The sequence below is a fragment of the Hyperolius riggenbachi genome, chromosome 8 (genome assembly GCF_040937935.1).
Source record: "Hyperolius riggenbachi isolate aHypRig1 chromosome 8, aHypRig1.pri, whole genome shotgun sequence".
Lineage (NCBI taxonomy): Eukaryota > Metazoa > Chordata > Amphibia > Anura > Hyperoliidae > Hyperolius > Hyperolius riggenbachi.
The window spans coordinates 283295644-283417539 of NC_090653.1; the positions used below are offsets into that span (position 1 = coordinate 283295644).

Here is a 121896-nt window from a genome sequence, read left to right on the forward strand (position 1 = left end):
AATCAGTTTTATTGGCCCCGGATGAACAGGGATGTAGCAAACTACTGCAGGGCATGTGCCGTCTGTCAGGAGCTGGGAAGGTCCAGGGATTCCCGCGGGGTTCCCTTAGGTCCACAGCCACTTAGCAGGGGAACCCTGCGTGGGCTGGCTGTTGACCTAACCAACCCACTGCCCGTTGTCAGCAGTCCCGGCAGACACCACGTCCGACTGCAGTGGCGCAAACGCCCTGTCCAGAACGGTCCATGTTGGGTCAACCCTGAGGGTAGCAGACCGCGACCGGTCCAGGGAAACCGAGCCACAGGCTCCAATAGGTTTTCCCGCCGTACCGGCAACTCGAGGCCCGTCAGCCAGGTTAGCGGCGCCGCCACACATCTTGCGGATGAGTGGCTGAGCCGCGGACAAGGGGGAGGGCTGTCACGGACGGTTGCGGGGACGCAGGCGCGTCCTGGCACCGCCCGTGAAGTAAAGAACGATCGCACTCGATTCCTGCATCGATTGCGCTTCAGACAGTATCCCTCAGCTAAGACAGATTCCCCAGCTGTTCCTAAGCTACAGTGACAGCCTGGGGGGAAGCTGTTAATTGGCTGGGACATATTCCCTGTGGAAGGCACAATTTCCCTTTTGGCTCTGGGAACCAGGTGACACTTAGCTGATCTCATGGAGATGTTAATTAACAAACCAGGAGTCTTTTCAGAGCCAAGGAAGCTAATCCCAGCAGGGGGCAGACTTAGCGGAACCATTCAGCCAGGATAGGGAAACATAGAGTTATGATCTTTATGCATGTTTTAGAAGTACCATACATCGGAGAAATGTGAAAGTTATATCATTCTGCTGGTCCGGAGCTTGTGAGTGTTTTGATATTAAATTTGGGCCCCTAGCCTAACCAGAACGCTGGGAATTCCACCGTTTTGTAACCGGGCATGCAAACATGCCCAAGTTTGATATCATATTAATCGGTAGGTTCTGGGGATCGAGAATATGTAATTATTATCTGTGTGCCGGCCGCGCAGGTCGGCCTAGGGAACCTGTCAGGATTATGGATTTGCTAAAGCCCCTGCCCAGGTGTGATTACCATAGTCCGGCCTAGGGGGCCGACTCTGGAAGCCCGCCTCTGAGCTCATCTCCATTAAAAGTGAATGAGCTGCCGGAGAAGTTCTTCCTCCCTTTACCATCTTCATGACAATCTGCTGCCAGCCAGAGGACATAGGGCTGGTGGCCATTTTGCTGACCCATCTGAACAAAGAGCTCTAAGAACTTGAAACCGTTTTGCTTGAACTTGATTGGAAACCAGAACTCTGATTTTTCCCACAAACAGGACATCTTTCCAGGAACTAAGTATTTTTCTCCCTTCTTTTATTTTTCATACTGGCTATTACTGTTTTCATAATTGTTGATTTTCATAATTGTCTGTATATATTAATTATTTATATTGCGTGAATAAACGACTTTCTCCAAGTCATTCACTTTCCGCTACCCTGCTTATCAGCACACACAGAACTGATCCCGGGTCTCTGAAGATACGCTACTGTTTGTTTGTTGTTGGCTAGACAGAATATCGTGTGTTTAACCGTTTTATTCGCAGGATTAGTCAGTCAGTTAGTGGGCCCCACGGTCCCATAGTAACCGCGGTGGTGGCAGTTTACTCTGAACCAGTGGGTGACGTTGTAATCACCCGTGTCTCACAGGCTCCCTTCTGAGCTGTCTGCGGCTAATTCTTAACGGTTCCTGCGCATTGACTGCGACCAGAGTTCGCACGATCTGTGCGCTGGCATCGTTTAGAAGGCTAAGTGCGGTCAGCCACTGAGGGCTCCTGTGACAGTACCAGAGAAAAAAAAAAACAAGATATAGATAATTTTGTTGTGCTTGCTTAGTAGTGATTAAGTTACTGGCGAAAGAAAGGGAGGAGCGCTGAAGATGAAAATTGCTTTTGGTTCTAAATGGGAAAAAACCCTCAGTGGTCAATTGGTTAATGTATGTGGCCCCACATTATATTACAGATCCACTTTTATTACACAGAACTTGGAGCAAACCTAACCAGTGCTGCCTCCGAGAGGCACCAGCTAACAGTGAAAAAAGGTAAACATACATTTATGCTCATCCAGAAAAAAATACAGAGAGAATTGCATCTATTATTAAACAGGTCCAATTATTTCAAACTATAACTTTAAAGGACAATTGAAGCAAGAGGGATATGGAGGCTGCCATAATTATTTCTATTTATTTAAATCAAAAGATTTTTATTTACAATTTTTGAAAATACAACAATGTAGAAAATAATATCTCTTGGTAAATGTTCAATACAAAACATGGGAAAATCTCAATACAATTTCACAGTAACATTACTATGCATATTTAGGCTAGTAGTAGTCATCAAAGGGATTATGGAATATTAACAATGTTGCTGACATAAATAATATAGAGAATTTTAGCATGAATAGGTAACATGAGAAGTTAACTCAAGGTCGAGTTTAAGCAACTGGTGGCCACTAATGATCCAATATTTTTCATCCAATCTTACCATTTCTATGTAATATAAGGGAACTGCCTAAATTATCCATTCAAATGTATTCACTCAGTTTACCCTTCTACTACATAGATTTGGTAAAATTGGATGAAAAAGATTGGATCATTAGTGGCCACCATTGGTATATACTGTTCTTCTTGACCAGGTACTTACTCTCAGATTGATCTTACACTGTACAATACTAAAAGAAAAAGTAAAAAAGTAAAATGAAGAGAAAGTGAAAATGGGCAGCATGGTGGCAGGGCCGTAGCTACCATAGGAAAAAATGGGCACTTGCCCCAGGGCAGCAGAGCCTGTAGGGGCCCCCAAGTTGTCCCTCCCCCATCTTAACTGTTGCTCCCCAGGGACTCTGCAGAGTCTAAGTTGGGAGGTGATTGGGGGAGGGTCAGCAGCCAGCTCAGGGGCCCAGGAGGGAAGTTTGGCTGCAACAAACAGCCTCTAATGACGCTTTTTGGTCGGGGGGTGTCTGTTGGGGGGGCCCAGGCTAATTTTGCCCTAGGGCCCAATTGTTACTTGAACCGGCCCTGCACGGTGACGGAGTGGTTAGCGCTCTTGCCTTGCAGCGCTGTGTCCCTGGTTTAAATCCCAGCCAGCTCAACATCTGCAAGGAGTTTGTTCTCCCCGTGTCTGCATGGGTTTCCTCCAGGCACTCCGGTTTCCTTCCACATCCCAAAAACATACAGATAAGTTAATTGGCTTCCCCCTAAATTGGCCCTAGACTACATGACACATACATAGACATATAACTACAGTAGGGATTAGATTGTGAGCCCCTCTGAGGGACAGTTAGTGACAAGACAATATACTCTGTACAGCACTGCGTAATATGTCAGCGCTATATAAATACTTAACTAAATAAAAAAAAACTTAATAACATTCAACCAAAGGTTCTACGGGTATGTAAGCCCCATCACTGTAAAGCAGAGAGTGTCTCTTGGCAATTATTACATTTGTTGATTAGCCAGAGGTAAGCAAGCCTTTATTGCTCTCTGCAGTGAAAGTAAACATTTTCACACACAGGGAATACTTGGGAATGCTTTCAAATGTTATTGTATGTATCTAAAGGTGGCCACTAACAATCCAATTTCTAATGAAAAATCGTTCGATCGATCAGAAAATTCTGATCGGAAGAAAAATCGTTCACTATACCATGAACAAACCAATCTCCGCTTCTTATATATCACAACCAACAAGAAATTTTAAATTTTGGTTTGATGAAAATCGACTATTTTTATAATCGTTTGTAATTGATTGTGCCCATCAATTGAGATTATTAACAACCAATCTGATCAGAATTTCTGATCGCGCGAACGATTTTTCGCTAGAAATTGGACAGTTAGCGGCTACCTTAAGAGAAGTTACAGAAATTTTAAAGAGTTTAATCTCACTTCTGGTTAAACTGGCCTAAACTTCATTTCAGTGATTTTGTAAGAGTAATTGTCTCCCTTGCCAGTTTCCCAGTTAACACCATCTGCAGAACTGGCATGCTTTCCTCTCAGATACAGCCCATTTAAATTGGAATTATGGCAGGCACCATACCACCATGCACCTTTAAAAAGTTCAGCACAGTTGGTGCCATATTCGTCATTGTCTCTGTCCTTTGTTGTAAAGGGACGATTGTTATGATACTCAAGAGAGTCCTTTGCTTCACCTCCAGTGAATTTGCCAATCTTCAGCTTATAGTTCTCCTTCTCCCCCAGCAGTGAAAACGAAGCGTAAGCTGCAAATGTTTTGATGTTTTCATAGTCAGTCAGATCAATTCGCAGCTGATGCGTTCCAGAAGATGTCAGTGTATGAATATTATCGTTTCCCAGCCAGAATTCGCTCAGCTGGTTGCCAAATCCTCACTTGTAGTCATTCCATTCTCTGAAGAAGTTGACGGTGCCGTCACATCGTCTCTGGAACACGATCCATCCTCCACCATCCGTGTCCATGTCACAGAAGACTTTTAATGACTTCATGCCATCTGGATATATGGTGTACCAGCCACTTATTATGGAACCCAGGTTGAGCAGTTCTTTGCAGTTTTTTACAGCATATTCTGGGTCTGAGGCACCCATTTCTCCTTTCTCTCCTTTTAATCCAGGAGGCCCAGCTGCCCCTTGTGCCCCAGCAGGTCCAGCTTTCCCAGGTTCTCCTTTGGGACCCCTATCTGAGATAGTGCCGGGTTCACCTTTTTGACCAAGAGCTCCAGGTAGTCCAGGGCATCCACGAAGGATCGTCAACTTGTCTGAGTCTCCTAAGCCCACAATTTTTACCTCTGGGCATGTTTCTTCTGTGTGTATAAGACCAGCAATCAGACAAAACAGAAAGACAGCCAACAACCACATGGTAAGAAAAGAATGTCCTCTCCTGTTCTTCAGCTGTCTCAACTAATGAGGTCTTACCAGTCATAGTCCTTAACAAACATTTTTACTGCGGTAACTCCTTCCCCTTTCTTTCGCAAGCCGGGGAGATTATTGCACAATTCAAAAACTAGTCCTTATTCACACGTATTACTGGAATGGTCTCTGAATTGCAACACTAGCCTGTCTGTGGAGTTGGGAAATGCTGGTCTATCACCATCTTTGTACATTTAGATCCTTGGCAAGGCATACCATAGTCAGTTCACATGAAGGTCAACAATGTTAGCAAAATTATTCACATCAAAGGAGTTCTCACTGTGCTCAAAATGTTAACCAGTTGAAATAACACCATATGCCAGGCTGAATTTTTTGTAAGTTTATGCTCATGAAATTAGCAATGGTCAGAAATGCCAACTTTTGAATACGACCGATTTTGCACTTCCCGATAACAGTCTTTTCGATTTCTGTGGAATACCGTGGAAATCGAATTTCTGGTTTTCACAGACTGTTATTTTTTGTCAATAAAGTTCTAGGCACCCAAGTTAGTTAATGGTAACAATAAAAAAAATGATTTTTTGGTGGAATCCTTTATTATTTGTGAATGTACGCTATTATGCGGAAACTGCATTTCAGACCAATTTCCGCGGTAAACTACAGCATTCTCTGATTGGTCCAATGCTTCTGTGTCTTCTGAATGACTTAAAATTTCAGAGTTTTGGTAATGTGGTATTCCACTGATTTCCACTGCGGAATGCCGATTTCTGATTGAAAACTCGAAAATTGGAATTCCACTGAAATTTTCCGACCATCCCCATGTGAATGAATCGAGCCATACAGGATGGATCATCATGGAAAAGAGGGGGATCCTGGTTCTAACTTCTAAAAATAATTTAATAACATCAGCACTCACTTAGGCTGGGTTCAGAAATATACCGTATTTTGGACAATAAGATGTACATTTTCTCCCCCAAAAGTGGGAAGAATAAGTATCTGCATCTTATCTAGGGATAGTCGTAGTCAGCCAACTTCGCTACACTGGAACTACGCGTAGTTCTACGCAATTATGCTTCGCAAACTACGGTTTCGAAATCAGAAACTTCGCTACGTTTGCACTGCGTAGACTATGCGTTAAAATACGGAAGCTTCACGTAGTGCGAAGCGTAGTGTATGCGGACGCTTATGCCCTTATGTGGAAAAATCTCCGCAATAATCCACTAAATATGCTCATGGGTGAACTAATATATGCGTACATTCCACCTTCCAATTGCGTACATTCCACCTTCGGAATTGTATACGTATAGAAGGGCAATAATATTTCTGCGCATGCGCAATGATCCCTATAGACACAGTTACTGCATGTGTAGTTGACTTCACAATACATACGTCAACTACGCGTAGCGGGCGAAGCTTCGAATGGCGGTACTATGACTACGTGGATATACGTACACAATGTTTTTAAACTTCGTCTATGAACTACAATGCGTAGTTGCGGACTACGATGCGTAGATTCGCACTGGCGTAGTTTACGAACAACCCTGATCTCATTGTCCAAATACAGGGAACCCCAACTTACGATCACCTGTCGATATGAGCCACCAACCCGCCGCAATGTCGGAGACTCCCTGTATTGTCCCTGAGGTCCTGCTGTGCTACTCCTGCAAAGTATTTAAGTAGAGGCAGCAGCTGCGGGCATCACTCACCTGACCCAAGGGTGCCTGCGGTGAAGCTGTCCCCCTCCGTGTGCCCAGCGTCCTCCAGGGTCCTCATGCAAAGTAATTAAGTGGCGGCAGTTGCCACAGGCATCCACTCACTTTATCCTTGGAGCCAGCACAAGCATCCTCTTGTCTCGCTCACTCCTTCCCCCTAGTGCTGGTATTTCCTGGTTGCTACAATAATGACGTGACCGGCACTAGGGGAAGGAGAAAGCGAGACAATCGGCTGCTCGCACCGGCTCCAGACGGCTTCAGGCGCAGACAGCTTGCTCCGGCGCTCACACCACCCAGAGAAAGCCATCCACCACCCGCCTCCAAAGGACAACAATGTGTGTGGTAACACTGCAGCAGAGGAATGTGTGCATCAAACACCAAGGTAAAACTTGATATATCTGGCTGTGCAAATTTGGCCTAATTGGCTTAATGACGAGACTTTGCTTTTGCATGCCATAATATGCAGGGTCTAAAACGAATTATCGCAAAACGGTTGTCATGCGGGGATTAGTTCGTGCAACATTTAGCGCTTTCCAAGGGCACCACAGGGAGGCCCCCCATGCCCCCATCAACCGGGGAGCTGCAGAGCTCCAAGCCCTCTCACTGCTCGGGTCCCTGTAGCTGGACCCCGGCGGGGGAGGCTGGGAAGTGCAGTTTGGGGCTGCCACTGATCTTTGCAGCTAACAACGCCCCTGGTCCAGGAACCCATGGAAGGTTTCAGAAGCACGCGTGTTCCTGAGTGCTTCCAAAGATGGGTGGCTCCGTACTGTGCATGTGCGGGAGAACACAGTCACGTATGCACATTACGGAGTGGCATGTCTTCGGAAGCACTTGGAGAGTTCTTCAGAAGGCTTCCTAAGATCCCCGAAGGAGTATTCGACCAGTTAGTCAAATATGCGCAATGGGGTGAGAGCGCTGAAACGAGGGGACTGTAAGAGGAACAGGAAGGTTGTATAAGCTCTATCTGACTTGGACTTGAACTCTTCACAGGACACAAGGAAACAGAGAGAAATCCACCTTGTGTGTTTTTAGAGAGAAGAGTTTGTCTAATTCGCCCTCATCTTCACGTAATCACAAGTATAATTTCAGCTCTCAGCTGTGTCAGCAGACTCAGCACACACATTTGCTAATATGTAAACACAGGATGGTAACCCTTTGCCTGCTTCCACGAAAGCAGGAAGAATACACACTGCACATTTATTGCAGGAGTTCTTTAAGTGGTAACAAATAAATGTCTTTCTTTAAGGTTATTATGCTGTTGCTTATCTTTTAGAGCAGCGAGGAAGTTCTGAGTTTAGGTCCCCTTTAACACTGCATCGAGCATCACAAAGCTAGTGTCAATAGCAATCAGACATGTTTGGTGACATGTGATGTAACATTGAGTATGTACTCCCGTATCCAGGCACACAACTGATATTAGTCAGATATTGCTGGTTTACATGATCCAAACGCCTCATCTAATAATGTATGATGGCATTTACATTGGCAGATAGTTCCAATAAGATGTCTGTGACTAACTTGTAACAACTCACTCTCTGCTGCAGGTTAACCAGAAAATGTCACTAGCCGAAAACAAGAGGAGACATTCCTATATTTGGTGGCCAGGGCCGGGCCGAGGCATAGGCTGGAGAGGCTCCAGCCTCACGGCGCAGTGTAGGAGGGGGCGCAGAATTCATACAGCTGTCATTCCTAATTGTGTTTGAAGCAGAAAGAAATAAGAAAAGGGGATACATAGCAGTGACTGCAAGCCAGATAACTAGACATTAAGGTGTTGGGGGCCCTGGGGTGCCTCTTAGTCTGATAGCAATCAGTGTGTGACGGCTGGGGTGGGAGGGATAGGGGGGGAGGGGCGCACTTTGGTGTCTCAGCCTTGGGTGCTGGAGGACCTTGTCCCGGCTCTGTTGGTGGCTGAATTTGATGGTTTCTTCAAAGAAGAGAAACTGGTACTGCTGACAGATCACCACAGATCTCTGCTTACTCCAGAATCCCACCCAGGTTAATGCCACTATCTATAGGTGTGATCATGTGTTGTATGTGGTTGATTTACAAAATGTTTCTCATGCAATAGCTCTCCTCGGCCCATCGGCAATTATTTTTTTCTCCTGAGTTTTCTCCTAAGCGATATTTTCAAGCTTGTCAATAAAAAGCTCTTAAAATCACCAGCAAGCAAGTACTGTATTTTCCGCCATATAAGACGTTTCGGAATATAAGACACACTCAGGTTTAGAGAACAAAAGCCAGGGAAAAAAATATATATGCTGGTACTAAACCTGGTGTGTCCATGTTCCAGGAGCCTCTTGTACTCCCCAAATGGTGCCCTTCGGAGTCCCCCATGTGTCCTCCTGTATCCCCCATGTGTCCTCTTGTATTGCCATGTCTCCCCATGTGTCCTCCTGTCTCCCCAATTTGTCTGTCTGTGTTCTCCTCTGTCCCCTTCAGTCCCAGCTTGTGCCTGACCCCCCCCCCCCCCCCCCCGGCATGCCTCCCCTCCTTCTCCTTTCTGTCTCCTGCCTTCCCCAATGTGTAGCAGCATCTGGCTTACCTAATACATGGTGCCCTCAGGGTTTGCAGACATATGACATATGACTCCTCTATGCAGCTCCCTCTAGTGATTGACTTGTATTGATCGTGTCATCAGTACAAGCCCATCACTAGAGCAAGCTGCGTGGAGAGGATGGATGTCTGCAATCTGCGTGGGTGCAATGTATTAGGTGGGCCAGCTGCTGGGGGGGGGGGGGAGGGGAGTGGCAGAAGACACAAGATGGAGGGAGCGGAGGCATGCAGGGGAGCAGGCCCACAAGCAAGGAAATCACCAACGTGGCGGCGGTTCATATCAGTGGGCGTTTGTAAGTCGGGGATTCCCTGCCTTTGCTGTATAAGAGGTAGGGACTTTTTCTCTGCATTTTTGGGGAGAAAAAATGCATCTTATAAGGCGGAAAATACGGAATACTTAAAATAATTTTGATAGTACTTTTTCATCTATTTTTTTGGTACTTTTCAATTGCAGAGTGCTGAAAAGTTATTATTATAAATAGATAAAGATCTTCTAAGAGAAAAATCTGGAGAAAACGTTTATTGCATATGTGCCATTTGTTTATCTCATGATTTTTATGTTGGCAATGCACAATGAGATTTTTCATCAGATTTACTGTCCGATCGATTTTCCAATCCTTTTTACTTATCGATTTCCATTCGTTTCTGTAAGGCTTGGTGGTGTATTCTCCACAGTCAGCATGCAACGCATGAGCTGGCGTGGAGGAGGTACACACACTAGCACAAGGAAACAGGCTATCCCTAGTATAGTGGAGGGGAGGACTGACTCCAATAGGAGATTGTGGCGCACAGAGCCGGTGCAGATCTGACAGCCACAAACAATGCTTTCGTTATAACGTCTCAGCGCAAAGTAGCGCTGAGCGCATAAACCAGAACTGAGGAGATCAGGACAGGTAGACAGAATGAACGCTTGCTAGCTAGCGGCTACTTAGCGACAGCAAGCGTCCAAAACCAGACAGACTGGAATGAGGCAGCCAATGTGATGCGGCGATGGCGTGCCTCACAAAGACAGGACAGGACAGTCAGAAAACAGCAGGATCAAGATAGATGAACGTAACACAGATAAATATACAATAAGTATGTTTTCCTAGCGTATTACAATTACAGCTATCAATGAAACTATTTGTAACGTCTGACTAACATATGTATATATCGGCAATGAACCGATATATGACATAAGCAGGAACGCTGACTAGGACTAAAGTAATACAGGGAACAGGACTCAGAAGGATTCGCTATCTCTTCGCAGAGATGAACGCAATCCACAAACGGTAACAGAACAGGATTCAGAAGGATTCGTTATCTCTTCGCAGAGATGAACGCAATCCACAAACAGTAACAGAACAGGATTCAGAAGGATTCGTTATCTCTTCGCAGAGATGAACGCAATCCACAAACAGAACCAGGAGCAGGGTAACTACCTCAGCACGGGTGGTCACGGTACGTGCAACCTACCAAAACGTGCTGGAAAGCTGACTAACTGCACACAGGATATAAACAGTTCATGTACGTATACATCAGCGACACTGATGTATTAACGTAACACAAATACAAGGAAAATAATAAACGTGCTGGTATGCATATATATTGGCAATGAACCAATATATGATGCAAAGACCAGCAAAGTATCTTTATAACAAGAAACACGATCGGGGGCTAAAGCGACAGCAAGACAGGCTTAAGCTGAAGCTATGAAAACCCAAGGAAACCCTGCAGGAAGCAGATCTTTATACTGAGGTCATCCAATGGGAGCAGACATGCAGATTCCCACACAGGTGAATGATAATCAGTCACAAGCTGACAGCAGGGAAAGACAGACAAAGCTATGCAACTTGCATGGAAATAGATCAGAACTGCCTGAGCTGCAGCACTACTACTTCCAGTAATAGCTGCTGCAGCAGCGATCATTACAGTTTCTATGAGAAATCGATCAGAAAAACTATAAGAAAATACGATCGGACCTGTCAAAAATGATCTATCGAACCATCTATCTGCCAAAATATTTCATGTTGTATTACCAGGATTTGATTAATCACCCCATGGCCCGTGTGCAATTAACTTGTTCATCTGAATTTTCTCATAAGAGGTAATTTTTTAACTTCTTTTTAAAATAACTTTTCAGCATTTTGTAATCGAAAAAGTTGGTGAAAAGGTTCTATTAAAATTATTTTGAGGATTTTCTTGTTTGCTGGTGGCTTCAAGGGCCTTTTATTTGCAAGTAGAGATGGGCCGAACCTCCGGTTCGCGAACTTCCGCGGAAGGTTCGGTTCGCGTTAAAGTTCGCGAACCGCAATAGACTTCAATGGGGATGCGAACTTTGAAAAAAAAAAATAATTATGCTGGCCACAAAAGTGATGGAAAAGATGTTTCAAGGGGTCTAACACCTGGAGGGGGGCATGGCGGAGTGGGATACATGCCAAAAGTCCCCGGGAAAAATCTGGATGTGACGCAAAGCAGCGTTTTAAGGGCAGAAATCACATTGAATGCTAAATGACAGGCCTAAAGTGCTTTAAAACATCTTGCATGTGTATACATCAATCAGGTAGTGTAATTAAGGTACTGCTTCACACTGACACACCAAACTGTTCACTGAACACAACAGGTATGCAGTGGCGGGTTCACTGAACACAACAGGTATGCAGTGGCGGGTTCACTGAACACAACAGGTATTCAGTGGCGGGTTCACTGAACAGGTATGCAGTGGCGGGTTCACTGAACAGTACAGGTATACAGTGGCGGGTTCACTGAACACAACAGGTATGCAGTGGCGGGTTCATTGAACAGGTATACAGTGGCGGGTCCACTGAACAGAACAGGTATGCAGTGGTGGGTTCACTGAACAGGTATGCAGTGGTGGGTTTACAGAACAGGTATGCAGTGGTGGGTTCACAGAACAGGTATGCAGTGGTGGGTTCACAGCACAGGTATGCAGTGGTGGGTTCACAGCACAGGTATGCAGTGGTGGGTTCACAGAACAGGTATGCACTGGTGGGTTCACAGCACAGGTATGCAGTGGTGGGTTCACAGAACAGGTATGCAGTGGTGGGTTCACAGCACAGGTATGCAGTGGCAGGTTCACTGAACAGGTATGCAGTGATGGGTTCACAGCACAGGTATGCAGTGGCAGGTTCACTGAACAGGTATGCAGTGATGGGTTCACAGCACAGGTATGCAGTGGTGGGTTCACAGAACAGGTATGCAGTGGTGGGTTCACAGCACAGGTATGCAGTGGCAGGTTCACTGAACAGGTATGCAGTGATGGGTTCACAGAACAGGTATGCAGTGATGGGTTCACAGAACAGGTATGCAGTGGCAGGTTCACTGAACAGGTATGCAGTGGTGGGTTCACAGTACAGGTATGCAGTGGTGGGTTCACAGAACAGGTATGCAGCCAGCCAGGAACAAGTTAAGCCTAACTAATCTTTCCCTGAGAGACAGTCTGCAGCAGCTCGCCCTACTCTCACTAACGCAGGCAGCACACGAGTGACCGTAATGGCCGCCGCTGCCTGCCTTATATAAGGGGGGGTGGGGCTCCAGGGACTAGTGTAGCCTAATTGGCTACACTGGGCCTGCTGACTGTGATGTAGAGGGTCAAAGTTGACCCTCAAGGTGCATTATGGGGCGAACCGAACTTCCGCAAAGGTTCGCCAGCGGGACGCGAACGCGAACCACCGAAGTTCGCGTGGAACCGTTCGCCCGCGAACCGTTCGGCCCATCTCTATTTGCAAGTTGGGAAACTATCACCTAGGAGAAAAGTCAGGAGGAAAAGTTAATTGCATTTGGGCCTGGCCCTTATTCAGTTAGCGTTTCTCTTAAAGAGAAACTCCGACCAAGAATTTAACTTTATCCCAATCAGTAGCTGATACCCCCTTTTACATGACAAATCTATTGCATTTCACAAACAAACCATCAGGGGGCGCTGTATGACTGATATTGTGGTGAAACCCCTCCCACAAGAAGCTCTGAGTACCGCGGTACTCTGGGCAAACTGCCACAATGTAACAATGTTCACAGACAGGAAATGGCTGTTTACAGCTGTCTGTAACAGCCAGAACAGCTAGAAACAGATACATAACCTGCCCACAGTAACAATGTCACCATGTAATACATGTCAGAATGTGAATCTGGGAGAGGAAAGATTTTACAATGAGCAAACACTGACTAAATCATTTATACATAATTATTGTAAAAATGAAGCACTTTTTTTATTACATTATTTTCACTGGAGTTTCTCTTTAAGTCCCCTCAGGATATGTTTTCATACTCTATCAATAACATAACTTTTAACCACTTAAAGGATACCAGAGCCAAAGGGATAAAAACAGGGAACACCAAGAGCCCCAATAGTGTAATACGTACTGGATAAGGTGGCAATAAATTCGTATTGTTAGATACTCACAAGTCAGGGTCACCAGCAGGCAACCACTGTAAAGGCAGGTGGGGAGATTGTCCTGACCCCACTCAGGATTAGGGCTCTTTCACATTGGGGCAGACTTTGTGCGTTAACGCAAACGGCAGCCGTTTGCGTTAACCAAGGTAAGATGAAAGTCCATAGACTTTCATTTTACCTTTCACACTCAACGCTGCGTTTCGATGCGTTGCGGTTCCGACGCACCCGGGCGCAGTTTTTCCTCCAACGCACCCGCGAGCCGGCGTTTTCCGTCGGGTTTAATTACCAGCTACCGCCGCTGATTGCGTCACACCGCAGATACCCGACGACACGCCGCAGGCAGACAACGCGTGCAGGAGAACGGCTCCTGTTCGCGTTGTCTGATGTGAAAGAGCCCTTAAGAAGTCGCTCTCTGTAGACAGGAAGAAAGGGTAGCAACCCTCCACCCAGGGTGGACTCAAAATTGTATACAATGAGCAGAGGCACCAAAAGTATAAAACTAGATTAAATGAGCTTAAAAACTTAATTGGCAAAAATGAAGGAGGAAGTGGTGGTCTTACCTCCCTCAAGCAGACACGACAACAATTGCGATTCAGACAGTCAAACACATTTATTAGAAACTCCAAAAAATTGCAACGCATTTCGCAGGCTCAATTTCGCTTCATCAGGCAATACAGGGAGGAGTATCAAGCGATCTGCACAAGGATTCAAGAGGCGCTTAACTTGAATCCTTGTGCAGATCGCTTGATACTCCTCCCTGTATTGCCTGATGAAGCGGGATTGAGCCTGCGAAACGCGTTGCAATTTTTTGGGAGTTTCTAATAAATGTGTTTGACTGTCTGAATCGCAGTCGTGGTCGTGTCTGCTTGAGGGAGGTAAGACCACCACTTCCTCCTTTATTTTTGCCAATTAAGTTAGTTTTTAAGCTCATTTAATCTAATTGTATACTTTTGGCGCCTCTGTTCATTGTATACAACCAGAGCCAAAGGGCTCTGGTAAAAACTGAATGTGCAGTGGGTAGGGAGTTAAAAGCAAATACTTACTGTGTATCCTGTTCCCCTCCGTCACTCGCTGTTCTCTTACAATCAGTGTCGCTGTCCTGTGATACCACAGGGGAGCAGAATGGACATACTGCGCATGCGCGGCAGAGTATGTTCTGGTTTGGAGTCACCGAGAAGAACAGCACTGATTGTAGATGAACGGCGAGTAATCCTCTACCCACTGCATATTCCATTTTTACCAGAGCCTTTTGGTATTAAAATGCCCTGTTTGCCTCTTTTAACGGCAACAGGACATTTTAATGCGTTATTCACCGCTGTAACCACTGTGCATGTGCGTGCCCGCTGTGCGTACCCGCTGTGATTGGTGAACAGGAACATGTTTTCCCTGAACCAACCAAAGTGCCTGTAAGGCCTGGAACTCACTATTATTAATAGCAGCATTTTCTGAGAGCTTGTGATTTGAATAGCTTTTTCTAATGTAATGCTGTGTGTATGAGCCCACTTGAGAGATGTGATTTTCTAAAAAAAAACAAAAAAAAAACCCATAGCATTACATTAGCAAGTGCTTTACAAATCACAAGTTCTAAGAAAAGTGTTGTAAGTGGGTCCCAGGCCTAAGAGAAGGATCATGGCTTCAAGGAGAAGCCAATGATCATTCCTGTAGCAAACACTGACTGTGTGCTCTGAACTCTGAGCTCTCCCCAAATAATATATTGCGGCCACACATTGTAACTAGGAGCACAATTTAAATTTTATAATTGGGACAAATCGGCAAATACAATGTGTGGGTTTTATTTACAATAGCATTGTTTATTTCAAAACTATAGGGGATGGAATTGAAAAAAAATTCTGTATTTTTATTTATTTTTTAAATATTTTTCCCTTTAAAATGCATAAAAAGTAAAGTTTTTTTGTGGTTAAAAAAAAACAAGATATATATCATTTAGGTGTGATAAGTAGTGATAGTGAAGTAGTGAAGTTATTGGTGAATAAAAGGAAGGAGAGCTGAAATGTGAAAATTATTATTTATCTGGTCCATGAGGGGAAAAACCCCTCACTGGTGAAGTGGTTAACCTCTTGAGGACCACAGTACTAAACCCCCTGAAAGACCAGGCCATTTTTTGTTAATTGGGCCACTGCAGCTTAAGGCCAAGCTGCAGGGCCGCACAACTCAGCACACAAGTGATTTCCCCCCCCCCCCCTCTCCTTTTCCGCCCACCAACAGAGCTTTCATGTTGGTGGGGTCTGATCGCCCCCCAGATGTTTATTTTATTTTTATAAATATTTATCTCTTTATTTTTACTATATTTTTTACTTATTTATTTTTTTATCCCTGCCCTCGCTCCCCCCGTCAGCCAATCACTGTGATCATCTGTCATAGGCTTTAGCCTATGACAGCCGATCACTCCTGAGCCAATCACTCCTGAGCCAATGGTTGGCAGATCACAGCGCAGTACAAGGTTTATAGACAGCAGTTTAGCCGTCTAACAGTCTCCGAGCGGCGATCGGAACTCTGCATTGCAAGCGGAGATGCGATCTCCTGCAGTAGCTATCCCCAGGACTTGACGCCGATTGGCGTCAGGCGGTCCTGGGGCTGCCGCTGCGGCCAGGCCCATTGGCGTCAGGTGGTCCTGGGGCTGCCGCTGCGGCCACGCCCATTGGCGTCAGGCGGTCCTGGGGCTGCCACCGTGGCCACGCCCATTGGCGTCAGGTGGTCCTGGGGCTGCCGCTGCGGCCACGCCCATTGGCGTCAGGCGGTCCTGGGGCTGCCACCGCGGCCACGCCCATTGGCGTGACGTGGTCGATAGGTAGTTAAGAAGGAGAAAAAGAGTTGGGTATTACTTACTTGGGGCTTCTTCAGCCCACATTAGTATGTGAGGTTCAGTGGTGTCCTCCCGATCCACTCCATTGTGCTGCTGTCACCCCAACTATGAGCCGTGACTGGCTTAGTCACAGGACTATGGTCCATGCGCTGTCATGGCTGTACACCTCGTTGATCGCGGTCCATTGCTGGCGTGCAGAGCACGCTCAAGGAAGCATACTGCAGATGAGCCTTATGTGCTAATTATGATTTTGCAACATTTTGCTAATTATGATTATGATCATAATGGAAAAAAATACTATTTCATATTTTTCATAATTCTGCTAAATTACAGAATTACAAATGAAACTTGAAATTACAATTTAACATGAAATCACAAAACAAAATTTAGAATTATACATTTTCTGAAAATCACGAATCCCCATTCATGTCGTAATTGCAAATTTTGTGTCGTAATTATAAAAACACTAAATTTGGCTCATCACTACCAGGAGCACAGCGAGAGACCTTAGATACTACTGGGGGCTGGAAGAAGCCCTAGGTAACTCCCTTTCCCACCCCTGCTTAAAGTAAACCAGAGCTGAACTAAATGCAAAAATCGAAAGTTACCCCGGGCTTCCTTCAGCAGCATAAGCCCGTCTGAGTCCCTCCTGTCCTGCCGTTCAGCCGTGATCAGCCCCGGTTATTGCTTCAGTCACATCAGTACGGGTCTACTGCACATGCGCAGGAGGTCCGCGCATGTGCAGAAGACCCAGAGTGAACCTGACTGAGCCTATTATCGGGGCTGATCGCGGCTGAACGGCAGACCGCGGGAAGACGGCGAGGGCCCCAGATGGGCTTATGCTGCTGGAGGAGGCCCCGGGTAACTCGATTTTTGCATTTAGTTCAGCTCTGGCCTCTGGTACACTTTAAGCCCCCAGCAAGCAAGAAGATAATTAAAATATATTTTATAAAACATTTTCACCAACTTATTGGTACTTTTTTTTTATTTGTTAAGAACTTTATCTGTAAAGTTATTTTACAGATAAGATGAAAACTGAGGACAACAAAATAGAGGAAGTGTTCTTTTTTTTGCTACCTCATGAATTATTTCTCCCAGAAAATCACTTTTCAATCTTCTCTATCTCTACAAACAAATTTTGTAAGTCAAAAGTACTAAAAAAGTACAGTAAAGATATTTTGCTTGCTTGCTGTGGGGTTAGTGATGATTGTATTATGACTATGGGCACGGAGAGAAAAAAAACTTTCTGCTCTCTGCACAATTGTTCTAATGACTGCATCTGCTCAGTTACTGATAAGGGTTCATACAAAGTTTTGCAGTCAAAGATTTGTAAACAGTCCCTATCCAGTGTTGTTCAGCAGGGTCTTGTGTACAGCACTGCTTTCCCCCCAGCCTCTCTACCCCTCCCCAAGTGCTGTGTACTGTAGGGATGCTGTAGGAGTCTGCAGAGCCAGTTTTGCTCCATCAGAGATGGACAGAGTAAGTGTAATAAGCTGAGGCTGGGAGCACACTCTCTCGGTTTTCCGTATGTGTTTTCTGCACACCATGTGTGTCTGTATGTGTGGAAACATGCATGTTTTATCGCAGAAGCTAATGTAATCGATAGAGAAAATGTGTGCAGTGCTTCACAACATGCGATTCTGATGCTGCTACGCAATCAGATCGTATAAAAAAAAAATCGGAATCGCATGTAGTATGCAAGAGGCCTAACATTGGTTCTCAGCAGGGGCGTAACAATAGTCCCTGCAAGGGATGCCTCCGCAGGGGGGCCCAGAAGCCACAGGGGGGCCGTGGGGGAAAAAGTTTGAAAGACTGACAACTTAGGGCATGGAGAGAACCATTCTCTCTCGCACCATTGTTATATTGACTGCATGTGTCCACCACACAGATAAGGAATCATACACACTTTGGAATTTGTACACTGTCCCTGCTCCCTAGGTTTTGGAAAAAACATCTGTCCACACTGCAGCAAAGTTCTGATGACTTCATGTACAACCTTACAAACAAAGGAGTCACAGGTTGAAAAAAGTTGTAGACAGTCCCTTATGGCCCATACTCACGGGCAGCAAAAGTTGCCTGTCGCCAGCACACGTGAGCGTGTGGGCGACATGCCGGCGACAGCTCCTCGCCAGGTCCCTCCGTGTACACACGCGGAAGAGGGACCAGCGGCGCGACGGAAGCTGTCGCCGACGTTCCTCCTCCCCCCGCCGGAAGCTCCACATTCTCAATGGAGGTTGCTGTCGCCAGTTCGCGTACTCACGCGGACTAGCGACAGTTGCGGCGGAGTCGCCAGGCGATTGAAACTTTCAATCGCCTGGCGACATCAGCGGCGGGCGACAGTTCGGGGTGCGCGCTCGTGCGACGGCCCATACTCACGGGCGACCTGTCGCCGCAACACGCGCGCGCCGCGTGTTGCAGCGACAATTGTAGCCCGTGAGTATGGGCCATTATTCAGCAATCACTCCGATTCCTAGATTCTTACCACACACAGGCTAATGAGTAATGACCTTATGGTGTCTGATTACTTTTACAACACAGTGGAGTGGGTAAGATTGATGTCTGACTGTGGCTGCCTCATTGAGAGCTTGTTGTCTCATACTGAGCCCAAGATCCTGTAATAAGAGTATCAATCAGTGACATTCTGAATGTTTTGCCAAAGTTACAGTGAATACTATATCTTATGTTCAGCAGGTTCATCAGGTTTGCACGCAAACTTATTCGCGCGAACAACGCGAGTTTGCGTTCCCGTCGAACCACGAACTTTTAGTGAATTCGACCCGCCCCCTATACTACATCATTGGGCTAAACTTTGACCCTCTACATCACAGTCAGCAGACACATGGCAGCCAATCAGACTGCACTCACTCCTGGAGCCCCCCCCCCGTTATAAAAGGCAGCAGCGTCGGCCATGTTGTCACTCTGTGTGCTGCTGTTTTAGTGAGAGAAGGGAGAGAGGTTGCTGCAGAGATCGGGAAAGCTTATTTAGGTCTTGTTAGCTTGCTCCTTGCTGATATTTGTTGCTGAAAAGCGCCACCAAAACAGCTTTTTTAAAAGCTAATGTTCTTGTGATGTGTTTTTTTTTTTTTGTGGCCCACTGACACTGCATATACAGCAATGTCTGTCGCAGCTGGCCCTTGCTAATTGTTATACTGTGCCAGGCTCAGCACATTCAGCACACCTTTTCACTGCACCTGTGTGACTGCACATTGTATTATATCAGCAGTCACTGCATACCTTTTCACTGTACCTGTGTGACTGCACATTGTATCATACCACCAGCAGTCACCGCATACCTTTTCACTGCACCTGTGTTACTGCACATTGTATTATACCACCGGCAGTCACTGCATACCTTTTCACTGCACCTGTGTGACTGCACATTGTATCGTACCACCAGCAGTCACTGCATACCTTTTCACTGCACCTGTGTGACTGCACATTGTGTTATAGCAGCAGTCAGTGCATACCTTTCACTGCACCTGTGTGACTGCACATTGTATTGTACCACCAGCAGTCACTGCATACCTTTTCACTGCACCTGTGTGACTTCACATTGTGTTATAGCAGCAGTCAGTGCATACCTTTCACTGCACCTGTGTGACTGCACATTGTATTATAGCAGCAGTCAGTGCATAGCTTTCACTGCACCTGTGTGACCGCACATTGTATTATGCCAGCAGTCACTGCATACCTTTTTATTGTACCTGTGTGACTTCACATTGTGTTATAGCAGCAGTCAGTGCATACCTTTCACTGCACCTGTGTGACTGCACATTGTATTATAGCAGCAGTCAGTGCATAGCTTTCACTGCACCTGTGTGACCGCACATTGTATTATGCCAGCAGTCACTGCATACCTTTTTATTGTACCTGTGTGACTGCACATTGTATTATAGCAACAGTCAGTGCATACCTTTCACTGCCTCTGTGTGACTGCACATTGTATTATACCAGCAGTCAGTACCTTTCACTGCATCTGTGTGCCTGCACATTGTATTATACCAGCAGTCAGTACCTTTCACTGCATCTCTGTGACTGCACATTGTATTAGTTAAGTCAGTGCATACCTTTCACTTCATCCCCCCCAATATATACAAAACAACCGGCAGAGGCAGAGCCAAAGGCAGGCCACCCGGCAGGTCTGTTCGAATTCGTGCTGACTTGATTTCGTGCAGCCCTGGACCATAGTACAGTGTTCAGAATGCACGTGCCATCAACTCCCAAGATTGTCAGGACGTAGTTGACTATTTAACACAGAACACTTCATCTTCCTCAGCTTGGAACCATGACATATCTTCCTCCTCCTCCTGCTCTGATTCTGGCACCTCACTTAACTCTCAGCTGGCACCCACCACTGCTACTACTAGCACCACTTCCGCTCTATTTGATAGTTCACAGGAGTTATTTGGTGGGGAATTAACTGATTCATAGCCATTATTGTTACAAGATGACGGCGTTAAGCATGTTACACCACCACCTCATATGTCTGAGTTGGGCATCAGTATGGATGTAAGGTGTGAGGATGATGAAGTACCTGTTGTTGGTGCAGTTTTGGAGGTGTCTGATACAAGCAAAGCTGTGGAGAATGATGATGATGATGATACTGCCATGGATGTCACGTGGGTTCCCAATGCTTTGCTGAAAGCTCGTCGTCGTCAGAAACAGCTCGTGGCAGTGTCCGACGGCATGTATCGCCACCTATGGACAGCCAGCCAACATGCCCTTCAAGGTCAGCTGCTGCCGCCACCATTAAAGTGAAGTCTATTGCGGTTCGCGATGTTCGCTGGTTCGCGAACTTTTTCGCAGGTTCGCAAACCGAAAATCGGAGGTTCGAGCCATCTCTACTCCCCAGTAAAGACAGCCAGATGTGCCCCCAGTATTAGGTAGGTCCCCACTCTCCAGTATAGATAGCCAGATGTGCCCCCAGTATTAGGCAGCCCCACTCCCCAGTATTGGGAGCCAGATGTGCCCCCATATCAGGTAACCCTTGCTCCTTAGTATAGGTAGCCAGATGTGCCCCCAGTATTAGGTAGGCCCCCAATCCCCAGTATAGATAGCCAGATGTTCCCCAAGTATTAGGCAGCCTCCTTCCCCAGTATAGGTAGCCAGATGTGTTCCCAGTATTAGGCATTCCCCTTCCCCAGTATAAATAGCCAGATGTGCTCCCAGTATTAGGCAGCCCCTTTCCCCAGTATAGGTAGCCAGATGTGCCCCCAGTATTAGGCAGCCCCCACCCCCTAGTATAGGTAGCCAGATGTGCCCCCAGTATTAGACAGCCCCCTTCCTTAGTATAGGGAGCCAGCTGTGCCCCCGGTATTAGGCTGCCCCCCTCCCCAGTATAGGGAGCCAGATGTGCCCCCAGTATTAGGCAGCCCTCTTCTCCAGTATAGGGAACCAGATGTGCCCCCAGTATTAGGCAGCCCTCTTCTTTAGTATAGGGAGCCAGATGTGCCCCCAGTATTAGGCTGCCCCCCTCCCCAGTATAGATAGCCAGATGTGCCCCCAGTATTAGGCAGCCCCCTTCTCCAGTATAGGAAGCCAGATGTGCCCCCAGTATTAGGCAGCCCCCTTCTCCAGTATAGGGAACCAGATGTGCCCCCAGTATTAGGCTGCCCCCCTCCCTAGTATAGGGAGCCAGATGTGCCCCCAGTATTAGGCAGCCCTCTTCTCCAGTATAGGGAACCAGCTGTGCCCCCGTATTAGGCAGCCCTCTTCTCCAGTATAGGGAGCCAGATGTGCCCCCAGTATTAGGCAGCCCCCTTCTCCAGTATTGGGAGCCAGATGTGCCCCCAGTATTAGGCAGCCCTCTTCTCCAGTATAGGGAGCCAGATGTGCCACCAGTATTAGGCAGCCCTCTTCTCCAGTATATGGAACCAGATGTGCCACCAGTATTAGGCAGCCCTCTTCTCCAGTATAGGGAGCCAGATGTGCCCCCAGTATTAGGCAGCCCTCTCCCTAGTATAGGGAGCCAGATGTGCCCCCAGTATTAGGCAGCCCCCTTCTCCAGTATTGGGAGCCAGATGTGCCCTGAGTATTAGGCAGCCCTCTTCTCCAGTATAGGGAACCAGATGTGCCCCCAGTATTAGGCAGCCCTCTTCTCCAGTATAGGGAGCCAGATGTGCCACCAGTATTAGGCAGCCCTCTTCTCCAGTATAGGGAACCAGATGTGCCACCAGTATTAGGCAGCCCTCTTCTCCAGTATAGGGAACCAGATGTGCCCCCAGTATTAGGCAGCCCTCTTCTCCAGTATAGGGAGCCAGATGTGCCCCCAGTATTAGGCAGCCCTCTTCTCCAGTATAGGGAACCAGATGTGCCACCAGTATTAGGCAGCCCCTTCCCCAGTATAGGGAGCAAGATGTGCCCCCAGTATTAGGCAGCCCCCTTCTCCAGTATTGGGAGCCAGATGTGCCCCCAGTATTAGGCAGCCCCCTTCCCCAGTATAGGTAGCCTGATGTGCCCCCAGTATTAGGTAGGACCCTGCCCCCAGTATAGCCAAGGACAATGCGACAGAGGCCTCTCTCAAAAATCTATGATTCCCTTGCACCTGCTGTATCAAACCATAAGGAAAAACTGTGGGGAAAATGGGCAGCTTATCTTAATAATAATATATTAGTAGAGGATACTTGGGGCAAGTGTATTTCAATCTATATGCCTAGTTGTAGACCCTGGTCTACAACTAGCCATATAGATTGAAATGCACTTGCCCAAAAACTCTCTTTGTAGCAAAGCAGGAAATTGATCTGGGTTGGCTTTCCCCATCTTCTCTGCAGCTGTCCTGTTGGGTGAAAAGGTTGGCTCCTTTAAGAAACTAGTGTATGTGCATTGGAAAAGAGTTCAGCAATGCTACCTGATATGGGGTTAGTGGAAGGATAGGTACTACGTAGCATGATCTCCCTGTTGGATGTATGTCATGCACCAGTTATGTGCCTAGTGACAAGACTGCAAGACAATAGGTACTCTATACAGCGCTGCGGAAGATGTTGGCACTATATAAATAAAACATAATAATAGAATAATGCTGTCAGGGGAATGTGCACGGCACCACTGGCAGGAAGCCCAGATCCCACCTCTTCTTCCCCCCCACCCCATTCCTTTAGATTGTAAGCTCACAAGGGCAGTGCTCTCTCACCCTTTTGTGTTTTGAATTGTGTTACACATTTATTAATATTAATTATGTCACAGTTATTACCAATTCTGTACTTTGTACCAACTCTGTATTTTGCATATTGGTGTATATCATTGTGTTTGTGTTAGTTTGTACCCCATGTATGTTTTTTACTTTGTACAGTGCCACCGAATAGGTTGACGCTTTATAAATCAAATAGTGGAAGGCCCGGGTATGTACAGTATTTGGCTGTTGTTGGCTCTGCCCACTTTTTCTAAGGACCAGTACTGCGAAAAATTAAAAAACTTAAAATATGTGTAACCATATATAAATAATAAGTATGTTTCTTCCAGAGTTAAAGAGACACTGAAGCGAAAAAAAAATTATGATATATTGAATTGGTTATGTAGTAGAGCTAAGAAATAAAGCATTAGGAGCAGAGTCATAAGTCTAATATTTGTTTCCAGTTCAGGAAGAGTTAAGAAACTCCAGTTGTTATCTATGCAAATAGCTATGGAGCTCTGTGACTTTGAAAGTGGTGGAGAGCTCTGACTTCTGATTAGGTTATCTCAGCTGTATTGTGTTTTTCTTTTGCAGAAAACAGTTCAGGACAGGTCAAAAGTTCACTGCCAGTTCTACAAAAACTTTTAGAATGCTGAGTAGTGTGCAAACTGCAAGTATTAGAGAATGATGCAATGTTATAAAAAAAAAAAAAAGCTGTATAACTGAAAATAAAAATATGAAAAATATTTTTTTTTTAGCTACCAATGTTCTAGTAATTACCCCTACTGCACAACCAATTCATGATATCACAGATTTTTTTCGCTTCAGTGTCTCTTTAAATGAGCCATAAATTACTTTTCTCCGATGTTGATGTCACTTACAGTAGGTAGGAGAAATCAGGTTTTGGACTAGTCCATCTCTTCCAGGGGGATTCTCAGCAAGGCTTTTATTCTTCATAAAGACATTCCCTGAAAAGGGTTTATACATGGATGCTGTCCAGCTTCTCTGCTCGCTGCACACTTTTATGGCAGTTGGACAGAGCAACTGCCATTCACTAAGTACTTTTGAAAATAAACAAAACCCTGAGAATCTCTCATGAGGAGATAGGCCAGTCCAAAACCTGTCAGTTCTGTCAGATTTATACCACCTACTGTAAGTGACAGCAACATAGGAGAAAAGTAATTTACGGCTCAGTTTACTCTGGAAGAAACCTACGTCTTGTTTGAATGTGGTTACATGTTTTTTGATTTTTACAATTTTTTTGATAGTGGTCCTTTAACACACAAACACTTAATGGCCAAATTTGTCAGCTTTTGGGTTCCTTGGCATCAATAATTTACAATTTCTCTTAGAAATTAAACAAATCTGATTGGCTTTTTGTGGCTCCACCCCCTTTTTTTCCTGAATTTGAACCCCAGTCACCCAATGACCTACTGTACCGAGTTTGATGCCTCTGCTATTAACAGTTTAAGAATGGAAACAATTTAATAATAATAATAATAATAAAAATAATAATTATAATAATTCTAATCCTTCACTGTTTATGTATTGTATCCTCACATTTTTATAATACCGGTGCTGCCGTGACAATCCTCCCCTTTGTTGATTTTCGCAGCTGTAATTCCTCTACTCAATAAATAATTCCCATTTTCGATGTACTATGTTGCTAATAGGGTAAGTACCGAATCTATACAGCTTTTGTGTTTTTGGTTGCAATTTTATTGTATGTCATGACCAGTTCATGTTCAATAATCCTTTTTTCTGGTTAAACAAAAACGGAACTTTGGCGATATATATCAATATGAAATCCAAACACTGAGTATTGCATTTTAATTTTGTGGTATATTTGACTTCTAAATTCTGTTTATAGCATGACTAAGAATCCACCACTCCCGATTCATGATTATAACACCTTATAGGCAGGTTCCTTTAAGGGCAGGGGTGTCGAAATAGCGATAGCAGCTGTTATGGGGCCCTGGTGGTACTTTATGTATTCACTATTAACATTCTTGTATTCCTCCACCCTCTCAGTGCCCATGGACTATAAATACAAAAATAGAACATTTATATTGCGCTTTTCTCCTGGCGGACTCAAAGCGCCAGAGCTGCAGCCACTAGGGGCACGCTCTATAGGCAGTAGCAGTGTTAGGAAGACTTGCCCAAGTTCTCCTACTGAATAGGTGCTGGCTTACTGAACAGAAAGAGCCAAGATTCAAACCCAGGTCTCCTGTGTCAGAGGCAGAGCCCTTAACCATTACACCATCCAGCCACCACTATATGCAGTGCACATTGCACAAAAATGTAAATTGACAATTAACTCATATCCATAAGGTAGGGACAGGTGGCATAGCTAAAGAGTGCCCACAACTGAGGGCCCCATAATCTCTAGCTATGCCACTGTGTAGGGAGTTAATAATCTTATGAGTAGTTCATATATATCTATTTATTTCGATGCAGTTGTACTGGAAAAGACAGAGCTCCTGATTGGGGAGGGTGACGTGCCCGGCGGCCACCAGCTCCCGGAGGTGTTCTCTGGTATGGATGCAGCCCTCCCAGTGTGCTTTCCCGCCTGGAATGTCTTCCAATTGCTGTTCTGTGATCCACCACCAGGGACAATGCCAATACTGAAAATAGCGCCAGCAGCCATCCCAGCATTCCTCCGCTTCTGTCCCGTTGTATTTCCCGGCTGTAAGAATATTGAGTGAGATGTCACAAATCCTCTCTCTGCGATTTTACACACACAGATTTATGTGTCATATTTAGGAACTGAGAAAAAAAATTTTTTCAGAAGAGTCAAAGTTATCATTTGTGAATAAAGGTGGCCACACAACATACATTTTTTTAATTTTTTTCCAATTTTTTTTTTCGTTTTGAGAATTATGATTTTTTTTTGGGGTTATATAAAAATTCGGATTCTTTCTGCCAATGTACCATACCGTATATTCGATTTCTAGGAAATCTCCAAAAAAGAGATCGGATAATTCATAAATGTTTGGTTGTTGAAAAAATTGAAAGAAAGAAATATTTCTTTCGATGCGGTATTTATACAGGGGTGCCAGAAGTATAAAAGAGCCTAAAGGTGCGTACACACACACACGACAGCAGCCAACGACGGGTCCGTCGGCACTTCCAGCTGGGCGGGTTTTCAGCAGACAGTAGTGCGTGTGTACGCACTGTCGGCGGACTGATAAGGCTGTTCCTGAACGATCCGCCCGGAACAGCAATATCAGTCTGCCGTCAGTGCGTACACACGTACTACAATCTGCTGAAAACCCGCCCAGCGGGAGGTGCCAACGGACCCGTCGTTGCTGCTGTCGTGCGTGTGTACGCACCTTAAAATGTTTAAAAATGAGGAGGTAGTGGTGGACTTACCTCCTCCAAGCAGATACAGAGATAATGCCGATCAATTTTCAACAAAGCAATTTATTCACATACCCCATTAAAATACAATGCATTTCGTGGGAGGCACATAAGAGGAAAGGTTAACCCTCCTGGCGGCCTATTAAAATCCGCCAGGGGGCAGCGCAGCAGTCTTTTTAATTTTTTTTTTTTTAAATCATGTAGCGAGCCCAGGGCTCGCTACATGATAGCCGCTATGCAGCGGCATCCCCCTGCCCGCTTCGCTCGCCTCCGGCAATCTCCGATCAAGAAATGATGGGATTTCCTGGAGGGCTTCCCCCGTCACCATGGCAACGGGGCGGGATGACGTCACTGACGTCATCGACGTCGTGACGTCATTGGGAGTCCCGATCCACCCCTCAGCGCTGCCTGGCACTGATTGGCCAGGCAGCGCACGGGGTCTGGGGGGGGGAGGGGGCGGCGCGGCGGATAGCGGCGATCGAGCACGGGGCGGCGGCGATCGGTGTGCTCACGCAGCTAGCAAAGTGCTAGCTGCGTGCAACAAAAAAAAAATTATGCAAATCGGCCCAGCAGGGCCTGAGAAAACCTCCTGCACGGCTTACCCCGAACTACGTTCGGGGTTACTGCCAGGAAGGTTAATGTTGGGCACAGGGGAGGGGAGGTTAGTGTTAAGCAGAGGAGATTTCAGATTAGTGTTAGCACAAGAGAGGTAAAGGTTTGTGTTAGGCATAGGCCCTCAGATCATACATTCGGAAGAAAACACTTTTTTGTAACTTCACCAGCCAAGGTATGATGCATTCTCTTACATTTGACTTTGGCCATGGCTGGCCAATTTGAGAACTGGCCATACTTCTGCCTTTGGCCATAACATACATACATACATACAAAAAAACTGCAAAAATGTAATCAGACTTGCGAAATTGGATGCAGAAAAAAAGTGGATAGTGATATAAAAGTCAAATCCCCAATGGTTTAACAAATATATAAACTCTAAAAGAAAGAAGGTAGAGAATATAGGACTTTTACAAGATCAGATGGGAAACTTGATTGTGGAGGACAGAGCTAAAGCGAATATTTAAATGCTTGCTTTGCTTCTGTCTTTACCAAGGTGAGGCCTTTCGCTCATAATATGACCCTGGGGTGTTCCCAATCTACCCCATTGAGCATGAAGGTCTGCAGGCACAATTAAATAAGATTAAGATAGACAAGGCACCTGGCCCAGATGGCATCCACCCCCGGGTATTAAAGGAGTTGAGTTCAGTTATTGATAAGCCACTTTATCTTATTTTCTGTGATTCTCTTTCAAGTGGGACAGTTCCTTATTACAGCTGCTGTTTCCCCTTATTCAAAAAGGGAAAAAATCAGAGCCAGGAAACTATAGACCTGTAAGCTTGGCATCAGTTGTTTGTGTAATTTGTTTGAAGGTATCCTATGGGATGCTATACAAAATTATGTAGCAGAGAATAATTATTTTCAGTACAACAGCATGGTTTTACAAAAGAAAGGTCTTGTCTGACCAACAGGCTCAGCTTTTAAGAAGTGGTGAATAAAAATGTAGATCTTGGGAAAGCTATATATAGATGTAGTGTACTTGGACTTTGCAAAGGCTTTGGACACTGTTCCCCACAACAGCCTGGTGCAGAAGCTAAGGATACAGGGACTAGGAGAAAATGTGTGTATGTGGATATTTATATGTGGATAGAGAAACTAGCTTCTTCCTATCTAAATCAATTCAATACCAGATACCATCCTACACCCAATCTCCGCTCTACTAACAATATTCTCCTGTCTACTTCTCTGGTCACCTCTTCTCACTCCCACTCACAAGACCTCTCTCGATCTACTGGGATCTCAGGATGTAGAAGAGACATTTGTCCCTAACTTCTTCAAGGGTTATATCCTAGCTTGGAAAGTTCTGAGTCAACTCTTGTTGCATCACGCACACAATGCAACAGACTAGATGCCATTCTCCAGAGTTCTTTGACTGAGAGGAAGGCAGTCCAAAGTGAAGTCCAATGTATTCTGCGTGCATCAATTAAAGGCGTGAGGAAGAAAAAGGGCGTGGGTGGATAACGAAATTGTAATAAATGATAAAGATCATTTTTTAATTGGGCGCAAAATGAAACCGAAAACATGTAAACGATAAGTATTGCTGTAGAAAAGACAGGAATTGAAAACAAAAAGATATTTACTTTAAACACTGTTTCATTATTCAATAATACAGCTTACCCTAACCCTACGGTCACACGGAACCTTTCCCTGCTGGTGCCTAAACCTAAGACCCCCCTGGTGGTGCCTAACCCTAAGACCCACCTGGTGGTGCCTAACCATAAGACCCACCTGGTGGTGCCTAAACCTAAGACCCTCTCTGGTGGTGCCTAAACCTAAGACCCTCTCTGGTGGTGCCTAAACCTAAGACCCTCTCTGGTGGTGCCTAATCCTAAGACCCCGTGGTGGTGCCAAACCCTAAAACTCCCTTTCTTGATGCCTTTTCGCACATAGAAACAATAACATATTTGATAACATGAAAGTTGTACATACAAACAAAATAATATGACAAAAACTATACTGTGGCAAGTTTCAAAAACATAACATATTTCAAAAACTTTAACATTCTAATGTTGACAACTATATTTCCTAAGCACTCTAATTTCTGCTTTGGGCGACATATTAACAATATTTCCATGAGTGCCTATGGCGGCACCTAAATCGTCCACTAGCCACCGGCACCCTTTTTTCCTTCTTTGCATATTCTACCTTGATTGTTTCTTATGAAACTGAAGTGTACTTCTATGTATTATACATACTACACTTAAAATTGATGAAAAATAAGAGTTGGTCTAAGAACTTTCCAAGATCTTATTATCAAAGTTGTTGAGTCTCTCTGTTTAAACCTTGGCTAAAAAACCTCCAGTGTATTATATTTTATATTATTGATTGATGGGTTCACTACTCCAAAATTAAAATGTGCATGTGTGCCCTTCATTGAAGAATATGCCTATTGGCCCTGCAACCTGGAGTACAAAATGCAGGGATACCATTACTCGATATACAGTATAATTATGTGTAAAGACTTATGGCAAATGTGTTATATCATACCTCTCAACGTTTTCAGATAAGGAAGAGGGACACGTAAGCCACTCCCCTGCCACACCCCTGATCACGCATCTCCCACACCCCTGGTCATGCATTTCCATAAAGATTTTATAAGAGAAATATCTAAGTTTAGAATTCAAACCATGCTAGTCTTTTCAATCATCGTTAATTTTCCTTCACATTAATATTTGAAAATAAGAAATATATGAATTTAAAGTATGGGAATAAAGTTTAGGGTCAATTAAACACATATTTTCAGTAGAAAAAAAAAAATACATATATTTACACAGATCTGTACATCAGTCCAGAAAGAGGGACAAATGAGGAAGAAAGAGGGACAGAGGGACAGCGTCACAAAGAGGAACTGTCCCTCCAAAAGAGGGACAGTTGGGAGCTATGTGATATTTCAGTATTTTATAATATCTTTGTGTGACTTTTGTCAATAAATGGAAAACAAAACTATTTTTTAATATAAATGAATAACCTGATTCCTTACTCTATCAGACCCTATTGATACCACTGATTATAGGGTGGGGGGAGGGGGGCATTTCTTATTTTTTCCAAAGTTTTCTAATGCTATTAGGAGTTTTAAAATAACCTATTTTCTCCCTATAAATAAAATATTTTCCCAGATGGGATTTCCCTAAGGTTCCTATGGGTTACACGATGCAAATAATAGCTAATCGCCTGAGTAACGCCCAGAAGACGAGGAGTGTGGTTTTGTGCTGGGGAGTTGTCTGTTATCACCACGACACCGCTGCCTCATTCCCCAGGAGATGCGTCGCTTCCACTTCTCTTGTGTTACAATGTCAGACACCCCTGGCACTCACCCAACGTCTGTCATTTGCCAATTGCCACCACTACAGCGTTGCCCGCTGTACCAGCATTCACACAACATCCAGGCCCGATCTGCCCAAGATGCCAAATGAGGCGACTTCCTCAGGCGGCAGAAGTCTGGAGGCAGCACAAGGCAGAAACAGGAAGTGGAGAGAGTGCCTGGCCAACCTACACTGTGGGTAACTGAACCTAGCTAACCTATACTGGGGACAACTGCACCTAGCTACCAATACTGGGGGCACTTTTACCAGACTATCTACCTATGCGGAGGGTGTTTTTTGGGGGGCTCACCGCAGCTATAACGTGCGGTGCAAATTGTCTGGTGCTGTGCGATCATTCCAATAGGGGGCACATCCTCACAAGTTTGCCTCAGGCAGCAAAAAGTCTAGAACCGGCCCTGATGACATCCACCGCCACATGCCATGCTTCCCTTGCACCGGACCACCCTGTAATGAAGTCCCAGGCAATTTGTCTGCAATTCATATCACTCCACATAATCATCTGAGACGGTCGTTATAGACAGGCTCGGCATCCAGTGATCCTGAACAGAGCTCATATGTCCAGCAGATGGCACTGCTGCTGAGATTCACAGCCCGTTCACTGACATGCCTGGAAAGTAGAGAGAAAGTTCTGAAGCTGCTGTTATGCGAAGCAGTTTATTTGGCGCCCGGCACTCAGCGCCATCATATCGCTAGTGTTATGCTGCGCGCCCTGCATAAGAGTAATTCGGGGATCCGGCGATCACCAGACCCCAAATTACATCTCCCTCTGGGTTGCGACAACCAGAGGGAGAATAGTATTTAAAGTGTAACTGTCGGGCATAAAATCAAAAATCAATTCTTTGTTTTTATCTGGTAAACAAGTAATACGGATGCTAACCCGGCAATCCAACAGTTAAAATCTCTTTTACTTTTCTTGTTTATAAATGATCATTCCCCAGTTTACCGGACTCTTATTTAGTACGTTGCCGCACAAAGAAGTTGCAGGGCATGCTGGGTTGTCTTTTTTTGCTTCTTTATTTCCCCTCAGACTTAACTAAAGCACAGAAGCAAAAAAAGGACAACCCAGCATGCCCTGCAACTTTCTTTGTGTGTACCAAATAAGAGTCAGGGAAACTGGGAAATGATCATTTATAAACAAGAAAAGTAAAAGAGATTTTAACTTTTGGATTGCCTGGTTAGCATCCTCATTACTTGTTTACCAGATAAAAACATAGAATTGATTTTTGATTTTATGCCCGACAGTTACGCTTTAACGCGGCCGGGGAGTTTAGCGGCAGCTAGGGATTCTCATTCAGATTTCGCAGAATTTAAATTTCTGAATTTTCAATCAGAAATCCGAATTGGACCAATGGACTGATGAACCAATCAGAGACTGCAAAGTCAACTTGGAAGTATCTGACCAATCAGAGAATGCAAAAAATGACCAGAAAAACTCGGAAATTGAAAATCCGAATACGGAAAACGGATTCCTGTGGAAATACCGCGTTACCACAACTCTGTAATTTTACCACAGACTCGGAAGCATTGGACCAGTCAGAGAATTCAGAGTCAATTTGAAAGTATTTTGACCAATCAGAGAATGCAAAAACATGAGCAAAAAAAACACTACTCGGAAATCCGAACTCACAAATCAGAAACCGATGGGGAATCTGCGGTAATCAGCATTGGCGGAAATCGGAATTTATGTGGAATCAGAAATCTGCATTTTCGACCATTTCTAGCGGCAGCAGGAAGAGTCGTCATTCAACTCGCTCAGCGCCATTATAATATGTACTCGCTGCTATGTGAACGCACAGCACTGATCTCAGCCTGGGACACCATGGGACGGAGCAGTGCTTTTCAGCGCTGCTAGATTTGGGCGCAGCCGGCGCCTCCATAGACTTCAATAGGAATCACTCCTATTGAAGCGCTCAGTGAGTAACGTCGGCTCCGTCAGAAGACGGAGCCGAGGTTGCTTAAAAATCACAATAATTCGGCCTCCAGCAATCGCTGGAAGCCGAATTATTTCATTCCCCCACTATCCATGGCGGCCTGGAGGGGAAATAGTAATTAAAACGGCCCGGACTTGTGCAGAAGCAGGATCAGCCATATACCGCTGTATCCTGCGCCCAAGTCTACTGGCGCCGATTTCAAATGTACTCCCATGGGAAGATTATTCATTTCTTCTGGTGTTCTGAGGACACAATAAAACATCTTCATTCACTCTATAAACTCCTACAGAAAATACATCACAATCAAACTTATTACCTAGAGCTGTGATTTTCCTCTGCAGTCCTCCCCAAGCTTTGACTTTGGCCATCGCATTTCTCCAAGTTGCTGTACTATTCACAAAAGCTCTCCAAACCTTATGTGTCTTCTCCTGGTCTCTCCGAGCCTCTGTATAACTGCTCAGGTTTTGCCAGGCTTCAGTAAGATTATCCTGAGGTATAAAGAATTGACTTAAAATATCCTCTACTTCTTTAAGGTGTCTACCAGCGTCAAAATAATTTTGTTGCTCTTTCCAGGCTTGGTTATCATATTTCCGGTGTTTCCAGGATCCTGAGACTTCCACACCTGTTTTATAAACAAAAGGAAAACAAAAGCAAAAATATATGTACGGGTGAAACTCCAAAAAGTAAAAAATGCAAAAGTCCATTTATTTCACTAATTCAACTTAAAGAGAACCGAGGTGGGTTTCTGACATGATTATTGGGACACAGAGGCTGATTCTGCATACTATCACTAGCCTCTGTGTCCATATAGTGCTCCCCCAGCCTCTGTGTCCATATAGTGCTCCCCCATGCCCCCCCTGCGCACTGCTGGCTGTTTACCTTTGTGCTGCCATTCACCCGCCACTCCCCCGCCTCCTGCATATCGCCGCTCCCCACCTGTGTCCCTTCCCTCCCCGCCTCCATAAGCGGATTGGAGGAAGCTTACGGAGGCGGGGAGGGAAGGGACGTAGGCGGGAAGCGACGATATGCAGGAGGTGGGGGAGCGGTGGGTGAATGGCAGTACAAAGGAAAACAGCCAGCTAGCGACAAGATGCATGTCGCTAGCGTGGTGGTTTTTATATGGGGGGACAGCAGTGCACAGGGGGGGCCTGGGGGAGCACTATATGGACACAGAAGCTGAGGCGCACTATATGGACACAGAGGCTGGTGATAGTATGCAGAACCAGCCTCTGTGTCCTAATATTCATTTCAGAAACCCACCTCGTTTCTCTTTACAAGGTGAAGCTAATATATGAAATGGGAACCCTTTACCGGTGTTTTGGCTAAATTAGCTGATTAGTCTGACATCAGACACTTTGAGCCTAGAATATTGAACATTTTATTCTAATGGTCTGAGATTTTGATTTTGCGGTTCTCATAAGCTGTAAGCCATAATCATCAAAAATTATAACAAATACAGACTTGAAATATCTCACTTTGCATGCAAGGAGTCTATTTCATATATTAGTTTAACCTTTTAATGGACCATTATCGCGAAAAAAGTAGGCAGATAAAATCTGACAGAACCAACAGGTTTTGGACCAGTCCATCTCTTGATGGGGGATTCTCAGGGTTTTCTTTGTTTTAAGAGCATTTCCTGAACAGGAGTTGCAAAGTCTAACTGGCAAAATAGTGTGCAAGTGAGTAGGGAGGCTGGCTGGTATCTTACTATTTTGCCAGTTAAACTGCTGTTCAGGAAATGCTGTTGGAAACAAGGAAAACCCCTAGACTCCCCCATGAGGAGATGGACTGGCCCAAAACCTGTTGGTTCTGTCAGATTTTAACTGTCTACTTTTTTCCGCGATAGCGTTCGTTTAACCCGTCCAGTGCTGGGCATTGATGCAATACAGCAGATGTATTGGTTACCTCAGCAACAGCAATTTCCCTCACACCCTGCACTGTCTGAGAAACCCTCCTAACTCCTCCTATTTAAAGAGAAACTCCAACCTAGAATTGAACTTTATCCCAATCAGTAGCTGATACCCCCTTTTACATGAGAAATATAATGATTTGCACAAACAGACCATCAGGGGGCGCTGTGTGACTGATTTTGTGCTGAAACCCCTCCCACAAGAAGCTCTGAGTACCGCGGTACTCTGGGCAAACTGCCACAATGTAACAATGTTCACAGACAGGGAATAGCTGCTTACAGCTGTCTCTAACAGCCAAAACAGCTAGGAGCAGCTACATAACCTGCCCACAGTAAAAATGTCACCATGTAATAAATGTCAGAATGTAAATCGGGGAGAGGAAAGATTTTACAATGAGCAAACACTGACTAAATCATTTATACATAATTATGGTAAAAATGAAGCACTTTTTTTATTACATTATTTTCACTGGAGTTTCTCTTTAAGAACAGTTTAGAAAGGAAACTGCACTATTTAGTGATTTCTTAAGATGTCTGAGACAGTTCTAAATGGATTTCTAAAAACCTACTAATATTTTGTCTGATGATCCTGACATCATGCAACTGCTGCCATTACCTAGGATTTGAGAAGTTTCTTATTATTATGCAAAACAGTTCCTCTGCTGGTTAGAACAGTTTAAGAAGAAAAAGTTGTCGGTCGTGCTTTGATAAATCTGGCCCAATGTGTGGCAGTTTAGGGATGGATTTACAATTTTCTTAACTGTAGTGCAGTTCTAGAAAAACGCTAAACTGCCGCTATTAACTAGGAATTAAGTAATTTCTTATTGTCATGCAGAACAGTTCCCCTGGTGGTTAGAACTGTTTAAGAAGAAAAAACGGTCAGTAATACTTTGATAAATCTGGTCCAGTGTTTCTATACATGGATGAGAAATTCCTATCTACTTCTACAGACAGGGAGCACTGTTGGGCTTGATTCACAAAAGGGTTAGGATGCCTGTGAAAAGCCCCTTACCACGCCTAAAGACACTTTGGACGCGCTAATACGCGTGCACAAAGATAGCGCGCGCAAAGTTTAGTGCTGCACGGTGCGCACGAAACTATAACGTCGCACTGCGATGTTTCGGGCGCTCCAGGTGCGACATTTTAGATTCACCCAGTGCAACATTATAGTCGCACCTGGTGTGACGTTTTGCGTGCACCGTGCAGCGCTAAAATTTGCGTGCAATCAATAAAAGCTTTGGACGTGCTAACTGCTTAGCACCCTTTTGTGAATTGAGCTCTTTGTCTTTTTACTAGCACACGTGAGGCTTAAGTCACAAAGCGGTGCTGTTAGCACGCTTGTGAAAAGCCACTTATCACGCCCAAAACCTAATCTCGTGCGATAATTAGCGCTCACGCACAAAGTCCCGTGCGCAAAAAACTTTGCGCACTTAAGGTCGCACCCATTGCAACCTTATAGGCGTGCGACGTGTCGCGCGCACCACGCTGTGCACGCGCAAAGTTTTGCGCGCAGGACTTTGCACGTGATCTAAATTTACAAAACGCTGCTACCCTAGTTAGCACGCCCAAAGTCTTTAGGCGTGCTAACTGGGTTAGCACCGCTTTGTGAATCAAGCCCTTGGAGTGTCCCTTTAATATATGACAAGCCATTGAGTAGGCTCAATGAGCAGCAGTTGCAAAGTCTAAGGGCTTGTTCACACTAGGGGCTCGATTCACTAAAGTGTGATAACTGCTATCCCAGCAGTTATCACTCATGCTGCCGCGCGCAAAGGTTTATCACACTTTAGTGAATTGAGCTCTAGATCCGGAAACATATCCGTGGCTCAGTGTTTAAAACCTGATCAAATCCAGAGCCACGGATAGCAATGTTAAAAATAGCAGCCGTCTTCACCCAAACAAAAAACAGATCCGTATGGGTATGCGGGGACTCTTTTTCAAAACCTGAACTGAAGGTCCGGATTTGCTGCATTTTCCCGCAACGCATATGGATCCTGATACACGCAGGGGTAGTGGCAGGCAAAGCCAAAACGGATCCCCCTCTACACAGGCAGTTTTGGACACAGAAATGGATCTGTTTTCTTTGTCCCAGCCTGTGGGGTGGAGAGGGAGCCGCCATGCTGGAGGGTGATAGCTGGAGGGTGATAGCAGCCAGGCTGGGGGTGACAGCGGTCGGTGTACATCCTCCGCTCCCCGCATCGCTTCCTGCAATGCCGCCCTCCGAAGTAGCCGCGACATTGCAGCTAGTGATGAGGCGAGCGGAGGAAGTAGGTAAGCTCCCCGCTTGCCGCATACAAACATTTCAATTACTTTTGCGCATGTAGCTGGAGGGGTAGCGGGGATGGGTGACCCAGGTGAGGGAGGGGCCGTCCCCCCTCCCTGCTGACCGCTGTTCCCCCCTGTCCTAGCTGCTATCACCCTCCAGCATAGCGGCCTCCTCCTGGGCATACGTTTGCACGGACTGGAAACGTATGCTCCAAACATATAGAAAACATAAAAACGAGGGGAAAAAAAACAAACAAATCGGATCCCTTTCAAATGGATCTGACCTGTCACGGTCCCACTGGCGTAACAATAGGGGATGCGACCCCTGCTGCTGCGGGGGGGCTAGGGGCCTTTTGTGGGGCAGGAGGGGTCGCAGCATAAGAGGAGATCGTGGCCGCAGATCGGTGGGGAGGGCGGACATTCCCCCCCCTCCCTCACCTCGGGCTCTCCTCTCAGCGCTCCCCCTCCTGCAATCATTGGTGGCAGCGGCGGCGGTGGCAGGCTGAACACATTACCTCCATCTCGCCGGAGGTCTTCCGATCTCTAAGAGCAACTTCCTGTTTACACAGGAAGTTGCATGAAGCTCTTAGAGATCGGAAGACCTCCGGCGAGAAGGAGGTATGTGTACAGATTGCCGCCGCCGCCCACCCACTGCCACCGATGATTCCAGGAGGGAAAGCGCTGAAAGGAGAGCCCGAGGTGAGGGAGGGGGGGGGGGGGGAATGTCCCCCCTCCCCACCGATCTGCGGCCACGATCTCCTCTTATGCTGCGACCCCTCCTGCCCCACAAAAGTCCCTGAGCGGGCCCTAGGGAGGTGGGTGGGGGGGCAGATTTTTTTTTGCAGGGGGGCCTGGGGATTTCTAGCTACGCCCCTGCACGGACCTAGTGTGGACCTAGCCTTACTGACAAAATAGTGTGCAAGAGAGTAGGGAGGATTGCTGGTATCTTACTATTTTGGCAGTTAAACTGCTGTTCAGGAAATGCTGTTGAAAACAAGGAAAACACAGAGAATCCCCCATGAGGAGATGGACTGACCCAAAATCTGTCGGCTCTGTCAGATTTTAACTGCCTACTTCTTTCACGATGGTGGTGGTCCTTTAAGGTGAATTATTGAAATGAATGGACTTTTGCAGGATATTCTAATTTTTGGAGTTTCACCTTTATACCATCTGTTACAGTAAAATATTAGCAATACATGGGCTACAGAAAGTTTGACAGGCTTTCTCCAACCACTCTGAACAGAGAAGACCATATTTACCTGGCTGGGGGCGCAGAATCATATCTGATGTTGGGAGGCTCAAAGGAGGAAGAGGAGGTACTATGGAAGGGTTATTATTAAGGGTTACTCTCTATTTTTTAATGAAATCTGTAAGGTATGAGTGCCCCAGTATGTGTTAGCCAGGTATAGGTGCCCCTAACATAGGTAGCCATGTATAGGTGCCCCAGTGTAGGTTAACCAGGTATAGGTGCCCCCAGTATAGGTAGCCAGGTATAGGTGCCTCCAGTATAGGTAGCCAGGTATAGGTGCCCCCAGTATAGGTAGCCAGGTATAGGTGCCCCCAGTATAGGTAGCCAGGTATAGGTGCCCCCAGTATAGGAATCCAGGTATGAGTGCCACCAATATAGGTAGCCACGTATAGGTACCCCAGTATTGGTTAACCAGGGATAGGTGCCCTGAGTATAGGTAGCCAGGTATAGGTGCCCCCAGTATAGGAAGCCAAGTATAGGTGCCCCATTATAGCTTAGCCAGCTATGAGTGCCTCCAGTATAGGCAGCCATGGATAGGCGCCCCTAGTATAGGCTAGCAGGTATAGGTACCCCTAGTATAGGTATCCAGGATTCGGCACCCCCAGTGTAGGTTAGCCAGGCATAGGTGCCCCAAGAATAGATTATCCAGGTAAAGGTGCCCTCAGTATAGGTAGCCAGGTATAGTTTTCCCCAGTATAGGTTGACCAGGCATAGGTGCCCCAGTATAGGTGAGCCAGGTATAGGTGCCCCCAGTATAGGTAGCCAGGTATAGGTGCCCCCAGTATAGGAATCCAGGTATGAGTGCCACCAATATAGGTAGCCACGTATAGGTACCCCAGTATTGGTTAACCAGGGATAGGTGCCCCCAGTATAGGTAGCCAGGTATAGGTGCCCCCAGTATAGGTAGCCAGGTATAGGTGCCCCCAGTATAGGAATCCAGTTATGAGTGCCACCAATATAGGTAGCCACGTATAGGTACCCCAGTATTGGTTAACCAGGGATAGGTGCCCCCAGTATAGGTAGCCAGGTATAGGTGCCCCCAGTATAGGAAGCCAAGTATAGGTGCCCCATTATAGCTTAGCCAGCTATGAGTGCCTCCAGTATAGGCAGCCATGGATAGGCGCCCCTAGTATAGGCTAGCAGGTATAGGTACCCCTAGTATAGGTATCCAGGATTCGGCGCCCCCAGTGTAGGTTAGCCAGGCATAGGTGCCCCCAGAATAGATTATCCAGGTAAAGGTGCCCTCAGTATAGGTAGCCAGGTATAGTTTTCCCCAGTATAGGTTGACCAGGCATAGGTGCCCCAGTATAGGTGAGCCAGGTAGGTTCCCTGAGTATAGGTAGCCAGGTATAGGTGCCCCCAATATAGTTAGCCAGGTATAGGTGCCACCAGTATAGGTTAGCCAGGTAGGTTCCCCCAGTATAGGTAGCCAGGTATAGGTGCCCCCAGTATAGGTTAACAAGGATGGTTCCCCCAGTATATGTAGGCAGCCTGTCCCCCGCCACTTGATTACCTCCTCGAGTTGGCAGCCCCCTGCTCCACCACAGTCCCACCCAGTCTAATTCCCCTCACTAGCACAAGACCTCAGATCAGCGGTGACCTGGCCGCAGGAAGTGAATAAACACCAGAGCGGTTCCCCTGGTAACGGTGCATAGACAGGAAGCAATCACCTGTATATGTGCCCCTATGGGAAGTTGGGAACGTCTCCTTTTGTGTCTCTTCACTTCCTTATGGGTCACTGCTGATCTGAAGTCTAGTACTAGCGAGGGTGATGCAATGGGCACCCCCGTAGTAGACTGTTGGTCATTTTCTTCCACCATGATACATGTGCAAGCAGATATTTATAGGTGCATGGGAAATGTTTCTCAGGATTAGATAATGGCTTCGATTCATCAAACAGTTTGCGGTAAAAATTTGCTGTTCATTAATTTACTGCATGTGAAATTTTCGAATGCTTAGTAGTATTCAGCAATTTCTTTCGGTAACAGTAAATTCGGGCGCCTGAGGCAAGTGGACAAATCGGGCGCCGCCATTCACTCCCATAATAAATATCGTTTAATGGGCGCCCGACAGGAAAAAAGGGCGCCGGAGAAAAATAACGTTTTATAAGCGGCGCCCGGAGACTTTTACTGTTTTATAACTGCTTCTCATGATTACACATTATTTTATGATTTATAATTTTTTAAACATTATTTTTAAACGAAAAACAGTACAATCTTTTTTAAAACATTATTTTTAAACGAAAAACAGCACAATATTTTTTTCACACGTTATTAATGCTTATCACAGGGGGGTCTTAGGTTTAGGCACCACCAGGGGGGTCTTAGGTTTAGGCACCAACAGGGGGGTCTTAGGTTTAGGCACCAACAGGGGGGTCTTAGGTTTAGGCACCACCAGGGGGGTCTTAGGTTTAGGCACCAACAGGGGGGGTCTTAGGTTTAGGCACCACCAGGGGAGTCTTAGGTTTAGGCACCACCAGGGGAGTCTTAGGTTTAGGCACCATCAGGGGAGTCTTAGGTTTAGGCACCACCAGGGGGGTCTTAGGTTTAGGCACCAACACGGGGGTCTAGGGGTTAGGGGTGGGTACAGGGAGGGTTACTTACTATTTTTTTTTAAACGTTATTATACGTTTCACTTTTTAAACGGAAGATTAACGTTTTCACAATTGCCAATTTCATGCACATTATTTAATGATTTATAACTTTATAAAACATTATTTTTAAACGAAATATAGTACATTATATTCTTAAACGTTATCCATGTTTATCGTTTAAAACCCTGCGCCCTTTTTTCCCAGCGCCCCTTTTTAACGTACGCATTTTTTTCAGTTGCCGGCAGTTGTTCGTTAAAAGATTGCTAAGTTCGGTAATGATGTGGTAAGCGGGCGGTAAATATCGGCACTAGCGATCTTTTAGCGAATAAAAGCCGCTTTTAAAGTGCATTGTAGGTAAGGAAGATGCATTGTGGGCTACGGAGGTTGGGCTAAAAAGCTTTTGGCACTGCTAGGATTGTGTTCATATGTGCTCCATAACAAGTCATAGTTACAATTTAAAGAGAACCTGAACTGAAAATTAAAAGTGAAAATAAACATAAACACGTCATCAAAAAAAATGGCCATTACCCCATAAAAGCTTCCTGGTCAGCACAAACCACTTAACGACCGCCTAACGCCGATAGGCGGTGGCAGGTCGTAAGTGGTTTTACATGGAGTTCCATGTCAGTTCACGGAGGGTGTCTCCGTGAACAGCCTGCGAGCCTCCAATCGTGGCTCGCAGGCTAAATGTAAACACGCGGGGAAGAAATCCCCAGTGTTTACGTCGCACGGCGCTGCCGTGAAGGAGATCGACGATCCCCGGCCTCTGATTGGCCGGGGATTGCCGGCATCTGATAGGCTGAACCCTATCAGAGACGGTGCAGGACGGATCGCCGTCCTGTGCCGCCCATGGGAAGGAGGGGAGGGAGGGAAAGAGAGGGAGGCTGGAAATCACTGCGGAAGGGGGCTTTGAGGAGCCCCCCCCCCTGAACCCAAATAGCCGGCGGCAATCAGCCCCCCCCCCCCCCCCCCCCAGCAGGACATCCCCTTAGTGGGGAAAAAAGGAGGGAAGTCTGGTCACCCTGGCTGCAATGTGATCTGTGCTGTGGGCTGGAGAGCCCACCCAGCACAGATCACTGAGAAATAGCCCGGTCCTTAAGCGGTTAAACTGTAATATTGCCCACTTGAGCCATAGGGAAACATGGACATTACCTTACACATTCAGTTGTTACTGACAGCAGCTGATATATAACTGACAGCAACAGGTATATTTCAGTTGTGACAAAATATTGTCAGAACTGGAAGGGATCACTGTAAGAAGAAAATAGTGAGCTTCTGAGAGATGCTGACGGCGAGGTAAGTATGTAATATTCATTTGCAGCTACATCATGCGTTTATTTTAAATAATTTTACTCATTTCAGGTTAAATACACCGACAGCAGAAACATAAATAATGACAGGGCAGTGCGGGCGATATTGCACTCGGAATTTACCGCCCTGACACGCCCCCTTTATGCTTCTTGAATACTAGTTTCGGAAAATTTACTGCACAATTACCGCACTATTACCACCAGAACACCGCATGCACGATATTGGCATGCGATGTCCTTCATGAATACTAACTTCTGCAAAATGATACCGACCGCTCGATAAAGCGCTCGGTAAGCGCTCGGTAACACTTCATGAATCGAGGCCAATATTGCCCATGACAATGCGCTCACTGGTGCTTAGACTGTTGTCCTGAATGCTGGAAAAGGGTGAGCTTGAGGAGGACACTTGTCAAATGATCCAAGGAAGAGCTGCACAGGGACGCAACAGATGTACAGGACACAGGAAACAGTAAATTCGGGCGCCTGAGGCAAGTGGACAAAAAGGGCGCCGCCATTCACTCCCATAATAAATATCGTTTAATGGGCGCCCAACAGGAAAAAAGGGCGCCGGAGAAAAATAACGTTTTACAAGCGGCGCCCAGAGACTTTTAATGTTTTATAACTGCTTCTCATGATTACACATTATTTAATGATTTATAATTTTTTAAACATTATTTTTAAACGAAAAACAGTACAATATTTTTTTCAAACGTTATTAATGCTTATCACAGGGGGGTCTTAGGTTTAGGCACCACCAGGAGGGTCTTAGGTTTAGGCACCTACAGGGGGGTCTAGGGGTTAGGCACCACCAGGGGGGTCTTAGGTTTAGGCACCTACAGGGGGGTCTAGGGGTTAGGCACCACCAGGGTGGTCTTAGGGTTAGGCACCACCTTGGGGGTCTTAGGGTTAGGCACCACCAGGGGGGTCTTAGGGTTAGGCACCACCAGGGGGGTCTTAGGGTTAGGCACCACCTTGGGGGTCTTAGGGTTAGGCACCACCTGGGGGGTCTTAGGGTTAGGCAGCACCTGGGAGGTGCCTAAACCTAAGGGGGGTCTTAGGTTTAGGCACCACCAGGGGGTCTAGGGGTTAGGGGTAGGTACAGGGAGGGTTCTGTATGAGAGTAGGGTTAGGTATAGCTTTAGTAAAATTCTTATTAATCTTTTATAAAACGTTATTATACATTTCACTTTTTAAACAGGGAAGATTAACGTTTTCACAATTGCCGATTTCATACACATTATTTAATGATTTATAACTTTATAAAACATTATTTTTAAACGAAATATAGTACAATTTTTTTTAAACGTTATTCATGCTTATCGTTTAAAACCCTGCGCCCTTTTTTCCCGACGCCCTTTTTTAACGTACGAGAGGACACAGGATGGAACAATTCTGCCCATGCAACCCCCTGCTGGACCAAACGTGTCTGGTGCTCAGTAACTCAATAATAAAGTCAAGTTTTTATAAATCTCAGTGATAAAAAAAAGTTTGGGTTAGGCTGATATGAGATTCCTGGAGAATGAGCTGTATTCTGACATTTACCTGAATGGTGCTCTACAAGCAGTACTTCTGCTTTGTCATTCTCAATTACTAAAAAAGCCACCTTCTCCATTCCACCTCTGGGCATATCTTCATGTTTCATCTGCAACAAACAACAAGACCGCATTAAACTGGCCACACATACTCTTGGACAGTGTTGGTTCTAGCTACAAAGGGTCCCTGGGCAAAAGTAACCTGGGGGGCCCCTCTGAACCCCCCCCCCCCTCCCCAGTGTTTGGAGGCAAGGGTGACAGACACTCACTTCCTCTGAGTTTCAGGCACTGGAAGTCCCACCTGTCTTCTCTGTAGTTTTGCTGCTCTGCACTTCCTGTCTCTCACAACAGGCACTAGAGGCCAAACAGAGAAGCAGGAAGGGCAGAGCAGAAACACTAAAGAGAGGACAATGGACCTCTAATGCCTAGAACTCGAAGGAGGCTGTGGGAAGGAGGATGTAATGCTGTGGGAAGGAGGATGATAGGTCAATAATTTAGTAGGGTTGAGACAGACTCTTGGGGGCCTCTATGGATGCTGGGGACCTGGGACTATTGCCCCCTTTGCCCATATGGTAGTGCTGGGTCAGCCCTAGGGTGAAGTTTCACATATCTATCCATATTTGTATTATTTGTTATATATAAGAAGATTAAAAGGAAGACTATAGTTCTGATTAGAAATCTGCTCCAATTTTATGTACTGTAATCATGATTTCACATTGGAATTAACAATTATGATATGAAATCGCAATGCAAAGTTTTTGGCTAAAAAAGCTTGGGTGTCTTTGGATAATTTTGCTCACGACTGTAATTACGGTATGATCTATAATTTTGCAATTACCTGCAACAGGGCTTGGCTATTCCCCACTAAAATTGGCCTTATTGACTTCAATATAAATTCTGTTTTACACAAACATCTGCTAACCTAGAGGTAGGGAACCTATGGCTCGGGAGCCAGATGTGACTCTTTTGATGGCTACATCTGACTCACAGACAAATCAGTAGGGGTCGATTCTCTAAGCTACACTGCTCAAGCAGCTTATTGTGGAGGCGCAAGTAAAATTTTCAAAGTAGGCACACTACTGCTGTAGCATGCACTACTAACTTACTTGTGCTACCCCAGAACTAACGGCTGCTCCAATTGTCCCACTCTGGAGCCTGTCAGGTCCAGTGACTTTGTAGGACGAGAACCCCGTACTTTGATTGGCCCAATAGGCTGCCTTTCACTTTACAGGCAGCCTACTGGGCCAAAGTGCGGGGATCTTGTCCTACAAAGTGAATCAATGCCCAAGTCAGCTAACTAATTGTACAAGCTGTTAGTCGGTATTTCTCCTGTCTGACTCTTGGGGAAATTGCGGATGTTGCTGTAACCCAAGAGAAGCTGAAGACGTGTCTGACACTTCCGCTGCCCAGTGTATCAACTGTATACACATCACCACAGGGCCGCCAACAGAAATTTTGGGGCCCCTCACACATCATCAGACCTGGGCCCCCCCTCCCTGGGCACACCCACTGGTTGCTGTGCCCGCCCACTAGCCACCCCACCCCTGTGCCCGTGCACAAAGTGCGTGATGCGGAAAAAAGTGGGCATGACCATGGCATGTTGTGGGTGGAGCCAAATACTAGCAAAATACAAATGAGATAGGGACTTATAGGTTCCTTCTTATTTTTTATTCGTTCTCTTTTGTCCCCATCTTTTCTTCCTGTGCCTCTTTTATCCCCCTGTGTTACCTCTTGTCCCTTTCTGTCTCAGCTCGTTCCCCTGCCCTAGCTAAATATAGGTGGTGCCCCAGTATAGAAAGACCGCTGTAGCGGGCCCACTCATCTGCTCCCCACGTTCAAGTGCTGACATCACTCTTCTCTCATCACCATGGCAACAGGGACGTGTGCCCTACTGTCCCAGTTTGAAACCTATTGTATGGCTCTCACGGAATTACATTTTAAAGTATGTGGGGGGTTTATGGCTCTCTCAGCCAAAAAGGTTCCTGACCCCTGTGTAGGCAGCTAACCCAATGTGTAGGCCCAACTGAGTGTAATGAGTATAATGGTAATTATTTATCTACCCCCTACAAATTTCCACAAAGAGTTAAAGTTAAATTTAAAAAAACAATGATTAGTAAAGAGCAGAAATTACACCTATGCATAATTATGCATCATAATTCACAATTACGCATTGCAGTCGTAATGTGAAATTTTGGGAAAAACCGTAATCAACATGAACATTTGTATAGCACTTTTCTCCTGTTGGACTCAAGAGCTGCAGCCACTGGGGGGTGCTCAAGAGGCCACCAAGCAGTGTTAAGAAGTCTTGCCCAAGGACTTCTTAATGAATTGACATCGTGTGGTGCAAATTTTTGGGTGCCGTGCACTCTACATACACTGAAGTGGGGTTGGAGGGGCATCTCACTGCCAAAGCACTCCCATCCTTGCAGCTTGCCACATTAAGTTTTTCAGCCATTGGGATCGTGTATTTTACATCTGGTTGGTCCAGATGCCTCCTTGCTTCTTTGGTGTCTCTACTATGCATCGCCTACAGGATTAGCAGACAGCACTTTCTGCAACTTGGCCTGATGAAGGGCCCTTTTGTGCCCGAAACGAGCGTGTCGTTGCCTTTTTTCAAAATTGCATTAAGTCTACGATAAAGTCTATGTCTGGGCTGTTAATTCTGTATTGGAAGTATTGCAAGGAACCTCTAACAGAGATTTTTATCATTTTTTCTATGAGTGTTAATAAAGTTTTTTTATATTTTTGCATTTAAAAGACCCTGTATGATTATTTTTCCTTTCATGGTCCTTTCTATACATGTGAAGTTTTGAAGGGGCTAAGTGGATGACCCCCAAAAGGATCAAAGGTTTTTTTCTTTTTCCCTTTGGTGTAAAAAGATAATACTCCCAATTTTACAAGATACTATACTGGAAGGGAGACCAGAAGGTGGGCTACCTATACTGAGGGTTAGGGATATACATAAGCTGTCAAAGGTAAACACTAGTCATTAGAAGTAACCTGGAGGCACTTGAGTTATCTGGCTATGGCTACGGAAGGTTTTGTTGCATCATTGCCCTGTTTATCTTTTCCAAGGGACTGGGGCTCCTCTTGTCCTCAGAGTGAACAATAGCTAATCACAAATGTAGTTAGAGTCATTTACGTAGGGAGTTCTCAGTTCAGCAGAGACAATAAATCACTAATATTCAACTTATTTGGGGTTTCTCTCAGTGGCGTAGCTAATGAGCTGTGTGCCCCGATGCAAGTTTTACAATGGGGCCTCTATACATAACAATTGATACGGCGCACCAAAACCTGCCAAGGACAACCACAGTTTCAGAGGTGCAAGAAGGGGATTGGGAACAGCTTGTTAGTGATCACTACTATTCAAAGTATCTATAGAAGTGATTATTACCAGCACAGGACAAATAGAGAGCTAATACTGTAGTTGAGGGAGGGCCCTTTGGGGCCCCTCTAGCCCAAGGGTCCCGATGCGGTGGCTACCGCTGCACCCCCTATTGCTACGCCCCTGGTTTCTCTCCTGTCGCCTTCTTCCCTTGGGCTGCTTTCTGCTCTGGTACATACTCCATCACAGGGCTACTTCCCCATTCAAATTGTGTGCCGGATAGCCGAAATAGTCAAGGGGGGGGGGGGGGGGGGAGGTGGAGCAAGTCATTGTGCACAGCAGGTCCTTCCATGTCTAAGTGTGTCTGTTGCAAAAAAGCCTGCACCCATCTCAGGAAAGCTAGAGCTCCCTAAAAAGAGTGAGAAGCCCCGAGGTCAGCATTACACAAGCAGGGGGTGGGACAGAGCACTGAAATTCAGGACAGTCTCGGTGAGATCAGGACTGTTGGGAGATATGTGAAGGAGAGTGACACACGGAGGGAGAGACTTCTTCTGAATGGTCTGGGTGCTGACACATACATGAACTTAGAGTACAATCTGGCCCTGAATTTGGTGCTGCTGCATGGGCCCCAGAGGACATGGGGCCGCTTTGCCTGATATCTTTCGTTGATACAATGCCTCCATTACATCGCACCGCAACACCCCACTATAAACTAAACCTAACTAATATTTTCCTGTATTGTCAGTGCTGAGCAGTCGGCAGACATCATGGAAGCAGGAAATTTGGACACCAGCAGCTAATGGATTATTTAGGCTCGCCATAGGCCCTAATGAAGAATATCAGTAATTTGATGTCGAAAGCAGAAATTTAGGCGCCTAATGAATAGCAGGAGCCGGGACCGTCCAACCGAAATGTTTCGTTTTGAGAATTATTATTTTGAAAATTATCATTTTGAATTGTCTTACAAATGTATCTTTTTTTTTTTTAAAGCTATTTACATCAGAGGGAGGGGGTTCTAGGGTTAGGCATCAGAAAGAGGGGTCTTAGGGTTAGACACCTGGAAGGGTTTTTTTTTGGGTTAGGCATGAGGAATGAGGGTTTTAGGGTTAGGTACCACCAGGGGGGTCTTATGGTTGGACATTACCAAGATGGAAACTATGGAAAAAATTGAAGAAACATTGTTATATAGACAATGTTTTACAATTTCGGCTTCAACCTGCACCCTTTTTTCCTGGCGCCCTTATTTAACGTATGCAACATCGAAAGTCTCAAAGCCCCACATTTATTGAATAACAGAAATACAACTTTTCAAACAAGCCCACAGCACAGAGCTACCTACCAGCAGAGTGACGTTTCCCTGGTATTGGTTACTGCTGCTTAGTTGGATGTTCTGCAAATCATAGGTGATATTTTTATCTGGATAACTAACTAATGATATTGTGTAATTTTCATTACAAGAACCAGAGCTCTTCACTGGGATGACCTGTGGCACCCCCACTGTCCAGCTTATGGGTCCTGTCAGGCAAATGCTGCAGATAAAATCACAATAATAACAACATCACTATGAAGTTTCAACAAATCTTTATTGTAATGTGTATTGTTGTTATCTAGTATTACAAAACGGACACTAAAGGTAGCCATACACTTATAGATGGTCACCAGATCAACCATCAGATATATCCCTCTCGGATCCCTCTCTAATAGTGATGCGCGAAAACACCAATGTTCTTTTTGGATTAATTTTCACGAAAATAATGTTAAAGCAGAATGAAACCCAGCATTTTTTCTGTGCTCTAATAGATTATTTACAGCATATTAAATACAACCAGCATATTTTTTTTACTAGAACAGCATTACACACAAGAATTAGACGTTCCCTGCCAGCAAAGCTGGATGCATTCGAACTGTAGATAATGTTATCTTGTTAACTGTATCAAGTGAGGAATGTGACACATGGGCCTCGATTCACAAAGCCGTGCTAACATAGTTAGCACGCCTAAAAGCTTTGGACATGCAAACTAGGGTGCTAAGTAGTTTTCACGTCTAAAGTTAGTGATTGCGCGCAAAGTTTAGCGCTGCACGGTGCGCGCGAAACGTCACACCGTCCGTTCGCTAAATAGCCTGATAAGCGTACTTAGCGCGCGGACGGTGCAATGTTTCGCGCGCACGGTTGTGACATTTTGCGCAGTGCTAAACTTTGCGTGCCCAAACTTTTGTGTGCGTCTTAGCGTGCACAAAGTGCCTTTACATGTGCTAAGGGGCTTTTCACAGGTGTGCTAAAACTTAGCACCCTTTTGTGAATCAAGCCCATTCTCTGACTGTGCAGAAGCTGCTGGACACAGAGAGACAGTGAAAGCATTTCTGCCTTCAATACAACATGAATTAAACCAGTAATAAATAAAATGCAAAGTCAACTCTCAAAGCAAAAAACTGTACTTTTGGGAACTTGTAATTTCTAAATGAATAATAATACTCAAGTACAAATGCAAATATTATAACCGTATGGCATATAAAAAGTAGGAAAACATTTTTTTATTGAATATTACGGTATGTCAGGGTTTTATACCGCTTTAAAGTGATCCCAAGCCGAAGCTCGGGATCAAAAGCACTGGGGCGTAGATAAGCGTCTATGAGGGCGAAGGACCACCGTATGTATATATATATTAATGTATTTTACATATATATATGTAAAATACATTAATAGTTACCTTAGGGACTGAACTTTTTTAACCTCTTGAGGACCACAGGCTTACACCCCCTAGTGGCCAGGCCATTTTTTACAATTCAGCACACTGCAGCACACTGCAGCTTTAACAGTTCGTTGTAGGGCCATACAACTTGGCTGGTGGCTGGATAGTGTACTGGTTAAGGGCTCTGCCTTTGACATGGGCGACCAGGGTTCGAATCCTGGCTAGGTCAAGTACCTATTCAGTAAGTAGTTCAAGGCAAGACTCCCTAACACTGCAGGGTGGCCTCTTGAGCACGTCCCACTGGCTGCAGCTCTTGAGCGCTTTGAGTCCGACAGGAGAAAAGCGCTATATAAATGTTCAGATTATTATTATTATTATTACAACTTAGCACACAAATGAATGTTGCCTCCTTTTCTTGCCACCCACAGAACCTTCTCTTCTTTCACAATAAAAATGTATTTTTTTTAATGTAACCCTCCCCCCTTCTATCCCTCCCCCCAAGATCCAATCATAGTGATCACCTCTCATAGGCATCAGCCTATGAGGGGGATCAGTTTGTGAGCCACTCGAGGGAGGCTCAGTGACAGAGCTGTCCCCTGTACAGCATGGCACTAGATCGCAGCGCTGTACAAATAAAAATAACCGTTTTATTTTCTAACAGCCTGCCAGCCGCGATCGCAGCTGGCAGGCTTATCACGGATCCCCGCAGTGTTTATTTACGGAAGCTCGCACTCCAACAAGTGTGAGCTCCCTTCTAATCACGTGCATCGTGATATGATGCAATCCTGCATTAGGCGGTCCCGGGGGAGCCACTCTGCGGCCGCAATTCTGCGTTAGGCGGTCGTAGAGTGGTTAATATGTATGTGTCATGGGGGTAAACTACTGTTATATTTGCCTATATGGGCTTGTAATTAGAGATGGACGTAAAGCAGAAAAAATACACCTGTATTTCCAAATAAAATATTTTTGCTATACATTGTACTAGAGAAATATTTTAAACGTTGTAATAACCGGGAAATGGCAAATAAAATGCGTGGGTTTTATCCACAGTAGAACGTTTTAGTTTAAAACTATAATGGCGGAAAATTATTCCCATTAAAATGGATTTAGAATAAAATAATTCTTAGCAATATGCACCACCCAAAGAAAGCCTAATTGGTGGTGAAAAAAAGCTATAGATCATTTATTTGTGATAAGTAGTGTTAAAGTTGTTGGCGAATGAATGGAAGGAGGCAGCGCTGACAGAGGAAAATTGCCCTGGTACAGAAGGGGAAAAAACTCTTAGTAGGGAAATGGTTAAGGGAGAGAAGCCTCAGGATCCTATTAAGACTTCTCTCGCTACTCCGTTGTCCCCCATTGCTGAGCATGGTGCCCTCAAACTCGGGGCCACTCAGCTCCTCTTCCTGAAGCGTGGCCTTGCAGTGGTCATGCGAGACCGTTCATGCATGCGCAGTACCACAAAGCAGTAATGTACATGTGAGTGTCAGGCTTGGTCGGCTATCGCGCGGCCACGCTGGAGGAAGAAGAGCTGTGCCCTCCCGATATGATTAGCAACAATGCATTGTCGCTAATCTTAGTCTATCTTAATCTAATAGTCGCTAGGATTCTGAGACTTCCCTCTCTTTAGGCAAGTATCTAATTTTGTACCCAAACTTTGGTTCAGGTATTCTTTAAATTTGATTTTCAAGCGAAAATGCCATCAAAAATAAGTTTTGTTTAGGTCAGAACTAACAGCTGGAAGAGCATGATCAAGGTCTCAGAACTGACAGCTGACAGAGCATAATCACAAGCCAAAGTAAGGACTAACAGCTGGAAGAGTAGGGTCGGGATCACAGGCTGAGGTCACTCAGTATCGGCAGCTGACAGAGCATAATCACAAGCCAAAGTCAGGACCAACAGCAGGAAGAGTAGGGTCGGGGTCACAGGCTGAGGTCAGGATTGGCAGCTGACAGGGCATAATCACAAGCCAAAGTCAGAACTAACAGCTGGAAGAGTCAGGTCAGGGTCACAGGCTGAGGTCAGGATTGGCAGCTGACAGGGCATAATCACAAGCCAAAGTAAGGACTAACAGCTGGAAGAGTAGGGTCGGGGTCACAGGCTGAGGTCAGGATTGGGAGCTGACAGGGTGTAATCACAAGCCAAAGTCAGAACTAACAGCTGGAAGAGTAGGGTCAGGGTCACAGGCTGAGGTCAGGATTGGCAGCTGACAGGGCACAATCACAAGCCAAAGTCAGGACTAACAGCTGGAAGAGTAGGGTCAGGGTCACAGGCTGAGGTTGGGATTGGCAGCTGCCATAGCTGGCTTAAGGCTGAGGTCATTGAAAGGTATGCTGACACTCTGCAGTCATTGCAGCTGTCTTCTGACCCTCTGGTGTAATTGAAAGTGTATATTTAAAGAGACTCCGTAACAAGGATCAACCTCACACTACTGTTTTTTTCCTAACAGATAGAAGTGAGCTTTGTGGGCAAGGAATAATAACAAATTCTGTTGTTAAATGATCCAGGCCTTCTCAAGATCTCAATCTTGCTGACTTAGCTGAATGAAGGTTGACGGACTAGCCACATACCTTACCTTATCATTTCAATTAGGCGGGGAACTACTGACCAAGTCTTCTCAGATTTGTTCTTAAGTTTTAAGCAGCAGTGTAGAAACGCTTTTGCACAAAGTGCTGTACCCTCTGTCTCCTTTGCCTTAAAACCATGAAGGCACTCCCACTTCTGCTCATAATGCTTATAACCATTAGTGCAGCATGTCTTCATTTTCGGTTTCTGGAACTGCAAGACTGTAAAAATAAAAGGAAAATGAGGTATAAATTCCATGACCTCATTCATGTCCAGTTAGCTCATAAATCTCACAGTGTGTAGTAGGGCCAGATTTCCCACAAGGCCATGGAGCAATGGCATATCCAAGGTAAATAGCGTCTATGGCAAGCACTAAAATGACACCCCTGTCTAGCCATCATAATTAACATGGTAAAACCCAGGTGACCTGTACAGTAGCTAACGCTCTTGCCTTGCAGCACTCGAGTCCTAGGTTGTGGAGAGCTTTGTAGGTTACGGTTAAGGGCTCATTTACACTTACCGTAATCAGTTGGTATGCATTAGTACGCGTTAGTACGCATTGGTACGCGTTTTTTCCATAGCAGTGCATTGTGAAAAAGATTTCAGTTAAAAACGCGTTAAGTGTGAACTGTGCCATGGGAAAACATGGGCAACCTTTGAAAATCAGTTTTCTTTCAGTTATAACTGAGAGCAACTGTTTAAAGAAAACCTGAACTGAAAATTAAAAGTCAAAATAAGCATATACAAGTCATACTTACCTTCCATGTAGTCTACTCCTCAGTGTCTTTCTCCTGTCCCGCGTCCTGTTTGTTCACTGTGATCAAGGGAATTTTCCATCCTCCATTTTGAAAATGACCATTACCCATAACATCTTCCTGGTCAGCACATTGTTAAACTGTAACATCGCCCACTTGAGCCATAGGGAAACATGGACACATCAGTTCTCCTCTCAGCTGTAACTGACAGCAGCTGATATATAACTGACAGCAACTGATATATTTCAGTTCTGACAAAATGTTGTCAGAACTGGAAGGGATCATTGTCAGAAGAAAATGGTGGGCTTCTGAGAGGAACTGATGGCAAGGTAACTATTTAATGTTCATTTGAAGTTACCTCATGTGCTTATTTTAAATAATTTTACTCAGTACAGGTTCCCTTTAAGTGTAAAAGGGCCCTAAGAGTTTCAAATGGATGCCCTGATTAGATGGCAGCCAATGAAGAGCTTGGAAGAGAGGAGCAGCAGAGGAAGAGCGAGAAGAAAAATGAATGAGACGAGCAGCCGATTTCAGTACGGATTGGGGAGTTGGTAGTTGGTTAATTGGTAGTCTATTACAATAGTCCAAATAAGTTATTATAAGAGCATGTACTAACATTTTAGTAGTGAGAAAAGTTCGGATGTGAGATATGTTTTTGAGTTGGAGATGACAGGGACTGGTTGGAGAGTGAATATGAGGAATACATGTGAGAGGAGTTAAATATTACCCCTAAGCAAAGTGCTCTGGAAACTGAAGTTATAGGGGTGCTAGTAATTTTTATTTTTATATCAGGCAGCGAGGTAGACAGAGGCAGTAAAATATGATTAGTTCTGTTTTACTCATATTAAGTTTTAAGACATGAGAAGTCATGAAAGAAGATATAGCAGATAAGCAACCCAGGAACACGTGTGAGTAGGGAGTTAAAGTCCAGGGCCAAGATGTACAGTTGTGTATCATATGCATATAAGTGGTATTGAAAACCAAATGAGTTGATTAAGTTGCCAAGACCATGCATGTAGCTGGAAAAGAGGAGGGGGCCAAGAACAGATCCTTGAGGTATCCCCACAGACAAAGGATGTGGAGAAGAAAGACTCTGAAAGACCTTCCACAGACATAGGAATATATCCAGGAGAGAGCACGGCCCTTTACGCCTACAGATGAAGGTATCTGTACGTGAAAAGTGTGGTACGCAGTTTTAAAAGCTGAGGAAAATCAAAAAGGATGAGTATGGAATAATGGCCTTTGGATGGATTAAGCTGTAAGAATCTTTTTGGCCACTTTACTCTCTGTGGAATGGTTAGAGTGTGCCTGGAACTGATCAAGCAGGGAGTTAGCAAATTATTTAATGGCATTATTTAATGGCTTAGTTTAGCATGTATATGGTGTTCAAGTAATTTGGATGCAGATGGGAGAAGTGACACTGGGCGGTAGCTGGAGAGCACGGTGGGATCTAGAGGTTTTTTATGTGGTGCCGTCACAACGGCCTTTTTGAGTGAGAATGGAAAGATGCCAGTGGAGAAGGATATGTTAAATAGTGATGTTAGTAAAGTGATGAAGGATAAGGATAGCTGTGGAATGAGACGTGAGGCAGTGGCATAGCTTAGGAGCTCTGGGCCCCAATGCAAGTTTTATTGAGCACCCTCAAGGTACCCAAACCCAACACATAGTGGACTAGGAGTATAACAACTGGTTGGTTGGTGCAGTTTAAAGTTATGGTTGTTCAATACATTTTTACAGTTGGTTTTCTACCTGGGATGGCTAGCGAAGTAGTAACTGGTTTATAATGTTTAATTATTTATTTATTTTTAAAGTAAAAAATAAATAAATAAATAATATACTGAAGGTGTTGCAGCCATTACAAATTGCATTTACCGTATATACTCGCATATAAGCAGACCCGCATATAAGCCGATCCCCCAACTTTTACCTGAAAAACCAGGGGGAAATGATTGACCCCCATATAAGCCGGGGGTAGGAAATGCTGGCCGCCTTATTCCCCTAGTGCGTCCCAGTATAGCTAGTAAAGTTCCCAGTATGGGTAGGTAGTGCCCCAGTATAGCTAGTATAGTGCCCAGTATAGCTAGTATAGTGCCCAGTATAGCTAGTATAGTGCTCAGTATAGCTAGTATAGTGCTCAGTATAGCTAGTAAAGTGCCCCAGTTTAGCTAGTATAGTGCTCAGTATAGCTAGTATAGTGCTCAGTATAGCTAGTATAGTGTTCAGTATAGCTAGTACAGTGCTCAGTATAGCTAGTAAAGTGCCCCAGTTTAGCTAGTATAGTGCTCAGTATAGCTAGTAAAGTGCCCCAGTTTAGCTAGTATAGTGCTCAGTATAGCTAGTATAGTGCTCAGTATAGCTAGTACAGTGCTCAGTATAGCTAGTACAGTGCCCCAGTTTAGCTAGTATAGTGCTCAGTATAGCTAGTACAGTGCTCAGTATAGCTAGTAAAGTGCCCCAGTTTAGCTAGTATAGTGCTTAGTATAGCTAGTACAGTGCTCAGTATAGCTAGTATAGTGCTCAGTATAGCTAGTAAAGTTGCCCCAGTTTAGCTAGTATAGTGCTCAGTATAGCTAGTAAAGTGCCCCAGTTTAGCTAGTATAGTGCTCAGTATAGCTAGTATAGTGCTCAGTATAGCTAGTAAAGTTGCCCCAGTTTAGCTAGTATAGTGCTCAGTATAGCTAGTACAGTGCTCAGTATAGCTAGTAAAGTGCCCCAGTTTAGCTAGTATAGTGCTTAGTATAGCTAGTACAGTGCTCAGTATAGCTAGTATAGTGCTCAGTATAGCTAGTATAGTGCTCAGTATAGCTAGTAAAGTTGCCCCAGTTTAGCTAGTATAGTGCTCAGTATAGCTAGTACAGTGCTCAGTATAGCTAGTAAAGTGCCACAGTTTAGCTAGTATAGTGCTCAGTATAGCTAGTATAGTGCTCAGTATAGCTAGTAAAGTTGCCCCAGTTTAGCTAGTATAGTGCTCAGTATAGCGCTCAGTATAGCTAGTAAAGTGCCCAGTGTAGGTAGTATAGTCGCCCCCACCCCCACCGCCGCTGCTATTACCTGCCCGCATCTTCTATTCCCCTCTCCGTGCTTGTAAAGATTCACAGCAGCGCGTCTCCGCAGAAATACCGATGCTTTCTATCCAGAGAGCGCGGTATTTCTGCCCCCAGGAAACTTCTCCTCTGCTTTTTAGTTCCTGGATGCGAGATCGTTCGCATCCAGGACTTTTTTCACTGTGGCCATCTTGTGGCCAAATAGTAAACTGCACCCACATACATTTTTAATTAAACAATTATATTATTTTACATTTAAAATAAGCAGTTTCCCTCCCACACCAAAAATTACCCACATACATTTTTTATTAAAAAATAAATAAAAAAAAATACAATAAAAAACAAACAAAACCAACATAAATAGTTACCCAAGGGTCTGAACTTTTTAAATATGCATGTCAAGAGAGTATTTTATTATATTATTTAAAATTATAAGCTTATAAATAGTGATGGACACAAATTGAAAAAATGCACCTTTATTTCTAAATTAAATATCGGCACCATAAATTGTGATAGGGACATCGTTTAAATGGTGTAATAACCGGGACAGATGGGCAAATAAAATACATGAGTTTTAATTATGATAGCGTATATTAATTTTAAACTATAATGGCCAAAAACTGAGAAATAATGAATTTTTTTCATTTCTTTCTTAATCTTCCTGTTAAAATGGATTTAGAAAAAAATAATTCTTAACAAAATGTACTACCGAAAGAAAGCCTAATTAGTGGCGGAAGAAACAAGATATAGATCAATTCATTGTGATAAGTAGCAATAAAGTTATAGGCAAATGAATGGGAGGTGAACGTTGCTCGGATGCATGAGGTTTTCGGCACTGCGGTGCTGAACCGGATAATATAAGTACTATAGTATAGTAAGGTTTAAGGTTAAACATGTTACACACAGTCCCATGTAGAAAAGTGATCTTAAGGGAAAAAAAATAGGACCAGGAAGCCGATAGATGACTGCAGTTTATGGTGAGAGGAGTAGTATAGTTAAAACTACACTGCACTTGTGGCTGCCTAAGCCTGATGCGGCTTAGTTTTAATGCCAGCAGCTCCGAGGCATGGAATGCAATTTCCCATCCACACAGGCTCAGTGCTGTCTAAAGACATTACAGTTCTACCCCAGCATGCATGTTTTAGAGTCCAGTGTACTTACACAACATCCATGCTGCACACCAGCCGCTGCTGGTAACACCACCTTCCATCTTTCTGCCCCATCCAGGCATGTGCAGAGGGGGGGGGCTCTGGGTGCCCAAGTATTCCCATAAAAAGCCCCCTTTGGCTGTAAAAACGAAGCCCCATCTCTGGCCGTGATAAGCTCCACTCCTCCCCATCTGGGACACTTTGGAGTAAAGAGGTGCCATACAGGAAAAAGGGGCATTGTTGTGAGGCCTCTTTTTTAAATTTGAGCACCCCCCACTTAAAGAGAATCTGTATTGTTAAAATCGCACAAAAGTAAACATACCAGTACGTTAGGAGACATCTCCTATTACCCTCTGTCACAATTTCGCCGCTCCTCGCCGCATTAAAAGTGGTTAAAAACAGTTTTAAAAAGTTTGTTTGTAAACAAACAAAATGGCCACCAAAACAGGAAGTAGGTTGATGTACAGTATGTCCACACATAGAAAATACATTCATACACAAGCAGGCTGTATAAACCCTTCCTTTTGAATCTCAAGAGATCATTTGTGTGTTTCTTTCACCCTGCAGCTATCTTCCACTGAAGTGTCAGGCTGTTTCTACCTGCAGAGTGCAGACAGCTCTGCCTGTATGTAATTCCTCAGTATATGAAAGCCCAGCCAGCTCAGAGGAGGATTTATCCAGCTTGTAAAAGATAAGAGAGAAGAGAGCAGCTGCCCTAATCTAAATAATACACAGGCAGTGTGCAGAGAGGGGCCTGGAGGGGGGAGATGCATCACAGAACCACAACACTGAAGAACTTGGCAGCCTTCCAGACACAGGCTGACAAGTCTGACAAGAGAGAGATAAGTTGATTTATTACAGAGATGGTGATAGTAGAACATGCTGCAGTAAGCCAGAACACATTAGAATAGCTTTTGGAACTTGTAGGATAATAAAAAACAGGATGCAATTTTTGTTACGGAGTCTCTTTAAGGACCTTCTGCACGGCCCCTTCCCCATCCATCGAGACCTGCTGTGATCACCACCATCAGTTTTTGTTAGTTTTTTGAATACATATAGTTGAAATGGTGTCCGTATCTTCCGGAGGTAAGCAGTTACCTCTCGTTTACACCTTATGTTTTGATGTTTTAACACCCATATAGTAAGAGAGCACGGCACTCAATTAACTTGACAGGCAGCCTATTGGTCTAAAGTGCGAGGATCTCGTCCTACAAAGTGAATTAACCCCCAAGTCAGCTAGATAATTGTACAAGCTGTTAGTTGGTATTTCTCCTGTCTGGCTCTCGGGGAAATTGCTGATGTTGCTGAAACCCAAGAGAAGCTGAAGACGTGTCTCTTGGTGAAAGTGATGCTTGTAGGGGAACCTTGACACAGTAGCTTAAATTTTAACAAACTACAAAATAATCACAGTATGTTTCAGAAACATAAAGCTGTAGAGGAATAAAGCACAGCAAATTAAAGTGTACCCATGATGACATGTGACATGATGAGATAGACATGTGTATGTACAGTGCCAAGCATACAGACACTTATGCTGTTCTCTTTTTCTTTTCCCCTGAATATTCAGCTGTGGAACTGACTGTTTTTTTTCCAGTTGGACCTAGTCAGCTCACTGATAAAAAATGACAGCTATAAAACACTTTCCTAAGCAGATAACTGAGCTTCTTAATGCAAAGGAGAGATAAAAAGTTTGTGTATTTTCACTCTGGGACTCTTAAGACACTGCAACTGAGCAGAGACTATAACATTAAATCTGCTTTGTAAATGTTTATAAATAACATAAAGCCTTGAGATATCGAAAAAAGTAAATTTTAGGAGTAGGAGGACAGATCCAATTGTTCTTGTTTTTATAATGTAGTTCTGTAATTTAGTGGAATTACAAAAATTACGGGTATTACAAAATACAAATGTTGTGTTTTACATGAAAATTCTTCCTAAAAAGTACTCGAAAAATTCCAAAAATTTTCGTAATTATAAAAATGCCATCACGAAAACGATCGTAATGACTAAAACAATCTTAATTACGTAAAGTTTTGTGTATGATCGTAATTAAGCAAAATTCCACTTAATTTTTTTTCGCGATTACGATTTTTCCATTACGCAATTGTAATTATGAAAATTATGCAAAATTTCACAAAATTGTAACAAACACACTATGATCATTACTAATCTTTAGACTTACTGTACCCCTAATGAAGATCCTGTTTTCTTTTTTTTGGGGGGGGGGGGGGGGGGAGGGATCAGTTGTTTTTTATTTATTTTCTACGGTGTTAATTATGATCAGGGTTTTAGCATCATACCCTGAATCTTGGGGTTAGCAGAGAAATAGAATAGTAGGTAAAACCCTAATGTACACCTCTCAAGATATTATATGTTGCATAACAAAGTACTGTTGCACATAACACAGTGATAGCTAATTATGAAAATGACCTTGATACTAGTACGAGGTTGGAATATCATCATACATAAATTGGAAGAGTGTTGTTATATTGTTTTTTCCCCACTGCACGCCTTGTTTATAGTATACTGTTTTCAGGGGCGTATCGAAGTAATAGAGAGCCTATGGCAAACACTGAAATTGCGCCTCCTGCCCTGGTAAGAGTACCCTTCCCCTCTGAAAACCACATCCTTTCTCATGTACATGTGTTATGGTTGCCTGTGGTTTTTGTTTTTTGGCTGGGGATATTGCTGAAGTTACTTTTGGGGAAATATCTCTTATATCTTATTTCCTCTCTGTCCTCTTTTCTAACACTTAGCCATGTGCGTCCTACATATCTAAGTTAAAATGGAGTAGAACTTTTACTCATTGCATAATTGTGTTCCTTTCCTATTGTTTATAGGGCATTCCTCAAGCCAAATACTTTTTTGTTTTTGTTTAAATACTCTAATTCCCTATATACTAAATAAACCACGCCCGCAAGTTTTCAGAGAGCCTTGGCAGTAGCAAGGGCTCATGGGAGCTCAGTCTGGGCAGGAGGAGGAGGAGGTGTTACTAGCCATTGATTTCAGAGGCAGAGGGGAGGAGGGAGGAGGGGGGATTAGGTTTTTTCACAGGCTTAGTGATCAAGATACAGATAAGCCTGCTTCTGTGTAATGTTTACAAACAACATGGCTGCTGTCATTGTATCACAGGAAGAAATAATCATTTTCTATTAAAGAGACTCTGTAACAACAAAAACCTCCCCTGGGGGGTACTCACCTCGGGTGGGGGAAGCCTCCGGATCCTAATGAGGCTTCCCACGCCGTCCTCTGTCCCACGGGGGTCTCGCCGCAGCCCTCCGAACAGCCGGCGACTGTGCCGACTGTCAGTTCAATATTTACCTTTGCTGGCTCCAGCGGGGGCGCTGTGGCGACTTTCGGCACGGAAATAGACGGAAATACCCGATCTCCGTCGGGTCCGCTCTACTGCGCAGGTGCCGGAAACTTGCGCCTGCGCAGTAGAGCAGACCCGACGGCGATCGGGTATTTCCGCCTACTTCGGCGCCGAGAGGCATCAGAGCGCCTGCGCAGGAGCCAGGAAGGTAAATATTGCGTCACCGCTGCACGGAGGGCTACAGCGAGACCCCCGAGGGACGCAGGACGGCGTGGGAAGCCTCATTAGGATCCTGAGGCTTCCCCCACCCGAGGTGAGTACCCCCCAGGGGCCGTTTTGTCGTTACAGTTCCTCTTTAAAGCTATTTGCAGCCAGATTTGCTGTGTAAACTATTTAAACTTTAGATAAGATATATAGACAACTTATAGTTAGTTTTTCATCTCAGATCCGCTTTAAAGGGAACCTAAACTGAGAAGGATATGGATTTTTCCTTTTAAAATAATACCAGTTGCCTGACTCTCCTGCTGATCCTGTGTCTCTAATACTTTTAGCCACAGCCCCTCAACAAGCATGCAGATCAGGTGCTCTGACTGAAGTCAGACTGGATTAGCTGCATGCTTGTTTCAGGTGTGTTATTCAGCCACTACTACAGCCAAAGATATCAGTAGGATGCCAGGCAACTGGTATTGTTTAAAAGGAAACATCCATATCCATCTGAGTTAAGGTTCCCTTTCAGTAGCCATGTTCCCCAGATAACATAATTAATCAGATCTGAGGTCTGAGTAACAGGGAGGCATGGGGGCAGGCATAACAGAGCACAGGGGTAGGCATGGCAGCACAGCTCAGGGGTAGGCATGGCAGCACAGCACAGGAGCAGGTATGGCACCCATGGCATGAGCCTTGCCTGTACGCCTCTAAATACGCCCTTGTTTTGAATTTTCTACATCCTTGTTGAGCATGATGGTGCTAAAAAGAAAAATCTAATGTTATACTGGCTGTAAACACTGGCGTGTCCCCTTCATTCCTGTAGACTTTCTACCGAAGACAGACACTAAAAATTAGGGATGCTCATTCCCATTTTGGTGACTTGAAATGTTTGCAATTTCAGAATTCGGAAAATGGAATACTGTGTAAATCCGATTTACAGCAACAAGAATTTTTCTGCAAAAATTGGATTACCATGGTAATTTTAGACCAATCACAAAATTCTGTTTTTCCTATTTACAATTTTTGTCATATTTTTGCATTCTCTGATGTAAAAAATGGCAAAAAAAATTTACTCAGAAATTAGAAAATCAGAAATCGGAAAAACTGAAATTGGAAAAATGGCAAATCAAAAAAATGGAAAATCAGAAAAATAGAAAATCAGGAATTGGCATTGGTGGAAATCTGAATTTCTGCGGAATTGGAAATAGACATTTCTGACCATCCCTACTTAAAACGGGTGGAAGCGCCCGAGGCATAAAATATAGGCTAATAATCCAGTAATCTTACCTCTCTTGAAGAATTTGGATCAGTCTATTGAAAAAAAGGTCTTTTATTTGAGCACATAAAATTGACAATGTGTAACAAACACGGAAGAGACAGCTGCGGTGAACAGCGATACCACCGTAGCTGCCTCCATCTCCCTGCCTAGCGATCTATCCATGCCTCAGGCGTCTAGAGCGCCGAGGACGGGTTTGTCAGCAGCACATAGGGTTGCATTGTCGCGTGCGCGCGCACAGAAAGGACCTTTATGCGGGGAGGAGGCGCGTCAGCTGACCGGCCGGTCGGCTGACGTCAGTGGAGACGTTCGCCGCTCCTCATTGGTTGATGAGAGGGGGCGTGCCGGAGGGGTCGCCTCTGCTTCTTAAGCTTCCCTGAATCACTCGCAACTTGTCTGCTGTTGCGAATACTTCGTGTTAGCGCTCAGACCTTAGATAGATCCGGTGTGCTTTGATCTGGGAGGAAACCGGGGATTTCACACAGTGATAGGATTGTTTGATAGCCATAATCATAATTGAATATTGTATTATCTGTGTATGACTCTTGCTCGCTCTGACTATTCTTACTCTCAGTGATTCTGTACTTCTGCCCATCTGATCTTGTTGCTGACTCTGCCTGGCAAAATCTTCTTGCCTTTGCCTTCTGACTTTGTACCGTATCTGCCAGTCTGTTGCCAACTCGTTTAGTCTGACCACTCTACTCTCACCAGAGGGCCCTAGTCTCTGGTGAGGGGTTTTGTACTGTTAGTGCCCACCAGCTCCTCTGGTGTGGCATAGCTGAAGCTATCAGTACTACTGTTGCACCAAGCACCATACTTTACTATCACATTAGCTGTTGGTATACTTGTATTATTGGTGATTCTGCAGATCATCATATAATCTAATAACCTCTCTGTTTATAAGATAAATAGCTAATTGGCCTATTTTTTTATGCATTGGGTGCCTTCACCCCTGTTTAAATGTCTTGTCACACCTCTTTAGAGGTGATAGTTTTTTTGTCCTAAAGAACATTCGGAGTGCGACCACCCAGTTCCTGTTACAGACCTGGAAAACTGAGAGGGGGATGGTTCATTTCTCGGCTACTCTGATGGTGGTTGCAAGGATTTGCAACCCACCTTTGTGAGTATACAGTATTATCCTTAGCATTTTGCTTTTCTGAATCTTACAAGGTCTTCTTTTGTCTTTTAGATGAGACTAGGGTTGTTACAATCACAGGAATCAGTGGATGGGGTGGGATGACCTAAAGGGAGTTCCGGAGGGTGACAGCAGTGGGGAAGAAGTTCCTGTGCCTTGAGGTTTTGGTGACAATGGCCCGAAACCTACGGCTTGGCCAAACGGAAGTCTGCTGAAGAACCGGTGGCCAGGGTGAAAGGGGTCGCCGGCAATCCTCAGTGCTCTTGAGCATAGTCAGGAATTGTGGAGGAGCTCAAGCGAAGGGAGAGGTCTGCCGATGATTCTCTCTGCCGATCTAATGACCCTCTGAAGTTTGTATCTGTCTCTGGTGGAGGCTAAGAGCACAACTGTAACTTGATTTATCCGTTAGCACTCGGCTCTGGCTGAGGAGAATCCACTAGACACTGACTCAGATGAAATTATCAAAGATTTATTTGTGACCTAATGGTGGTCACTGGTAGCTGCAATCAACCCGTAACACTTCAACAATGCAATACACCTCCCTTGCACATCACAGGTCAAAATACACAATCTTCTTGTCTTCACAGCCGGTGCATATATATGAAAGTTGAGCTACAAAGGTCTTCTTGTACAATAATCAACCACTTTACAGCATGTTTACATCACAGTACCATTAATGGGGCTGGGGAAGGGACAGGTCTACTGAGAAATTCAGTTCCTAAACAGTTGTCAGTCCCTTGTAGCCAAGTCCAAGCTATATTGCTCAGCAAAACCTTGGGGAACTCGTGACAGTTTTCAAGATTGTACTGAACAGTTTCCACAGTTCGTTTGTTGATCCAATAGAATGTTCACTTTGCTCAGAATATCTCTTAGACTCTTTACCCTTGGTAATTTATCCCACCAAACCCACTTTACTCTTAGCACCACCGGTCTAGATAGGGCCTCCTCCCAAAATAACAAACAAAATAAAATATAAATCAAATAATCAAAAAGGGTTAGGAAAATAAAAGTAAACAAAAACAAAAAGGTGACCAATACACCCAGCTATACCACCAAGAATACTCTCCCACAATATAACTTTCTTTTTGTGCACTTTGACTTTTAGGCTGAGTAAGCTCTGATTTAGTGAGGTTGCAAAACTTGTACTCCAAGTAAGTTGACTCTGTATCTTGGTCAGATGTCAGTTCACTCCTCACTGTAGCACACTTTAGTACCACAAGACGCAATGCAACTCCTCCTCCTCCACTTATCTTCTTTAATACTGACAAGTTCTCTTTACTCCCATGGCCTTAGTTATCTACTCTCTCTTTAAAGCCCCGTCTACACGAAGCGATGTTACTTATCAATCGAACCGCTGATGCGGCTCGGTTGATAAGATCTGACAGGTCGGATCTTGCCACCGCCGATTCCCTGCTCGTTCCCCACGAGGGGACAATGGCAGGGAATCGAGCGGAAGATAAACGCCGCCGGGCGGGGACGAGGGCGGATCGAATCTGGCGCAGGCGCAGCGAGCGGGGACGCAGCGGGTACGGGTGGGGATGCGGAGACGGGGCTTAAGACTGTGTACTCTCTTGGTTGGGCAGCTTTATCTTGCGTCAACAACTGAATTATCATCACAATGTCTCTGTATCTTTAAAGCTTTCTCACACAAGCAGTCTCTAGTAACACCACTTTGACAGAATTGGCCTCTTCAGGTTCTGGGTTGCTATATTTCTATCTCAGCAAGCCTCCGCTGAACACTGGCTACTAACTGAACACACACTGTGGCTTGTAGTTAGCCCTCAGGCTTATACTCATCTGTACTGCCGGAGTCTCTGTCTTTCTGGGTTAGCTCAAATTTGGTCTGTGTCAGCCACCTCTTGCCTCCGGTCACTGTCCGGCCTGCTGCCACTGTCCTTACTTGCTCTGCTGTAGTCTCTGCGTGGCCGCCGGGTTCCCTCTTAGCCTCCGGGGTGACTGCTGCGGCCTTTCTCTTGTGGCCTCCTCTCCCGCCGCCTCCTGACTTCTCTCCTTGCTCCGCTCTGCCTCACTCTCTGGCACACTCTGACTGGCTACAGCCAGTTCCCTCCGGCTAAGTCTCTCCTGCCCCTCCGCGCCTGCGCTGTAGTGTCTGACAGGCCGCGCGGGCTTCTGGAAAGTTCCACTGCTCTGTGTACTGTACTCTGGGTCGCCTAGCAACAGTCTATGCTACCATTTCAGTGCTTTCACTCCTCTCCCATGCGCCGTTTTAGTTCCAAAAGCTGACATCTAAGGCTAAACCCAGCCTTAGATATTAAAGTCACCACACACATAGAAATACATTAGCAAAATCTTGTGACCCTCTTTTAGAGGGTTACACTTCTTGTGTCCAAACAGCTAACTGTCTTTTCTGCCATCTGCTACAAGGAATTTTTAGCTGCATGAAATGCATGAAAACAATGGTAAATATTTGGCAAAACATGGTGAAGAGATTTGGCCTGGTGTATATAATAGGGAAAGGATAGGGAAAGGATTGTCAGCGCTCAATCAGGCTGCAACTGAAATAAAATCAACAGAGGCGTGCACCGCCCCAGGGACCGAAAGTGAACCAGAGAAGAAGCACCATCGTGTATTTTACCATATATATCAGTGGGAACATTAGAGAAAACACCTACCCTGCTCTCTGTTTCATCCTTCACTGCTCAGCCTGCTTGTTATCAGCCCTGATAAAATCCCTGACTGAGCATTCAGTCTGCCTTTGCTCAGGAACCATTATAGCTGAGTCATTATAGCAGAGCCAAAACGGGGCAGGCTTGGGCTTGAAAAGACGGAGAAGACAGACTCAGCTATAATGATTCCTGAGCAAAGCCAGACTGAATGCTAAGTCGGGGATTTTATCAGGCCTGTAACAAGCAGGCTGAGCAGTGAAGAATGAAACAGAGAGCAGGGTAGGTGTTTTCTCTAATGTTCCCACTGATATATATGGTAAAATACATGAGGGTGCTTCATCTCTGGTTCCCTTTAAATTACACACCTTGAATACAAATCAGATGCAAAACTATGCACTAAATCCTAATTTAATAATTTGAATGCAAACGGATACACATGGATGCAGCTAGCCATGAGTAGACTTAGGGTACGTACAGACATACGATAACGATCGTTCGTTCTGAACGACGAACGATGTTAAAGGAGGTATCGGCCGATGATCGTTTGAAGAAAGGCTACTTTGAACATCGTTCGTGTACGAACGATCTTGGAACGAGCGTTGCGTGCGCAACATGATTTATAAACTGATTTCAAACACAAGTGTTAAAAAGAACTGTTTGAGCATGTGCAAAGCTTTGAGAACGAACGATCAACGACCGATCGTTGTACAGACATTACTTTTTGAACGATGGTCGTTGGAAAAGATCTGGCAGAATGGATCGTTCTTTACCAACGACATATCTCGTTGGTCGGTCGTTTTAACAATCGTTCGTGCACTTTTTACGAACGATCGTCGGGCAATGCCGTCGGTAACGATCGTTTTAAACGACTATATTCGCATGTCTGTACGCACCCTTACTCTTTTGTACAACAGGAGATATTGGCAGCGCTTCCAAATACAAGCTGTACTTGAGTTGACCAGCTGCATAGATGTGCAGAGCCCATCTGTATATATAATATATGGCGTGTATAATGTTTGCATAATGGAGGAGTGGTTGTGGTTGCTGAAGCAATGCATTATGGAAGATGTTGGCGCTATATAAATTAATAATAATAATAATAATAATACATGATTGTTACTGGCTTTGGGCGCTAGGACACAAATAGTGGGATTGTAGTATTTCTAACATTTATGGAATGTCAGGTAAAACTCGTGAAGATAATACCATATCAGTGTCCCTCAGTACTCACGCATTTCCTCGAAAAATGTATGTGATCTTCTCGAACGTTTCTTTACACCTGTTTAACAGAAAAAAAGGAAAATAACTTGTAAACATGATAATGAAAAATCCTCTGTAATGTGAGCAGTATGACTCCTCAGCTTCCAGCTGTCCCAACTTGAAAATAAAAAGTGCAAAAATTCTCCAGCCAGTCTCTCTTTCCCTATCTGTTCCAGAGGCGTATCTCGAGGGGTGCAGGCATGGCTCCTGCCTAGGCTCCCCCCCCCCCTTGTGCTCCACCATGGGGTGTCCCTTGGGTGTTTGTACCTGCTCTTATGCTGAAAGACATCTCTCACTATTTATATATCTATATTGGAGGGGGAGGGGGGGGGCACCTGTCACTACCTTGGGGTACACCTCTCACTAGCTATACTGGGGGACTTCTTATACTAGGGGACACTCTCACCACTTATGCTAAAGAATGCTACTTATACTGGGCATACACCTCTAACTACATATACTGGGAGGGTCACCTAATCTGTGGCTACCTATCCTGGGTGAACTACCTTTGGCTACCTATACTAGGGTGCTTCCTCTGGTTACTTATTTTTAGGGGGGGCTAACTGTAGCAACCTATACTGGGGGGACTACTGATACTGGAGGGACTTTTGTCATTGAAAGAAAATAAGCTGCTATAATGAGGCATGGTGGTCTTACCGGGAGTGGGGCACAATTTCAGTGTTTGCCATAGTCCATAGGCGCTATATTACCCAGATACGCCTCTGATCACTTTTCCCTCTTTTCTGGTCTAATGCTGGGTACACACAGTACAATTTTTTCAGTGCGATAGATGCATCCAATTGATAAAATCCCTCATGTCCGATATTACTCCCGATCGATTCTGCTCTCGATTTCTCACACTTTTCATTTCCAATCCACCTTTCTCTATCCCAGACTCTCAGCGCTGGGGGGTGCTTTGTGATGTAAATGACAAATTATCCTCAACATCAATTAGGCAGGTTGTTGATAATATTAAGCTGGGAGTTTTGTGTGCTACCTGCTCAAACTTAAAGCGGATCCGAGATGAAAAACTAACTATAGCAAGTAACTTGTCTATATATCTTATCTAAAGTTTAGATGGTTTACACAGCAAATCTAGCAAATAGCTTCAACAGTATATGATTATTTCTTCCTGTGATACAATGAGAGCAGCCATATTCTGCTTGTCCTACACAGCCAAGCTGCTCTGTATCTCCACCCCTCAGACTGTGAAAACTCCACTCCCCTCTCCTCCTCTCACTACCAGTTGCCTGGCAGTCCTGTTGATCCTCTGCCTCTAATACTTTTAGCCATAGACCCTGAACAAGCATGCAGCAGATCAGATGTTTCTGACGTTATTGTCAGATCTGACAAGATTAGCTGCATGTTATTCAGACACTACTGCAGCCAAATAGATCAGCAGGGCTGCCAGGCAACTAGTATTGTTTAAAAAGGAAATAAATATGGCCACCTTCACATCCCTGATATTGCAGTTGTCCTTTAGAGGACCAGGGTCGCAAAAATCTTAACATTTAAAACAAATGTAAACATATACAGATAAGAAGTAAAATGAGCCATAAATTACTTTTCTCCTATGTTGCTGTAACTTACAGTAAGTAGTAGAAATCTGACAGAACCGATAGGTTTTGGACTAGCCAATCTCCTCATGGGGGATTCTCAGGGTCTTCTTTAATTTCAAAAGCACTTAGTGAATTGGCAATTGTTCCTTCCAACTGCCAAAAAAGTGTGCAGTGAGCAGGGAGGCTGGCCAGCATCTTTGTGTAAACCTTTTTCGGGTAGTGTCTTTATACGGAATAAAGGCCATGCTGAGAATCCCCTATGAAGATGGACTAGCCCAAAACCTGTCATTAATGTCAGATTTCTTCTACCTAGAGAAAAAGTTATGGAATCAGTATCTAGATCAAAATTGACAGCAACCCTGATAGTATTTTTTTTTTTTTTACTTTGATGTGAGGAACCCTGGGTGACCGTATATAGTCTGTTAAAATGATGCTAGGCATGATGTCACTGTAGGTGTCCTCAGACCTTGTCGTTAGGAGCTAGAATTATTTGCTGTCCTTCACTAGTGCTTCATACATTTTGTATAATGAAAGATCCAAAGGAACATGATGTGCAGCAGGATTTTATATTAAAAAAGAGGTGATTGTGAAAATACAGCCTTGGATTGAACTATAAGGCTGGTTTCAGATTATAAATTGGCGGCAGCGATGCACCGCATTGCACCGCCAGAAACAGGCCTTCGGGTAACATCCTGTTACTATGCAGTATTCCCCATCTGGTATTGGGCCAAGCAGGAAGTGACAGGTGCTTGTGGTCACTTCCTGCTTCGGGGTATGTGGAAATGCACGGAAGGGTATCGTAAAAATATGCATGCGTAACTTTGTAAATATCCCCGCTTCGCCATACACTAACATGACTTCCGGGCCGATGCAGATCACCGCAGAAGACGCGCAGTAATATAGTTTTGGACCTGCTTTGAGGATGCGGCGAAAATGTCACTTCCGTTGCATCGCGCCATACCGCAGAAGTATGAAAGTCTCCATGGACTTTCACTGCACGATGATGGGGTGCAGTAACAATACCGCATCGCACCTCCCGGATGTGAAAGGGTCTTCAGACAAAAGCCACCAAAAATCACGGATTTCTCAGCGTTTGTTGCTCCTATTACTTACCTTACTGAACAAAGCCAGTCTTTTCAATGGTCCACGGAGGTACAGGCTGCGTTCAACAGGCTTAAGCAAGCATTTGTGTCCACACCAGTCCTTAAACATGCTGACCCTCTCTTGCCTCTCCTTCTATAAGTAGATGTTTTAGAGAATGCATTTGGAGCGATCCTATCCCAGCGCTTCAACCCAAGTAATCGTTACATTGTATAGCATTTTTCTCCCACTAACTGATTGACAAGATGTACTGATACGCCCAGATTGTATTAGTGAGGCTCAAACTGGACACACTTTTGTTAACTAATTAATGCTCAACAACTTTTGGTCTATGACATCATAATTTCTCTCTACAGAAAAAAAGCTGAAGGATCTGTCACAAGACCCCTCGTGGCCAGACCGCAAATGCCTTCCAATCCGTTTCAGCACACAGACCATGCAAGCTGTGGTCGCGATCAGTGCGCAGAAACCGCTGGAGTTTTGGCAGCAGCCCGACCAGAAGGGAGCCTGTGAGGTACAGTACTTACAAATTACACACTATTTTAGGGTATCGCTGCAATGACTGGCAAATCTGACCAAGAAATCGGAAAGATCGACGGCAAATCTTCCAAATTTGCCTACGTTCCTCCCGGCTGTTCCGTGACAGCTGGGAGAAAGAGAAACTCCAGGTTGCTACAAGTAGCCCCTACACAACCAATCCAGATTCTGTTGATCTGAATCGCAATCGATGCAGAGAATCGCTTGCGATCGCATTTTCTTCACGGGCGGTTCTAGGACGCGTCTGCGGCCATGCAACCGTCTGTGACAGCCCCCCCTTTGACGGAGGCTAGACACACACCTGCAAGATGTGTGGCGTCGCCGCTAACCTGGCTGACAGGTCTCGAGCTGCCGGTATGGCGGGAAAACCCATTAGAGCCTGCGGCTCGGTTCACCTGGACAGGTCGCTGTCCACTACCCTCAGGCTTGACCCGATATGGACCGTTCTGGACAGGGCGTTTGCGCCACTGCGCTCGGATGCGGCGTCTGCCAGGACTGCTGACAACGGGCAGTAGGTTGGGTAGGTCAACAGCCAGCCCACGCAGGGTTTCCCTGCTAAGTGGCTGTGGACCTAAGGGAACCCCGCGGGAGTCCCTGGACCTTCCCAGCTCCTGACAGACGGCACATGCTTTGCAGTATTTGGCCCTAGTCACCATTTGGTGACTAGGGACAACTAGCTGAGGTAATTAAAAGTAAACATTCTTCTTGGTCACAAGCATTGTCCAAGCTAATTGGCAAATCAAAAGACATCCTGCACCTAAGTTACTGCCAGTCCTCGGCTGAGAGGAAGAGGAGAAACTTGTATTTAAAAAAAAAAAACAGGAATGTCAGTTTCTAATCGCCGCAATGACTGGCAAATCTGACCAAGAAATTGGAAAGATCGACGGCGAATCTTCCAGATCTGCCTACGTTCCTCCCGGCTGTTCTGTGACAGCTGGGAGAAAGAGAAACTCCAGGTTGCTACAGGTAGCCCCTACACAACCAATCCAGATTCTGTTGATCTGAATCGCAATCGATGCAGAGAATCGCTTGCGATCGCATTTTCTTCATGGGCGGTTCTAGGACGCGTCTGGGGCCACGCAACCATCCGTGACAGGATGTAACAATGACTTGGGCCGAAGCGCTGGGGCAAGATCACTCCAATGGCATTCTCTGAAGCATTTACCACTTAGGAGATTGGTGAATAGGAACATGTGTTCCCTAAGCCAATCAAAGTGCCTTTTGTGAAGTTTAGAGGGGTCGCAGCCAGCACGCAGTTTTGTAAAACAAAAAGTCTGTTTATTTGCAGCAGTAAAATAAACACCTTTGCTCTAGCATAAATTGGAAAATAAATGGAAAGCTTACTTTAGCTTTACCGTCCTTAGCAGTAGTAAAGTCCAGCTTATTCAAATACAGTTCATTTCGTTAAGCCAAAGCCATACAAAACAGCAGTCCAAAGTATTGTTTGGCTCCCAGCAATGTCTCCAAACACACTTGTCAGGAGTTCAGCAGCACACGTGCTCCCTCCATATCAACTCCATTCAGAATACATCTGTGCTGCCTCTTGTATACAAATTTTGGCAGAGATTCCCTCTGCGCCACCAAAAACCAGGTGTGTACCTGGATGGAATGGGAACACCCACCCTTCCTTCCCTCCCATTCGAGGAGTCCGGCCCTGAAAAAAAACAACAAAGGCAGCAACTGGCTTGCTGCCAAACAATACTCAGACTCCTTCCCAGGCACACATATGTTCTTAAAGGGACCACCACCCAAATAATGGGGAAACATACCTCCCATCCAGCACCCAGCCTCGATGTCCCCTATACTGTATATTAATAAAAAGCCTTAAATCACAAGCCATGTTCATTCATAATAATGAAAATAAAAAGTAGAGTAGAAAAAAAAAAGATTGAACACTTCCTGGTAACCCAGGATAGTGTTTAGCGCCATCTTGTGGCCAAAAAGTAAGATTAAAATAAAATACTTTAAAAAGTATCTTTAATATAGTTGTTAACCCCTTCTAAGTGACAGCATTTATTCACAAATATAAATAGTTACCTTAGGAATTCAGCTTTTTTACATGTATGTCAGGAGGGTATATTAATGTTATTTTAGCAAATAAGGGCTTGTAATTAGGGTACAAAAACACAAAACACAAAACATGTATAGTACCTTTATTTCCAAATAATATATTGTCACCATACATTGTACTAGGAACATAATTTAAATGTTGTGATAGCCGGGACAAATGGGAAAATAAAATGTATGTGTTTTATCTATAGTAGCATTGTTTATTTTAAACTTTAGGGGATGGAATTGGAAAATGTGTATATTTATTTCATTTTTCCCTTGTTTTTCCCAATAAAATGCATAGAAAACAAAGGAATCACTGAAAACAAATATGGATAGAGATGAGCGTAATGGCGTAATTACGATTTCGCGAAATTTCACGTAATTAGTGTAATTACGTTTATGGCCGTAAGTACATAATCGTAATGAAGAAGGATTTCGCGAAATTTCGCGTAAGCGTAATTTTCGCGTAATTTTCGCATTGCAACGGGTATTACGAAATAATGCGTATGGCCATGCTCCCGAAGCAGAAAAGTTGACGCATGGATCAATGTTAGGTAGCCGCTGACTTTAAGGGTTAATAGCAAAGCCCCCTTAAATGCTAAGAGCCTATATTGGAGAATATATTAAGGAGATCAGAAGGAATAAGAGGAAAATTTTTTTTTTCAAAAAGACCTTATAGTTTTTGAGAAAATCGATGTTAAAGTTTCAAAGGAAAAATGTAAACATTTAAAAACCCGCCGACTTTATCGGCTATATAGCTCAGAGCTCTGTCGGGTCCGTGCAGCGCAGACGCGTATGCGGCGGCGGCGAGTGACGTCGGGTGCGGCGTAGTTACAATGTAACAAAGTTGTTACATTGTAATAACTTTGTTACATTGTAACTGATAGAACATAGGCTATTTCGAGGGATCATTTATTTAAAGGGACAGGTAAGTATTAATGGTTAATTAAGAATATTAAAGGACTTTTTTCGTGGTTATGTTTTTTGTTCAATTAAAATACTTTTTCTAAGTGTTTGTGTGTTTATTTACTTTTAACTCTTAAAGGAAATGGGTAAGGGGTACAAGTACCTCTATACTCATTTCTCCTGGGAGGGGGGGTGGGCAGATTCCACCATGACCCCCCCCCCCCCCAGGAAATCGCGGCCTCCACCTCCACCGCCCATCGGAGGTGGAGAAGAGCCCCTTGTCCTTGGATTGGACAAGGGCTCGGAGGGGGAGGGGAAAGCTTGGCTGCCCCTCCCCTTCCGAGACCCCCCAATCCATGGACCATGCGGGCTGGTATAGTCAGGGTGCGGAGCCCCACACGGCCGGTGCTCCGCATTCTGGCTATCCCAGCCTGCATGGGGGACAAGGGGTTAAAGAGGTCTGGGAGGGGGGACCTCACGTCGTTTTTTTTTATATTTCCCACACTCAGAACGAAGTAAGTAAAACTCTTCCCACTTGGGGGAATCTATAAAAATTATACACTATTGTTACCTGTGCAAAAAAAACTGACATTTTCCGCATTTAAAAGACATTTTCGCCCTTGAAACTTAAAAATCGATTTTCTCAAAAACTATAAGGTCTTTTTGAAAAAAATTGTTTTCCTCTTATTCCTCCTGATCTCCTTAAAGAGGAACTGTAACATGAAAAGATCCCCTGGGGGGTACTCACCTCGGGTGGGGGAAGCCTCCGGATCCTAATCAGGGGTCTCCATCAGGGGTCTCGCTGCAGCCCTCCGTGGAGTCCGTGCAGCGGTGACATCAATATTTACCTTCCTGGCTCCTGCGCAGGCGCTCTGACGGCTGTCGGCTCCGAACTACACGGAAATACCCGATCGCCGTCGGGTCTGCTCTACTGCGCAGGCGCAAGTTTCCTGCGCCTGCGCAGTAGAGCGGACCCGAATGAGATCGGGTATTTCCGTGTAGTTCGGAACGGAAAGCCGCCACAGCGCCCCCCGCTGGAGCCAGCAAAGGTAAATATTGAACTGACAGTCGGCACAGTCGCCGGCTGTTCGGAGGGCTGCGGCGAGACCCCCGTGGGACAGAGGACGGCGTGGGAAGCCTCATTAGGATCCGGAGGCTTCCCCCACCCGAGGTGAGTACACCCCAGGGGATCTTTTTAATGTTACAGAGTCTCTTTAATATATTCTTCAAATCTGAGGCTCTTAGCATTTAAGGGGGCTTTGCTATTAACCCTTAAAGTCGGCGGCTTTTTTATATTATACGGAGCGTTACGGTTTAACGCGAAATTACGGTAGCGTTTAATGCGAAATTACGGCATGAACGAAACGCAAAATTACGCGTTGAAAAGTACGCTTACGGTATTTTCAATTACGATTTTAATGGCAATTACGCTACCGTAATTTCGCATCGTAATCGCAAATTTCGCATGCGTAATTTTAGTAATGCGAAATTACGAAAATTTCAGCTCAACTCTAAATATGGACCTTAAAAAGCCTAATTTGCGGCAAAAAAACAAGATATATATCATTTAGGTGTGATAAGCTGTGATAAAGTTATGGCCAAATGAATGGGAGAAGCACTGAATGGTGAAAATGGCTCTAGGTGGTAAGTGTAAAATAGCCTGAGGGGTGAAGTGGTTACAGCTGCATTGGAAGCATGGCAGTACCTGTTGGAGTGGACTCAGCATCCTGTGATGATTTTCAGTAGGGATGAGCTCTCAGAATCAGAACAGTTCAGGCAGGGAACACACTTGTCTTTCAGTTTTCTGCGCGCGTTTTCCTGCATACTTTTTCTGCACACCAAGTGTGTTTCTATGCAGGAAAACGCGCGCGTTTTTTCACAGCAGCTGATGTAGTTGATAGAAAAATCTGACAAAATGTGCACAATCAGGATGCAGAATGTCAGTTTTTTTTTCTGCGTGCGAACAACATATTAAGTGTGTACTAGCCCATTGATTAACATGAGTTCTCAGTTTTTCTGTGCAGAAAACGCGCACGAAAACAGTCAAGTGTGTTCCCTGCCTCAGAGTTTTGATTTTTGCATCGGAATTCAGCCGTTCTGAGTAAAATAGCGGATCGGAAGTAGCAAGAACCGTGTTCTGTTCTGCCATTGAAGTCAAAAGCACCAAATTCTGTGGTTAATAGTAAAGCCCAAATTTCCCCTCTCCCCCAGAGTCCTTGTCCAATCGATGGACAAGGGACTCTTTCCCACCTCCAGTGCCCAGGAGGGGGTGGGGCACCGAAGCACTGTGGGGAGGGCCACTGACTTCCTTAGAAAATGCCTTCAGAACATGGAAATCGGAACACGCAATTTGGTATTTGCCTGTGGAACACCAAATTTTGACAAATTCAGAATTCAGCTGTTCTGATCATCCCTAATTTTCACCAACCATAAAAACTTGAAGCCCCCATAAAGGCATCACAGCACCCAGTACGCCCACATAGAGACACCACAGCACCCAGTATTACCACCCAAAATTGATGCACCACAGCTCCCAGCATGCCCTCCATTAAGGAATCACAGCTGACTCTGCCTGGGTGACATCGGGGGCACCCCAGAATAGATCCGGAGGCACGTGCCACTGATCTTGAAGGCTAGCAACACCCCGGAATACACATATAACAAAACTTCTTTGATAAATCTGTATCAACCCAGGATTATTTGCATCCCATTGACCATCCCATGAAGGAATTCGGAGAACTCCAAAAGGGGCTCCACCCCTGAGGAATATCAGCCCACATAATCCATAAAAATGGACCTATGAGAATTCTTTGCAGTAAATAAAAAAACAAAAATCATTAGTAGTGGGCATTGCTCAGTTGTTGAGATTTAGCCCAGTTGGTGAAACACTGCGCTACCATCATTTGTCACGCACTGTGCATGCAGTCGGGTGTTTTTTGCTTTGTAAGTGTGTGTTTTCGGTGTGTTCAGTTTTATTAACCTTGTTTGGTTTCCGGAGTAGGAAGAGATCTGCGCTGATCTGTGACAGGCAATTTCTCCTCCTTGATGAGACCGTCAGATTCAGCCACCAAATATACAAACTGCTCGTCTTCATCTCCGCTGGGGAAATCTTCTGCGTTAATCTGCAGCACAAAACAAAATGATTCAGGCCAGCCATAAGCATCTCATCGGGCTTCAAATTCATCATAAAGATCTACATAGACAGGAGATAGATTTTAATTGCACAGCCAAATAATTGACTTTGTCTTCAGTCTGCAAAGTCTTCAGTCCCCACTAAATTGTGTCTGCCCCGGTTTAGTAAGCCAGATGCGCCCCCTGTATGAGGTAGCCCTCAAACCAATATAGGTAGCCAGATATTTCACCAATGTCACTACATATGTTAAGGAGAATAGTGGGTACCAGGTATGGGCTCACAAGTAGTTCCGAGTCCCTAAGGACTCGAATTCGTGATTTAAATGAGGCTTAATTGCCTCAGGTGTGCGGCTGGATGAGAAGGGGTTAGTTACCCATAAGTCCATCGACCTCCCTGAGCTCCAAACAGCTTGCACGCGTCCTATTGGACGCGTTGCAAGCCTCACCACCGCGCACTTCCTCCTTCCAGCTTGAACGAAGAAGTGCGTGTAGTGAGTCTTGCAACTCATCCAATAGGACGCGTGCAAGCTGTTTGGAGCTCAGGGAGGACGAAGGACATATGGGTAACTAACCCCTTCTCATCCAGCCGCACACCTGAGGCAATTAAGCCTCATTTAAATCACGAATTCGAGTCCTTAGGGACTCGTAACTACTTGTGATGTGAGCCCATGCCTGGTGGAAACAAGTCATAAAAAGATTTTTTCAAAAGGACCTTGTCGTTTTTGAGAAAATTGATTTTAAAAATACAAAGGAAAAAGGCTTTTAAATTCATAAAAAAATGACAATTTAAAGAACATTTTTCCTTTACATTTTTAAAATTGATTTTCTAGAAAAACGACAAGGTCTTTTTGAAAAAATATTTTTGACTTGTAACATGCAGCAATATGTGGCAATAGCATGTATGGTGACTTTGTTATTAGCCGCTAAATTCGGCATAATATTATGAAAAATTACACAAAATTAAGAATGATTACAATTAAAGACAAAATTAATTATGATGTTTCTCAAACTTTTACTTTACGATTTTGCATCCTAATTGCGAATTTCAATGCTAAATTACGTCTATGGAAAATTTGTGCACATCACTAATTAACATCACAAGTTGCTGCTCTTACAAAGAATGTGCAATCTCTGCTAGCAGGTGCAGTGAAAATGAGTGAACCCGTTGGACCTGTGAAGGCATGAAATTATACCAAATCTGTGTATAAGTGTAAACAATGTGTGCATGAGAGAAAAGAAAAATGTTGGCATTGTTTTAAAGAGAGCCCGAGGTGGGCTCATAAACTAAAAAAAAAACTGGGCTACCTGATCTGGGCGGCTGGGCGGATCAGGTAGCCACCAAAAACGCCGCTTTACACCGCTCCAGTGGGCCAGACTGGCCCACTTTCACTTTCGTGACCTCTGGGTCACGACGCTGGAAGAAGACATTGGGGGAGCGGCAGGTGGCATAGCTAGGGAGAGAGAAAGCCTGCAGGAACGCCCCTGGTGGGCGTTTTGAGCAAGGAATCCCTCTCCACCATGTTTACCTCAGAGATAGCGACAAATAATGTCTTTCATTTCGGGGGGGGGGGGGGGGGGGTCATATCACGGCAGTGTGGGGGGGGGGTGTCAGAAAGCAGGGATGTGGGGACCTCTGTGTCCCATCTGCCCCCCCACAAACCGCCTCAGGTTCTCTTTAACACTAGATTTACCAGGGCTGCGCAAATTTGCGTTAATTCACTGGAGCTCACACCTAGTAGCACCCCTGCTGAGTTTTTTAACATGCTATCAACTCCATTGTTCTCTGTGTCCCATCTGCCCCCCCACAAACCGCCTCAGGTTCTCTTTAAATGTGGTCAGGAAGGTCACAGTGCACGTGGCTGCATGAAACAAAAACAAGGTTCTCATGAAATGAGGAATGGTCACAGTTGAGGGACAGCCGGTGACCAGTTCTCAAGACAAGTTTCAGAACTCAGTGAAATACCTCACCCACCAAAGAATTGGGACAGAAGAAAATAAGCCAGGCACATAGGAAAAAAAATGCTTGCTTACTTGTAGTTTGGACTAAAAACTGAGAATTTTTGGACTAAAAATTGAGAATAATGGGAAACAGGTAACTATGTTTGTACCCATGCTAGTTGGCCAACACTGCTCGTTCACCCCAATAATTGGGTTTAATGCAATCCAAGAATTGATTAATAAAATGCTGACAGTTGTAACTGTGATCAAAGCAAAGTTACAATACTATTAGGTGAGGCATTGCAAGTAAGAAAATGTTGCAGATGCTTTGGTGGGTCTCTTATTGTCATCCACGAGCAAAGATAATGAGTTGGTACGTAGTATTTATATGGGTAGCCAAAGCAGGTTCTGGAAAGGAAATCATGTGAGATTCTGTGTAATATTCATTACTGGCCTGAAGACGAAACAGTGCTGTTTGAGCCACTAATACCCAGTAGAGATGGCCCCAATGATTCGCCCGGTGGGTAGTTTGCGCAAACTTCAGCTGTTTGGGTCCGCGGCAGGATGCAGATTTTTTGAAAAAAGTTTGCATTCTACAACTTTGACGGTTAATAGCTAAGCCTCCTTACATGCTAGAAACACCAAATTTGCAGAGTATGTGGAGGGGGACAGTGACTACAAGAGAAAAACATTTTTTTCAAAAATACCTTTTGAGAAAATCGATTTTAAAGTTCTCCTTCTGACCGTGGGAAAATTAAACCCCCGCCGACTTTAGCGGTTAATAGCAAAGCCCCCTTAAATGCCAGAAACACCAAATTTGCTGGTTATGTGGAGGGGGACAGTGACTACAAGCAGGAAAAAAAGTTTTTAAAAAAGATCTTATACTTTTTGAGAAAAAAGTATACTTTTAAATGCAGTAAGTGATAGTTCTAATGAAACGAAATACGCCAACTTTAGAGGTTAATAACAAAGCCCCCTTACATGGTAGAAACACAAACTTTTTAGGATATGTTAAAAAGATAGTGGGAAAAATATTATTTTCCTGTTTTTAAAAATGTATATTCTTTTTAATGTGCTGACTGTGGGAAATAAACAAAAATGGCATGGCGTCCCCCCTACTAAGCCTATTTAACCCCTTGTCTCCCATGCAGGCTGGGATAACTATAATGCGGAACCCCGGCTGCGTGGGGCTTCACACCCTAAGCTATACCAGCTTGCATGGTCCATGGTATGGGGGGCTTTGGGGGAAAGGGGGTGCGGCCAAGCCTTCCCCTCACCCCTGGAGCCCTTGTCCAATCCATGGACAAGGGGCTCTTCCCCACCTCCGGTGCCCCAGGAGGAGATTGTGGCGACGACTCCCTGGGGGGGGGGGGGGTTCATGGTGGCATCTGGGAGTCCCCTTTAAGTAGGGGACCCCAGATGCCCTCCCCCCTCCCGGGAAAAATGGGTGTGGGGTACAATGTATCCCTTACTCATTTCCATAAAATTAAATGAAATTAAAACGCAACAATGAAAAAAAGTATTTTGTTAATGTTGGATTGGACAAGGACTCCAGGGAAAGGGGAAGGCGTGGCCGCATCTCACCCCCAGAGCCCCCCCATATTATGGACCATGCGGCCGGGGCTCCACATTCTGGCTATCCCAGCCTGCATGGGAGACAAGGGGTTAAATATGCTTGGTAGGGGGACCCCATGCCATTTTTTTTTTTATTGCCCACACTCAGCACATAAAAAAATTAACATTTTTAAAAAATAGGAAAAGAATATTTTTTCCCACTATCTTTTTAACATATCCTGCAAATTTTGTGTTTCTACCATATAAGGGGGCTTTGCTATTAACCTCTAAAGTCGGCGGGCTTTGTTTCATTAGAACTGTCATTTCCTGGGGGTGTGGCAAGCGGCCTGCACAGATTGTCGCCTGATTCCCCAGCTCTCTACCCGCGGCGAAACAAGCCGGCCCTAAGCAGCCAGACAATGGCCACACAGATCCCTCTTGCAGAGTAGGATGAGCCGATGGAGAAATGTCCCGAAAATGGAAAAGCAGGAGCGGGCGCCTGCAAAGGCTCACAGATTACTTCACATAGCGCCATCCGCACCCTGCAGGCAGGCCTCAAGATGGCGCCAGATCCTCCTCTACCACCACCCAGAAAAACGGAGACCTCACAACTATGGATTCCACAGGCAGCAGCTCGGAAAACACCGCAGCTGTGGATCAGCTAGCCTTAGATGACAAGACTGTTTCTCCGGAAGGTTCTCCATCCCTGGGCAGCCCGGTGAAATCAAAGCAGAAGCTGTCTGACCACACCACGCAGGATGCACAGGTAGGCCTTGATCCTCCCTCCGACTGCTCTGGGCCCTCTCCTTGCCCGCTAGAGGAATACCAGACAACAGATCAACCCCTCACCCAAGCTAATATAAAATCAGTGCTGCTTACCCTAGGGCTACTTTCCCACCAAGACGTTGCGTTTTAGGGGACGTTATGGTCGCATAACGTGCCCCTAACGCAACGTATGGTAGTGTTGAAGTTGGACGTCAGATTGAGCCGCGTTATGCAGCTCTCAAAGCAGCCGCTCCAGGTTAGTGATAGGAATTCCGGATCTTTTTAAGGATTCGGATCATTTGAATCGGATCATTGAAAAGATCTGGATCTTTGAACCAAATCATTTGAATCATTTTACTAGGGAAGCAGACTGGGTGAAATGACTAGCAGGACAGGACTTTCCCTGCACTGTATGTTCTGTATGTTCCTGTTTCTTCCAGACAGACATCCACTGTGAACCGAATCTTTCATTGTGATGATCCGGATGATTCGACTCAGAAAAAAGTTCCGGATCAAATGAACGATTCGTTCATGATCCGGACAACACTACAGTCCTACCACGAGTCACCACAGTGCAGTGAATATTAATTAGCCATGTGGCTGGCTGCGGAGGAGGAGGAGGAAGGGAGACCTCCTCCTCCAACATTACTGAGCATGTGCAAACAGTCTAACGTGGCTTAGCCCAGTATAACGTACAGCATGCAGCACTTTGTTTAAACGTGCTGCGTTACTATGTAACGCAACGTGGGCACTGTGAACAGCCCATTGATTTATCCTTGTTGTGAGTTAGGCTGCGTTACTGGCTGCTGTAACGTGGGACTTTAACATCCCACTGTGAAACCAGCCTAAAGCAATCTACATCTACTGACTTTGTGTCACTCTCAGTCTCCAGATCAGTGCAGTCTTCCCTATCAGACATGGAAGACAGGATTGCCTGTGCAGATAGGATCAATGCACTCACACTTGAGCATAATAAGATGGTAGACACCAGGGGCGTCGCTAGCACTATTTTAGCATGGCACGTGCCCCCAATCTGTTCTGGGGTGCCACGGATCTCAGCGGCTCTCTCCAGCCGCCGCCTCCGCCGCCGCGTCTCTCAGACCTCAGGATCAGGCGGCGAGCCGGCAACCAATCGTGCAGGCGCTAGGACCCAGCGCCCGCACTGATATGCGGAAGTGACATCACTTCCGCATATCGAGCGGGTGCGTCCGGCGCCCGCTCTTACTGGTCGGGTCGCCGCTGATCCTGAGGTCTGCTGCAAGGTAAGGGGGGGGGGAGCGGCGGCTAGAGGGGGGCCTCCCTGGCACTCACTCACTTCCTAAAGGGGCTCCCTGGCACTCACTTATTTCCTAAAGGGGCTCTCTGGCACTCACTCACTCCCTAAAGGGGCTCCCTGGCACTCACTCACTCCCTAAAGGGCTTCCCTGGCACTCACTCACTCCCTAAAGGGGCTCCCTGGCACTCACTCACTTCCTAAAGGGGCTCCCTGGCACTCACTCACTCCCTAAAGGGGCTCCCTGGCACTCACTCACTCCCTAAAGGGGCTCCCTGGCACTCACTCACTCCCTAAAGGGGCTCCCTGTCACTCACTCACTCCCTGAATGGGCTCCCTGGCACTCACTCACTCCCTAAAGGGGCTCCCTGGCACTCACTCACTTCCTAAAGGGGCTCCCTGGCACTCACTCACTTCATAAAGGGGCTCCCTGGCACTCACTCACTCCCTTAAGGGGCTCCCTGGCACTCACTCACTCCCTAAAGGGGCTCCCTGGCACTCACTCACTGCCTAAAGGGGCTCCCTGGCACTCACTCACTTCCTAAAGGGGCTCCCTGGCACTCACTCACTTCCTAAAGGGGCTCCCTGGCACTCACTCACTGCCTAAAGGGGCTCCCTGGCACTCACTCACTCCCTAAAGGGGCTCCCTGGCACTCACTCACTCCCTAAAGGGGCTCCCTGGCACTCACTCACTCACTCCCTAAAGGGGCTCCCTGGCACTCACTCACTCCCTAAAGGGGCTCCCTGGCACTCACTCACTCCCTAAAGGGGCTCCCTGGCACTCACTCACTGCCTAAAGGGGCTCCCTGGCACTCACTCACTCCCTAAAGGGGCTCCTTGGCACTCACTCACTTCCTAAAGGGGCTCCCTGGCACTCACTCACTCCCTAAAGGGGCTCCCTGGCACTCACTCACTTCCTAAAGGGGCTCCCTGGCACGCACTCACTCCCTAAAGGGGCTCCCTGGCACTCACTCACTCCCTAAAGGGGCTCCCTGGCACTCACTCACTCCCTAAAGGGGCTCCCTGGCACTCACTCACTCCCTAAAGGGGCTCCCTGGCACTCACTCACTCCCTAAAGGGGCTCCCTGGCACTCACTCACTCCCTCCCTAAAGGGGCTCCCTGGCACTCACTCACTCCCTAAAGGGGCTCCCTGGCACGCACTCACTTCCTAAAGGGGCTCCCTGGCACTCACTCACTACCTAAAGGGGCTCCCTGGCACTCACTCACTCCCTAAAGGGGCTCCCTGTCACTCACTATTCAGTCCCTGTCACTCACTACCCAACTGGAGGCGCCTGTCACTCACTAGCTAACCTGGGGGTCTCTGTCACTCACTACCTAACTTGGGGGGCTACCATATTAAGGGGGCATTCTGCCTATTTATGTGAAATGCTGTCTATTTATGTGCCTCATGACTGCTGAATTTGTCTTGTTGGGAGCCTTATGATTTGTTGGGGGCCTCAAGATTGCTGAATTTGTCTTGTTGGGGGTCACATGATTGCTAACTGCGAGACTATGGGAAAAGCTGAATCCTTATCATATGAGACAATAGCATTAAACTTACTTTTTTAGCTTTTTAAAACAGAAAATAAAACTGGGAGGTTCTAAAAAATTGAATACATTTTTCAGGAGTAGGATGGATGAAATTGTTTATCTTCACAGTTTATTTTCAACTTGATCTATGCCTATACTGATTGTAAATTATCTAAGTAAAGGACAATATTTCGATGGGCAGGCCTGTTATCTGTAGCTTACACCGCTGTTAAGTTCATGTAAATTTGGCCCCACCCATGGCCACGCCCACTCACCTCATGGCCACGCCCATTTTTTGCCGCAAGGACCATAGAAATGCCCCTGGTAGACACGGCAGAAAGCAATACTGATGACATCTGATCTCCCATAAAGTTTAAACTTGTAGATATGGAAGATAGAGACAGAATGCAGAACCTCAAAATCAGAGACATTCCAGAAACTATATCCAGTGAAGAACTAAAGCCTTTTTTTTGATCAAATGGTTCAAGATCCTGGTCCCAACAATCCCTGAAAGAGAACTGTCATTTACCGCATTTAAAGAAGATCCAGGTGTAATGATCGCTGCTGCAGCAGGTGTTGCTGGAAGTAGTAGTGCTGCAGCTCAGGCAGTTCTGATGTCTTTCCATGCAAGCTGCATAGCTTTGTCTGTCTTTCCCTGCTGTCAGCTTGTGACTGATTCTCATTCACCTGTGTGGGAATCTGCATGTCTGCTCCCATTGGATGACCTCAGTATAAAGATCTGCTTCCTGCAGGGTTTCCTTGGGTTTTCATAGCTTCAGTTTAAGCCTGTCTTGCTGTCGCTTCAGCCCTCGATCGTGTTTCTTGTTCTAAAGATACTTTGCTGGTCTTTGCATCATATATTGGTTCATTGCCAATATATATGCATACCAGCACGTTTATTATTTTCCTTGTATTTGTGTTACGTTGATACATCAGTGTCGCTGATGTATACGTACACGAACTGTTTATATCCTGTGTGCAGTTAGTCAGCTTTCCAGCACGTTTTGGTAGGTTGCGCGTACCGTGACCACCCATGCTGAGGTAGTTACCCTGCTCCTGGTTCTGTTTGTGGATTGCGTTCATCTCTGCGAGGAGATAACGAATCCTTCTGAATCCTGTCCTGTTACCGTTTGTGGATTGCGTTCATCTCTGCGAAGAGATAACGAATCCTTCTGAATCCTGTTCTGTTACCGTTTGTGGATTGCGTTCATCTCTGCGAAGAGATAGCGAATCCTTCTGAGTCCTGTTCCCTGTATTACTCCAGTCCTAGTCAGCGTTCCTGCTTATGTCATATATCGGTTCATTGCCGATATATACATATGTTAGTCAGACGTTACAAATAGTTTCATTGATAGCTGTAATTGTAATACTCTAGGAAAACTTACTTATTGTATATTTGTCTGTGTTACGTTCATCTATCTTGATCCTGCTGTTTCCTGACTATCCTGTCCTGTCTTTGTGAGGCACGCCATCGCTGCAATCGCATTGGCTGCCTCATTCCAGTCTGTCTTGTTTTGGACGCTTGCTATCGCTAAGTAGCCGCTAGCTAGCAAGCGTTCATTCTGTCTACCTGTCCTGATCTCCTCAGTTCCGGTTTATGCGCTCAGCGCTACTTTGCGCTGAGACGTTATAACGAAAGCATTGTTTGTGGCTGTCAGATCTGCACCGGCTCTGTGCGCCACAATCTCCTATTGGAGTCAGTCCTCCCCTCCACTATACTAGGGATAGCCTGTTTCCTTGTGCTGGTGTGTGTACCTCCTCCACGCCAGCTCATGCGTTGCATGCTGACTGTGGAGAATACACCACCAAGCCTTACACCAGGATTCTTTTTATTACATGCTAACTCAATAGGCTTAAAGAAATATATGAAATCTGTGATAAAACACTTAATAAATGCAGCTAGAATATTAATAGCAAGATGGTGGAAAACTACACATACCCCAACACTAGGTAAATGGATGAGAGAGATAACACATATATTTAATATGGAACAACTAGTGCAGGAAAAGAGAGGAAGGGAAAATCAGTTCAAGCAGACATGGGAGAAGTGGGAAGAATTTATGGAAACTGAAGATTATAAAAATATTATAAGCATTAATGAACAGGAAGAGTAAAGAGGGGCTTCCGAGAGGCATTCATGAGGGACTAATGAAGTTGAGGTAATAAGGAAAAGAGGGAAAAAAGAAAGAGAAAAGAAACTATAACCGAGTACCTGAGGCCCCGTTGATTCCTCTCTCCCCCACCAAGTGTATATGGAAGAAGTGAGTGGAGATGCAAATGTGAGGAATGAATGAGAAAAGAGGGAAAAGGGAGGGGGGAATTGGGTGGTGGAAGACGAATGGAGATTGTTAGGAAAAAAGGGGATGAGAGGGAAGAGGAAGAATGGAGAATGGAGTAAATTTAGGAATAAGGTGTTGAATGGACATACCCAGCTTTAGAAGGATTTAGGATTAAAGAGCTTCTAAGGGGTAGAAGGGTTAAAGATTAAATAATAATTGTTTGGTTTTAATGGAATTAAATATATATGTTAAATTTGAAGAATTGATGAGTAAGGGCTCGTTTCCACTAGTGCGTTGCGGAATCGCCTGCATTCCACCGCGGACGAAATCGCATGCGGGTGCGATTCCGCATGCGTTTTTGCCGCGATTTTGCATGCGATTCCGCATAGGTAAGGTATATGCGAATTTAACCATGTCACTGCCTGTGTAAATTAACATTAATACCTATGCGAAATCGCATGCGATTTCGCGGCAAAAACGCATGGTCACCCCGCATGCGATTTCACTATTAGATACATTAGCGGCGATTCGCGCACATTCCTTCTGCACGCGAAATCTGACGGCTCTGCCGTGCAGATTTCTGCCGCCCCAAAAAACGCTCCCGCAGCCGCACAAGTGGAAACGGCCCCATCCACTTACATTGCCTATGCGAATCCGCGTGCAGTGCCCGCATGCGGATTCGCTATAGTGGAAACGAGCCCTATAAGATGTGTCTTTTGTATGTAAGATAAAAATTTTTGTATATATAAAGAATCTTTAAAAAAAAAAAAGCGTACTTTTTTCCTTTGAAATTTTAAAATCGATTTTCTCAAAAAGTGTAAGGTCTTTTTGAAAAACTTTTTTCCCTCTTGTAGTCACTGTCTCCCTCCACATAACCTGCAAATTTGGTGTTTCTGGCAATTAAGGGGGCTTTGCTATTAACCGCTAAAATCGGCGGGCATTTAATTTTCCCACTGTCAGAAGGAGAATTTTAAAATCAGTTTTCTCAAAAAGTATAAGGTATTTTGGAAAAAAATTATTTCCCCTCGTAGTCAATGTCCCCCTCCACATACCCTGCAAATTTGGTGTTTCCAGCATGTAAGGGGGCTTAGCTATTGACCGCTAAAATCGGCGGCCATTCGCCTGCCATTAAAGTCTATGGTGGTCCGCCTGTTCGCAGACTTTTGCAAAAGTTCGCGCCCACGGTCCACGGACCCAAAGCCAAAGGTTCGCGACATCTCTATTACCCAGTCAATGTCCTGCTATGTCATCTACTTGTGGAGATGCATGGGATCAAACAGAACAGATAGAGATTCCTGTTCAGAACACCACTAAGCATACTGTATACATTCAATCAAGGACTTTGGGGTAGTGTTGGGCGAACACCTGGATGTTCGGGTTCGGGAAAGTTCGCCGAACATGGCCGCGATGTTCGGCATGTTCGGGCCGAACCCCGAACTCCCCGAACATCCCGCTTTTGGGGGCCCTATGGGGTCGCAGGCATAAGGGGGGAGCATGCCCCGATCGCGGGGGGGGGGGGGGGGGGGGTCAGAAATTCCCCCCACCCCCTCCGCTAGCGCTCTGCCCGCTTCCCCATACAAAAGTTTAAGGAAGTAAAACAGTACCGGTGGTAGTGGGTGGCTGGCAGTGGGCGGCACTATGAAGTGAGTGACTGAGGAGGAGGAGTCCGGAGAGTGACGCGTTGAGGGAGGCCGGGCAGCGGGCGGTTCAGCAGTAGTACGGTACTACTGCTGAACCGCCCGCTGCCCGGCCTCCCTCAACGCGTCACTCTCCGGACTCCTCCTCCTCAGTCACTCACTTCATAGTGCCGCCCACTGCCAGCCACCCACTACCACCGGTACTGTTTTACTTCCTTAAACTTTTGTATGGGGAAGCGGGCAGAGGGGGGAGCTCTAGCGGAGGGGGTGGGGGGAATTTCCGACCCCCCCCGCGATCGGGGCATGCTCCCCCCTTACGCCTGCGACCCCATAGGGGGGCAGTATTCGGCCGAACAGGGCCCCTGTTCGGCCCTGTTCGGCAGCCATTTAGTAGTTCGGGGCGAACCCGAACTTAAAAGGCCGAACACCATCAGGTGTTCGGCCGAACGCGAACATCACCCGAACAGGGTGATGTTCTGCAGAACCCGAACAGTGGCGAACACTGTTCGCCCAACACTACTTTGGGGGTACAGTAAAGAAGTAAGAGTTCAGTATCCATGATGCAAGAAAATGCCCAAAGCTCCCAGGGCAAGAAATGGAATCTGCCAGTAAGTTTACAGCATCTCACTGAAGAAGAGCAAATGCTTGCTAGGCATATGCTATTTGAGGAGTCGGAAATTTTAGCAAACAAGGAGGGAGATATTGGGTGTATTCCTTATCTGAATGTACAGCTTATTTAAGAAACAAGATACCAGTTCAGAGTTCCTTTAACTCCATACCAAAACCCTTATATCAGGAAGTAAAAGACTATATATAAGTCAAAATCATCTTACTCCTCAGTTGTAGTATGTGTCTAGAAAAAGGATAGCAGTTTGAGACTGTGCACTGACTTCAGGGAGTTAAATAAGAAGACTGTACCAGATAGATAGGCATCCCCTACCACGAGTTCAAGATCTTCTAGATAATCTGAGTGAATTCTCAAGGTTCTCAATTTTGGATCAAAGAAGTGCTTACCATCAATTTATCTCCGAAGAATTAAGGCACATGACAGCATTTAGTAGCTCATGGATGGATTCTTTTTGGCTTGATGAATGCAACAGCATTCCAAAGGTGCATGGCAGAGACTCTGGAAGGTCTGAGAGATGAATGTTGCTCAGTCTATCTAGATGATGTGCTGTGTTATCCCAAGACAAGTATGTCAAACCGGTCCTTCGAGGCCCGAGGTCCTCACACATTTTTGACACAGCTCAAATTAATTGATGGGTCTCCATCAGGAAAGATGTTGTCCATCAGATTGAGCACATTCCTCTCTTTCTCAGTCCATCCTAAACACTGGCATGGATCTGGCCCTCTAGGCCTGGAGTTCGACACCTGTGTTCCAAGACATTTCCAGAACGTATTGAAGTTCTAAGATTTTTCAGAAAATGTGTGCACATCAAATCAAGTTGAGAAAAAAAATAAGTGTTTATTTTTCAAAAAAGATCATCCTAGGAAGACTTGTGTCAGGCAATGAAATTTGAATGGACCCAAAGGATACAGAAGCAGTTTAGGCTGTCAGAGAGAAAACACCAAGGACAGTGGGCGATGAAAGAAAACTACTAGTGTTCCTTAGTTATTACTGCTGTTTTATGCACATTGCTAAAGCTTGGAATGACTTGTTGCAAACAAAGAAAGAATCTAAGAAAATCAGTAGTATGGCTGAACTTCAAAATTTTGCATTTGCGAACACGTTCGCAAAGTTTACCATGAAAATTTGCGAACTGACCATCAAGCTCCATAGAATTTAATAAGCTGGCAAACTTTAAAAACATTCAGGGCATCTCTGCAGCCACAATTTCTTTAAAAAAAGGTGTAAAAAGGGTACCAAAACCCAGACAGTAGCATGGCAGAGGAGGATCATGTGCAAAAATAGACACCAAAAAGAAAGTGAACTTTGGAAAAATGATTTTTTAATGGTTATTTTTAAAGAAATTTTAATGTCGGCTGACTTAAGTGGTTAATAGCAAAGCCCCCGTACAAGCTAGAACCACCAAATTTGCAGGGTATGTTGAGGAGGACAGTGGGGAGACCCTGCAGTTTTGGTGAAAATAGATTTTAAAGAGACTCTGTAACAAAATTTTCATCCTTATTTCTTCTATCCTATAAGTTCCTATGCCTGTTCTAATGTGGTCTGGCTTACTGCAGCCTTTCCTACTTGCGCAGTGGCTGTATTATCTTTGTTATATGATCTAATCTTCTTTCTTCTGTCGGGCTCAGGCTGGAATGTGTGGAATGTGCAGGGCTGCTTGTGATTGGATAGAAGCTATACACACCCTCTCCAGGCCCCCTGCAGGCTCTGTATGACTCACACACTCTGCTTATGTGAGCCTATCACAAGCTGGTTAGTTTGTTTGTAAACACTGCCTAAAACTGTTAATTACAAGCCAGGATTGCAGCAGAGAGTGGCAGAAACAGCACAGAGGGGTCCAGGAGAACATAATGAATAGAATGGTATGCTTTTTCTTGTAAGAATTTTAGAGTACAGATTCTCTTTAAAGTTATGATAGGAAAAAAAGTATATATTTAAATGTGTGTATATATGTAGTATGTATTTAAAAATGACAGATAATGTATCATCATGTATATATATAAATGTATTTTTTATATGTTCAGAGTGTGGGAAATCCCCCAAAAATGATGTGGTGTCTCCCCTCCTGAGCCTCTTTAACTCCTTGTCACCCATATAGGCTGGGATACCCAGAATGCGGAGCCCTGGTCAAATGAGGCTTCACACTCTGAGCTATACCAGCCCAATTGGTCCATGGTATAGAGGGGCTCTGGAGGAGAGGGGCAGCCAAGCCTCCCCCTCTCCCCAGAGCCCTTATCCAATCTATGGACAAGGTGCTCTTCCCCACCTCTGGTGCCCCAGGAGGAAGTGGGGGCCGATGATACCCTGGGGGGTTCATTGTGGCATCTGGTAGTCCCCTTTAAGAAGCACACACCCACAGAGGCCTAGCTAGGGTTTTCAGCGACCAGAGACAAAGACAGTTTTTGCAACCTCCTCTGGACAGTCTTGTGAAAAAATGGGTGGGGCCACACATCAGAATGTGGGCGTGGTCATGGGCTGACCCAAATGTACAAATGCAATTTAGCCAGATGTACACCCTTCCCCCTATGGATAGCCAAATATGCCCCTTTCCCCCTTTCAGATAGCCAGATGTAAACACCTTTGGATAGCAAGCTATGTTAAGAACAGCAAAAAAACTCTCCTGTTTCAACTTTCTGGTGTATATTAAGGATACAGAGGTGCCAAAAGGATAAAAGTATCTAAAAAGTTTAAAACATAAGGAAGGCAGTGGTGGACTTACCTCCTACAAGCAAACCCAAATATTGCCAATGTGTTTGTCAAATCAAACAAGTTTATTTACATACTCCGGGGGAGAATGCAATGCGTTTTGCAGGTTTGTTCCCGCTTCCTCAGGCAATAACAATGGAGTAATAGCATATGTGGTCAGTAGAAGAGCTGCTATAATATCGCTGACCCCTTAAGCATATTATCCATATATAGCTTATCTTATGAATCATAAAAATATAGGCAAAGGTCATCCAATATAGTTGTACGTGTGATGCTAAGAACACTTATAATAGTGGCAATGCACCCTACATATAAGCAGTTGTCACAACAGCATTGGAGCAATGATAGATTCCATTTAGAACGGAGTCCAAGCCCTCCAGTACATGTATGCACATAAAATATTGAGATGTGCTGATGTGAGTGACAATACACCTAGCTTGCACAGTCTGCATAGCGGCAGGGGGGGCGGTGATGAACCTTGGGTATATGAGCGTACGTTACCCGTCCTGCAGGGAGGATGATGTGCCGAAAGGGAAACCTGCATCTCGATCACCCACTGGAGTCGGCCGGTTGTCACAGCGGGAAGAGACTCACGTGGCTGGGAGTAGCAAAGCCTGGATCCCGGAAGTGCCTGCTGATTGGGTAGGCAGTCCTGGCTGTTAAAGTGATGTCACTCAAGCAGTATATTGGATACTGTTTCGAGGGGTCCACCTCTCTTCTTCAGAGCTATCCATTGGCCCCTTTCCTACAGCTTTATAGCACCATTCAGACATCCCTCCCCGCCTCCGTTGCCATAGTCATTTAAAGCTGTACTGCACAATAACAACTTGTCTCACTTAACAGGATTTACCATGCCAGAGTGCATTGCACCAGTGGTTGGATTCTTCCACAGGACATCTGGCTCTCCTCCAACATATACTTTAGGATCAATAAAATCAGTCTGTCATTTTACAAGTTGATAACACTTATTGAATTATAGCTCCCAATATATCACACGAAAAGTGTGCTGCAGAAATTTTCATTTTAAATATGCAAACATTTCAAAATCATGATTGAGGCCCTTTGGTGTCATAGAATCCAGTTGGTATATCCATAAAGATTCTATTTTGGACAATTGTTTCACCTAATCGCCACCTCTCCAATTTCTCTCAACTTTCTACATCCCACAAAAATAAGAACCCTGTAGCGAGCATTGGCGATGCTCTTTAAAATTCATAGACAATGGATGCTTCACAACCCCCTTTTAATATTATATACATGTTCCCCCAATCAGTCTCTCAGGGACCTTTCAGTTTTACTAACATATTGTTTTCCACAAGAGCAAAAAATTACATAAATTACCCCCCTCGTAGAGCAAGAAACATTCCATTTTATAGGAAAGATGTCACGATTGGAGTGAGACCTAACTTCATAAAAAACTCTTGCACAATTTGTCGCTGCACACATCCTGCAAGAACCACACCTCCTGAATCTACCCCCCCCTCCCCCTGAAAGTCAGCTTGGGCACAGTAGGATCTATAATCTGCCCTAAATTGGACGATCTTCTGATATTCTTGGATGTTCTTCCATAACTTCATTCAAAATCTCATCCTCCCTTAAAATGTTCCAAAACGTCTTAATTATACCCTTCAATTTACTAGCATATTCAGAATAATCAAACAATAAAGATGGGAATTTTTGGTCCCATATATCTCAACCTTCTTTTCTGACTAGAAGGTTATCCCTCTCAATTTCACATATTTTGTCAGGGTTTGCTCTAGTTGTTCAGGTTCATAGCCCTTCTCTAAAAAAAGATCCGTCAAAAATTCTGCTTCAGCATAAAAGTCCTCAGGTTTAGAACAGTTATGTTTGAGCCGAACAAATTGGCCCTTAGGTATATTAATACGCCACTTAAATAAATGGCAACTGTCTATATTGATGAAACAATTGCAGTCCATCGGCTTAAAGAAGGTTTTAGTATGAATCTCATTGGACTTGACATAAACCATTGAATCCAGACAATGTACTGCAGTGTCGCTGTAGTCTGCGGTAAAGGACAGATTATAGTCGTTTGTATTAATATCCAACAAGAATTGCTCCAGGGATGCCTCACCACCCTCCATATAAAAAAGCTTCATCAATAAATGTACGCCCCAGTACGAGATCCGCACTGGGGTACGTGGACCACTGGCACAGAACATGCTCTTCCCAGTGGGCCATGTACAGATTAGCAAAAGCGGGTGCAAACCTTGTGCCCATAGCAGTCCCTGTACACTGCAAATAATATTCCTGATCAAAATAAAAATAATTGTGTTTTAATATATACCTCATGCCTTCTATGATGAAGGTTATTTGTTTGTCCTTGAGGGTCTCATTGCGTGAGAGATAATATCTTGCAGCATCCATTCATTCCCTTCTCATGCTCAATAACAATATAAAGTGAACTAATGTCTACTGTAAATAATATGTCGCCCATGTGCCAGTCCACATCTTGAGCAAATTTTAAAAAATCACCCGTATCTTTCAATGCTGGTGTTAAGGAAACTTTTTTTTGTAAAAAAACATCCACATACCTGGAAAGGTTCGCACTAAGAGAACCAATCCAGATATGATAGGCCAGCCTGGAGGGTTGTCCAGCCTTTTATGCACTTTAGGCAAGCGTTAATAAACTGGCAGTGTGGGTTTATCAGTCAACAAAACGTTATATTCTTGAATAGACAATATTCCCGATTCCTTCCCTTCATCTAATAATACTTCCAATTTTCTCAAAAAGTCTGCAGTTGGATCACTCCTCAATAATTTGTAGGTATTCACATATTTCAAATGTCTGCTGGCCTCTTCCTTTTATTGATCCACATTCTATAGATTGACCCCCCCCCCCCCCCCCCCTCTCCTTGTTAGCTGGACGAATGAAAATAGTAGTCCTTCCTTAATGATTTCATAGCATTGCGTTCTGCTTTACTTAAATGATCTTCATGATTCTTCTGGATATTCAATCTTCTCATTTCTCTCGTTACCGTGACTTCCAAAGCAGACATGGATTTGCTATATAATTTCAGATGTAGAAAAAAGTGGATTTGGGTTTTAATTCTGAGTGGTGAAAATAGGTAGCATCTTCCTCACTTTCCCCTACATTGGAAACTCTATTCTGAGGGTCCTTGAGAATTTTTTTGTTTCAAACACAATTGTCTCATAAATCTTTTCAAATCAATATATGCACTGAATTTATTCATTTTAGATGTAGGGGCAAATTTTAGGCCTTTATTCAAAAGTGATATTTCAGGATTAGTGAGCATCCTATCACTTAAAGGATACCTCAACTGACATGTGACATAATGAGATAGACATGTGTATGTACAGTGCCTAGCACACAAATACCTATGCTGTGTTCCTTTTTTTCTTTCTGTGCCTGAAAGAGTTAAATATCAGGTATGTAAGTGACTGACTCAGTCCCAACTCAGACAGGAAGTGACTACAGTGTGACCCTCCCTGATAAGAAATTCCACCTATAAAATACTTTCCTAGCAGAAAATGGCTTCTGAGAGCAAGAAAGAGATAAAAAGGGGAATTTCTAATCAGTGATGGTCACACTGTAGTCACTTCCTGTCTGAGTCAGGACTGAGTCAGCCACTTACATACCTGATATTTAACTCTTCCAGATAGAGAAAGAAAAAAAGAACACAGCCTAGTTATTTGTGTGCTAGGCACTGTACATACACATGTCTATCTCATTATGTCACATTTCAGTTCGGGTATCCTTTACATTAAAGATTTCCCTTGGGGCTATCTCCGTAGAGGGTCCTTCTTTACTTGATCCTTCAGTTTTTTGGAGGAGCCCCGTCCCCCTCTCCTTCTTCTAACATGTTGCAGTCTCTTTTCCCCTTCCCTAAAAAAGGGACAAGACTCTTTTGTTTGTCACCTGTCTTGTTCGTGCACTTCCTCCTATGGTTCTGGGTTGCTGACTTCTCTTCTGTTTTATTGGTCCCTAGAATCAATGCAGTCCTATAGTACAAGAAGCGGTGGATTCATAATACTTTTGGGGCGGGTACTTAAAGAGGAACTCCAGTGAAAATAATGTAATAAATAAGTACTACATTTTTACAATAATTATGTATAAATGATTTAGTCAGTGTTTGCCCATTGTAAAATCTTTCCTCTCTACGATTTGCATTCTGACATTTATCACATGGTGACATTTTTACTGCTGGCAGGTGATGTCAGTGGAAGGAGTTGCTGCTTGCTTTTTTGACAGTTGGAAAGAGCTGTAAACAGCTGTTATTTCCCACAATGCAACAAGGCTCCCACAGTGTGATGTCAGAACTTTAGTCCTGACATCACACTGTGGGAGGGGTTTTACCATAATATCAGCCATACAGAGCCCCTTAATGATCCGTTTGAGAAAAGGAATAGATTTCTCATGTAAAATGGGGTATCAGCTACTGCTTGGGATGAAGCTCAATCCTTGGTTATGGTTTCTCTGGATACTGCTATCCATTCAGCTGCTGACAGGCCTATTGGTGCAGGTGTTGTGGCATATTATATATCTTCTGCATTTTGATCCCTTTGGACATCTAACAGCCCAATGGAGGGCCACATTAGCATCAGTGCCAACTTATGGCAATATAGACATGCTAGATATACCAAAATTGAAAAATTATTTTCTCAGGGCACAGGGAAACGCAGCATGTATTGTATTATGCCAAATAATTCCATGTACTATCCTCTGCACTTGGCGAAATAAACCTGATTCTGATTCTGACTATGGAGGTGGAAAGACAGGGAGAAGCAGCATTGGGTCTATTCTGATTAATTTAAGATCACAATGGATTAAAATTCCAGTTTACCAACTACATTTTGCCGACAAACACAAAAACTCTTTCATAGCATTTGACATTCTGCAATTATGACTGGCTAAAATAGCAAAAAAAGAGGCATTTATTTGCCTAAAAAAAATAAATTAAAAAAAATCACAAAATGTATCTGTGCAGTTGCAATTGTTTTTTACAAGAATTCTCAATATGGCAAAATGAGAGAATCAATACAAAATTCTACTAAATTTGTTCTGAAGCTCATAAGAACTCACCAGCAGGCTGGTGGATCCTCGATGCCGGTTACTGGGGGACAGCTGGAGCTGCTGAGAGTCGTAGGTCATCTTCTTATCTGGATAACTGAGCAGTGAGACCTGAACTGGGAAACTCTCTCCATGTCCAACAGCCTCAACAGTGACTGTCTCCGGCACCCCCACCATCCAGCTTCTGGGGCCCCGCATGTGATAGCTGGAGAGAAAGGTGTTAGAAAAAGATTTACCTGCTGATTCCAACACATTGGCCTCAATTCTGGTAGCTATGTGTGGTAAATATTTTTATGTCTGTAAAATACCTTATGCGATAAAAGGCCATTTTAAATACCAACAGGCACTGGTTTAACAATAGGGGCAGCAGCCCCTGCACCCACAGGTGGCCCGGGGATCCTCTGGGGCCCGCTCAGGGCCATTTTGGGGGGCAGGAGGAGTGGCAGCATGAGGGGAGAGTGTAGCCACACACTGGTGGGGAGGGGAGACAGTCCCCCCCTCCCTCACCTCAGTCTCTCCCCTCAATGCTCCCCTCCAGCATCAATCAGTGTCAGCAGGTGGCGGGAAGGAACACATACCTTCATGCATTCCACACGCCAGAGGTTCCACTCTCTAAGTGTCTGATGCTACTTCCTGTTTAAACAGGAAGTAGCATGAGGCACTTAGAGATTGGATCTCCACAGTGGATGGAGGTATGTATTCCTGTCCACCACCTGCTGCCACTAATGATTGATGCTGGAGGAGAGCACTGAGGGGAGAGCCTGAGGCGAGGGAGGGGGGGACTGTCTCTCCTCCCCACCGGTGTGGGGCCACACTCTCCCCTCATGCTGCCACTCCTCCTGCCCCCCAAAATGGCCCTGAGGGGGCCCAGGGGGGCATCCAAATTATTGCTGGGGGGCTCAGTGATGCAAACAGGTGCTGCCAACAGGTTTTGGTGTAGGTATTTATTTTAAATAAGTATTAGTGTTAAGAATAGACTGATGCAAAGGCATTTTTTCACACAGGCTGTGCTGAGAGACCTCTGAAAAGCGTTGTATTGTTGCTTGCTAAAAGCTCTATAGGTATGTGGGGTTTACAGGAGAGCAGATTCTTTGATAGTTGTTCTTTAACCACTTGAGGACCAGAGGTTTACCGTATATACTCGTATATAGGCTGAATTTTTCAGCACAAAAAAATGAAAAGTCACCCCATTGGCCTATATGCGAGTCACAAACTTACTAAATTGCTCCTCTATGATTCTGCACAGCCAAATGCGAGATTATGCTTTCGGGGAGCGCTTCTGCTATGATTGTGCCAGCCATCCATCCAGCGCTGCTCTCCCCCAGGTCTCTGATCGCTCCAGCAGCATTCTCCATCGGACCCCTCCTGCCATACGGTAACCTGGGAATCTGCCTGCAGATTAGCTGTTGTACTCCCCTTCGGCCACCCACAGTGCAGGTAAGCAGCATTTAAAGCGGACCCAAAACAAACATTTTTTTAATTCAAAATATTTAGTTGCACCACTCTGACACATACAAAGATAAATAAACACTCTTTCAAGCCTATGAGCATTTCAGTGCATGCTTTTCACCCTTTTCTTTTCATAACTAGGGTTATACAGGTGGCAGGTTTTAGCTCATGGGTGTGTTTGTCATCAGCTACCCTCCCTCACAGGGGCGTGGTCTATGTGAAATCTCACACAAGCTGAGATCACCTCCCCTGTGACATCATCAGTAGCAGCCTGTGTTTTGTTTTTTATCTCCTCCACCAGTCTGCCGGATTCTGTCCCGGCAATATGAAAGGAAGGGAGGGGTTCTTCCAATAAATGTAAAATATTTTATATTTGTCATCGTGCATATTCTGTTTCAGCTGCTGTGGCTATGTAATTACTGATCCCTAGACTGTCCCAAGTCCCAGTGGAATGGCAATAACTTACATAAGGGCAGTATCCACAGATAGGCGACTCAATGGACGACACAGATGAAGATCTTGAAGAGGTTTAATCTTGCAGTGTAGATCTTAGTGACAAATTCCATAGGTCAAAACGAAGTAGCTTTACCAGGTACAGAGAGAAGATGCAGCACATGCTTACAGATACTTGTCTGAAGAGATACTGACTATGGGAGGAGTGGCTACATGGGTGGAACAAAACTACAGGGAAGGGAGAGGAACAAACTAGCTACAGCCAAACTTAGCTGATGAACATCATAACACAAGTCCATGTATGTGGGACACAACACTCCCCGCCTGAAATCTTTAGATTTCACTAATATTATAGCAACATTAATCTAATGTTAAGTCCATAGTTCAACAAACTTGTCCTTAAAAACCTGTAAAAGAAAGCAAACAGCAATAAACATAGCCAACCATGCTTGAGTAAGTCTCAGTAGGTTTTCTTGACAAAGTTCTTGTAACACAACCCATCTTCAAGTCAGGGAGGCCACAATATGTCAAACCTCATCTGACTCACAATTGTAATCCAAGGGATAAACAGTTTCCAGGAGTTTCAGGTCTTGCCTTGACCTGAAGAGTGTTCTTCATGAGGTAGTAGCAACACCACCTCAGTAACAGGTCTGAAGAAGATTTTAGTTGTACCTCCTTTGGTAATCTTGACTTCGACCTTCCTCACCTTCCCATCTTCACTGGGAATGGCTTTGACAATAAGTCCAGTTGGCCAATCATTGCGAGAAACGTCTTTATCTCTCAGTAGCACAAGGTCTCCTTCTTGAAGATTTGGCTTAGTCTCTTGACATTTATGGCGGCTCTGAAGAGTATGCAGATATTCCTTCCTCCAACGGCTCCAGAATACATTTGCCAGATGTTGAACCTGCTTCCACTGACGTCTGTGAATGTTAGAGCAGTCCAAGTTCACGGGTGGTAGTGGGATGTTGCCAACCTTCTGAGTGAGAAGTGTTGCAGGAGTTAATATTGTTGGAGAATCTGGATCTGAGGACACGGGTACTAGTGGTCTTGCATTAATTATTGCAGAAACTTCAGCTAGTAGAGTAGTCAATGTCTCGTGGGTAAGTCGTCCTGAGTCTAACAACATGGAATTCAAGATTCGCCTTGTAATTCCGATCATGCGTTCCCAGGAACCTCCCATGTGGGAAGAGTGAGGGGGGTTAAAAACCCATGAACATCCACTGTTTTTCAAGAAATTATCCAGTTGTAGTTCCTTGCAGGCTCCAACAAAGTTGGTTCCACAGTCAGACCTGAGTTGCTTGGCAGGACCTCTAATGGCGAAAAATCTTCGAAGAGCATTGATGAAACAGGAGGAGTCCATAGACTCAATTACCTCAATATGCACAGCTCGTACACTTAGGCAAGTAAACAGTACGGCCCATCGTTTATTGTTAGCCATGCCACCACGGGTCTTGCGTGCACAGACCGACCATGGGCCAAAGACATCCACTCCGACATAGGTAAAAGGTGGGTCAGTGCTCAGTCTGTCTATCGGGAGATCAGCCATTTGCTGATGATGGTGAGTTCCTCTCAACCTACGACACTTAACACACTTGTGAAGCACTGAAGAAATGCATCTTTTCATGCCGGTAATCCACAAACCTGCTGATCTGACAACACCTTCAGTGAACTGTCGGCCTTGGTGCTTCACTTGTTCATGGTAATGCCGAACTAAAAGAACAGCTACATGGTGACTGCCAGGCACAATGACTGGACTTTGCTCCTTGCTGAAAAGGTTGGCTTTCCCAATCCGACCTCCTACACGTAACAACCCATGTTCATCAATGATTGGATTTAACTTTAGAAGAGGATTGTTTTTGGGAAACTTGCAGTTTTCCATGATAAGGTTGATCTCTTTTGTGTAGCTCTCCTGTTGCACACATTGAAGTATAATTTCTTCAGCATGAGAGATTTCTTCAAAGGTGGGATGGTTCTTACAAATGTGCCAACCACGGCACTCAAGTGGCATTCCAGAATTACCCTTGAAGCAGCAAACAATATGTCTCAGGCGTGCAATGACACGGGTTATAGATGACCATGTGGAGAATCGCTGGAAGCGGTGTGATCCAAGTGTTTTCTTCTGATGTATGGTAGTATAAAGAGTGATACTTTCAGGTCTGATTTCCTTGTCAACTTCAGAATCTACTAAGTTGAAAACATCAGTAGTGCTGGACTCAGATTTATCATGTAGGAAATCTGGAGGCAGTAGCCAGTTTGACTTTGCAAGTTTATTTGCTGGTAATGCTCTAGTGCCATGGTCTGCTGGGTTCTGATTGGTTGAAATGTAATGCCATTGTTGTGGTGTGGAAAACCTTCGGATACGTTCTACTCTGTTGCTGACATACACATAGAACCGTCTGGATTGGTTGTGTATGTACCCGAGCACAACTTTGCTGTCAGTGTAGAAGTCAAAGGAATTAATCACAGTGTCCATTTCACTCTTAATGGTTTCTGCCATTTCTACAGCTAACACAGCTGCACAGAGTTCAAGCCTTGGAACAGTGTGTCCAGACCTTGGTGTTAGCTTAGTCTTACCAAGGAGAAATCCCACAGAAGGTCTATTATCAAGTCCAGTAAGATGAAGGTAGGCTACAGCTGCAATCGCCTCAACAGACGCATCTGAAAAGATGTGGATTTCTTTCCTTTTAGCAGAAGCTAGGGAGATGGATGTGTAGCAGCGTGGGATTTGGAGATTTTGCAGTGCCTTTAAGGAATTCTTCCATGTTTCCCATGCTTTCAGCTTATTATCAGGTAGTGGAGTGTCCCAGTCTACCTTCTCCAAAGTGAGTTGTCTCAACAGAAACTTTCCTCGGATTGTCACTGGAGCTACAAATCCCAAAGGGTCGTAGATACTATTGACGACTGACAAGACTCCCCTTTTGGTAAAGGGCTTATCACAGGTTGATACTTGAAAAGTGAATGTATCTTGCTTGATATCCCAAAGCAAGCCAAGACTGCGCTGCATGGGAAGGTCTTCAGACCCTAAGTCAAGATTCTTTAGGTTAATAGCATAGTCATCTTTGTGGAAGGCCTTCATTACCTTGTTGCTGTTGGAGATGATCTTGTGGAGTCTGAGGTTGGCCACAGACAACATTTCTTGAACTCTTCGTAGAAGGTCAATGGCTTCTTCATCTGTAGGAAAAGATTTAAGTCCATCATCCACATAGAAGTTTTTCTCCACAAATTGACGAGCATCAGTTCCATATTCTTGTTCACCTTCTTGGGCAGTTCTTCTCAGTCCGTAGATTGCTACTGAAGGTGAAGGACTGTTCCCGAATACATGCACCTTCATGCGGTAGTCTATGACCTTGTCATTTAAGTCATTGTTTCTGTGCCATAGGAACCTAAGGTAATTTCTGTCCTGCTCACGGACAATGAAGCAGTGAAACATTTGTTGGATGTCAGCCATTACTGCTATAGGCTCTTGTCTGAATCGGATTAGCACTCCTATAAGGCTGTTGTTCAAGTTGGGCCCAGTAAGAAGAACATTGTTCAAACTGACTCCTTCATATTGAGCACTCGAGTCAAATACTACTCTAATTTGACTAGGTTTGCGGGGGTGGTACACACCAAAGGATGGAAGATACCAGCATTCTTCTCCCTCCTTCAATGGTGGAGCAGGTTCAGCGTGATCATTTTCTAAAACCTTCTGGATAAAGGCTACAAAATGTTTCTTCATCTCTGGTTTCTTTTCAAAGGAACGTTTTAATGAAGCAAATCTGGAAACTGCTTGCTGACGGTTGTTTGGCAATCTCTCTCTAGGTGTACGAAAGGGTAGAGGGGCTACCCAACTGTTTTCTTGGTTTTGAGTGAATTCCTTATCCATGATCTTGAGAAACTCTTTGTCTTCAATGGCAAGTGCTGGTTTGTCGTCATTACTAGTTGTAATGAACACTGTGTCACCAATGCAATCTTCCTGGTGATGGAAGATGGGTTTACTGTCACTGGTGATGTTGAATCTCTCCTTAACACTGTAATGATAAGGACATGGTTCGAAAAGAGTTTTGCGCCCATTAGGTAGAATGTAAGTTTTGCAAGAAGAAATGTTGGTAGCTCTTTTCGTTCTGTTTACACACACATTTCCAATGACAACCCAGCCAAGATCAAGGCGCTGGGCATACGGAGCATCATGGGAACCATTTATTTGCTGGCGTGCTTTATGCACCCTTAGAATGTCTCTGCCGAGCAAAAGAAGAATTTCTGCATTTTCATCAAGTGGTGGTAAGTGTTTGGCGACAGCTCTTAAATGTGCATGATGAAAGGCAGCTTCAGGTGTAGGGATCTCTTCTCTGTGGGAAGGAATCTGGTTGCATTCAGCAAGGGTAGGCAGTGGCAGTTCTATAGTACCATCAAGAGAAGCTATCATGAATCCATTAGCTCTTCTCCCTGTCACTTCTGAAACACCTCCACATGTGCCAAGTGTGTATGGCAGGGAATCTCCTTTAACTCTGAAGTAATCAAAAAATTGTGACTTAGCAAGTGAGTGATTGCTCTGATCATCCAGAATTGTATATAGTTTCATGGCTCTTTCAGGCTGTCCCTCGGGATACACTCTGACTAGGCATATCTTTGCACAAGACCTGTCACAAAGATCTTCTCCACAAACCTCAGTGCATGTAGAAGAAATTAAAGTAGAGTCTGCTGTCTGGTTTGCATTCTCCCCGCCATGATTTGTGGCAGGATCAGAATCTGCAGAGGAAGAGGTATGCTGAAGTGGATGGAGTGCTTGTACATGGGTGTTGCTTCCACAATCTTTGCATTTGATTTCAGCCTTACAGTCTTTTGCAAGATGTTCTGTTGAAGCACAGCACTTGAAGCAAATCCCACGTTTCTTTAAAATTTCTTTGCGTTCTTGCAATGGCTTTTTCCGGAACCCATGGCAGTTCTTAAGAGCATGTGGTTTCTTATGAATTGGACATTGGTGATTGGGATTATCCGTTTTATCTCCTTGTCTGCTCCTTTCAGGGTTATCAGCAGGATCAGGTAGCACATTAGTCTTTTTAACTGACATGGGACCCCTGTGACTCCTGGGTTTATTCAAAGCAAATTTGTCTTTAGCGAAATTTGAACCTGAGATGTTTGACTCGTTGAAAAAGAAGCTTGGATCATTCTTGGTTTCTGCAATGTTCTTGATGAAGTCACAGAAGTAGAAGAATGGTGGGAAAGAAACCTTTTTCTCTTTCTTGTACTTTGCACCCATGGTTGCCCACTTCTCCTGTATTCCATATGGCAGTTTTGCAGCAATTGGATTCACACCATGGGCAGTGTCAAGATAGCTAAGGCCTGGGAGGTGAGGATCTGCCTTAGCAAGCTGTAGTTCAAGCAAAAGATCACTCAGTTCCTGAAATTTCTGATTATCCTTACCAGATATCTTGGGAAAGTCTTTCAACCTTTTAAGCAGAGCATCTTCTACAGCTTCCGGACTACCATAACTCTGGTCTAGGCGTTCCCAAGCTGCATGTAGGCCTGCAGATCGATTGTCAACATGAACAGCTTTCAGTCGTTTCACACGTTCTCTTGACTGAGGGCCTAGCCACTTTATTAACATGTCAAATTCTTCACCAGGAGGTATTCCCAGGTCGTTTATTGCAGCCTTAAAGGTAGACTTCCATCCTCTATAATTTTCAGGGTGGTCATCGAAGCTTGTGAGGCCAGTGCTTGTGAGCTCACGGCGAACCATGTATCTAGCTAGATCTGACACATCAGCACATGGTGGCCTGGGAAGGTATGGATTTGCATGGGGGTTTAAGCCAGGAACAGGTTGAAAGTCCATTGCTATGGCAGGATGTGATTCAGAAGTAATGTTATCAGGAAGCATATCAGTAACATGAAGAGGTGATGGTAGCTTGGCTTGAATGCTGACCCCTGGTTTGACAGCTGGATACTTAGTAGTCTGAGCATTGTGAGGCAAGATACGGCTTGAGGGCCCATCTTGATGTGCAGAAGGACCAGAAGGTTTAAGGTCTTGCATGGACACAATACGTTCAGATGGCTGATGTCTTAAAGGAGTGTCCATGTCATCAGGAGCATCAAAGGGTGCAGAGAGATTGCTGTTCTGGTTGAGGACATAGTTCTTTGTGCGCTCTATCGGATCTTCTGAGTTTGCCATGCTGACACTGTCTAAATCACTTACAACAGCTTCTTCTAAAACTCTTAGTTTTGCTTCTGCAGTAGCTTGCTCACATTTTCTTTCTAGAGCTTCAATTTCAACTTTCTTGCGGGCAGCTTCTGCTTCCATTTCTGCTTTCTTGTGGGCAGCTTCTGCCTCCATTTCTGCTTTCTTGTGGGCAGCTTCTGCCACCATTTCTGCTTCCATTTCTGCTTTCTTGTCAGCGAAGGCAGCTCGCACCTTGGCAGCCTCTACCTCTGCACGAGCCCTTACAAGTTCACTAAGTGTGGAACTTCTTGAGTGAGATGATCTTGAAGATCTCTTTGTGTGTCTAGTAGATGTGGAGCGATGAGATGCAGTTTCTTGCAGCTGTGTAATTCTTGCCTCTACATTAGCTTTAGTTTCAGACACCTTTATATTTCTCTCCTGGTTCAGATATTCAAACCTTTTTAGTTCTTCTAAAGATTCTTCTGTGTTCGTGCTCCTTAGGAATGACATGTACTTAGTGCAGAGCCTCTGATAACTTTCATATGCAGACTTGAAGTGTACGAGAGCGCCCTCTAGTTGTAGTACTCTCTGGCTAGGCTGTGTGACTTCAGACATGTAATGCACAGTCCTCTCCCAGAGGTGTGTTAGATCAACTGAGAACTCTTCCATAGTAACTTCAAAGTTTTCTTTAGATTTCCAAGAAAGTTTGGTTATACGTCTAGGTCTGACACTTGCTTCTGTCATTATATCTGCATTTTCCTCTTGCAGCAGAGTGTCAGGCATTTGCTGATCATCAGTGTTTTCAGCTTGGCTCAGAGGGAACACTTGTTCAGCCATGGGTGTCAGGTTACAGGGAGCTGGCTGTGTGTGGATTGATACAATGTAACAGTTTTCAGCAGGCGGGAACAGGAGAGATGTTCTGCAGAGAGAAATGCTGCCTCTCTTACTTCACAGTGCAGGCTTAATAGCAGTATTCAGAATACACAGTTTATAATGCAGACACGCAGTTTATATTCCCACTGGCCTCCTCACAGATCACTGAATGTAGCTGTAGTAGTTCTGAGTGAGATGCTGAGCCAGTTCTGTAGTATGCTGGATGCAATGTACTGCAGTCTGTAGTGTGACTAGCAGGGTTCTCAGGCTGCTGAATATCACAGTGATGACTGTATGGTCTTCTATTCGTTTTGACTATTCTGTTTCAGCTGCTGTGGCTATGTAATTACTGATCCCTAGACTGTCCCAAGTCCCAGTGGAATGGCAATAACTTACATAAGGGCAGTATCCACAGATAGGCGACTCAATGGACGACACAGATGAAGATCTTGAAGAGGTTTAATCTTGCAGTGTAGATCTTAGTGACAAATTCCATAGGTCAAAACGAAGTAGCTTTACCAGGTACAGAGAGAAGATGCAGCACATGCTTACAGATACTTGTCTGAAGAGATACTGACTATGGGAGGAGTGGCTACATGGGTGGAACAAAACTACAGGGAAGGGAGAGGAACAAACTAGCTACAGCCAAACTTAGCTGATGAACATCATAACACAAGTCCATGTATGTGGGACACAACAGTGCAGCTGAAAAAAGGCTGCTATTTATTATTACAAGTTAGAAAATAGATTTCATTTCTGAAATCTTCTATTTTTAATTTGGGTCCACTTTAAGGGAAATTCAGCAATATCACTACTCATAATCCTCTCATATTCATTTTAATGAGGGTGTGTTCTGTCATATAATAATTGTAGCGATTTTAATTTGCAATACCTCATTACCGCCTTGTAAATTTGTCTGAATTTGAAATTTGACTTGAGCTTAGTTTGACTTTACTTTCCATTTAGCAGTATAACTGTATAAGAAAAATGACAAGTCTGCCCAAGCATGTGAACTGTACTCATGCACCTTCTGACAGAGGCTATGTGGATGGAATTCTGTGCGCAGGGTGCAGACACAAAGTGCATAGTATACAATTACCCCCATATGAAATGCAACAACCAACCCCGTGTTGTCAGGAGCTGCTGCATTTCCTACCCATCCCCCCCACCACCGGCTTATACGCGAGTCAATACTTTTGTTCTAATTTCTGGGGTAAAAGTTGGGGGGTTGGCTTATATGCGAGTCGACTTATATGCGCGTATATATGGTATACCCCCTGGTGACTAGGGTGACCAGGCCATTTTTTACAATTCGGCACTACACAACTTTACCGATTTATTGCTCAGTCATACAACTTAGCACCCAAATAAATTTTTACCACCTTATCTTCTCACAAATAGACCTTTCTTTCGGTGGTATCTGCTGCAATTTTGGTTTGTTTTTATTTACAAAACGTGTTTGTATATTTTTATCCCTCCCCCCTAAATTGGCCCTACACTGCGATATACACACTACACTACACATACTGTACCTAGACATATGGCTGTGTCAGGGATTAGATTGTGAGCCCATGGCAACATTGAAAGGAGACAGATAAGGACAGTGGCGTAGCTAAGGAGCTGTGGACCCCGATGCAAGTTTTATAATGGGGCCCCCGCAAGCACTCTGTACATAATAATTGATACGGTGCACCAAAACCTGCCAATGGCAACTACAGTGTCAGAGGTGCAAGAAGGGGATGGGGAACAGTCTGTTAATGATTACCACTATTCGAAGTATCTATAGAAGTGTAGTTGAGGGAGGGCCCTTCGGGGCCCCTCTGGCCCAAGGGCCCCAACGTGGTCGCTACCTCTGCACCCCTATTGCTACACCCCTGGATAAGGAAGGTATATATTCCCCAAACAACAAGGATGCAGACAACATCTTAATTCTAAAATATTATAATTTTATTAGTAGAAAACGACAACAATATATTAAAACTGATGGTAGTTGATCAGGCTACCAACCATCCACACGCTCACTCCACTTTGAGCCCATCAGAGGGACAGTTAAGTGACAAGGCATGATAACAGGCATGGCTTAATGTTCCTTCCCAAATAATTACTTAAATACTATGGACTAGCAAACCATGCACAGGCTGTTTTGGCCAAAGCAGACAATTTTTTAATAAAAAAACTCCTCCCCTGCCCTTATATCCTGCCTGACCCCTCCCAGCCAATCAGGTCTAAGCCTGGGAAAGCTTGAGCTATCCCACAAAAATTAACCACTTCAGTCACTCAGCCAGCCCTATCATGAAGGGCCTTCCCCATCCCGTGCTACTCCATAGTACAGGCCTTACTGTATGCTGCGGTAGATGTCAGCGCTATATAAATGCGGCCATCTGTTAACAGTGATTGTGCGAGCTCCCGCCTTATCTCGCTCCTCCTGAGATGACGCCATATGGCGTCCTGGAGGAACAACGGAGCCACTCTGTGGCCGCCAATCTGCGTTAGGCAGTTGCAGAGTGGTTAAAATAGAGTCACAAAAGATAAGATAAAGTGGTTTACTAGTAACTGAATTGTATTTCCCTTAGCAGTGGCGTAACTACAATTCATGAGGTTCCCCAGCAAAAACTAGCGCCCCCTAATGTTCAAACCCCTTCACTACCTTCCCCTTGGTGACGTGTACAGCCTGGGGGCTGTCAGGGTCATAAAACAAGTGTGGCCATAGTTATCTTCACACCCATGACAAGTATAGCCGCAACAAACATCTGATCTGACGAATGGACACCTGTATCCAGGCCCGGCCCTAGACCATTTGCCGCCTGAGGCAAACTTTAAAGAAATCGCCGCTGCGCCCCCCCCCCCCCCCCCCGTGGGTGTGGGGGGGGGCCGCCCGAGCTGGAGGGGATAGCGGGCAGGAAGAGGGTATTAGGCCTAGCGGCGGGGAGGGGATAGCGGGCAGGAAGGGGGTATTGGGCCTAGCCTGGGGGGATGGGGGTCGGACCCCCCCTCCCTCGCCTGGGTCCCCCGTCCTCCGCTCCCCTCCAGCTTGTTATGCGCGCTGGCTGGCTGCAGCTGTAAGAGGCAACGGGCGGGGATCACTCACCTCTTCCTCGTTCAGCCTGCGCTCCACTGACGTCACTTCCTGCTACGCCGCAGGAAGTGACGTCAGTGGAGCGCACGCTGGAACGAGGAAGAGGTGAGTGATCCCCGCCCGTTGCCTCTTACAGCTGCAGCCAGCCAGCCAGCCAGCGCGCATAACAAGCTGGAGGGGAGCGGAGGACGGGGGACCCAGGCGAGGGAGGGGGGGGTCCGACCCCCCTCCCCGCCGCTAGGCCCAATACCCCCTTCCTGCCCGCTATCCCCTCCAGCTCGGGCGGCACTCCACACCCACGGACGGGCGGGTGCCGCCCCCTCAGAAGCGCCGCCTGAGGCAAACGTTTCACCCCGCCTCATGGGCGGGCTGGCCCTGCCTGTATCTGATAAAGGGAAGGTTAGTAGTTTAGGGCCCCCCAAAGCCTGCTGCTCCCCTATAGTTAAGCCCCTGTCCCTTAGCACCCAATGATGTGTGCTATTCAGACCTGGTGCCTTATCAGTTTGATATTATTTAGTCTTGCCTTCACCCCTTCTTCTACATCTGTAATATATTTCAAAGATGTTTCCCCTGTGAAGACAGAAGCAAAGCAAGCATTCAATAGCTCCGCCCTACTTTGGCCGTCAATCTAGCTTCCATCTTTGGCAGCTAAATATGTTTTTTTACATTTTTATTGCACTCTTTATGTTGGGGGGCCTTGAGGACAGGGTTGGGGAACACCGCTGTAGAGTAGTCCTTGTATGACTTGGGATGGTGTTAGATTTGTAAAAATAAAAAGGGTGCAGGGGTCCTCCTCACCCAAAGAAAATGCAACTTGGGAACACACACACTGCCCACATACACATACAAATATGTATATACACACATAATACACAGGCAGACTACACACAAGTGATACACTCACATGCTAAACATATATACAAACGTTCAAAAAAAAAAAAAACAAGCATACACACAATACACGTATGCAAACACAAAAACTTGCATTCAAACACAATGCACACACACACACAAAATGTACAAACACACAACACTGGTGACATAGTGGTTAGCGCTCTCGCCTTGCCAGGTCAACATCTGCAGTGAGTTTGTATGTTCTCCCCGTGTCTGTGTGGGTTTTTTCCAGGCACTCCGGTTTCCTCCCACATCCCAAAAACATACAGATGAGTTAATTGGCCTCCCCCTAAATTGGCCCTAGACTACAATAAATACATTACACAATACATACATAGACATTCGACTATGGTAGGGATTAGATTGTGAGCTCCTCTGAGCAGTGCTGCTTGGATACCCCTTTTCAAAATCCGGATTGACCCGCATCTGGATACCCAGAGATCCGGATCCAGATCTGATATCCGGATCCGACCTTTTGGGTATCTGTTATGATCATGTCTGCAGCGTTTATTGCTGGCTGCAGTGGTATTGTAATCCAAGCAGTTCTGATGTCATTACATGCATTTTCTTGCATAGTTTGGTTTGCACTTGAACTAGTTGCTGATTCCATCTGCAGTCACTCTGAAATTAATGACAGTTTGACATGCTCTTGTGTAAACAAACATTGTCTGCTGCAGTGGAGGGGCAGTCCCTTTCCTGCAGGCTGCATATCATTGTCTGCCTTTTCCTGCTATCAGCCTGTGATTAATTACCATTCACTTGTGTGGGAATCTGCAGGTCTGCTCCCATTGGATGACCTCAGTATAAAGAACTGCTTCCTGCAATGTCTCATGGGCTACCATAGTTTCAGACTCTATCTGTTACTCTGCTCGTGCCCCACCTCGTTCCTGGTCCGTGTGGACTGCGCTGACTCCTGCGAAGGGGTCAGCGAGTCCTCCTAGTTCTGCTCTTGTTCTAGAAGTGCTACTTGCTTGTCTTGTGTCATATATTGGTTCATCGCCAATATATACGCATACTTGCGCATTTTGTTATTTTCCTTGTATTTGTGTTATGTTGATATATCAGTGTCGCTGATATATACGTACACGAACTGTTTATTTCCTGTGTTCAGTTAGTCAGTTTTCCAGCACGTTTTGGTAGTTTGCGCGTACCGTGAACACCCGTGCTGAGCTAGTTATCCTGTTCCTGGTCCTGTTTGTGGATTGCGTTCATCTCTGCGAAGAGATAACGAATCCTTCTGAGTCCTGTTCCCTGTATTACTCCAGTCTTAGTCAGAGTTCCTGCTTATGTCATATATCGGTTCATTGCCGATATATACATATGTTAGTCAGACGTTACGAATAGTTTCATTGATAGCTGTAATTGTAATACGCTAGGAAAACATACTTATTGTGTATTTTATCTGTGTTACGTTCATCTGTCTCGATCCTGCTATTTTCTGACTATCCTGTCCTGTCTTTGTGAGGCACGCCATCGCCGCAACGCATTGGCTGCCTCATTCCAGTCTGTCTGGTTTTGGACGCTTGCTGTCGCTAAGTAGCCGCTAGCTAGCAAGCGTTCATTCTGTCTACTTATTCTGATCTCCTCAGTCCTGGTTTATGCGCTCAGCGCTACTTTGCGCTGAGACGTTATTACGAAAGTGTTGTTTGTGGCTGTTCGGATCTGCACCGGCTCTGTGCGCCACAATCTCCTATTGGAGTCAGTCCTCTCCTCCACTAAACTGGGGATATCCTGATCCCTTGTGCTGGTGTGTGTACCTCCTTCACGTCAGCTTATGTGTTGTATGCTGACTGTGGAGATTACACCTCCAAGCTTAACATTATGGTAGCCCCATTACCAATCCCCATTGTGGGGGGGGGTTCCTAGCAAAAATGACACTGTTTGTTATGGTTCCTGTTCCTTTAAGAAATTTGAGAAGCTCAATTCTGAAACAGAAAATGAGTTTTTTTCTGAATGTACCAGGTTCCTGGCCAATCCCGAGCTCCAGGCTACTCCTGTTTCAACGTGGGCCTCCCAGCTAGTTTATGTTTTATTTAAGGGAAGATTGTTTCAGTGGGCCTACGATGTCTTGGATCATACCAATTTAAAAGAAAGACCACTGGAATTTCTAGCGTTTGTGATCCATAACTGGCTGCGCAAAACCGATTTGCCTAGCCCTTTTGATAAGCTCCTGGCAGCTTGTCAATCAGCTGCTCCTTCTACTGCCTACAAAAATAATCAGCAAGCAGATAATTGTTCTGATAACTTTTCTTCTGCTAAGGCAGCAGGGTCTAAAGCCAAACGTAAACGCTCCAAAAGAAAAGCGTTACAATCAGCGGAGTCGTTGCCCTTGGCGACTGCGCATCAGATCTGTAATGAGACTCCGCCAGTAGCAGATAATGAAATTCAGTCACCATTCAGGGGAGTCAAATGGACCTATGAAACTACTAATGAACTTTCATTGCTAGCCAGGGAAAATAAAAGTTCTTGTTTAAATGAATTATCTGAATATGATTATGAAGATATATTACAGAGTATTGAACAGATCAATTTATTCGTGCAGCAAGGGAAATTTGCATACACTACAGTTCAACACTTGCTACAGGTATTGGAGATCCTTAGGAATAAGAAATCGGCCAATCACCTGCTAAATAACCCAATGTATGTTTCTGCCACTAACACATTTGCAAACTATGATCAGCCGGAATGCTCAGCTGTTAAATATGCATGGGATCCTCCATTTGAGAAAGGAGAGATGGAAGCCCTGGTCTATGAATGGAAGAAAGATGCAAGTTCATTTTGTCAGTTTTACAGTGCAAAGAGTGAATTAGTATTGAATGCATGCATTAAGTCTGCCTATAACCTAATAAAAACCGGTGTGTGTGGGTATGACTTTGTGGCTCCATTGATCGATGTGTGGAGAATGATTCTGGACGATTTTTATGCGATTCAATCAGTTGATACCAGGGAAGACACACTGTCTAGTGGAGATTGTTCCACTTCCTCAGTTCCTGAGGACTCGCCTGCTTCAGCACCTTTGGCTGATTCAGCGAGTGATTCAGAGCTCCTTTTGTGTAAAATTGAAGTTCCTGTAATTCCACCCTGTACCATGGATAACTCAGTGTTACTTCCCAGTAAGACAGAAATTACTAATACTTCCTTAATCTTGCCATGCACAGATTTCTCAGCAGAGGACCCAGAGGTCCTGCTGACTTCTGAGTCCAGCTTAGCCAGTACTCATGAGTCTTTGTTCAGTGAAACAGACACCAGAAAAATCTTGCCTGTCTCTGCAAACACTTCTGCAGAAATTACCTGTGTTAATAAAGTTCAACTCCTGTCTGATCCAGCAGATGCCAATAGATGCACTACATCAGTTTCTGAGTCCCAGCAATCCTGTCCAGAAATCTCAGAACCCCAGCATCTGAATTTTCCAATTTCACAATTGAATGGTGATTTAGATGCGCAAACATTGTGTTTTGATCTTCCTGTTTCTACACCTCACTCTAGTCTCATGAATAAACTCACAGCGTCTGCTATGTGAGTCCGAAATTGCAGAATTATTACCGTGTTCAGAAAATGTTCCAGTGAACTTGCCCTGTACCATGAATTGTGCAGTAGATCTCTCCAATGAAACTCAGGTCACAGAATCATTATGCTGTCCAGCAGGTGCTTCCATGGTTTTGCCCTGCAGTGTGGACTGTTCGGTGATCCTGTCCAGTGAAGCTGTGGTCACAGAGTCTTATGCTTCACCCAGTACTTGGGATACTTCAAACCCTCTAGCAGAACAGTCTGAGGCACTGCTTACCTCAGTTGGTGTTACAGTAATATTCACTTGTCTAGCAGCTGTTTTGGAATTACAGTCTGCTCTAATAAAACTTGATGAATTTCTGCCCAGCGAAGCAGAAGCCATTGAAATATTGTCCTCGTCAGCAAGTGTGTCAGATACCTTGCCCTGTACACAGTCTGATTTAACCAATGTTGTTGAGTCCCTCTCCAGTGTTGTAACAGCCGAGGAACTCCAGCCCTGTCCTCTGAATGTTTCAAAAGTCTTGCCCTGTAACATGGATAATTCTGACTCGCTGGAAAAAATAATAGAAATCTCAGAATTTCAGTCCGGGTTAATGAGTGTTTCTGAAACCCAGCCCTGTATCCTGGAAAATTCTGGTTCTCTGGCCGGTGTGGCAGAAGTTCCTGAGTCCCCTTCCTGTCCAGTGAGTTACTCAGTTTTGCCTAGTTCAGTGGGGATTGCTGCACTACTGACTTGTTTTGCAGCCCTTCATGAGCTCCAATCCAGTGTATTTGATGAGTCTCTGTCTAGTCCAGAAGAAGTTATGGGAACCCTGTCTAGTTCGGTGCATACATCAGAAGATTTGTCCTGTCTTGTAAATGCCCCTGAACATGATTTGTTAATAACTTTGCTGGAATCAGAGACATCTAAGTCTAATCCTGCATTTTTTAGTGACAATCCAGTAACTGTGAAGTCTAGTCATGATGATTTTTTTTTGCCCAGTCCTGGTTTCGGTCCTACCTTGACTGACTTTGAGGTTTGCAGTTCCTTGACATGCCCAGAAGTCTCTCTTGTGCCAGTGTGCCCAGATGTGCTTCGTATGCCAGAGTGCCCAAGTGTGTCTGTGTTGGCGTGCTCACACGCTTCCCTAGTGGAGACATGTTCTGATGTTGCCGGTTGGCCTGCATGCCCGGAGATGGTTCTGGTCCCTAAAAACCCTGATCTTGATGTTTGTCCTTGTGACCCTGACTCTAGAGTTGCCCTGGGTTCCATAGGGGTTCTTGATGGTTCTCCATGTGAACCTAAGGGGCGTTCTGACCTGTGGGGATCTCTTTGGAGCTTCCAAGTGTTCTGGGAGATCTCTGAGGAAACTTGTCCTGGTACCTTGGACTGGTTCAACGGTGGGTTTTGTGTTGGTGGGGACAGTTCCGGTGGGCATTGCAAAGGCTTTGGCGTTTTTGGACAGTCCCGAGAAGGCGGTGGGTATCGCTCAGAGAGTTTCTGGGGGCTTTTCTCTGGAAGTCGTGTTTCTGATGGATATCACACTGAGGCTTGTGGTGCTGACGGGCATGGTTCTGTAGGTTCTGGTTCTGACGGGTCCAGTCTTGTGGGGACTGATTCTGGAATTTGGTCTTGCCGGGCTGTCCCGGTCATCATGAATTATCAGTCAGATTGTTTTGTTGGGAATTTCAGTTTCAAAAAGCGTCTGGTATCCGCTTTTAAGGGGGGGGGTAATGTTATGATCATGTCTGCAGCGTTTATTGCTGGCTGCAGTGGTATTGTAATCCAAGCAGTTCTGATGTCATTACATGCATTTTCTTGCATAGTTTGGTTTGCACTTGAACTAGTTGCTGATTCCATCTGCAGTCACTCTGAAATTAATGACAGTTTGACATGCTCTTGTGTAAACAAACATTGTCTGCTGCAGTGGAGGGGCAGTCCCTTTCCTGCAGGCTGCATATCATTGTCTGCCTTTTCCTGCTATCAGCCTGTGATTAATTACCATTCACTTGTGTGGGAATCTGCAGGTCTGCTCCCATTGGATGACCTCAGTATAAAGAACTGCTTCCTGCAATGTCTCATGGGCTACCATAGTTTCAGACTCTATCTGTTACTCTGCTCGTGCCCCACCTCGTTCCTGGTCCGTGTGGACTGCGCTGACTCCTGCGAAGGGGTCAGCGAGTCCTCCTAGTTCTGCTCTTGTTCTAGAAGTGCTACTTGCTTGTCTTGTGTCATATATTGGTTCATCGCCAATATATACGCATACTTGCGCATTTTGTTATTTTCCTTGTATTTGTGTTACGTTGATATATCAGTGTCGCTGATATATACGTACACGAACTGTTTATTTCCTGTGTTCAGTTAGTCAGTTTTCCAGCACGTTTTGGTAGTTTGCGCGTACCGTGAACACCCGTGCTGAGCTAGTTATCCTGTTCCTGGTCCTGTTTGTGGATTGCGTTCATCTCTGCGAAGAGATAACGAATCCTTCTGAGTCCTGTTCCCTGTATTACTCCAGTCTTAGTCAGAGTTCCTGCTTATGTCATATATCGGTTCATTGCCGATATATACATATGTTAGTCAGACGTTACGAATAGTTTCATTGATAGCTGTAATTGTAATACGCTAGGAAAACATACTTATTGTGTATTTTATCTGTGTTACGTTCATCTGTCTCGATCCTGCTATTTTCTGACTATCCTGTCCTGTCTTTGTGAGGCACGCCATCGCCGCAACGCATTGGCTGCCTCATTCCAGTCTGTCTGGTTTTGGACGCTTGCTGTCGCTAAGTAGCCGCTAGCTAGCAAGCGTTCATTCTGTCTACTTATTCTGATCTCCTCAGTCCTGGTTTATGCGCTCAGCGCTACTTTGCGCTGAGACGTTATTACAAAAGTGTTGTTTGTGGCTGTTCGGATCTGCACCGGCTCTGTGCGCCACAATCTCCTATTGGAGTCAGTCCTCTCCTCCACTAAACTGGGGATATCCTGATCCCTTGTGCTGGTGTGTGTACCTCCTTCACGTCAGCTTATGTGTTGTATGCTGACTGTGGAGATTACACCTCCAAGCTTAACAGTATCTGAATAGAATCGGATATCCGACCCCAGTATCCAGGGTATCCGGACAGATTCGGATATCTGGGTAGAAAAAACGGAAGTGGCCTTTCAATTGCTTTAAAAACGTTTTTTAGGGTAAATGAGACACGTAGCATCATTAATTTTTAAAGGGAAACATTAATTGATGATGTGGGGACTTAAAATCCCCCCCCCCCCAAAAAAATGGCTGCCAATTAACATCAGGACTAGGTTCCAGACAGCGGTCGGGCAGCCCACATTGTGTCCAAAGTCCAACCGCACAACTGGGACATGGCAGTTTTCAGCCCAGACACCTCCAAAAAATTACGCCGCAATTGTGTTTTGGGTTAAATATAGGTGGTATCAGCACAACAGCAGTGGCCTGTGGCACCCTGGTGGTTGGAGATGCAAAGGTAGCAGGAGCAGGGCAATACAGCAGCAGCAGCAGGTGTGACATCTGCCAGGAGCATGCTGGACATGGCACTTGGCAGTGGCACATGGCATGTGGCACGTGGCACTTTGCACGTGGCAGGTGCAAAGTGCCACGTGCCAAGTGCAAAGTGCCACATGCCAAGTGCCAAGTGCCACGTGTCGAGTGACAGTCAGACAGCAGAGAAGAAGACAATAACTGTCACACTGGCACTGCTCAGCAGCACAGCAGTTCTGTAGTAAGCTAACACAGTAGTACTACTACTCTAACAACTACTAGCACCGACTGCAGTACTACAGTACTAACTACACAATAACACAGTAATTCTATTCCCTAACCTAACCTATACTGTAGCTAAGGCTAGCTGGCCAGCAGGAAGCAGCTGGTCTGGTCTGTGCACAGCACACACACACACAGACACATAGCAGCTGCAGCAGCCCTGCAGCACATACTCTGACTGTCACACAATGAAATCAAGCTAATTAACAATATAACAATAGTGTAGTGATAGTTAAGGGGTTAATCACTGAACAGCTTTAGGTTTTATCACTGTATACAGCACTTGCTAGCCCTGCAGCACACACCCTGACTGTCACTCACTGAATGAAATCAAGCTAGCTGACTGCTACCTAATTAACAATATAACAATAGTGTAGTGATAGTGAAGTGAACAGCTTTAGGTTTATTACTGTGTACAGCACTTGCTAGGCCAGCAGCACTGGAGCATGTCTCTCAGTGAGCATTCCCAAGCTAGGACCATATTTCTCATCATGGCAGCCCACCTTATTACACAGGAGGGGGGGGGGGGGGGGGGGCTGGCCAGGGTTCCTTTCTGTGATTGGGTGCCAGGGTTTAGGCTGGGAGTCCTCTGATTGGCTCAATGAGGTCAGGTGGGGCTGGCCAGGGTTCCCTTCTGTGATTGGTTGCTAGGGCTTCTGCTGGGAGCCCTCTGATTTCTGCGGATATCCGCGGATAACCGGATTACCTGCCAACTATCTGCAGATAGCTATCCGGATTTCTACAGAAATCCGGTATCTGAATCAGAATCGGATAGCTGAAAAAAGGTCGGATATCCGGGTTACCCGGATATCCAGAATCTGGATGAGCAGCACTGCCTCTGAGGGACACTTATGGCCCATACTCACGGGTTACAATTGTCACCGCAACCACGTGGCGCGCGCATGTTGCGGCGACAGGTCGCCCGTGAGTATGGCGTGCGTGCCCCGAACCGTCGCTCGTCGCTGCTGTCGCCAGACGATTGGCATGTTCAATCGCCTAGCAACAGTTGCCACCGCAACTTCGCCGCAACTGTCGCTAGTCCGCGTGTGTATGCGGACTAGCGACAGCAACCTAATAGCTGGAGCACTGAGTTTCCGGCGGGGGGAGGAACGTCGGCGACAGCTTCCATCGCATCACTGATCCCTCTTCCGCGGTATGTATGCGGAGGGACCTGGCGACGAGCTGTCGCTGAACTGTCGCGCACATGCTCCCGTGTACTAGCGACAATCTACAAAAGTAGCCTGTGAGTTTGGGCCATTAGTGACAAGACTATATATTCTCTGTACAGCGCTGCGTAAGGTGTCGGCGCTATATAAATTCTAAATAATAATAATAATAACACATGGTACACAAACACACAATGCAGTCACACACTAAACATACATGCATAGTACACACACGCATACCTACATACACAAAAGACACACACACACACACACACACACACACACACACACACACACACACACACACACACACACACACCATATACACACACACACTAGTGTTGGGCGAACAGTGTTCGCCACTGTTCGGGTTCTGCAGAACATCACCCTGTTCGGGTGATGTTCGGGTTCGGCCGAACACCTGATGGTGTTCGGCCAAACTGTTCGGCCATATGGCCGAACTAAGAGCGCATGGCCGAACGTTACCCGAACGTTCGGCTAGCGCTGTGATTGGCCGAACGGGTCACGTGTAGTGTTGGGCGAACATCTAGATGTTCGGGTTCGGGCCGAACATGGCCGAACTCCGAACATAATGGAAGTCAATGGGGACCCGAACTTTCGTGCTTTGTAAAGCCTCCTTAAATGCTACATACCCCAAATTTACAGGATATGTGCACCTTGGGAGTGGGTACAAGAGGGAAAAGAAATTAGCAAAAAGAGCTTATAGTTTTTGAGAATATCGATTTTAAAGTTTCAAAGGGAAAACTGTCTTTTAAATGCGGGAAATGTCTGTTTTCTTTGCACAGGTAACATGCTTTTTGTCGGCATGCAGTCATAAATGTAATACATATAAGGGGTTCCAGGAAAAGGGACCGGTAACGCTAACCCAGCAGCAGCACACGTGATGGAACAGGAGGAGGGTGGCGCAGGAGGAGAAGGCCACGCTTTGAGACACAACAACCCAGGCCTTGCATGAGGACAAGAAGCGTGCGGATAGCAATTTGCATTTTGTCGCCATGCAGTCATAAATGTAATACAGATGAGAGGTTCAATAAACAGGGACCGGAAACGCTAACCCATCACAGATGTTCATTGTTCATGTTACTTGGTTGGGGTCCGGGAGTGTTGCGTAGTCGTTTCCAATCCAGGATTGATTCATTTTAATTTGAGTCAGACGGTCTGCATTTTCTGTGGAGAGGCGGATACACCGCCGATCTGTGACGATGCCTCCGGCAGCACTGAAACAGCGTTCCGACATAACGCTGGCTGCCGGGCAAGCTAGCACCTCTATTGCGTACATTGCCAGTTTGTGCCAGGTGTCTAGCTTCGATACCCAATAGTTGAAGGGTGCAGATGGATTGTTCAACACAGCTACGCCATCTGACATGTAGTCCTTGACCATCTTCTCCAGGCGATCGGTGTTGGAGGTGGATCTGCACGCTTGCTGTTCTGTGTGCTGCTGCATGGGTGTCAGAAAATTTTCCCACTCCAAGGACACTGCCGATACCATTCCCTTTTGGGCACTAGCTGCGGCTTGTGTTGTTTGCTGCCCTCCTGGTCGTCCTGGGTTTGCGGAAGTCAGTCTGTCGGCGTACAACTGGCTAGAGGAGGGGGAGGATGTCAATCTCCTCTCTAAAGTCTCCACAAGGGCCTGCTGGTATTCTTCCATTTTGACCTGTCTGGCTCTTTCTTCAAGCAGTTTTGGAACATTGTGTTTGTACCGTGGATCCAGAAGGGTATAAACCCAGTAATTGGTGTTGTCCAGAATGCGCACAATGCGTGGGTCGCGTTCAATGCAGTCCTAGGCCGAAGAGGTCATAGCCTAGGGTCACAAAACCTGTTTATTTGGGCAATTTCAATGGTGGCGACTGGCGAGTCTGACGTACATAAATCGCAGCAATGGCCGTTAGCAACGTCTGAATCTCACGAAATGTCTAATGCAGGTAGAAGACATATTGTTAGACTTGGGCTCCAAAGATGGGTTCCCTACATCTCTGCAAACCAGAGTTACAGGGCTCCAAATTTGGTGAAATCCCCCATAGGCTTTCATTGGGCCTCCTATTTACAGTTCCAAAATCTCACATCTTTTCAAAGGGCAATTACTCAGCAGTGGCAAATTTTCTAGCATTGTAGGGACCCTTAGGGGGAACATGACTGGTGAGTTTCGGGCCCCTAGGCCAAAGAGGTCATAGCCTAGGGTCACAAAAACCTGTTTATTTGGGCTATTTCAATGGTAGTGATGGTGACGTACATAAATCGCAGCAATGGCCGTTAGCAAAGTCTGAATCTCACGAAATGTCTCATGCAGGTAGAAGACATATTGTTAGACTTGGATTCCAAAGATGGGGTCCCTACATCTCTGCAAACCAGAGTTACAGGGGTCCAAAATTGGTAAAATCCCCCATAGGATTTCATTGCCTCCCTATTTCACTTTCCAAAATCTCACATCTTTTCAAAGGGCAATGGCTCAGCAGTACCAAATTTTCTAGCATTGTAGGGACCCTTAGGGGGAACATGACTGGTGAGTTTCGGGCCCCTAGGCCGAAGAGGTCATAGCCTAGGGTCACAAAAACCTGTTTATTTGGGCTATTTCAATGGTAGTGATGGTGGCGTACATAAATCTCAGCCATGGCCGTTAGCAACGTCTGAATCTCACGAAATGTCTCATGCAGGTAGAAGACATATTGTTAGACTTGGATTCCAAAGATGGGGTCCCTACATCTCTGCAAACCAGAGTTACAGGGGTCCAAAATTGGTAAAATCCCCCATAGGCTTTCATTGGGCCTCCTATTTACCGTTCCAAAATCTCACACCATTTCAAAGGGCAATGGCTCAGCAGTGGCAAAACTCACCAGTCATGATCCCCCTAAGGGTCCCTACAATGCTAGAAAATTTGGTACTGCTGAGCCATTGCCCTTTGAAAAGATGTGAGATTTTGGAAAGTGAAATAGGGAGGCAATGAAATCCTATAGGGGTTTTTACCAATTTTGGACCCCTGTAACTCTGGTTTGCAGAGATGTAGGGACCCCATCTTTGGAATCCAAGTCTAACAATATGTCTTCTACCTGCATGAGACATTTCGTGAGATTCAGCCGTTGCTAACGGCCATTGCTGCGATTTATGTACGTCAGACTCGCCAGTCGCCACCATTGAAATTGCCCAAATAAACAGGTTTTGTGACCCTAGGCTATGACCTCTTCGGCCTAGGACTGCATTGAACGCGACCCACGCATTGTGCGCATTCTGGACAACACCAATTACTGGGTTTATACCCTTCTGGATCCACGGTACAAACACAATGTTACAAAACTGCTTGAAGAAAGAGCCAGACAGGTCAAAATGGAAGAATACCAGCAGGCCCTTGTGGAGACTTTAGAGAGGAGATTGACATCCTCCCCCTCCTCTAGCCAGTTGTACGCCGACAGACTGACTTCCGCAAACCCAGGACGACCAGGAGGGCAGCTAACAACACAAGCCGCAGCTAGTGCCCAAAAGGGAATGGTATCGGCAGTGTCCTTGGAGTGGGAAAATTTTCTGACACCCATGCAGCAGCACACAGAACAGCAAGCGTGCAGATCCACCTCCAACACCGATCGCCTGGAGAAGATGGTCAAGGACTACATGTCAGATGGCGCAGCTGTGTTGAACAATCCATCTGCACCCTTCAACTATTGGGTATCGAAGCTAGACACCTGGCACAAACTGGCAATGTACGCAATAGAGGTGCTGGCTTGCCCGGCAGCCAGCGTTATGTCGGAACGCTGTTTCAGTGCTGCCGGAGGCATCGTCACAGATCGGCGGCGTATCCGCCTCTCCACAGAAAATGCAGACCGTCTGACTCAAATTAAAATGAATCAATCCTGGATTGGAAACGACTACGCAACACTCCCGGACCCCAACCAAGTAACATGAACAATGAACATCTGTGATGGGTTAGCGTTTCTGGTCCCTGTTTATTGAACCTCTCATCTGTATTACATTTATGACTGCATGGCGACAAAATGCAAATTGCTATCCGCACGCTTCTTGTCCTCATGCAAGGCCTGGGTTGTTGTGTCTCAAAGCGTGGCCTTCTCCTCCTGCGCCACCCTCCTCCTGTTCCATCACGTGTGCTGCTGCTGGGTTAGCGTTACCGGTCCCTTTTCCTGGAACCTCTTATATGTATTACATTTATGACTGCATGCCGACAAAAAGCATGTTACCTGTGCAAAGAAAACAGACATTTCCCGCATTTAAAAGACAGTTTTCCCTTTGAAACTTTAAAATCGATTTTCTCAAAAACTATAAGCTCTTTTTGCTAAAAATTTTTTCCTCTTGTACCCACTCCCAAGGTGCACATACCCTGTAAATTTGGGGTATGTAGCATGTAAGGAGGCTTTACAAAGCACAAAAGTTCGGGTCCCCATTGACTTCCATTATGTTCGGAGTTCGGGTCGAACACCCGAACATCGCGGCCATGTTCGGCCTGTTCGGCCCGAACCCGAACATCTAGATTTTCGCCCAACACTAACACACACACACACACACACATTATATACACACACACACACACACACACACACACACACACACACACACACACACACACACACACACACACACACACACACACACACACGTAATAATAATGCTAACATTTGTATAGCACTTTCTCCTTTCGAACAAGCTGTTCACACACGTGTTACTTACATCCGCTCCTGACATTGGGCGATTCTGCAGAGCAGGAAGATAAGAGCTGATTGTACAGCAATCATTGTAGAAGCTGATCAGGGATGGAGAATAAACTGAGTGCAGATCTGGACGTGGGTGGGCTTTATGTTGTGTGTTGGTCAGCTGGTTCAGTCTCTGGACTTCGCCTGTCTGAGATAAGAACGTTACACTGTACAGAACATGCTGTTCGTTTTCACCAATTCTCTCTCTATGATACACAATAGACAAATAAACTTTACTCCCCCCCAACCTCTCCTCCTTCCTCCGAACTCCACAGGACAGAACATGATGTCTTACTGCTACTCCTCTAGCTCTCCATTCCTATAGTATAAAACCTGCTGTTTGTCCTCCCCT

The 121896-nt window shown here is 45.1% G+C and overlaps 1 protein-coding gene and 1 pseudogene across 2 annotated transcripts; both read right to left on the bottom strand.

Moving 5' to 3' along the window:
- Window positions 1-2290: 2290 nt before the first annotated feature.
- Window positions 2291-4929, bottom strand: LOC137528586 (ficolin-2 pseudogene; annotated as a pseudogene).
- Window positions 4930-25146: 20217 nt separating this feature from the next.
- On the bottom strand, window positions 25147-121636 carry LOC137527944 (uncharacterized). Of its 2 annotated transcripts, none has more exons than XM_068249060.1 (9): window positions 121522-121636; window positions 95534-95726; window positions 76009-76150; window positions 66845-66892; window positions 52119-52329; window positions 48196-48385; window positions 43542-43641; window positions 32993-33298; window positions 25147-26136 (listed from the first exon to the last, which is right to left on the bottom strand). In XM_068249060.1, the coding sequence occupies exons 1-9, from the start codon at window positions 121584-121586 to the stop codon at window positions 25880-25882; spliced, it is 1512 nt and encodes a 503-aa protein (XP_068105161.1). In that variant the 5' UTR covers window positions 121587-121636; the 3' UTR covers window positions 25147-25879. The 2 variants fall into 2 exon arrangements, with proteins under 2 accessions (XP_068105161.1, XP_068105162.1); XM_068249061.1 differs by lacking the exon at window positions 121522-121636 and adding an exon at window positions 97437-97519.
- Window positions 121637-121896: the final 260 nt, after the last annotated feature.

Coding starts and splice junctions, on each gene's coding strand:
- LOC137527944 (XM_068249060.1), bottom strand. CDS start 121,586: ATGATTGCTGTACAATCAGCTCTTATCTTCCTGCTCTGCAGAATCGCC. Junction 33,299..43,541: donor GCTTGTAGAGCACCATTCAG/GTAAATGTCAGA, acceptor TTTATAAAACAG/GTGTGGAAGTCTCAGGATCC. Junction 26,137..32,992: donor GAGGAAAATCACAGCTCTAG/GTAATAAGTTTG, acceptor ATATTCTTACAG/CCGGGAAATACAACGGGACA.